At 36.0% G+C, this 143,501-nt stretch overlaps 10 protein-coding genes, 4 long non-coding RNA genes and 2 pseudogenes across 40 annotated transcripts; 11 read left to right on the top strand and 5 right to left on the bottom strand.

Annotated features, from left to right (window-relative positions):
* Nucleotides 1-3,990: 3,990 nt before the first annotated feature.
* LOC147501828 (F-box/kelch-repeat protein At3g23880-like) lies at nt 3,991-8,059 on the top strand. 14 transcript variants are annotated; one of them, XR_015221479.1, is made up of 4 exons: nt 3,991-5,581; nt 7,456-7,562; nt 7,703-7,791; nt 7,894-8,059. XR_015221479.1 is itself a non-coding variant. In XM_086606822.1 (3 exons), exons 1-3 carry the CDS (start codon nt 4,316-4,318, stop codon nt 7,901-7,903), a joined length of 1,383 nt encoding a protein of 460 aa, XP_086462948.1. In that variant the 5' UTR covers nt 3,991-4,315; the 3' UTR covers nt 7,904-8,059. The 14 variants fall into 14 exon arrangements, 6 of the variants coding, with proteins under 6 accessions (XP_086462948.1, XP_086462947.1, XP_086462946.1 ...); XR_015221478.1 differs by having other exon boundaries at nt 7,691-7,791; XR_015221477.1 differs by having other exon boundaries at nt 3,992-5,581; nt 7,456-7,625.
* A 2,054-nt stretch (nt 8,060-10,113) lies between these two features.
* Nucleotides 10,114-10,903, bottom strand: LOC147501827 (uncharacterized). Its single transcript, XR_015219878.1, has 2 exons — nt 10,719-10,903; nt 10,114-10,642 (listed from the first exon to the last, which is right to left on the bottom strand). It is a non-coding gene; the product is annotated as an uncharacterized LOC147501827 (long non-coding RNA).
* Nucleotides 10,904-18,111: 7,208 nt separating this feature from the next.
* On the bottom strand, nt 18,112-18,626 carry LOC147501826 (uncharacterized). Its single transcript, XR_015219877.1, has 2 exons — nt 18,335-18,626; nt 18,112-18,201 (listed from the first exon to the last, which is right to left on the bottom strand). It is a non-coding gene; the product is annotated as an uncharacterized LOC147501826 (long non-coding RNA).
* A 1,748-nt stretch (nt 18,627-20,374) lies between these two features.
* LOC147501825 (lysine-specific histone demethylase 1 homolog 1-like) lies at nt 20,375-26,986 on the top strand. Of its 3 annotated transcripts, XM_086606817.1 has the most exons (3): nt 20,932-21,069; nt 21,146-22,992; nt 26,411-26,986. In XM_086606817.1, exon 2 carries the CDS (start codon nt 21,159-21,161, stop codon nt 22,935-22,937), a length of 1,779 nt encoding a protein of 592 aa, XP_086462943.1. In that variant the 5' UTR covers nt 20,932-21,069; nt 21,146-21,158; the 3' UTR covers nt 22,938-22,992; nt 26,411-26,986. The 3 variants fall into 3 exon arrangements, with proteins under 3 accessions (XP_086462942.1, XP_086462941.1, XP_086462943.1); XM_086606816.1 differs by having other exon boundaries at nt 20,375-22,992; nt 26,415-26,986; XM_086606815.1 differs by having other exon boundaries at nt 20,376-22,992.
* A 28,230-nt stretch (nt 26,987-55,216) lies between these two features.
* On the top strand, nt 55,217-55,823 carry LOC147501824 (ornithine decarboxylase pseudogene; annotated as a pseudogene).
* Nucleotides 55,824-59,046: 3,223 nt separating this feature from the next.
* LOC147501823 (uncharacterized) lies at nt 59,047-64,102 on the top strand. Its single transcript, XR_015219876.1, has 2 exons — nt 59,047-59,312; nt 63,645-64,102. It is a non-coding gene; the product is annotated as an uncharacterized LOC147501823 (long non-coding RNA).
* A 527-nt stretch (nt 64,103-64,629) lies between these two features.
* Nucleotides 64,630-69,917, top strand: LOC147501822 (putative pectin methyltransferase QUA2). Its single transcript, XM_086606814.1, has 9 exons — nt 64,630-64,995; nt 65,371-66,127; nt 66,288-66,420; nt 67,004-67,244; nt 67,786-68,011; nt 68,150-68,325; nt 68,439-68,742; nt 69,031-69,169; nt 69,385-69,917. The coding sequence occupies exons 2-9, from the start codon at nt 65,379-65,381 to the stop codon at nt 69,541-69,543; spliced, it is 2,127 nt and encodes a 708-aa protein (XP_086462940.1). The 5' UTR covers nt 64,630-64,995; nt 65,371-65,378; the 3' UTR covers nt 69,544-69,917.
* Nucleotides 69,918-73,571: 3,654 nt separating this feature from the next.
* Nucleotides 73,572-74,483, bottom strand: LOC147501821 (18.2 kDa class I heat shock protein-like). The gene has a single exon (XM_086603836.1). It carries the CDS (start codon nt 74,222-74,224, stop codon nt 73,757-73,759), a length of 468 nt encoding a protein of 155 aa, XP_086459962.1. The 5' UTR covers nt 74,225-74,483; the 3' UTR covers nt 73,572-73,756.
* A 7,906-nt stretch (nt 74,484-82,389) lies between these two features.
* On the top strand, nt 82,390-89,377 carry LOC147501820 (putative pectin methyltransferase QUA2). Of its 3 annotated transcripts, none has more exons than XM_086606811.1 (9): nt 82,390-82,644; nt 83,236-83,950; nt 84,033-84,165; nt 85,498-85,738; nt 85,873-86,095; nt 86,246-86,421; nt 86,527-86,830; nt 87,809-87,947; nt 88,814-89,377. In XM_086606811.1, exons 2-9 carry the CDS (start codon nt 83,244-83,246, stop codon nt 88,979-88,981), a joined length of 2,091 nt encoding a protein of 696 aa, XP_086462937.1. In that variant the 5' UTR covers nt 82,390-82,644; nt 83,236-83,243; the 3' UTR covers nt 88,982-89,377. The 3 variants fall into 3 exon arrangements, with proteins under 3 accessions (XP_086462937.1, XP_086462938.1, XP_086462939.1); XM_086606812.1 differs by having other exon boundaries at nt 82,432-82,644; nt 83,233-83,950; XM_086606813.1 differs by lacking the exon at nt 82,390-82,644 and adding an exon at nt 82,768-82,904.
* Nucleotides 89,378-91,603: 2,226 nt separating this feature from the next.
* On the top strand, nt 91,604-97,327 carry MBD8 (methyl-CPG-binding domain 8). Its single transcript, XM_086606810.1, is given in 6 exon segments — nt 91,604-92,596; nt 93,439-93,580; nt 93,655-94,646; nt 94,648-95,845; nt 95,952-95,993; nt 96,703-97,327. Coding segments are annotated over 6 exon segments (3,867 nt in total). The 5' UTR covers nt 91,604-91,664; the 3' UTR covers nt 97,264-97,327.
* Nucleotides 97,328-103,079: 5,752 nt separating this feature from the next.
* APRL4 (APR-like 4) lies at nt 103,080-107,545 on the top strand. Of its 2 annotated transcripts, none has more exons than XM_086606805.1 (4): nt 103,080-103,452; nt 105,301-105,488; nt 105,605-105,729; nt 106,678-107,545. In XM_086606805.1, exons 1-4 carry the CDS (start codon nt 103,288-103,290, stop codon nt 107,121-107,123), a joined length of 924 nt encoding a protein of 307 aa, XP_086462931.1. In that variant the 5' UTR covers nt 103,080-103,287; the 3' UTR covers nt 107,124-107,545. The 2 variants fall into 2 exon arrangements, with proteins under 2 accessions (XP_086462931.1, XP_086462932.1); XM_086606806.1 differs by lacking the exon at nt 103,080-103,452 and adding an exon at nt 104,365-105,013.
* A 223-nt stretch (nt 107,546-107,768) lies between these two features.
* On the top strand, nt 107,769-114,074 carry LOC147501817 (14-3-3 protein 7-like). Of its 6 annotated transcripts, XR_015221473.1 has the most exons (9): nt 107,777-108,290; nt 109,449-109,755; nt 110,624-110,711; nt 110,805-110,914; nt 111,210-111,358; nt 111,726-111,760; nt 112,462-112,521; nt 112,788-112,861; nt 113,789-114,003. XR_015221473.1 is itself a non-coding variant. In XM_086606807.1 (7 exons), exons 1-7 carry the CDS (start codon nt 108,224-108,226, stop codon nt 112,465-112,467), a joined length of 762 nt encoding a protein of 253 aa, XP_086462933.1. In that variant the 5' UTR covers nt 107,782-108,223; the 3' UTR covers nt 112,468-112,702. The 6 variants fall into 6 exon arrangements, 2 of the variants coding, with proteins under 2 accessions (XP_086462935.1, XP_086462933.1); XR_015221471.1 differs by lacking the exon at nt 113,789-114,003 and having other exon boundaries at nt 112,788-113,660; XR_015221472.1 differs by lacking the exon at nt 113,789-114,003 and having other exon boundaries at nt 112,740-113,660.
* On the bottom strand, nt 112,949-116,008 carry LOC147501816 (1,8-cineole synthase). Of its 2 annotated transcripts, XR_015221469.1 has the most exons (3): nt 114,947-116,008; nt 113,817-113,971; nt 112,949-113,578 (listed from the first exon to the last, which is right to left on the bottom strand). XR_015221469.1 is itself a non-coding variant. In XM_086606804.1 (2 exons), the coding sequence occupies exons 1-2, from the start codon at nt 115,815-115,817 to the stop codon at nt 113,220-113,222; spliced, it is 1,230 nt and encodes a 409-aa protein (XP_086462930.1). In that variant the 5' UTR covers nt 115,818-116,008; the 3' UTR covers nt 112,949-113,219. The 2 variants fall into 2 exon arrangements, 1 of the variants encoding a protein (XP_086462930.1); XM_086606804.1 differs by lacking the exon at nt 113,817-113,971.
* Nucleotides 116,009-116,626: 618 nt separating this feature from the next.
* On the bottom strand, nt 116,627-118,858 carry LOC147501815 (alpha/beta-Hydrolases superfamily protein). Its single transcript, XM_086606803.1, has 4 exons — nt 118,162-118,858; nt 117,231-117,323; nt 117,089-117,156; nt 116,627-116,983 (listed from the first exon to the last, which is right to left on the bottom strand). Exons 1-4 carry the CDS (start codon nt 118,783-118,785, stop codon nt 116,824-116,826), a joined length of 945 nt encoding a protein of 314 aa, XP_086462929.1. The 5' UTR covers nt 118,786-118,858; the 3' UTR covers nt 116,627-116,823.
* A 6,641-nt stretch (nt 118,859-125,499) lies between these two features.
* On the top strand, nt 125,500-131,672 carry LOC147501814 (uncharacterized). Of its 3 annotated transcripts, XR_015219875.1 has the most exons (4): nt 125,500-125,652; nt 125,817-125,972; nt 131,133-131,226; nt 131,459-131,672. It is a non-coding gene; the product is annotated as an uncharacterized LOC147501814 (long non-coding RNA). The 3 variants fall into 3 exon arrangements; XR_015219874.1 differs by having other exon boundaries at nt 125,520-125,972; XR_015219873.1 differs by lacking the exons at nt 125,500-125,652; nt 125,817-125,972 and having other exon boundaries at nt 130,901-131,226.
* Nucleotides 131,673-137,527: 5,855 nt separating this feature from the next.
* Nucleotides 137,528-141,500, top strand: LOC147501813 (uncharacterized; annotated as a pseudogene).
* The last annotated feature ends 2,001 nt before the right edge of the window (nt 141,501-143,501 follow it).

The raw sequence follows: 143,501 nt of genomic DNA, 5'->3' as shown, positions 1-143,501 counted from the left end.
TCAATACCTCTCTCCACGCACCAAAAAGTCATGGGGTTTGCATTTTTAACACCTTTCTCCATGCACCAAAAGTTGTAAAGTTTGCGTTTTCAACACCTCTCTCAAAGTACCAAAAAGTCATGGGGTTTGCATTTTCAACACATCTCTCCATGCACTAAAAAGTCATGGAGTTTGCGTTTTCAACACCTCTCTCCATGCACCAAAAAGTCGTACCCCTACAAACGACCATCATTGGATACTACTATAAGAGACGCCCACTAATGAGGCGTGCTTGCTTGCCCACTCCACGACTTCTTTAGTATCAATACCAACACTAGCATTAACAGATGCCATGTCAAATGGGCGATTGCTACTATTAGCTTTATCATGCACTTGCACCGCAGATATTTCAATCACACTGTTCCATTCTTTTGCAGTAATATTATGTTTATTCTTCGCCACAAGGAATGAATTGGGGGCGGTGTATGTACCAGTGAACTCATACCCCTATGAACGACCATCATTGGGTACTACTTTCATAAAAGAGCTGCCCACTAATGAAGCGCGGCTTTGCTTAAATACCCACTACTATGGTAGTCCCGCTTTGCCTACTAGTGAGGGACTTGCTTGCCCGCCATCGTGGCATCGCTTTGCTACTACTTTGGGTGATTGATTATATTTTTTTTTTAAGTTTTCCGGCTTACAAAATGCCTAATAATCTACTAAAGTGGCATTCGGGCATGCCCCTATTGAGCAATAACAAACCTTACTAATATGGCACCCAATTATATATAGTCGAAACATAATAGAGATATGTCAAGGGATTTTTCCATATGAAGCTTTTGGAAAGATTTCATACAAAGAAAGGGAAATATAAAAATATCTCAAATAAGGAAAGGGTATTTTAAGCAATAAGATTCCTATAAATACCCAACAATCATTTCAAACGAAGAACTTACGTGCATTTTTATACTTGATTCCCGAGTTGAACGATTTGGATCGTGAAAGCATGAAACCATTGGTGGTATAGTCTCTCTCACTTCATATCAACCTCTCCAACAAGATCATTAGTGTGTTTGCGTGAGTTCTCACCCAAACATAATCATCTGACAGCATAAGTGGTTAATCCAGTGTTGTCGTGACAACGACGACTTGATTTTCCACGGATAAGTATGCGATAGAATCAGGATGCCTTACATCATAACGCGGATACTGTATAATACTGATAGATGTGAAATTTCATGTAATTCATTGAGCTAAGTCCAAATAAACGTCCATTTTATCATCACGAGCCGCATATTATTATTCAAAGTGGCTAGCGACTAACTTAGAATAATTAATCGTAACTTAGTCGTCCCCAGCTGAAGAGTTGTGCGTATACCGCAAATGACAGTTTCGTACTCAGCTATATAATGTGAAGCGTCAAAAACCCAAACGTAGAGACCTCCCAATTATGGCTTCATTCAGCTTTAAGATGACAAAACTAAGACTGGAGCCAGACTTATTATGCAAACTATCGGTGTAAATCTAACAATTAGTTGATATATCTGATAAGTTTTTCAAGTCAGCGCCCCCGGGAGGTAATGACAATTAGGGATTGATGTGTTCCTCATCGAGTAATGCGTTCGACATAGGAATATCATCGATAAGAAAATCAGCTATTAGTGAAACCAAATTTTGTCTCTTTTTAACTGTATGAGTGTCGGAGACAATGTTGTAAGCGTTAAGGTAATTTTTGCATTCTGCGACTCAATCCGTAGACATTGGCGAAAAAACTTGCGTAGCGGATATTCAATAAATATAAATTTCGACTATTCCTTCTTTAAAATAAGCTTAAGACGTCTGACAGCATGAAACAAGGCCAATGCAATTTTCTCAAAGCAAGAATGCCTCCATTCAGTTGATATAAGAGTCGTACTAACAAATAATATGAGACGATCATCGTCACTATCAAACGACAATGGACAAATATGAATTAGATACGCTTTGCTGAGATTCGTGAAAAGTAACCATTGTGAAGTCCATATTTATTATCTTAAACTCGTGGATAACCATTGTGAATAACGAGAATCTAATCATCACCACTTAAACGATCTCACACGCAACTATGTTGTTGGCATTTGTTATGTTGTGGTGTGACGGATACAACACTATTTTTGAGAACTCGTAGATGACGTACGTTGCGAACAACGGGAATCTCATTCTGACCACGTAAATGATCCCACACACTATGATGTCGTTGGCGTGTGTTATGTTGTGGTGCAATAGATGTCACATCATCTTTGAGAGAAATGGCTCATTCAGACAACGCAGATGTCACATCATTTTTTAGAGGAATGGTTCATTTCAGACGACGCTTGTAGTAACTGTTCTATTTCTGATCCGTACACGCTTGAACTTTCGAAGAAGTGCTTCTCGATGTATTTGACTTATATTATAAGTATCAGACTACGGAGACCATATCTCTGTGGAAAAGTAGTAATGTCGCGCAGCGCTGAAGAGGAGTAAGACGGGTTTTTTTTTTGTCCGTTGTCGCCAGGTTAACCTTGAACATCATGGTTGGGTTGATCGACAATAATTGTATCGGGAACTTGAGCTTTTCTAATATTCATCATAATTTTTACAGAACATGATCGAGGGTGTTGAATAAGAACCGCAGATGGCGTCAATTATGTTTCGACCAAATATGATCAAAACATTAAGTGGTGATGAAAGAGATGAATAACGTAGAAAAGTAGTGAGAAAAGTGATGGTGATTGAATGAATGATGAGACTGTACCTTTCGGTTGTCTACGTACCCAAATTATCGATGGGATCAAGTCTCAAGAACGTAGTTCTTTATGAAAAAATAGTTTGGTATTTATATGTGTAGAGTAGAGATTTATTGTAGCTCAAGTAATTGTAATTGATCATGACTCTTAATTGATGATTATCTCTTTGATATGAAATAAATCTAGACATAAATTAATGTACGTAAGTGGCAAGCCATGTGGCTAGGGTTCAATCCTAGACACATGAGTTAATGGGCATGTACATTGATCCATAGTACTACAAATTGGGCTTTAGCCCTGTCGATTAAACGAATAAAGTGGAAACCCCTACTAATGGACGTTTGCTACGTAGGTGGGGGTCGAAACACTATATAAAAACAAACCCAAGACGACCTAGAAACAAATCAAACACTGAAGACAACAAACCAAAGTTCAAAACATATTAATAAACAATGAGAACCATAGAAGGAGATGATAATCAAGAAGATGGACCTTAGAAAAATCCATTATCAAGATTTGTGTTGTTGTCCTCCATTAAAAACCTTACCAAAATCACGAAGGAAAGGGTAATCAAGAAGATGAAGTAAAAAAACTGGAAGCTTTGGAGGTTTGTAAAAACTTTTATAGTTTGGTACAAAAATCGAGGTTAACGTTGTTTCATGTCCATACAACAAAAACAGCCAAAAATTGATGATAGTAGATCTATAAGTTGCTGGTTCCTGATTCCCACAATAGCTAAAGACCGTTTTCATTTTTGCTAGATTGAAATCCAACGGTCATTAATCGCTAATGCGTATCGCTAAAAGAATCTAACGGATAAATATTAATGTGCATGTCACATCAGAAATACAAGAGGAGAGAAATAGTGTCGCAGAGGAGAGAGAATGTGGCAGGAGGAAAGAGAGTGTTGTAAAGAATGACAAAATGGTCAAAAACCCATTGAATTGGTCAAAATTGAAAGACGTGGCCGGTTGGAGAACAATGTGTATTTATCATGGCCAATTCAAGCAATTACCCTAGAAAAAAATCATTCATATTTAGTGGCCCCACATATCCACATTAAGGCACAGTCTTACACTCAAACTCCACCATTGGAAGTTGGAATACAACTATACAAGCAACTCGGGCTACTGGGCTCAAGCAAAAACATAAGTTGGGCTTGGATTTCAATATAAAAACCCATCCGAATACTAAGTATGAGTTGTGAGTTCTGACACATAATTGCTGACTATATATAGTTAGTTATCGAGTGAGCGGAGCGAACGATTTTGGGAGAAGGGGTATGCGAGACAAAAACCAACTTAGTTGGGTCCTCTTCTTCTCTCTTATTTTTTTTTCGTCCAAATACCTTTCTCCTTCACCGATCTCTCTCTCTCCCCCCGCATCACCCAACTCTCTCTCTCCGCCGCAGCTCCGCTCACTCCCCAATGCCACGCAGTATACTAGTATAGCAGAGGCAGAGAATCTCAATTTGCAAAATCAGAGTGTCTTTCCCAGGTACAATTTGACTCTGGCTTAGCGTTTCATTATCGTTATTATTTTAAGAGTAATTAGAGAGAGAGTGGATGGCAATAATAACGACGAGCAACGTTGTTTTACCAGAAGATGTGGTGTTTTACATTCTGTTATGCCTACCCGTTGCGTCTCTTTTAAGATTCAAGTCGGTCTGCAAGTCGTGGCGCGCTCTCATTGAGAGCTCTAGTTTTGTTAATCAACATCATTTCAAGGATGACTATGATAACTACCGTCTCATTGTTATGAACCCCCCTAGCGCGTTTGGTAGACCTGCTCCTAATCCTGATCTTTATGTTTCCTTACTTTCTGGTAACTCATTAGAGGCGTCCGTAAAACTGGATTTACCAGATTGTTGTAATGTCAACTTGTATAATGATAGCATTAATGCGCCCCCTAGGTGTAACAGCACATACGGCAGTATCGGCCTAAGTATAGTGGCTTCTTGTAACGGCATTGTTTGCCTATATAATAGATTTTCAAGTGATATTTTTCTGTGGAATCCTGCAACGAAACAAGTGAGACTTCTATCAAAATCTCCATTCCCTTATCAACCAGAAGATGGTTACTTGTATCTAAACATATCCATTGGATTTGGTTTCGATGATAAAAGTAATGATTACAAGGTGGTGAGGTTTTTCAGTTTATGTAAACAACCCAATGTCACCACACAGAGCCCAGCTGAGGCATACAACTTGAGTACTGATTCGTGGAATATTATAGACGCGGTTTCACCTGTTATTGTTATCCTTTCTGATCCGAAAACACCATACAGGAATGGAACATATTGCTGGTTGGTAGTAAATGATGATTTTTCACAACATAAGAGGATACTTGAAAAATACATTCTTACATTTGATTTTAGAAACGAGGTGTTTGGGTCTCTACCATTACCGGATGTTGAGAATGTTGATCATCCATGTTTAGTTATCTTAAGGGAAAACCTTGCTTGCATTTATAATGTGGAAACTTTTTGTGATTTCACTAATGACTGGAGGCCTTGGGAGTGTGAAATATGGGTGTTGAATGAATACGGTGTCAAAGATTCCTGGACTAAATTGTACACCGTTGGGCCCTTTACAATATCTAGACATATTGCATATGCTGCTGGAAAGATAGGGCTTTCGATGAATGGAGAGTTTTTTCTGATATTCTGGAATAAACAGATATGCACATACAACCTTGTTACCGAAGAAATAAAAAAAGTTGATGTGCATGGTTATTTAAGTAATCCTAATTGTTTAGAGGTTGCTGCATACAAAGAGAGCCTAGTCTCAATCAAAGGAGGAAATAATGCAGCTAATAGAGCGACTTATGCGGTATGACACTATTCTCTTACTTTTTACCTCTATCAATCAAGTAGGCTTTGTTCAGATAATATATTCTGCTTATCTGGATGAACAAGTAAGAAATTAACTTTTTCACCAATTGATATCTTGACTTTCTTGTATATTTTGGCTTTTTATGGCTTGACTGGATGTTTGTGATTACGAGAAGATGATAAATTTGAATGAATAAGAAATCAGGTCCTCCTTTAGTTCCTAACTCTTTATTTTGTACTACCAGTAATCGAAAATTGTTTACCAGGTCTCTCATGTTCTCTTCACCTTTTGACATTCTTCATATTCTAAACTTACAAACACATCTCATGATTTATGGCATAGGATGAGGATTTGGTGTTTGTGAATTTTACTAATTTATTTGCCAATATATTGTTTTTTTAGGCTGAGTATGATTTACATTTTTATATCCAGTTTGTGAATCCATAACTACTGCCACTACTGCTGTAATCCTTTTTAATTGTTGTTTTATGTTTGCGAGTCTCAACCTTTTATTGCTTCTGTATTCCTAAACAAAATCTTTCATGTCTTTGTGGTCAAACTTGATGCTTCTTGGCTATTATCTCAAACTAATGCACACTTTGTACCACTCAATATTATGTTCTTAAAATTTCCCTGTGCTGTTATTTTGCTTTGATCTAATGCAATCTTGTTGACTCACACGGTTAAGTAGTTGGGCTAGGTTTTTGCATAATAAACCCTAAATCTCTCGATTAAATTTATGATTCATCGACAAGCAAATTCTCTAGAGAAACCAAACTTAATCTTTGTTAATTGATAAAAAGTAGTCTCTCCAAAATGATTAGGCATTGCTAGAACTAAATACAATATGGCTGCAACTGCAAGCCTTTATATATTAGATGGTGTTTGCTTGCTTAGCAACCAACCTAGTAGACTAGGAATCTACTATTTTTTGCTTCATAAGCTAGAGCAACAACTGTAAAAAAACTAAGATCAAAATGAACAAAGTAGACATTCGTTGGCTATTGGACACATGGGATTGTTGATGTCTCCTTGATGTTGATGACTTGTTCATCTCTCAAAGGAATCTATTTGGATCATCTAGGGTGAATACATGTATACAAAAGACTGTTCAGTGAGGTGGTGGCGTGGTGGGAAAGGACAGGGAAATGTAGGGAAGGCAAAGACAGGGAGAGAGATTAGGGGAGGACAAAACAGAGAGAATACTGGAGGTGAAGCGCCTGTCGCAACAAAGCTTTGACAGAAGGTGTTGTTTTGGAGATCTCCTTGGAGGTCAGGAGTCGGAGATAGGTTGGGTGGGGATTGGGGTGTATTGGGGTTTGATGTTTTTCAGTTAGCTTCTTGATGATGGTTTAAGGGGTTGATGAAATTAGTTTTAATATGAATGAAATTATCTTTCATCAATAAAGGGGAAAAAAAATACCAGTGGTTATGGACAAGGATATTTGGTAGTAGAAATGGATGGAAGTGTGTGTGTATATGATAGGCATGGTTTAGGTTTTGGAATTCTTTATATGACTGTTGGAGTTGTATTTTAGGTTTTGCAGGTCCTTATTTTTTAGAAGGATTGGTTTATGTTTTGGGTGAGGTAGCCAGATGTCAATAGCATGCCTTTTATTTTGTTTTTGTGGTTGTGTAGCTGTTGACCTGCTTTTGATAATGGTCATTGGTCAGTGTCGGAATAAGGTATCTTCCATGGTCCAAGTGCCTATTTCTTTGTGTTAGAGGTAGCAAAAGTGCCTTTCGCTTTTGTATTCCTCATTTAATCAGTTATTAATTTATTATTGATTCCCATGCACTTTTACCTGGATTGTCCCTCATGGATTTTAACATTTGAATTTCACTAACCAAACTTGTAATTGATTAGGTAGAACACTGGTCAGCGTGAGCTTTTGCACGATCCAAATCCAGAATCTAATTGTGTAGAGTCCTTGAGCAACAAAATCTTTCTGATGGAAGAGGAAAAGATGGTTCAAAGGTACTCGTGCTGTTTGCTTACTAGCATATGGTGGCAGCCTAGCAGGCCTTATATCGATGTCCGGTGTGTAGATTGTTTAATCTCATGTCTATCTGAATCATATATGCTATATTGTGAAGTTCCTTTAGTTTTTTCTGTAGCTGCTTACAGGAGCTAGGATGACTGTTGTGTTCAAGTTGCTGTGCGTCTATTTCTGTACTGAAAATTTCACAATATATTATTGTTTATGGCTGGTACTCTTGGTAGACAGACTTGTTTAATCAGGTTCAGCATCAATGTTAAGTGCTCAGATGCCAAAATGTGCGTAATAACCTCGTTTTTGAATGTATAGGGCATGCTGAAGCCATGGGAGGGTGGTTATTTGGTTGTACTTTGAATGGCATGATAACTTAAGTGTAGGTCTATGTCAAATGCAGTATTGCAATTGACAGATATTTTGTGTTACAGAGAAAACTACAATTTCTTTAGTTCTTCAAAAACAGTTGCGGGTTAAAACATTGTTGTCGGGAATTATTAGTATTTCTTTTGAATGTTTAATTAAAGCATATCAGGTGGCATGATTGGACGAACTAATGGCGGTCAGCGCCTTCTAGCAATCCACTGACAGCTGGGTTTCCAGAGAATACTGACATATCCCTGTTTCAGATTTGGCTGTCAGATATGAATATGGTTGGAATAATGTTTTAAAATTTTTTTCCCACCCAAAGTAAATTACGATGAAGGCAGACGAGATGCAATAGATGAAATGACTCAGAGACAAGTAAAGGGAGTGGATGAGTAGCTTGCAAAGCAGGCGGAATAGACGAAGGGTGCCATACTAAGATATGACCCAAGATACCTGCTTACCCTTTGATATTGTTTGTTTCGTTTTCCATCTTCGTGTGTTTTTGAAAGTAACGTTGCAATTGATGGCGTAGTAAATATTATTGGTCACTAGCTTGATGCATGTGCTGACGCACATGTTTTTATGCCCAAACTAAATGATTAAAGACAGTAAGAATGCTATTGTAAATATAGGAAAATAACATAGGCAAAACCGTCCTAAAAAGTATGATCAGAGTCACAAATCACAGAATAAACAAATATTATAGTACTGGGTTAGAATTTTTAAACAAATATCTAAAATACTTTAAAGAATGCGGTTGTTATCTACAGTCCCCCAACAGTACTTTAATATTTTTTTAGATAACTCTTGGTCTCTTCAACCATTTTATTTGGACGGAACTGCCCATATCCATTTGATTAAATTACAAAATATCCCATCAAAATATTAAAGTAAATTTGTAATATAATAATAAAGACAATTATGTCATTTAGACTCAACACACTTTTTCCACACCACATATCAACTACTAAACATCATGTGCAGAGCACATACATCATGCTAGTTATAGTAATGTTGCGGGACTGTAGCTCAGGGTTAGAATTTTTAAATTAGTAAAAAATCTGTCTACACAAGTTGCCGATGCACCATCCAAGATCCAAGTACCTCTGTTTATTTTTTTCATCTTTGATTACTATTGTAGTCACTTGGTAGGTACTTGGAGCCTGATCATGATGGCTGCTTACATTTTGGCGTGGGTGAATTTGAGTAAGTTTGTTGTACTCCAAATTTGTTGCCTAGTTTTACCTACGAGGGCTAAACTGTATGCCAAGGTTCCTTTTTTTTTTCATTGACAAGCCTGTTTTAAATGCTGGCGGGCATGCCAAGGTCCTTGAACTCTGGCTATCAGCTCAAGATGTTTATTGATAAGAAAAACCCCTTCAGATAAGGTGTTTGAGGTGCCGTGGAGACTGACTCTTGGAGGGAGGTACTAGTTCAGCGTGCACTATAAGATTCTTCAGAAAGCCAAGTAACATTCCAATTAGAAATTGAGTGAAAGAAACTTGCCAATTGTAAAACACCTCATAACAGTTCTTATTATAATTATCATCGCCACATCAAACATCAGCTTGCATGCATAAGTGTATAAACTATAAGTTGATACAGAGTTCACTAAATCATTATCCACACTTCAAAGTGGGAGATCAGCATATTATAGTAATGTTGCGGGACTGTAGCTCAGGGTTAGAATTTTTAAATTAGTAAAAAATCTGTCTACACAAGTTGCCGATGCACCATCCAAGATCCAAGTACCTCTGTTTATTTTTTTCATCTTTGATTACTATTGTAGTCACTTGGTAGGTACTTGGAGCCTGATCATGATGGCTGCTTACATTTTGGCGTGGGTGAATTTGAGTAAGTTTGTTGTACTCCAAATTTGTTGCCTAGTTTTACCTACGAGGGCTAAACTGTATGCCAAGGTTCCTTTTTTTTTTCATTGACAAGCCTGTTTTAAATGCTGGCGGGCATGCCAAGGTCCTTGAACTCTGGCTATCAGCTCAAGATGTTTATTGATAAGAAAAACCCCTTCAGATAAGGTGTTTGAGGTGCCGTGGAGACTGACTCTTGGAGGGAGGTACTAGTTCAGCGTGCACTATAAGATTCTTCAGAAAGCCAAGTAACATTCCAATTAGAAATTGAGTGAAAGAAACTTGCCAATTGTAAAACACCTCATAACAGTTCTTATTATAATTATCATCGCCACATCAAACATCAGCTTGCATGCATAAGTGTATAAACTATAAGTTGATACAGAGTTCACTAAATCATTATCCACACTTCAAAGTGGGAGATCAGCATCCGGCTTGGGACAATTCTTGAGTTCATCATTGTTTATCGTTAATTCATCCTTGGCATTCGTACTTATTTTCAGTTGGAACTCTTGTATCTGCTGCTTGCCGACTGAGTTGGTATTGCACAAAATGCGTGGTTTCACTTTATAAGTTAGATCGTAAGCATTCATCATAGACTGTAAGTTGTATGTTCCCCCATAGTTCCCCAACACATCTTTAAGTGCAAGTACACGTTGAATAAAATCAATCGCATCAAACAAATCCAAAGCTTTTTCAAAAAATTCATGTTGCTTTAGCCTAGAACAAGTCCCATGTTTCTTCCACTGCTCGCCCCAAAATTTGGCATTGTTAAGATTTTGTACGTCAGGCCAGGCGGCATTCAACCTGTCCTGCAAATCTTTAACCTGTACAAGAAAATGATTAGCATTTGTACTAGTAAGATGTACTTCATCAAATTCATTGACAAAGAAATAGGCGTACCCGCGTAGGATCAAATATATCCCTTGGGGCACAGTTAGAAGGCTGTTTTCCTTTAAGCACGGAGGGCCATAGACCGTGGATCGAAAACATGGGTTGTCCACGGTCCTTTCCAAGGCAATGTGTTCCTGCTGCGTTGCATACACTGACCCCCCATTGAAGAGCAAAGATATAGTAGTCAAAAGAACTAGGTGAGGGTGCAAGGGGTTCATAATACTTGGTAGGATCAGAGAGATTTTTGTAAGCATCAGAAGACACATAAGTGGGAGCAGAGACATTACTATCAGCAGCAGGTGACACAAAGTTGAGAGCAGAGACATTATTGTGAGCATCAGCTGACACAAAGGTGAAGAAGGTGAACAACATAAGGTAAGAGAAACATAATGCAGGGTGGAAGAGATTGAAAGAAGCCATATGGTGCTGTAGAGTAGAGATGTGGGGATGGAGAGAATTCTGAAACACATCACTCTTATATAGGCTCATTTACTGCTGTTGAAGTATGATATTACCACATTACTGAATGTAAATATGAAAAGAAAATAAAGGCATCTTTTATAATCAAAATAAACAAAAACCAGGCAGACACCAATGAAAGCTATATGCAACAACGCGTAAACAATCTCTCTAGCTAAAGTAAGGTGAAGTTAATTTCTCCTCCTACTCTTAGAAAAGAAAAAAACCACCTCTCCTACCATTTTTTGTATTGATATCATAGCTAGAAGTACGTATTAAGTAATTGTGATAAGAAAAAAAGTCATCTTGTATAATCAAAATACCCCATAAGCAGGCAGAGACCGATTAAAGCTACGTGCAACCACTAAAGACTCTCTAGCAAAAGTCAATGAAGTTCAATTGTCCTTCTATTTATACGAAAAAAAAACTAATAGTCTTACCATTTTTTGCAATGATAAGGTAGAATTATGATTTTTTATGTGAGTTAATGTCATGCCATAATATAGCCAGGAAGTTACATGTCTCGTTCACTTGGCCCAGCCACTAATTCTTTGTCCAAAAGTACCAAAAACAACAGCAAAATGTAATTTCCAAAGTACATCATTCATCTTAAACTTGAATGGAAACATATTTTCAGGGAAAATGTGTGCCATAATGCTACCATGTAACATGTTATCAGATCAAAGTAGTCAAATTTTTAAGAATTAGAATGGCTACGCTTTCCTTAAGTTCCTATCGGCCACATGTTTTCAGGGAAAATGAGTACCACAATGCCATGAAAACCTTTTGTTAAATTCAGTGATCAACACATACGAAATTTGTCATAATTTTACGAGTTGCAATGGCTAGGTTGTTTTTGATATTATCAGTCCTTGATCTAATCGCTACAATATCGTTTGATACTGTTGGGGATTATACCAATACCAATCGATTCCCCCACTACATAGATAATTTGTATTTTAACAATATCCAACTCCAGACAAATTATAAATATCAACTACAACCTATACTAACATGCCCAACTCGCTAAACAACTATTAACAACAGATAATAATGTAAAGCAGTAAAAACAAACCACAACACAAAAATTTACCGTGGTTCGGCCAATGGTGCCTACTTCCACAAGAGCTAGTTCTTTATAAAGTGAGAATGAAGATTACAATCTCTCCTTTCAGTCTCTCACCTTACTAGACCACTCTTATCTCTTTACAGGGTTGTCTCTCTGTAAATGTTATCTCTCTTTGTTCTTTGGTTCTTCTCTCTGGGTTAGGTTTTCCAAAACCTTGATTTTGTTTTTATATCAAAAAACAAATTTCGCAGTTACTATAGCGAAGCCCATGAAAAATAGACACGGCCGGGTGAAATAAGCTTCGAACAAGTTCAAGTAGGGCGCAGGGTGCGCTCACTCTACTGGAAGTCCCTCAAGGGCACGAGCGCAAGTCGCGCTCTGAGCAAGACCAAGTACTCACTCTACTGGAAGTCCCTCAAAGGCACGAAAGCAGTCGTCGCTCTCGAAAGCAAGAAGAATCTGGCCTTGATCGCATCTCTACATCTGTTGAGTGAACTCTCCTCATGTGAGGGATAAAGCCAATAGATACTTCATCTAATTGATACATTTTTCTTGTCTAGGTGACTAGGTCCAACAAGTGGAGGGTGATAACGTATGGCCAGTGAGTTCATAAAATGTTGGCCAGTGAGCTCATAAAATGTTCATATGGCTTGACTTGGTTCTATATTGAAGGTTTAAGTAAAGTAAGAAACATAGGGGGGTAAGAAAAAATATTGACATGGGTACTAAACTATAGTGAATTTTACATTATGGGTACTGTATTATTATTTTTGTAAAATAGGGTACCATATATTTCAAATATTGTTAATATGGGTATTCGTTATGTACGTTGTTAAGTATTTATACGTATTTGATGATTTGGCAAACGGAGTCAACTAATTTCAAATTTTGATCATTGTCAATTTTGACCATGATACAATTACGTATAAATTTTGACCGTTGCAAAATTAGTTGACCGAAAAAAAGTCTTCCTCAAAAAAAAATTAGAGAGATCTGATCCAATGGAACCACGTTCACCGTTCCACCGTCACCACTGCCACCATAGCAACGAAAATAGGTATGCTACTCTTCCACCACCACCTAGATTATTTCCAGATGACCGAAATTTTCCCAATCACCAATGTCTCCCACCTCCACCTCCACCTCCACCTCCACAATACCACCCTGACCGCCCAACTTACGATTTACCACATCGACCCCCTTTTCATTATATCAAAGACCATCATCCTCGTTTTCCAACAACTGATTTTATAGAACAACCAATTAAATGGGAGCCACCTAGGGTTTCACCACCACCAGCACGTCCGTTATATGATTATTAGTTTAAAGATCATTCCCCTATGTCAGCAAAGTCGTGTTTCTGTTGATACTAGTGTTGGTATTGAGGAACCTACTGGAAATTTCGGTTTAGCATCAAATATGTATAAATACTTAACATCGTACATAAATATTTAACATCGTATATAACGAGTACTCATATTAGCAATATTTGAAATATACGGTACCCTATTTTGCAAAAAAAAAAAAAAAAAGTTCCCATAATGTAAAATCCACTATAGTTTAGTATTTATGTCAATAATTTTTTCTAAGAAATATAGAAAATAAATTTAAACCAAATACTGCTACCAAACAAAATAGTGAGGATGAGTAAGAGCAATGTGTGGACTCTGAAAACAGAGGACTTCCAATGGCTTCACTCCTATCTTTCCCTCTCCCCAACTCCAAGCTTAATTCAATTAAGGCTTCTTCATCTACAACAACAACACCAACACAGTTCACTACACAGACACTCGATGAGAAGTTCACTCGTAAAGGCATCAAATTTACTGACTCCGGCCAAGTAGAAATGACAGTTAGAAATGGAAGTTCCCTTTCTCTTCAGATATCCAATGGCCATGTTACCTCCTACAAACCCAAAGTTTACTGGCAAGACGACGAGTTTGAAGAAGTTCTATATACTGTCCCTAGTGAATTAGATTCTATGAAAGGCAAGATTGGTTTAGTCCTTAATGAAGTTTCCAAAACCAATTCAAAAGGAAATAGATTATTATTCCATGGCGGGGATTGTTTATTTAATATTGAATAAACTTGTTTATTATTTGTTTTTTTTATTGGGAAGCATGTTTTATTAATAACTCTTATATTATATAACAAACATCAAAAATGGATAACAATAAAACTATTGATAAAGATATATAGACATTTGAAATGGAAAATTATACTCCACGGAACATTCAAACAGTATCGAGTAACTAACAAAGTTTACCAAAAACAAATAAACTAAAAGTTAGGAAAATGCATTGTGGAAATCTTACTATTTGGTTCTAAAGATGGCTAATAAAAAACATATCTCTATATATACTACAACTACCATTTTGGAATGAAAAGTTGTTGGTAACAACATTAGGCTGCTCAGGGAGTTTGTTGCTTCCTCCTCTTCTCTGATATAAATGTTCAAGTGACATTTGCTTTTGCTTGCAACATAGCCAACAAAAGTTCAATCGATTGGAAGATGAAATTTAAGGAGACAAAGCTTCAAGAAAATAGAACTACTACAAATTTCATGAACTATATGCAACTCAAGTTTGCAAACCTACCAAGTGCGAAACCTTTTCTTCGACAAAGTTTGGATAAATTCCAATGTATAAAATTGTTATTCCTTTCCTTATGGCATTTGCTTTCTATACTATATCATTTATCTGCAATTGGAGGAGTGGAAGCAATTGTACCTTAAGAAATCTTCAGATCAAAGAACTATAGTGAGAAAATATTTAAGTAAAAAACACATAGTACTATTTGAAATTTCAATTAAAATAACATGACTAACCATTCTAAATGCAAATTATTTAAAGTGGTTCCATTTCACAAATTGTAGTATGTTGTCAGACTACGTATGTGTTGGAAAAGCAAAAATATGATGGTAAAAAGTAAGAACAAAACACTAATATCATATACGTAGCATAAATTAAATTTGCCAAAATGTTTTGAAATTAGGACTAAAAAAATTGCAATGGAATAAAATTCAACAGGAGGATGAAAGGCATAAATTGACAACAATGATTTGTGAAAAAAAATAAATCAATTCATACACTAAAGCAATAATTATCATACATAATATCCAATCTAAAGTCAGTTAAATTTAATTTGTGATGTTTAATTTGAGTTATTTTAATTTTATTCTATGGTTGGGTATGTTTATTGTTTATTTATTTATTTATTTTTGCAAGTCTTTAGAATTGTTTTGGGACTTTGTTTAGTAGACCAATATATAACAAAACAGGCATTAGTCTATTTGTTGTTTTCAAGTTAATTTTTTCTTGGCTGGACATATAACTACAACAATCCTTATGTAAGAAATTCTAAATATTAACTTATATATGTACAATTCAATATAGATCGCCACTTCTTATTTCAAATTTTCAAACGATCCAACATAAAAGCAAGCACAAATCCAATTCCCTCATAAACCTATAGTAAATACTATTTCTATTTACTTTACTAATAATGGAGCATGCTTATGTCTATTTAGCTCCAGGATTGAGAAGTCCTCGTACACGTATCATTCGCCCTTCACAAATCAATCCTTGCCACCACTTATAGTCAAGCTCCAGTAGTACAATTCATCTAAACTATTTGCATTATCAAGATTTCAGTCATATGCCAATCAATATCATTACTTGCAACAACTATCATGACACAACACTCCTGTCATAAGCTTTCATATATAATTGTCGTCTGAGAATGGAATTGTATTGTCCAATGCTCAGACCTAGCTCCTATCCACGTTCACATTTCGAAAGTCATTGGTAATTAGATTTACATGCTTCCTAAGACACTTGGAATAAAAAAGAACATTTTTCGTTATTAGATTAATGCTCAAAACATTTGAGATCCTAAACTGATACCGAGTGAGTAGCTTATGTTCAATGATAAGGTACTAATCTTCATGTGTGCTAAACAACATAGCTCTAATTAAAATATTACACAAAAATTCTTTCCATTATGCTAAGCAAGTTTACACAAAAATCTTTTCCATTACCTGAAATAGTTTAAACAATATGCTAAGTAGTAAAATTCTCAAGCACTCGATGTGTTGCCACATGGAGAAGTGTCAGTCATACAGATGGTACTTTACCACTTTATCTCTGAAATACGAAATAAACCAATACAATGTCCTTAATACTCAATATATATATAATTCAGGAAAGAAGAAAGCAAGATAAAAATAAAAATTCACTTACATGATTTCAAGAAAGATATTTAAGATGAAAGCCAACAAAAAAGTCTCCACTCAATCTTTGGCCTGCTGAAGAAGAAAATAATGATAGCTTTAAGTAGTCTTTTTGCACTTAAGATTCAAGACTCATGGGTAGAAAAATAAACTAAAAGGATGACATGCATGATTTAGTTTTTCCCATTATCAAAGCATGACAACTATACTTCATTCATGCTTGTACAAATGGTAGTCTGAAATTCATATGACAACTTGAATAACCAACTTACCATTTCAGAGAAAATATCATTTGTAGCTGTTCCATTAGGTATAGTAACACTTTGAGGAAGGAATTTGTCTTTGCAATTCAAATCTGATGATGCCTCCTTTTGTGCTTGCATCATCACTAAAACAACAACAACAACTTCTAAACTGTAACTCCTAGCATAAAAACAGATCAACACATCAATCTAAGTCAATTCCCTATTTGGTCATAATTTGACAAAATTGTCCAACCAAAATCAGAGCAACACACTACAAAATTTTGGCAAACTTTGTATCAATCACAAAAAATTCCAAAGGATTTTCACCTTCATGTGTATAATGATTTTATTGTAAAATACTGAAATCTATCAAAGCAAAACCTAAACCATCTAAAACAACTATATCCAATGTTCTAACCTAATTATCCTAGACAAAACCACTTTTAACAAATAAATCAAATCTAATGAAGCTAACCTTAGCTAATAAGAGGTCCTTTAATTGGAGAGGTTTCAGTTGAGATAAGTCCAGCGTTGCCTCCAAAGCTTCACTGGTAAACCATACTTTAAAAATAATACGACAATAGAATTAAAAAAAATCTTTAATAGTGTCCCATATAAGACATGCCCACTATCTAATGTAATGACTATATATATATAAAAAATTACTCTGCGTTCATATCTGAGGTCTAAGCTCATAAGCACATACGAAGGTATCCTTCCATACCACATGTTAACGGTAACCATGATAAGGAGTTCCTGTAGGATTGAACATGTTGCCATTTTGTCTAAAGTTCATCACCAAGAATTTACTTTGCAAATGAATAAGAATTTTAATAATGGTTACGACACACACATATCTCAATTAGTAGAAAATGAAAAATAATGAAATCTATCAAGTGTCCTAGAAAGTATTTAGACGGACTTTTGTAATGAATCCAATACCATAAAGAGCTTCATACTGCTCATGATAACTTTTTAGTTAGACTTCTTACCTGAGATCATTACAAAAATGTAACTCATCGCCCATTAGGTCACCTGAGATCGCGATCAAGCCCCTGAAACATCAAAAAATAGTTAAGGAAAACAATTTATATTGCTCATCGAATTCCCCTATAAGTTTACAATCTATAATAGTAATTTAGTAAAGATACATATAATTATGCAAGCAAAAGTTGCTTTTAAGTTAACTTTGTCAAAACAATTGGGCTTCATAAAAATAAGAAACCGAAAAAAAAAAAAGCTGAAAAAAAAAAATATATATATATATATACACACACGACTTCATGACACCACAACTCTTACAAAAGTCAAGTGGTTGTTTATTGAGTAATTGATAATCTTCTTTCATAGACTTAAAATGAAGGCCACAGTAGACACTAATACTTTAACCACAATTACCTTTTCCAAGAACCATCTCTATTGGTCTCTATTCCTGCCATGTATCTTCAAACTTGTGATGCGTGTTTTCCGTCCAGGCTCTATAGTGCACTATCACAACAATATAGTCTCTCCCTAAAATAAGGACAATATTCAGATGTGATCTTGGTATAGCCCATGTTATGCAATTCCGTATATATAACAGTTTGATCTGTAGAATTCGAAATAAAGATAATATACTTACAAAGGCATGTGGAATACTTGGATGGGTTCTCGCCACGACCTTCCTTGATAATTTTCTTAGTCACTTTCTCATGAAGGATTATAGCTTCGGAATCAACCTGTGGAGGACCTTTATTATCATCTTGAGATGGTTCCCCATGAACAAATGCAGCATCTTCAATTTGGCTTTTGGGTGTTTTTTTTTTTTTTTTGGGTTAATAGTAGTTGAAGGTATTTTGGGTTTTTAGGATTCCTAATTGAAGTTGAAGTTTTTTTTTTTAGATTCAAATCTTGTGTTTGAATGATTCGTAGTGATCGCGAATTGGTTTAAAGATTGGGCGTGTAATTGTTTTGTTCTTATTATATGTATCTCGAAAACATCTATCCAATCTCCAGCAAATCCAACGTCTAATCTATTTTGTAGTAAGGACCGACTCGCAAATAATCAAAATATTGGCATGACTTTTAATTAACTTTGTGTACCCACTTTAAAATTGTGTTGATGTGGCCTCCTAAAAACCCATATGAGCATTTTCGCCCACTGTGCAATAATAGATATAGATAGATAGATAGATTTTAGCGAAATCAGGACAAATTTGGGTTGTTTTAGACTGGTATAATGCAATTGCACTTAATGCATTTTTTGTGGTGGTACATCTTTGATGCCCTTAACAAGGAAGTAACAAGAATAATATGATTTTGTGTATGTCACTCTGTGCCCCTTATTTATCCTCTCCCAAGCTACAAACCTAATGTGAGCAAGTGCTTATATCGCGCGCCAATGGGTATGGATTGGCAAGTATGATCTCAATGTTATAGAGTTCATCACATCAAAAAGTCGCAACTTACCAAATCTAACTTGCAACTACCAAACCACTATCCCCGTCGATGAAATTGACAACCTCATTTGGCGCGAGGTTATATATTTCAAAACGTGTTTTTTTAGTACAATGTGTTGATGTTCTCCGTAGCACGAAGATGGTGTGAGAGCATCCGTTTGCATACGACAAGTCGATACCAGCACTAAGTTAAATGTTTACGTGTTAAATGTTTTATTTTCCGATAAGAAATGTGTTTTTTTTTAAATAAATTAAGAAAACTAAAATTGTTCTCAACTTCTCAATGACTTTCCCAACTTTAATAGAGCTAGTCCATAAGGCGGGGGAGGGGGGCTATATGAGCTGCTAAAAGGCATATAACACCCCAAACACAAAAACACGTTTTTTAGTGGGGATGATATGTGGGGGTCTAAATTTTTCTGGTATGATAAATTCTGCTAAATTTGAGGCCTTATCTAGCAACTGTTTTAATTGAGTTGTGGAAAACAATACAGATGGTGTGCTGGTCTGTTGATCTAGCAATCTTAATGTGTGCGTAATCCTTGTTTTAGGACCAAAAACCCAAACCAATCGAATGCATCACATGTAATCTCATTCTAAATCCTTAATTTTGGACAAAAAATAATCTCAATTATAGGACAGAAAAACCAAAACTCACATAATCTAATTTAATTTGGGCGAATAGATGAGAGCGAGGATGGATGGAAAGAGGGACAATCAGACAAACAATGTGTCAATTGACATTCTCGACGATACCCCTTAAGTCCAATGGGGGTGCTATATAGGGTTGTTATAATGCTGTCACATAGGATTTATAAATTTTTTTTAGCAGCCCAATCAAATTTGGCATGCCAAAACATGAAAAACAAAGCCAATGGACTTTTCTTTAGTATTTTGTGGAATTGGTGCATGGTGTCGTCCTGTCACTATTTACTTAAAAATGAACAGTTTTGTAAACAGTAAAAGTGAACAATATCGTGAATAGTGACAGACGGGAGAAAGTTTGTCGTCCGTTGAACAATAAACTTTGTCCTCCGTCTCTTAGACAAGGCCACAAATTTAAGACCCCTTCTAGTAACCATTGGAATAGTTATTTGGTTTTTGGGGGTGCTATATAAAAACCCTATAGTAGCACCCCATTGGACTTGCTAAATATGGTTAAGGCTTGCCATGCTATATTTGACTTTCTCTAGCTAGATTCTCCAAACAAAAAAGCAAATCTGAGAATAAAAAGTGATTCAGTTGAGCACACCTCTCAAAGTACGACCTACATAGCTCAGTCAAAAAATATCCCAGCAGACCCAGCACCAATAAAAAAGCGACACCTCGAAAACGTAAACGTAATTAATTAGACCGGAAGCCCCTGAAAACCCTAGTTCCCTCCTCTGAAAACTGAAATTGATGGACTCGCCCGACATTAATAAAATTCCTCCCACTTCTTCAGAACCCGCCGAACAAGAAGTTACCAACACCGTCCCGTTAATTAAAAAACGTCGAAGACGAAAGAAACAATTCCCAGAAATGATCCCCTCCTCCACTGCTTTAAACGGCTTACGTATCCTCCGACCCCACAACGACGCCAACAACTCCAACTCCAACTCCAAATCATCTTCAAAACTAATGGACCAAATAATCTCCCTCCAAATAAACTCAACCAAGAATCGAAAACGTCGAAAAATGGCCGATAATCTTGCTAAAGAAGTTGACATAGAAGCGTTAATAGCTCTCTCGGTCGGCTTCCCAGTAGATTCTTTAACAGAAGAAGAGATTGAGTACAATGTAGTTTCCTATCTTGGTGGAGTTGAACAAAGTAATTATATTGTTGTAAGGAATCATATTCTTGCCAGGTGGCGGTCCAATGTGGATACTTGGATGACTAGAGATCATGCATTGGAGTCTATACGTTCCGAACATAAAGGTTTGGTTAATTTAGCTTATTCTTTTTTGTTTGAGTATGGTTATATTAATTTTGGACTTGCCCCGAATATTGTTAGAGATAGTTCTTTGATGAGGAAGAATGAGGACAAGGGTAGTGTTGTTGTTATTGGTGCTGGTTTAGCTGGTCTGGCTGCTGCTAGACATTTACTTTTGTTGGGGTTTAAGGTTTTGGTTTTGGAAGGTAGGAAACGGGCCGGTGGGCGTGTTCGGACCAGGAAAATGAGTGGAGATGGTGGTGATAATGGTGTTGTTGCGGCTGCTGATTTGGGTGGTAGTGTTTTGACTGGAATTAATGGGAATCCACTTGGTGTTCTTGCTAGACAGCTTGGGTTTCCTTTACACAAGGTTCGGGATATATGCCCTTTGTATCTACCGGATGGGAAGGCGGTGGATTCTGAGATTGATTCCAAAGTTGAGGTTTCGTTTAATAGGTTGTTAGATAAGGTTTGTAAGTTGAGGGAAGCAATGTTGGAGGAGGTTGATTGTGTAGATGTCTCGTTAGGATCTGCACTTGAAGCTTTTAGACGGACTTATGATGTGGCGGAGGAGCCACAAGAACGGATGCTGTTGGATTGGCATCTTGCGAATTTGGAATACGCGAATGCTTCATTATTGTCTGATCTTTCTATGGCGTTTTGGGACCAGGATGATCCGTACGAGATGGGTGGAGACCATTGTTTTATCCCTGGTGGGAACGGGAGGTTCATTCGTGCACTTGCTGAGAATCTTCCTATTATATATGATCGGACTGTAGAGAGGATTCAATATGGGTCGGACGGGGTTATGGTTTTTGCTGGCGGGCAGGTGTTTCGAGGGGACGTCGTTTTGTGTACAGTGCCATTAGGTGTGCTCAAGAGAGAGGCAATTGCGTTTGTCCCTGAGCTGCCTCAGGCAAAGAAAGAAGCAATTCAGAGGATAGGTTTCGGTTTGCTAAATAAGGTTGCCATGTTATTCCCTTATGATTTTTGGGGTGGAGGAATCGATACCTTTGGCCATTTGACAGAGGACTCGAGTATGCGGGGAGAATTCTTTTTGTTTTATAGCTACTCTTCGGTGTCGGGCGGCCCTCTTTTGGTAGCTCTGGTTGCAGGGGAATCTGCTGTAAAGTTCGAGTTAATGTCTCCTGTTGATGCAGTGGGCCGGGTTTTGAACATATTAAAGAGCATTTTTGCTCGGAAAGGTATCCAGGTTCCCAACCCAGTTCAAGTTGTATGTACTCGCTGGGGAAAGGACAGGTTTGCTTATGGATCTTATTCATATGTAGCTATTGGGGCTTCTGGAGATGACTATGATGTTCTTGCAGAAAGTGTGGGAGACGGTAGGGTTTTCTTTGCTGGGGAGGCGACTAACCGACGGTATCCTGCAACAATGCATGGGGCCTTTCTCAGTGGGTTGAGAGAAGCCGCTAACATATTAAGAGCCACTAATAAGAGGTCCTCGTTTCCCATGGAGAAAATAAATAACGCCAGAGAAATAATAAACGTTAAAGAATTGAATGGCGATCCAGAAGAAACTGACTATTTGGATAAGTTGTTTAAGACGCCTGATATGTCTTTCGGGAGCTTTGCTGTACTTTTTGATCCGAGGTCAATTGATCTTGATTCTGCAGCACTCCTACGAGTGGGATTTGGTGGGAAGAAGCTGGGGTCTGGTTCTTTATATCTATATGGCTTGATTCCTAGGAAGCAAGTTGTGGAGCTGAGTGAGGTGGAGGGAGATGGAAACAGGGTGAGGGTGTTACATAGCAGGTATGGGGTGAGATTAGTTGGGAGGAAAAGTTTGGGTAGTGTGGGAGAATCTCTTATTTCCTTCATAAAGACAGCCAGAGAATCCCAAAGGGAAAATTAAAGACGGAGCACTACTAAACACATAGGAACTTCCCCCTGCCAGTTCGATTGAACAGGTACTATTGGCTAACTCTAACTATTATAACTTTGAAGAGCTTTTCCCATCTTTGTTATATTTCGGAGACAGAAGGAGCTCTCAGTTGAACTGTATTCTAATTTTATGGCTTTGAATATCCGTCTTCTTTTTATCCATTGTGGGTCCATGCTGTACTGTCTTTGGTCATTCTAGCAAATAACAATCACCAATTCATAAATGGTGTATTGATATTTTACCCATTGCATACGTAGGCAACTAATATGAAATTTTTAATTTTTCCTCTTTGCTGCTTTTGTGCAACTACCGCACATAACATAAGGAGACTAGAAATGCTTGAGCCTCCGGCACTATTGACAGTCACAGTCTTCTCTTACTGAAAGTCAGTATATTTTATGATATTCCTAAAAGTTGTCCTCGGAAATCGGCATATTTAATTGTTTCCTATATTGTTGTAAATTGTAATCACCACTTAGTAGCACTATTATGTGTGCCTTTGAAATGCCCATGTATTCAACATTCATTGGGATGTTTGTAACATTTCATCATTTTAATTTTAAGGAACTCGAAATATTTTGTTTCCATAGAAAATAGTTATTTGGGTAAAATTATGAGATTTAAAAGTTGCTTCAGTTTTCTTATTACAATTTTTTATACATTGTATTCATCTCTAATATATAGAGCATTGGTGTGAATCCCAAGCCGAAACTGATCCAACTCCTAGGACTGGTTTTCTCCTTAACACAATATTTTACCCCGTTGATTTATCTTAGAGACAAAATGTATTGGTTTTGAAAATTAGGGAAATATTGAGAGAAAAAAGAAGAAAGCAAGAGGCAAGGAATGGTTGCCACATGTGGGGGAGAGAATGTTGTTGTACTTTTTCATTTTAGAAATTCAATATGTCATAATGTATAGTCCAAAGTACTTTTTCTGTGTCTCATAAGTGAGCCTAACTGTATTGGAAGCATCTTGGTGAGTGTGTTGAGACATTGTTTCGACGGCATAGCCTTAGTGGAGAGTAAGAGGTGAACCAAATTATCGATGCTTGTTGATGTGTCCAAGGTGTTGCAGGCACTACACGCCTACATGGGCTGGAGGTCCGTGCACTCAATAGTTATACATGTATACTAATGTTTCTATAGTTGTTAGACTGTTAGTATAATAATCATCTTTTAATTGATTAGTATTGATGATTTGATTATGGATGTGTTTCCTTATATACAGCGTTAAAATCCTCACCACTTATTTGTAGATTTGACTTATTTTCCTAAATTGTTGAATATTCCGAAAATGGTCCTAGAAATTTGGTAGATTTAATGATATTCCTTAAAAATCATAGAGTGAATGATATTCCTAAACAGTTAGTGGGTTATTTGTTTGGATATTTTAAATCCCTTTTACTGATATCGAGGCATGAGAATGAATCTCAACCACTACTTGCACAACAGCAGGCTAAAATCTTAGGTGTTAGTTGCGAGTCCGTCCTTTTAAGAGAGATTAATTAGGAATAGTGTGTGTAATCTTGTCTTCATTATAGGCTATACAAATTTAAAGTGCCAATGCCATGTGTATCATGAACCTGTCAAGATTTTTCATTACAAGATTTCAAGCCAACTTGGTAATGGACAGTAAAAGCACAGCAAATATGGAAAATGTACATATTGAAACGTGGGCGAAATAAATTATGTACCTTAGTTTGATTTGGAGGAGCTATTATATATTTTTGTTCATTTTTCATTTTCCTTCAAGTTTTCATACAGGAACACTATCCTAAGCGCTGACGTAGGTCTCACTTAGACTATCCAAAACTCTTGTCCCTTATAGTTTTTTCTTTTTTCTTCTCTTCCCGACTTCATTCCAAAGTGTCTTATGCATAATGTTCATCCATTGACGAAAAGATGAAGATTCTTAGAGCAAGATAATTTACCACTGTCAAATTTCTTCCATTGAAATAATATTGCAAGTCTTTGTGCTTATTGCTACTTCCCCCGCAAAAGATCTTTGTAGCATCATTTAAAGTTTCTATTGTTTTCATTTACACAATCTAAACATGGATTAATTGCTTAAGAGTTTTTTGTCGCAAACACATAATATGTTTTAAGGCTTTTAGTGAATGATTTGAAGTTCCTCGTTTGATTCATGTTGCAATATGTTATCATTCTCCTAACTTATTGAATCGTTTGCAACTATAACAAATAAATAAAAGCGTGTGAAGACAATGAGAACATTGATGAAGAAACATAATGGAAAGGATATAATTGATGAACATGTTTCATCAATCTTCTCATTTTCTCTGGCTCTCTGTGTGTTTTTATTTATTTTGTTATAGTTAGAAAATATTCAACAAGCTAGGAAATGTTGAACATGTATTGCAACTCCTATCAGTAGAGGGAATTCAAGTTATTTACTAAAAAACTGAAAACATATTCTATATTCTTTAGATACATGTTTCGTCGAATGGGACAGAAAGCTTCAAACAATTAAACATGTTTAAATAGAGTGAATATAAATGCAGCAAAAACTTTCAGAGGAGAGTAATATCTTACTTGGATTTCATGCTCTACAAAGATCAATTGATCCAAAGTAATAATAAGTACTAAGATTTGTGATATTATTTCATTTGGAAGAGATTGGATTGTTGTAACCTTTCTTTTTTCTAGTAATTGGTCTTGATCTGAGATCAAATGATCTTTATTCTGCAGCACTGGAAGAGTGGGATTTGGTGGGAAGAAACAGGCATGTGGTTTCTTTTATTAGTTTATATCTACACCTCTGTTGCATGGGTACGCCCTAATTTCCTCTGTATCGCGTACCCGTGTCCTGCGGACACGGGTATGGACACGGACACCCGGACACAAGCAAAACAGTACCCTAATTCTCAGATCTCGCCGTGTCCAAATCGTCGTACCCGTGTCCAAACCAGACACTCCGTCCCGTACCCATGCAACACAGTCTACACGGCTTGATTGCAATGAAGCAAGCCATAGAGCTGAGTGAGGTGGAGGAAGACTAAACAGGGTGAGGGTGTAGATAGCAGTAGGCAACGAGATTAGTTGGGAGGAAAATTTTGGTAGTTTAGATTTTTTTTTAATGTTTTCTTCAATAAGGCGGACCTTTGATCTGTTCTTTGTCTTTTTGTATCTCCCTAATGTTTGAAGTACATAAATTTCATTTTATCTAGCAGTGCCGCCTGGTTCACATCAGACGACATTTCTTGGACAATTCCTTTGTTGTAGAAAAAACTTATAGGGCTCAAACCATTGTCTAGCTCCTTGTGTCATAGGTGTCCAAAGTGCATCCTGAGATACAAGTTTGCTGTACATATTTTATGCTCACAGTTGTGGTCGAGTACAATTAGTGGAAATGATGTTTCCTGCTGTTTCAATAATACAGATGCGGATCAGAGCTGAAACTGACATTTGAAATTTGTTTTTCAGACAGATATACGGAGTAGTGTATCTCCATCGCTCAGTATGTAGAAGCCAAGTTGACTTCTTGGATTCAACTTCTACACACAGAAGTTGCAACTTTCTGTGAAATCAGTGCAGGATCCCTAAGGTAATGATGAGTAGCTAACAGTGTTAGTTGACATGATTTGCAATGAGGATGGGTGAAAGAAACAGTGTGAGAAGCATTAGGAGCAAGGTTGTAAGAGTGATGGCATGATGTGCATTGAGGTTGTGATCAGATGGATTCACTCCTGTAACATAGACATGGCTTGTGATACAGTGCGAATTTGGAACCAATGGCAAGGATTGTCTCAGCTGGTGCCTTTATTTGGGTTAATGCTTTTATTATGATGATGATGACGAAGATGACTATACCTCATAAATTTGGAGAGATTTTTTCCATCGGAAGATTTCAGCCAATTTGTACAGCTATGATCTCATTTATCAGGATGCTAACTGATTGTTAACCATTATTGATTAATTTTTTGCAGTTGCAAGAGCTAGATTACTTTGTTGTAAATTGATTTTTTTTATAAGGCTGAATGGTTTTTCAGTTTAGATATTTAGATAGGACCCTCCGGTTCACTGAAGAGTCAACAATTTGATTAGATTGACAGTTTCCGGGATGCCACTTTTGATTATTGCAGCACGTATGTTGATTGTGCTGTTACGGGGTCTGCGATTGCAAACACACCCGCTCCATCTCCAGCAGTGTCCCCTTAAATGCTGTCGTTCACTGTTTATACTGTATTTGGGCCTTGTTGCTCACTATTGGGTGCTATTCTAGGCCGAAGTGATCATTTTCGTTGTCAGAACTCAGAACTGAGGATTGGCCGTTGGGCCTGTTAAGCAGTGAAATCTTGGTAGCCAGCATATAGTATGTGCACGTACTGGTCTTACTATGCTACGGTTATATTTCCGCTCAAAAATTTTCTGTTTGTTTCTTGTTAAACATGCAATCATGTTGAAGATTTTGGAGCCACTCTCCTGTAGCAATTGTTCATGCATCTACTGTCTAACTCAGCACACTGGGCCTTCCCTACGAGGAGGAAGTCAGCTATAATAGACACAAACAACAAGCTCAGCAGGACCACTAACCGTCTAACCCACTACGAGATCGAACCATTTTTAAGTAGGGTTTGTAGTTATGATCAAGGTGTCCGTATTGAAGGTGAAGATGGACTTAAACTTTACCCAAAAAAAAATGGACTTAAACAATGCGTACTACTATTCTACTAACAAGGATCAGTCCATTGAAAGTTCTCCATGTAATTTATTAATTTTTGTGGCTGAAATGAAATTTGTGTCGACCATTTGAAATTTTGAACTGTGGTCCAGCTGCACACCTCCATATTGGTTACATTTTTCACTGGGTGAGGTATCCACGTATAGGGGTGCCAATGGTACCCGATTACCCAAAACCGAAACCGTTCCGGTTCTAGGTCTTAAAAAGTTAGACCCATTTAAAACACGTCATTAATAATCGAACTAGGGGTGATAATTTGGCCCTCAGGCCCTCAACCCTCCCCGACCCGCCCCTCAAAATTGCATAATCAAACTCTCAAAAGTTGGCCCTCACAGATTTGAGGGGCGAACTAGGGCCTAGGTTCTGAAGCATGAACTCGGCCCTCATTAAGCCCTCACTTGGCCCTCATACGTTTTCTTGTTATTTTACATTATATTTATGTATTATACTGTAATTATCTAAGTTGTATATAAAAAAAACACTAAATTAGTTTTTAATAAGAGATAGATTATAACATAACATAACATATACAGTTTTTGTAATTGATTTAATGATAGCTATATAAGTCATACATAAAAGCAAATCCAACCTAACAACATAGTTAAGTATGAAAAATGTAGATGTTTTAAGAATATCACCTCTTTTACCATCTCTATCTATTTTTTGTTTTTGTTTTTTTTTAAAGGCATAAGAATTAGTTTTGTATATTAAAATTGATATACATAATCAAAATATGATAAAAATAAATAAAAAATTACAAAAAAAAAATTAAACTAGTAAAGTATAATTAGATCGGGCCCGACCCGCCCCTCATTTGGCCCTCAAAAATGAGGGTCGATGGGCGGGTTAAGGGATTGAGTTTTCATGCTTGACCCTAGTCGACCCGGCCCTCAATCACGAGGGTTTTTATGGTTTGACGGGTAGGCTAGCCCAACCCAGCCCTTTTATCACCTCTAAATCGAACCGATAAAGAACCGAAACCGTAGAACTGAATAATAAAAAATTCGTGGGTACCCAAACCGAAACCGGAACCAATTATTATGATTTCGATATATAAAATTTAGCATTATATTACATTTAAGATAATCAAACTCATACATTATAATATAAAATATATTTTTTACGTGTAAAAATCTATTAAATATATATAACATAATAGTGAATGTGTGTTGTTAAATGTATATTTTGTAACAATACGTTAAACAAGTGTATCATAGATGTTAATAATAATGTCAGCGTATATATTATGAATTAACTAATACATTTTATATGTATTAACTTATGCCCGTGTATATTTAAATAGGATACACATTTGATATATTGTGGTACATACACTTATTATAAACCAATATGTAGTGTTCATGTTAAAAATTAGTAATGAGATGTAATTGTAAAATGCATGTCTTCGATTTAAAATGCGATTAATTCGATTTAAATATATATATATTATATATATATATATATATATATATATATATATATATATATATATATATATATATGTGTGTGTGTGTGTGTGTGTGTGTGTGTGTGTGTGCGTAAAATATATCAAGATAACAAATATATGTGATTGCACATGTACACGATCGAGTTAATACAGGGAAACAAATATTTGTGTATGCACGTAAAAAAAAAATCAAATTTTTGGGGTTAGATATTTGATTATTTTAATTTCTATTTCAAAGCTTGAAATCATCACATGAATTGTAAATATTTTAACGTGTATGATTTATATATATTCATAGATTGATGTAAATATGATTGTTGATACATCACTAATTATATATAAAATATTATCATGTAGGAAAATAAACAAATTAAAAAAAAAAAAGTTTTAGTGTTTAAATGATTGAAATTATTTAATAATCATAATAAATAATAAAGACCTGAAGTAGAACCAACACCGATAAAAAAATCATGGGTTTTGATAGTTTTGGGTTGGGTTTTATAATTCTAATACTAAAACCGTTGAGAACCGAAACCGATAGAACCGTAAATAGTAAAACCCAAACCAAAACTGCTAAAACCCGACCCAAAACCGACCCGTTGGCACCCCTATCCACGTACATGGTATAAAATATCGGAATATGGATATTTATCGATACTCAATTTCTTGATATGTATCGTGGATATCTGTTTTTTTGAAAATATTTTACATTGTTTCATATGCAAATATCGTAGATATATCTAAAATATTAACAAATATAGTGGATATTTCTTGATATATCGCTAAAATATTGACAAATATAGTAGATATTTATTGATGATATATCGTGATATAATTTATATTTATTTGAAATATAATAATAAATATTAAATAAAATTGTTAGCTATACTACATATCTCCAAATATCACCATATATCTCAAAATATTATAGAAATATAACCGATATTTACAATCTTATATATCTCTAAATATATTGCAATATTTATCGTAATATTTTGTACTATATCCACATACACCTCCCTTTCGTTCTTCTTTATGGTCGTGGACAGTGTACTCGTGGGAAAAGAAAAACAAATGAAATGATTTTGGTACTTCGGTTTATTGCCCATAGGCCAAGATGCAGCTCACTAAAACGCTTCCAAAGTTAACAACTCTGTGGGTCCATTGGGTGTCCCATAGGCAATCAGATCATTTCGAAGCTGGCTAAAAGGAATTTGTGAAATTGTGATCATTGTACGTGTACGATGTTAATACAGGAATAACAGGATATTGAATGCTAGCTGTTCTATACTATTACAGTTCTACGCGGTTCTGAGTTAAGTGGGTCTGTGTTGGGACTTTTTCTACAATTGTGAGATTTCCTAGATTTGGGCGCGATTATCCCACAGTACCCAGCACACATCTTACTTGCTAGTTACTAGTTACTACGTAGAAAAATATGGGGTTTGATGAATAGTATTTTCACACGCCACAGAAAAAATTGAACAACGGATGCACAGTTGAATACGTGCTGCTTTTGCTAGTTTTTTTTTAACGAAATTACACCTCACCTGATTGGCTATGAGTCATAACGTGGCACCATAAAGAAACTAAAATCTCACGAGTTAATGAGCCCAAAAAACCAGGAAAAAAAGACTCCAAATTAAAATTAGCTCTCCTTTCTCTTTTCACCATTTTCTCTTCCTCTTCAATAATTTGATCTTGAGTTTGATAAACCCTATATAGTATATAATTCATTTTCATTACTGATTTTTTTTCCCTAGATTTACTCTTGAAAAAAAAAATTATTAAATCAAAATCAACAACTTTGAGGTGCTTGAGAGGTGACACCAAAATCTAAATTATCATAAGAGACGAGAGATGTTGCTGGGTTTGTGAGAAGGGATGGGTTGTAGTATTTTGTATTCATATTCTTAATTTTTACAATTTAGGTGCTTTAAAGTTTAAAACACCAAATAAACACATTGAATATTCTCATCTCTTCCACCTGAATTTGTATTTGGAATTTGTGTTACTGTATGAGTAAGAGAAGAGAGAGAACCGAATAGAGTTCTAAGTTGAAATCTGTTTTTTCTCTTGGTTTTGGGCTCACTAACTCAGAGTTCAAATTTGTTGCACATGGCTTATCCGTGTGTTTGTTGACACTCAGTAGGAGTGGTCCATGTGTCATTTATACTCTCAATGTTTGACCCATATTTAATAACACACATAAAAATAAATGAAAAGATAATAAAAATATGAAATCAGAAGAAGAAGAATACATAGAAGAGTAAACCGGTCTTCTCATGTTTCCCCTCACTTGGAATCAAATAATTCTCACTCTCCACAAAAACAAATATTGATGTTACTCAAAACCCATTCTAGAAGATGGTTCATGACTTTAAATAATCCAAATCATTAGATTCATACTTCCACAGTCCTCTACATTTTTTTTTATATAATGATTTACTTCATCAAACTAGTAAATTTAATTCCCAAAAGAGCAATTCTAAAAGTTGTTGATTTTAGGAAAAAAAAAATATTTTAATAGGAATGGATGTGTAAATGTTATGTATAGTCAAACAAACAATGAACGAACCTAACATTGGGTTCATGGTGTATTTGCGTACTGTCATAAAATGCGGCAACGGTAGAAGTAGGAGAACCAATCTTCTCCTCAGGGTCGGCTCAACTCTATAGCAGAATAGGCAGTTGCTTAAGGCCCAACAGTCCAAATGTCCCCCAACTCAGCCCACCCTAGATTTAGTAGTTTGGATTTCATTTCATTTTTATATTATTATGTCTTCAGTGCGCAGGTCGTATGGGCCTTTGGATCAGTACTTTTACCTTGCAATACACACGCACCCCTGTGATGAGTGGCCGAGATGTGAGAGCATACCCTACATCTCGCGCACAGTAGATTTAGCCATATAATAACATTTGAAAAAAAAAACATAATTGAATTGAACACAAAAAAATGTAATACAGTTTCAAGCAAATTTCTTTTTTCCCTCACTTCAACAAAAAATATTTAATTTATTCTGCAAAAAGTGAGTGTAATCAATAGTAGAAGACTGCTTTTCGAACTTTGCTCAGGGCCCAAAATGGCTTGAGCTGCCCCTCCTTCTCCTTCATCAGTTTCATTTTCTTTTCAATTTTTCTTTTCAATTTTTCTTTTCATTTTGTTTTTTCATTCTCTCAATTTGTTTAGATCAGACTCCAAATTGTGTTGGCCCCCCACCAACAATAGCCCGAACCAAAGGAAACCGGAGAACCACTTAGTACCAGTTACCTTCGTCTCCTTCAGCCACCCTTCTTCTCCAACTGACTGATTTCTCTCCCTCCCCCTCTCAAAAATGTTTACCTCTCCATATATTGTGTCAAACTAAGAAAAAACTAATTTTTTTACATATGAGCTTAAAAGGAGTGTTTGGATCCTGTTTATTTATTGTCAAAAAGTGTTTATTAGTGAAAAAATATTTTTTGAAAAAATAAATGTGTTTGGTTTCTATTTAAAAAAAAATAGTTTTTCTTCCAAAAAACACTTTTTGATCCCAAAAAGTTGTTTTATGATAATTAGGTAAAATTTGTTTTTCAAGTTAAAAAACTATTTTTCTTTTAAAGAAACATTTTGGGTGCTAAAGGCAAATGAACTCTCCGGATGTTTTTAGACTTTTTAGATTTATATCTTGATATCTTACAAAATATATCGAAAACATAGTCGCGTCTTGAAATCTGTTTTTATAAAATAGCTTTTAAGAAAAATCACAACCAAACATGTTTATTGAAAAACTGTTTTTAGAATAAATACTTTTTCATAAAAATATTTTTTAAGAAAAAATAATTTTTTGAAAAAATAAGAACCAAACACCCACTACTACTAGCCGCTAGTTTCTATTTCTGGTAGTTAATCAATCTTCGCTAATGCTTCCGAAATGCCATGTTACAACAATCAGTGACACTACGCTTTACTTTCACCTCATCCGCGCTCCAGTTATGGATCTTGCCAATCATTGACGGAGCAACAGAAAGGAAAACTTGAATTTCATAGAAGATCGGTAATAAATCTATATTACTGAAGCACTCGAGTTGTGGGAAATTTGAGTTATATGCTTCATATGAGTCTTTCAAACTTGGGCAAAGTTGACATCAGAAACTTCAATCCATTATTCATCAGTTCAAAACTTCAGCTCTTGGGACGGAGAAGTCGAGAACTAGATAATATTGTCCACATCACCAAATTGTGGTTTCTTTCAGCTTTGGACATTGGAGATGCGACCAACAACTTAATACAGAAACAAAATCAAAGGTAATGAATCGTGTTGTATAAAGAGCCATGATGCATTTGATACAAGATACACAAAATTTAAGGTCTGTTTTACATAAAAATCTATTTCATTGATTGGACCATCAGGCGGCAACTGGTTTCGGGGTACCTCCCACAAAACATATTTTTTTAGTACAATGACAAATTTATAATATATATATATATATATATATATATATATATATATATATATATATATATATATATATATATATATATATATATTTTTTTGGGAATGCTCTAACACAAAATAAGAGTTGCCCGTAGCCGGGATACCATTTTTTTTAAGTAGGTCAAAGTGAGAGAGACCATTAGACACGTGGACCACTCCTAGAAAGTGTCAACAAACACACAAATAATCCGTGTGTAACAAATTCGGACTCGTTAACTCGTGAGATTTTAGTTTCCCCATAGTGCCACAGTAATGACTCACAGTAATAAGGGTGTGATTTCCTTAAAAAAAAATGTGTGCTGGGTAAAAGGGGATAGGCGCGCCAGATTTCCTAACCCACCTTCATTTGTATGGATGAAGAAATTCTAAGAAGTCCTTGTACGAAATTCTATCAGAATAATGCATCAAGGCTTTTATCCAGAAGACAAGAACAAGAAAATATAATGAATGAATTGCACACACAAAATCCCATCACTGAATATCGCTGACAGAGGTAACTTTTATATCGTAAGTGAAAGTAGAAAGGTTCTTGTGACCTGACCATCATTGTTGGTGTTCACAAATCACAAGACCGAATTGTAATTCAATGCGTCAAAACTTAGTGAAGTACTACTAACTATAAAAGGAGTACTTGCAGTCAGTTCTGTCCTCACTATTGTCGTTCTCTTGGTGCTCTTTGCATAGGAAATTTGGACCATTACATATGGTGATTCCATTGGGCACTCATCAAATTGGATTGGGCAACCCCTCAAAAAAAAAGAAATTTTACAAATTTGCCATATTACAAATTTGCCATAAAGCTCAAGCCCAGCAACCAATTCAACCGGTATTGCCAAAACTAACCCTCCCGTTTGGTTTACGTTTTTCAAACGAAACGACCATATACGTCACGAGTGTACACTCAACGACTTCAAAACGACATGACCATGTCGTTTAAGTGAAAAACGAAACGACTTCGCCAAGTCGTTTGAGTGTACACTTTCGCACGACATGACCAAGTCGTTTGAGTGTTACTCACACTAACATCGAAACTACGCCGCCATGTTTGAGTGTACATTAATGAAACTACGCTGCCATGTCGTTTGAGTGTACACTCAAACTACGCGCCCATGTAGTTTGAGTGTACACCTGAAACTACGGCGGCAATGTCGTTTGAGTGTGCACTCAAACTACATGACCAAGTCGTTTGAGTGTACACTCAAACTACATGACCGCCAGTAGTTTCATGTTACTCACACTAACACTCAAACTACACGCGGCCATGTCGTTTGAGTGTACACTCAAACTACACGGTCATGTCGTTTGAGTGTACACTCAAACTACATGACCGCGTAAGTTGAGTGTACATGGCACAGAAGTTTGAGTGTACATGGCCGCGTAGTTTCAGTGTTAGTGTGAGTAACACTCAAACGACTTGTCCATATCGTTTGAGTAGACTTGGCCATCTAGTTTGAGTGTAACTCAAACTCAAAATAACACTCAAACGACATGGTCATGTCGTCTGAGTGTACACTCAAACGACTTGGACATGTAATTTGAGTTTACACTCAAACGACTTGGTCACGTGTTTGAGTGTACACTCAAACGACATGGACACGCACTCAAACGATTCCAAATGCACTCAAACGATTTCAATTGAATTAGAAAAATTGAAATCCGATTTAAAAAAATGGGTTAGAAACAACACAATTACATCAATAAAACTACATGCACTCTACACTCTTTATCCTGTATGACATAGTATCTTTATAACCAAGTTAAAACATGTAATCAAACATGCTATAAAATCTAAAATAATAATTTGTTTTATATCTAAACTTGTTATTATTATTATTTTTCAATTGTGAATCATAAACTAGTTTGGGGTTTAGAGTTCGAGTTCAAGGTTTAGAAATTTCGTACCAACATATTTCACTTAATTATTTGAAATAATAATTTGTTTTATATCTAAACTTGTTATTTTTTTATTTTATTTTTAAAATTGTGAATCATAAAACTAGGTTGAGATTTAGGGTTTAGGGTTTAGAGTTATTTACAAATTTCGTGCTAACAAATTTTACTTAATTATTCAAAATAATAATTTGTTTTATTTATAAACTTATTATTTTTTATTTTCTTTTTCAAATTTTGAATCATAATCTAGTTTGGGGGTTTGGGGTTTGGGTTTAGGGTTTAGGGTTTACAAATTTCGTACCGACATAAAAAAAAAAAAAAAATTTAATTTCAAACATATTTCACTAAATTATCCAAATCTAAAATAATAATCTGTTTTATATCTAAACTTGTTATTTTCCATTTTTTTTATTCAATTGTAAATAATAAACTAGTTTGGGGTGTTTACAAATATATTTCACTCAATTATTCGAAATATATCAAAATTTCAAATATATATAGAATACTCATTCACTCAGTTTAGAGTTTAGGGTTTACATAGAATACTCAAGTTTCTCTACATACTCAAGTTTCTCTACACACTCAAGTTTCTCTAAATGGAACATGAAGATGAAGAAGAAGTATTTGAGGTAATGTTTGATGTACAACAACAAATTAGAGAAGAACAACAAATTAGAGAAGGAGAAAATAGAAGATATGTTGAAAGTGAAGAAGTGGAACAAAATGTTGAAGGTCAAGGTGAAGAATTTGAAGATGCGACAAGTCGAGCAAATGAAATTCCGAGAAATCGTCGACGACAAAATGCAAACCTAAATAATGAGGTAACACTTGATTAAAATGAATACAAAACACTTGATTGATTGAATGAATGAATGAATGGATGCAAAATGAATGAATGCAAAACCCGAGCCCAAACGACATGGGCGGGTCGCTTTGGTAACACTATCAAACGACATGGGCCTGTAGTTTTAGAACACTACTTTAACGACATGGCGGTGTAGTTTGAGAACACTACGAACGACATGGCGGTGTAGTTTGAGAACACTACGAACGGCGTGGCTGGGTCGTTTCATTACACTACTGTAACTACATGGCCGTGTCGTTTCATTACACTATAGAACTATATGGCCGGTCGTTTGGACTCTTGATGAAACTACATGGTTGGGTCGTTTGAAACTAAATGCATTGTTTGAGACTCTTGTTTTATTCTTCTATATGTAGAATTCTTTGCCGCTATCCGAACCGATCTTCTCGCAAACTTCGAATGATGTGGATTGTCAACCGATTTTAAGTGATACAACATAAATTTTACTACGTAAGAGGTATGATTGAGTAGGCATTGATTTCATTTTTTTTTTTTTAAATTTTCTAAATATAATTTTATTAGTGTATTAATAATAGTTGTTGTTTTTATGTGTTTAGGTCTTTCATACACGTGAGCGAGGCAATCGATTGGGCAACCGCTAGAGGAAGACAAGTTAATGTTGTTGTGGTCATTGAAAATCCGAGTGTGCCAAAGGAAACCGAAAGTAGCAAGATTGAATTTGGCTTGCGAGTGCTTTCGGGTGTGTATCGGTCACACAAGAAGGAAGGCAAAGAGAAGGCTAATAAGAGAAGGTCGGAAGCAAGAAATCGGGATGTCCATTTAAGTTAAAAGGTATTTTCCAACGCCACTTGTCGATAGTTGGAAAATTGTCGCTCTTAATGGTGTTCACAACCATCCATTGGCGAAGACCTTGAAGGACATGCATTTGCTACTCGACTAACCGTTCCAGAGTTCGAGTATTTGTCAGAGATGAGTAAGTGTGGAATAAAACCTAAACAAATATTGGATTCCATCAAGAATAGGTATCATGATAACATCTCTAGTATATCCCAAGTCTACACTGCAAAGCAGAAGGTGAGGAAATTGGATATGAACGGTCTCACACAATTACAGAGATTGCGTGAGTTGTTAGCAAAAGAACATTATTTTGAGGAGTTGAGACAGGATGAGAATACCGAGGAGATAACGGGATTGTTATGGGCCCATCCAGAAGGTGTTAAGTTGGCTCGGACTTTTCCAACAGTTTTCATGTTAGACGCTACCTACAAAACTAACAGGTATCGGTGGCCTTTAAATGCATACTTGTTGGGGTGACTTCAACATGGAAATCTTTCACCGTGTGTCGTCTTTGCCGCTTCACCAAACAACAGTCGACTATGAGTGGGCCCTGCATCATTTTAGTGGCTTGCTTGGTGACATAAGTCCATCTGTGATCGTGTCTGACAGGGACTTAGCCCTGATGAGTGCCGCTGACAGAGTTTTTCCTAACGCACACAAGCATCTATGTAGATGGCATATCGCTACGTGCGTCCTTTCAAAATGTTACGATATTTTTCCAACTACAGAACTTGTAGAAAGGCCCGTTCGTGGAACACTGTAGTCAAATCGAAGACAGAGGTTATTTTCCAGCGTAGATGGGATGCTTTGGAAAAATATTACAGGGTTGAGTACTCCAATTTTGTTTGTTATTTGCGAGAGACTTGGTTTCCTCACAGGGATCGATTCGTATGTTGTTGGACTGACCAACACATTCACTTTGGGAGTACAACGACCAATAGAGTTGAAGGGTCTCATGCTCAGGTGAAGCGTGTACTAGGAAATGCAAACTGTCATGATTTTTTGAGTATGTTTAGCTTAATCCACCCGATTCTAGAGATCCAGATGTCCGAGATTAGAGCTACCTTCGAGAGAAGTATGATTGTAACTCAGCACCACCACCGGATTCCTTTGTTTCGTGAACTCAGAGGCCTTGTCTCACGCAAGTGTTTAGACTTGTTATTTGAAGAAATAGATACCCGCGTAAAGCGTGTTAAAGATGGAGAGATAAGGTGTTGGTGCTATTTGCGCACGAGTCATGGACTGCCATGTGCTCATGAATTAATTGAGTTTGAAGAGCAAGAGCGGTCCATCCCTTTGTCTGCTATCGACCCCTTTTGGAAAACATTGTCTGCTTCTCCCAATGTGTCAGTGGGTGTTGGTCCCGATGTTGCACCTTCGATGGACTTGTTCATGAATAGGTTTGCAATGGTTTCTGAAGAAGAAGCGAGGGGTTATGATTAGGAAGCTTATGGAGATTGCCGTACGAAAAGTACATGGCTAGTACCGCCTTGTGAGGAAGCAAAACCAAAGGTCGGCCGAAGGTAGTCAGCAGCAGAAAAGCTTCAAACCGGAGATGATAACTCTTCAAAGCGAGATCCATCTCATTTTGAACATTCTCAACGTGACCATGAAGAGTGGGTCTCCGTCCACAACCAAACACTACGCCCCAAAACAACCACACTACACCAAGAAAGAAGTCTTCTCCAAAACTACCAACCCAAAACATCCACACCACACCAACAAATAAGCCTTCTCCAAAAACACCAAAACAACCACACCAAGAAATAAACCTTCTCCCAAAACACCAAAAAACAACCACACCACGAAATAAGCCTTCTCCAAAACGGTCACACCCTAAAAATGTGAGATGGCTTAGACTTTGGAAAGACGAGGGTCCTAAGGATTACGGGTTGGATATTCCGAAGAAATGCATAAATACATTGTTAGAGTCCATTACCCTGTTGGCGATGGCAACCCTGCGGTTATAGAGCTTTCTGCATTGCATTAGGAAGAAGTCAAGAAGAATGGCCATTTGGTGAGAAGGGGAGTTGTACGAAGAGCTTACTGACAACCTCCCCTTTATTGTACTTTGTACAATCAAAGTGAGGTTTTTTATTCGATGAAGGAAATCCTACATGAAGAAGGTTATGGCACCCTTAAATAAGTGGATGAGCATGCCTTTTGCTGGATACTTATTTGCTTCAAGATTTAATGTTGTCCTTATGCATTTAGGAGCTCGTCAGTGCTTCCTTCTCATGCCACTGAGAACCCAAGCAAATCCTGAGAGAGTGACCCAAGTGTTGGGTAGCGCACATGTTGGTGGAAATCATTTTGTCAATGTTGAACTTGTTGAAGATTGTCCGGTTCCTCCAAAAATGCCAATGGCTTAGAGCTCGATATGATATTGCTGAAAGTTGGAATTTGGCCTTGACAGTAAGGCAATTGCAATTTATGGCATTGAACATTCCCAATTTAATATGGGAAAATGAGCTCGTTGAAGACCCAACAGTACATGTTATCGACTAAGTTGTTTGTATGTTGTCGATATGATATTTTGATGTAATTTGTATTTTGATGTAATTTGGAACAAGTGTAATTTGATTTGATTTTTATGTTATCAATGTTAGGGCTTTTATTTGATTTGATTTGGAAATCGAGTAATCGACTAAGTTGATTCGGACGGCAAATTTTGAAATCGAGCGATCGACTAAGTGATATATTGATGTAATTTGATATTTTGTTGTAATTTGGAACAAATGTAATTTTATTTTATTTTTTTGTTATTTGGAAATAATGTTAGGGCTTTTATTTGATTTGATTTGGAAATCGAGTGATCGATTAAGTTGATTCGGACGGCAATCGAGTGATTTGGAAATAGAGCGATCGACTAAGTTGATTCGGACGTCAATCGAGTGATTTTGAAATCGAATGATCGACTAAGTTGATTCGGAAGGCAATCGAGTGATCGACTAGTTGATTCGGACCGCAATCGAGTGATTTGAAATAACGTTCGTATGTTGTCAATAATGACCGAAACTACACGGTGAGGTCGTTTGGCTTTAATACAAAACGACCCAGCCAGATCGTTTGGTCTAAAGGGAAAACGATGTGGCCATGTCGTTTGGCCTTTAGACCAAACGATCTGGCCATGTCGTTTGGCCTTTAGACCAAACGATCTGGCTGGGTCGTTTGGGATTAAAAGCAAACGATCTGCCGTGGTCGTTTCGTATAAAGGAAAAACGATCTGCTGAGGTCGTTTGGCCTTTATGCCAAACGATGCGGCTGGGTCGTTTGGAAGAAATTTTTTTCAAAATTCGTTTTGTTTTTACAACACTTTCATATTCATCAAATTCCACTTTTCCATTCAAACATCAAATATCAAACACTCTCATTCATCAAATTCCACTTTTTCATTCAAACATTAGATATCAAACACTCTCATTCATCAAATTCATCCATACATAAAATTCCATTCAAACATTAAACCCTAAACTTAAACAAATTACATTCAAACATTAAACCCTAAACCCTAAACATTAAATTCCATTCAAACATTCATGCAAACATCATATCCATCAATTCATTCGAAGTTAACAAAATTACAAACCCTAAACTGAAACAAATTACATCCATCAAACTAAATTACAAAGTTACAAATCCTAAACTGAAACAAATCAACTATAGTGCCCACCAATGTACTTGCACCTAGTCAAGTTGTACGCCTGTTCGAATGAGGACCTTGCTTCCTCTGGCATATCATTCCCAGCCAATTGCAGACCTCTCTCTAGCAAACGACTGGTTTCATCGATGACGCGCTACATTTAAAAAAAATCAAGGTAAGTTACCAATCGAATGCAAAAAAATCACGCTTAGAGAAAACTCAATTAAAAATCACAATACTTACAATCGGTGAACAGTTAGGCGTTATTCTCGGGGAGGATGAATCGAAGAAGCTCGGGGTTCACCAAAACTACATGAGAATTCCTCGCATACCAAGTCATGTAGTTTTGATAACACTCCCATGGATAAGATGAAATAGGTCCTCGGTTGCAGAGTTGGATCACGTGGATTCTGCCCACGACTCCCAATAAAGCGCCCAATATTGGTCCAAATTTCACCTCATACCCGTCGTCCCCGCCACGTTCTTGTTCTCCAATTTGGCATTGGAGGATCTTTAGGTACAAGTTGCACGCGGACCCAACCGACGCACCACCCTTGCGACGGTAAAAGCTCGACAATGTTGAAAAACATAGCAATCCCTCAAAAATGCAATGTCATCGATCGGGTTTGTATCTCGATATTTTTGTAGGGATGCCAAACAACTGAAACAAAATCAAATGTGTCATTAACAACTCTAATGATCAATTACTAAAAAATAAATATAAACAAACTTAAATACCAAATTGTCATTGAATTTAATACTTACATTGAACTCATTCAAATCATCAATTATCGCTCGATAAAACTGCAATGCATACGTTGTGTCGTAATAGTGTGGAGCGACTGGGATGTGTCTATGAGCACGCGGCTGAGACGAGATATAGTTGAAATTTGGGACTGTCATGAATACCGGAAAATACTCATAGATCCATGCCTAGATATACACAAATAGTTAACATATTGATAGAGTAATAAAATTAACATTAAAAAAAATAAACTCTAAAATACTCAAATTTTACCTGTAGAAGAGTCATATAGCCTGTAACCCCTTTCACCTTCGCACATGTGGCAGCCCCGAGACCTCTATATAAAAACGCCAAAATTGCTGCACCCCATGCATACTCTTCTATCTCACTGAATTTCAACAACGGCCTCAGATAACATATAGGCACTCCAGTCCCAGACTTGTCAATAAAAACGACACATCCAAAGAAAAACAGAATAAAAGCTCTAACAGTCCGTTGAACATCCTGGAAACTCGAGGCCTTCTCTACCACATTCCCAGCAGCGTCACATATAGGGCTATCATGAATCTTGTTCGCAAAATGCTTCCGGATGAATTCTAGCCTTACTTTTGAAGTGAACCTGCTAGCTTCCATCTCCGCCCTAATCAAATCAATAGGAGCCCCAGACCAAGATGTAAGAGATTTATCGATTGTTGTAAGTTCAAATCAGTCCCCTTGCACCGCTCTTCCTCTAATCGTGGACTCCACAGATTTGGACAACATCGTCCAAAGTCACAGATCATCTCCTAACCGGCATATGGAAGGTGTTGGTCTCCGGATGCCATCTCTCCACAAACGCCGAGATCAATGGTGGATCCATATGCTCGTGATAACCTTCCACGAGATCAAACAACCCATCCTTCTCAATCGCACGGCAAATCTCTAGACCTTTCACATTCATTTTGAAATTCCATTGGGATAACCTCGCTAAGTGTGAAAACACACTTCAACGCCCACGATCCTCCTCAAAACAACCGAAAGCACGCATTAGATATATATGAACGAAACAAAATATTTTGTAAAAGAAAATCAAAGTACACAAGAAAAACAAAATATTACCGCTTCTCCCCCAAACATCGCGGCGACATGCACCGATAGTCATACAACAACTCGACTCATACCGGGCCTCCCCATACGCACCTCTTTGAAACTCCAAATCATCATTGGATTTTCTTCACGAAATCCAATACCGAGGTGCTTCTTCCACGGTGGTGCGCCTTCTACCACATATTCTTCAACATCATCATCCCCGCTTCTCATCCTCCTCCTCACACTCTCCTCCTCACTCTCACTCTCCTCTTCTACTATACTCTTCCCTTTGTCTAAACCTACATCTAAACCTACATTAGTATCACTATCTACACTATCTACACTATCTTCACTAAACGAATCAACCTCGGGAACCTCAAGAACCTCTTTTTCCAAATGGTCCCCTCTACTTGATCTTGGTTTAAAGCCCCCGCCACTCTATGTCTTTTTCTTCCAACTGCATCACCGCTAGAGGAACCGCCACCAAACAATTTCTTAACACCCTTTAATGTAGTTTTCGCTACATTCATTCTTCACATTCTTTGATCGAGGACCCATCGCTACAAAGAAAAATAAAACAAGTATTAGTAAACCATATTTAAATAAACAATGTACAAAGAAAACCACTAGAAAAAGAGATCATCCCAAATTAAAAACTAATAGACTTATAAGCTTGCTATGATAACTCCAAGTATATATGAAGAAATAGAATGAGTATGTTACGCTATCCAAATTCTATCGAATTTTTAGCGAGTTTCCTTTGTTTGGTCAACATTTCATACTTAAACTCGTCATAACACGAAATCAATAATGACATCCTTCCAACAACCATATGTACATACCACCCTATAAAATATTCAACCCACAATACAATTTCTGTCCCTCGTCAAGCATAGGAAACCACCCAAAAACCACCTTGATTGTACATTCAAGAATTTGATAACCAAAGAAAAAGCTTCTCACCTATAATGCTTTACCGCTTTGTTTTGTTCCCCAGTATCCGGACCTTAAGCAAGTACTTTCGTAAAAGCTGCATGTAATCAAGGTCATTACTCATTAGTCAAGACTCAAGAACATAAGCAATATAAAAGGTGAGTAAATGAATGTACTGAAAGGTCATTATATAGTGTATTTGATTATTAGCTTATATAGTGTCGTTCGTTAAACAAATTAATAAGACTGTAAACTAAAAGGTTTTGAGACTACACTGTGTAAGCTTATGAAGATATTATATAAGTTTTCGACGAACACGTCCATTTAAGAGAAAGCTTGATACCTACACTATAATATAAACACATATTACAATATAAAGATTCTCAAATACTAGAACTACTATTTTTTTTTTTTATGTCAGCTGATAAGAGCCCAAAACTGTAGTTTTAACCCCTTAATAATCATACTGTTAGACCAATTATGTGAATAATAAGTAAGAGTTAATACTGATTACGTGTTTTTTATGCATTTCGGGCTTCAAAGTCCATTATCTTGTGAAATGTGCCACTTTAGCGAGATAAAGGAGCAAAAGTCGTGAGAACTTCCGAATGCCATATCTTTGGACTCGGACCTCGGATTGAGGCCTACCTTATGTCAAAACGACCGCTCGGAAAGAGCTTCGCAATGGTCCAAGCCTTGACCCAATCAGAGGAGCAGAGGTGGACGAAAAGTCTGTGGAAGCCAACTGCAGTGAAGAGGCCTTTTGGGATCGAAAGAATTGGGTTTTGGGCCCGATTCTGCGCCCAACCCATGGCTCCAAGCCCATGCACGAATTTTGGATCGGATGTATAAAACAAAAGCTTAGCTCTTTGTTAATGGTAGATAGTTAGGTTAGAAAATAAATTAGATTAGTTAGCCTCCATTAAACCTTAATTCTAGATCTAGTTTTCATTAGATTAATTAAGTTTAATTTCATTTCAATTCTTGTTTTAGATTAAACTCTCAAATTATTGTTCTTGATTGATTAGATAATAAAAATAGTTATTTTGACAATTTCGATTTATGGATCTAAATTCCATTATTGTTTGTTATCATTTCATAGTTATTAATTAGATTTCGATTATTGTTTAGTGAAATCGCATAAAGTTAGAATCTTTTCATTATGTTTAGTTTAGATTTAATGGGAATTGTTAGTTTGATGAATCAAGGCTAAATCCTCCATTAGAGGGGTTGATGAAGCCTTGATGAAAACTTAGTGGTTAGTATAGAATTGGTTGTAGAATCTATTCCACTCTAGAAAGTCGTGTTTAAATTTTATGAGAATGGGTGGACGACTTCACATGCTAGTTAGTACTTTCGGTAGAAATGCCATGAACACTAGGGATTAGAACTTCGAATTTCTTGCCGTAAGAACGTGAGAATCGAGATACAAGAATCTATACTAGGTTATTAAGTTGGATTCGAGGTGGATTCAATTCCCTCAATCCTTTTATCTAGATTCAAAACAAGCATATTTCCATAGTATTCGTGAGTTAAATTCAACGTAGACTCATTTTAGTTTCATCGTAGTATAACACCCTTCGTAAAGCTCTCATTGACTTAAGAGCGACTAGTTAGACTTAGAAAACAATCCGTCTTAGAGAACTAGGAGTGGAAACTAACTTCGCACTCCATTTAGTGCAATTCGCGTTGAGAGTAGAAGCTTTGATAATAGATACGTAAAATGATAAGTTTAGTTTACTTACGTTTGGATTCATCGCTCATTTTAGTAGGTAAACTACTCATTTTACATTTGTCAAATGGCCGCCGGATCGAACCCGTCATTTTACAAATATCAAATGGCTGCCCGCCATCTTAGTTGCACTTTAGCATTGTTTTCTTTGTAGAAGTAGTCATTTTAAGTCCCATTAAACCCACCCACCCTTGTTTGATTCATACCGTGGTTATTCGTTTCAAAGATCGAAAAATTCGAAAAAAATACGGAGATGGCCCAGCGCTACGAGGATAAGCCGACCCGCTATATTCTACCGAATTTCATCAATACACCGAAGGCCACCAGCTTCAAAGAGAGAGCGACCAGCGCTTAAGTTACTGTAACTTTCTTCCACAGAAGGCCACAAGCAAGGAGAGCGCGACCAGCTAAGTTCTTCGAACTCGAATTTACACCGAAGCCAGCGCTTTAGCTGAAAATTCGGATTTCCACGAGTTTGATTCAACTTCGAGTTGTCAAGTTTTTCGTTCTAATCTCTTATATACACGAACACGCCAGAACAAGACGCTTATTCAAACGCCGTAGCAAGGAGGCATTCAGTACTCCTTCTTCCACTCCTCGCATCTTACGTCCGAGGAGTTTTAATTCTAGTATAATCGGGCTTGTTTTTCGTAGAAATAAATACAACACGCCTATCTAGAATTTCACACACTACACCGACATTATGGTGAAAGAAAGAGACTCCTCTCTCGACTTTTATAAAGCTTTGGCGATAGCCCTAAATCTTGCATCGCTTCTAGCGGACCTAACGGGGATTTTCGAATTCCCCAAACATATTTAATTGTTACCCGTTTTCCATGGTCTAGACCATGAAAACCTTACCAACACATGCATGTTAGGATTGAACAAGTCCTTACAACATTCCATCATCCTACCGTTGAGTGCGGAACAGATTAAACCGAAGGGTATTTCCTTTCACCTTAGGCCGATAAGGCGCCTTGGTTAACTGCCCTGGCGCTAATTAATTGTGGACTCGTGGGCCAAACTTGTTCACTATTTATGGAACATTTTTACCCACCCCTAAAGACGGATGAAATGCTTTCCAAGATTCATTTTTCCGACAAAATCCTCATGAATCATTTTCTCGAGGCTTGGAATCGTTCACCGATCCGCTTATAGAGTGTCCACACCATAACTTAGCTAAAGACACGTTAGTTCGCGCCTTTTCAAAGGACTTCTACACCACCATAAAGAAGTCCTTGACATAATGAATGGGGTAGTTTCCTAAGTAAAGGAGCCAATGAGGCTTACAAATTTTTAGAGGATCAAACTAAAGCGAAATAACAACCGGGGGTAGTGACGATTACTCCGCTCCGCTAGTTCTTCCTCCACACGCTAGGCTACCAAGTATGTTTGAGGTTAAACCCGATCTAGAACTTAAAAATTTAATCGAATCTCTAACTAAAAAGGTTGAGGCCATTTCAGTACAACAAAAGCCTATCCCCGTCATGAATGTAAATTCAAATCCATGTAGTTTCGGTTGAGAGTCCCGAGCATCCCGACTCACACGTCCTATAGCCTATGAACATTCTTGTTCAATTAATAGTGAACCTAACGCCTTGAGACAAAATCCCAACTTCGGTTGGAGAAATAACCAACAAGTCACACCTCCGTGGTACAATAATCAATATGTTAGGCCACCACACGCTACAACCAAGCTACACCGGGACAAGGATTGTGGTCGGGTAATTATAATAATTATAACAACCAAGCACAACTCGACAAGGTCAAGCACAAGGTCAATATAGTTATAATAATTATAATGCTAATAAAGGTATCGTTCCTAAAATAATAACTATCACAATCCGCTATAAATAATCAATGCGAGATAGTTCCAGTCCACCACCCGCGACTACTACACCCACACAACCGGATCGTCTTGACACCTTCATACAAGTGAGCCAACAACTCTTCCAAACCATGGCTCAATCTAACCAACACATTCTACAATCTGTTAATAATTTAAACCAACAGTTAGCCCAAGAGAAAGCCCGAACCAAAAGGCGTGTTTCCGGGCCAAGCGATACCCAACCCTAGAACAAAGAAACCACGACCTTTGAGGTAAACGGTAATATTAGTACGAAACTACAAACGTGGGTGAGCTAAATGCCATCACCACTCTCCGGATTACGGAAGAGTGGTTGATAACAAAGTAACTATGCCTATAGTTACCCCATCATATTCTACAAACGGATATCGAACTAGATACCGAAATAGAAACTGAAGAGCCTACAACTGTAGAGGTACCAGTTAAACCACAACCTAAGAAACAAAAAGCCAAGGTTAAACATCCTGTTGATTCATATGCTAATTATAGAGAGAAAACACCGTTTCCCCAAAAATTAGCCATGTTAACTAGGGATACAAATTATGAGGAGATTAGGAACGCGTTTTCAAAAATCTAACTATAAACCTTCCCTTTCTCGGCTATTAAAAAGCTACCACACCATGCTAAGTTTCTTAAGGAGTTGTGTACTACTAGGCGTAAGACCAATATACCAAAAGACGCCTTTTTTAACGTAACAATTCCCAACGCTTATCCGAAAATAATGGAATTGTTAAGTACAAGGACCCCGGTCGATCCCATCAGACAATGCACCTTAGGAGATTCTCACCACGACGACGCTTATTAGACACGGGGGCTAGTGTTAACTTACTCCCATTTTATTTGTATAAACAAATAGGTCTAGAGGAGATGCAACCTACTAAAATGACGTTGCAATTAGTCGACCGGTCTATTAAGTATCCTAAGGGTGTGGTTGAGAACGTCTTTGGTTAAAGTCCAAAATTTTACTACCCAAAAGACTTCGTTATCCCCGACCACGAGAAGTCACTAACGACTCTGTACCTATCATTTTAGGGCGCCCTTTCTTGGCTACTGCCAACGCCATAAACTGCCACGATGGTTCGATGTCCTTGTCGCTTTGGCCATCTTTCCGTTGAGGTAAATGTTTTCAAAACGAGGACCACGATCCCGATTCACCTACAAATGGAGAGGTTAGCATGATCGAGAGCTTAGCTCAAGATTACTTCAAAAACATGTTTCGGAGAAACAGTTAACAAATTCCTTTCCTTCGAAATTCCGACTTTAACAATGACTCCACGGTAGTAGGCGAAATAGAAGAAGAATTCTGCAACTCTTTTGCACCGCTTCTTTACCACCAGCAGCGAAGTCCCCTTTGCCAACAACCATACATCCTTTGATGCTATGACGGAAGATGAATTTTTCAATCTCTATCCCAAGATCCTTTTGACCCAACTATTGAGGAATGTCTTGCACATATCAAGATTTCGATGATATGGACTTGAGAGCTCTAGCTGAGAATCATTCACCTTCCTCACCAATATTCCCCACCCTCCACCTTTTCAAAGGAACCTCGAGTTTGCACTTTCGATCCTTTAGTTTCTCCTCAGTGGCTCATGATTTTTAAATCCACCTATTAAACAAATACTTCCCAAGGATAAACCACTAGACACCTTCATTTTTAGACTTGAGACAGTCCCTAACTACACCATGAATGAGTTTTGTGCTAAACCCACATCCTCATTTTTTCCATGCTTTCCCTTTAAAACTTATCCCAATCCACCATATCTTCCACAACCATTCACTTTTCCACACTTATTCACTAGGACACCCTCTCATTCAAAGATGAAACATAAGGTGCATGCTCGGTTATGTTATAGGTCTATCCGACTTCGCTCTCATTCCACTAGGCTGCGTCGTAAGAAATCTTGGTGCTTGATTGTGTTTGGATATGTTTTCTGTGATATTTATTTATGGAACGATCCACAACTATTTCGGTTGTTGATATATGATCAACTGCATATTCATATAAAGTCTCGAGTATATGACTATAAACGACTCAATTTTGTGTTTGGTGCATTTCCTTTTATTTCCATATATTGGTGAATGCACCATTCAGGTAACCGGGCCCTCCCTATGGAGTGTGTGGCTGTAAGTACCGGATCCTAAGTCCACGATTCACATAATTCACGTTTTCCACTCTTGCATGTTTTCTCGGTTTTGAGTCATGTTTCTATGGTGTGAATTATGTCTTTACTGCTTATTGTTTTCCTTTATATTAAACCTAATTCATAAAAAGTAAAAAAGTTTAAAGATATAAAAATAGTAATCTAGCAAGTCTAGGGAATCTGACTTTAAAAGACCCACGTTTTAAAACAAATTTTTACAAACCTGTTTTCAAAAATTTGTTTGGGGGTGGGTGTTGGTTTTTCTATTCTTGATCACTTAAATTCCTATTCTTACCCCCACCTCGCTCCCTTGAAGAGTAGCTAGATTTCTACTTGTTTGTTGTTTTGATGTTGTCTTTTATTATTTTTAGTAGATAGGATGTTACGTTGTTAAATTCCGTGTAGTTAATTTTGACTTTTGTAGTGAAATGTTGTTTGAATGACAATATGAATATAATGTCGTTATTTTCATTGTTGTCGTGATTAGTTAATGTTGATCCCACCTTCCCAAACTGTTTGGGGTGGTGTTATCTATTCCAAAGATTTTTATATAAACTTCATTCATTCTACACTCACAACCCACACTACACCTAATTTCCATCACTCACCTTTCACTCCCCGCTTTAGGCCTCATTTTTCAATTTTCAAGAACTCCGGCTTCGCTCCTCTGAGGAGCGCACTTCGCTCTGTATATTTTGTTCTCAAATTACGCTTTCAGAAGCGCCGCCAAGCCGAAGCCAGCGACCCACCCTCATCTATGGACCCTAGCGCCCCTACGCCCGAAAGTTAAGCGCGACCACGCTAAAACACCGGAATTCTAAAATTTCAGAGCGCGACTTCGCCCCTATCTGGCCAGCCAGCCAGCCTGACTTCCGTGGACCGAAAAATTCCAGTTTTTCTCTGGGTAGTTTCGGATCATTCATAGCTATTCCAGGCGTAATTTTGAGATGACATCTCCTATAATAATACCGAAACGTCTTTCAAAGATTTGTTCCAAAGCACTACTTATGGTGCTTGGTTTCATGAGGTGATCACACACGTAGGCTAGGAACGCTTATGGGTCTTGCTAGCAATTGTTCTTGGACTTGCCATGCCCGGCTGAAATACAAGACCCATGATGCTATTGGGTAGATAATATGCATGTCCGGAGTGGAGGTAAGTTTTAGTTTCTGTTAGTGTCTGCTTATGTCCCAAGCAATTTCATTCTGTTAACCTCATAATGGGTGGAACTCTTATAGAGTTGCGTCAGTTTTTATTTCATATATTAGTACGTTGTATGTTTTAACCTTGTTTTGCAGATGTTCCTGAATTTCACGCGTTTCAATGGTATTTTTCCTACCCTCTTTATTTAAATGCTTTGAGGACAAAGCATGCTTTTTGTTTGGGGGGGGCATAGAATCACGTGTAATTAAGACATCTGTTAGGATATAGATATATATAATATGCATTTGTTTTCTAGTTAAAATTTCAAAAATTTAAAAATATAAATAAATAAGTTTATGCTATACACTTAGGAATATTGGTATTGTTTTCTTTCTCCATGCTCTTAACAATCTAGAAGTCTCACATAGTTGTTGCATCGAAATAATTGTTAGAAACTTAGGTTAATAATGGGTAATAATCTTTGCATCTATCTATAAATATATTACATGAGTATCTATGATTGTTAGCGATAAGTTTAAAATCTAGGCTAGAGTACTTATTCTACAAAATCTGTGAGAATATAGCCTAAAGCCTTATATGAGCGAAACATTTGAGAAATGACACAAGGGAGAAGTAAAATCCGATAGAGAAATCACACGTCCACTTGCTTGATCACTAAACCATATCCTAAGTGAGAATTTAGGCGCTCTTTGGATCGATATAGCCAGAAATTCAAACCTATGAATTATTTTCCGCTAGTCGCCACTCGAGCCCTTTCTTTAGCCTTCCATAAACCACAATTCCTTTACCCTGTTACAAAACAAACAAAATAAAAAAAAAAAAAAAAAATCAACCTACCCAATTTAGAATAAGTCCGAGAATAGAATGAGTGAAGAAAAGAAGAAGAGAAAACCCGTGTAAACAAAAATTGTTAGTTGCTTCGAGAAAATAAAGAAAAGAAGTTTCCATCCAAAGAAAAGAAAAATAGAAATAAAATAAAAACTCCAAAAAATAGAATAAAAGGGAGTCAAAAGCCAAAGAAAAGAAAAAAAAATATGGCTAAGGATGGAAACGAATATAGAAGCAAAAGAAAATAACAAGGTTTTCTCTAAGTTACATAATATGAAGACTCTATTATCTCGGACTTGTCCTCTAGAATATCCATTTCCTTCCTTCTTAAACCATATCCTAATCCCCATGACACCTAATAAAGACCTCTAGCTCGATTAGGAATAGGTTAGTGGGATAGTAAGTGGCGATGTGTTTGATCGACCAGGGCTTCCTTGTTGTCATTGAGATTGTAAGGTAAAGTGTGCCCACTGCATTAATTTGGAGTAGCTTAAACTTGAGTGGAAAAATCGAGTGTTGTTTCTTGACTATTATTGTGAGAACCTACTTAAGGACGCTATTCCGAAGTTCTCGAAAACAAACCCTCTAAACATTTGATAGTACTACTCATTGTATATATGTTTATTGTAGATGATTGATTATTATGCATATATTAACTTAGGGTTTTGATTGGTTATTCTTGTGTAATTGCTAGAGATGTATAGATAGTTGAGCATGAATAAGGAAACAATAGTTTTATTTTCTTAGTCGTTGTAGTATAGATGAAGTTTGTGAGTACCTTCATCGAAAACTCTCACGAGGCTATAACTTCGTCCACTAGGGAATTCCTAGTGGTTTAAGGCCTTGTTGCATATGGTCAATGCAATCGCGACTCAAGTAAACGAGATTAGGTAGAACTCCATTTTGGTCACTTATTCTAATTTCTCATATTTGCTTGAGGACAAGCAAAATCTTTGTTTTGGGGGTGGTTTGATAAGAGCCCAAAACTCGTAGTTTTAACCCCTAATAATCATCTTGTTAGACCAATTATGTGAATAATAAGTAAGAGTTAATCGCGATTACGTGTTTTATGCATTTCAGGGCTTCAAAGTCCATTATCTTGCTGAAATGTGCCACTTTAGCGAGATAAAGGAGCAAAAGTCGTGAGAACTTCGAATGCCATATCTTTGGACTCAGACCTCGGATTGAGGCCTACCTTATGTCAAAACGACCGGCTCGGAAAGAGCTTCGCAATGGTCCAAGCCTTGACCCAATCAGAGGAGCAGAGGTGGACGAAAAGTCTGTGGAAGCCAACTGCAGCTGAAGAGGCCTTTTTGGACTGAAAGAATTGGGTTTTGGGCCTGATTCTCTGGCCCAACCCATGGCTCCAAGCCCATGCACGAATTTTGGATCTGGATGTATAAAAACAAAAGCTTAGCTCTTTGTTAATGGTAGATAGTTAGGTTAGAAAATAAATTAGATTAGTTAGCCTCCATTAAACCTTAATTCTAGATCTAGTTTTCATTAGATTAATTAAGTTTAATTTCATTTCAATTCTTGTTTTAGATTAAACTCTCAAATTATTGTTCTTGATTGATTAGATAATAAAAATAGTTATTTTGACAATTTCGATTTATAGATCTAAATTCCATTATTGTTTGTTATCATTTCATAGTTATTAATTAGATTTTGATTATTGTTTAGTGAAATCGCATAAAGTTAGAATCTTTTCATTATGTTTAGTTTAGATTTAATGGGAATTGTTAGTTTGATGAATCAAGGCTAAATCCTCCATTAGAGGGTTGATGAAGCCTTGATGAAAACTTAGTGGTTAGTATAGAATTGGTTGTAGAATCTATTCCACTCTAGAAAGTCGTGTTTAAGCCATGAGAATGGGTGGACGACTTCACATGCTAGTTAGTACTTTCGGTAGAAATGCCATGAACACTAGGGATTAGAACTTCGAATTTTTGCGTGAGAACGCGTGAGAATCGAGATACAAGAATCTATACTAGGTTATTAAGTTGGATTCGAGGTGGATTCAATCCCCTCAATCCTTTTATCTAGATTCAAAACAAGCATATTTCCATAGTATTAAGTAGTTAAATTCAACGTAGACTCATTTTAGTTTCATCGTGAGTATAACACCCTTCGTGAAAGCTCATTGACTTAAGAAGCTTTACTAGTTAGACTTAGAAAACAATCCGTGCTAGAGAACTAGGAGTGGAGCGAACTTCGTGCCTCCATTTAGTGCAATTAAGCATCGAGTTGAAGCTTTGATAATAGATCACGTGAAATGATAAGTTTAGTTTACTTACGTTTGGATTCATCGTTCATTTAAGTGGGTAAACTACTCATTTTACATTTGTCATCACCGACTAAGGAATGAAGCGACATTTTTGTTGCCCATCCCACATGACATGATATGAATGGGCTTATAACTAATAAACACCAAAATTCAACGGTATCCAATTATAATATGGATTCATAGGCGGACGATGGATTGAACTCACAAGTTAGATAAAGTACCATATCATAAAGGAAAAAAGCGGGCTTTTAAAACCGGTCTCTTCTATATGATCAAATATACATGTTTCTTGTATTTGTTTTACAATATTGTTTTGGTTTAGTATTAATTTTCCACATTGTTAACTAGCTTATTGTGTATATGTTCTACTTAGGTGCTGGCGGTGATGGCTTTATTGCTCAAGACATATCTTTTGTCAATACCGGTCCATCCATCTAAGGGTCAAGCGCTCTTATAGTCATCGGATAAATCGTGTTTTATCGATGTTCCATTATTGGTTACCAAGACACTTTGTACACCCTCTCGAATCGACAATTTTACACAGAGAAGTGATATCTATGGAACTAAAACCTAGTACACTTCAGTTCACTTTAGTTCACACAATCGACACTTAGTACACTTTGTACCCTTAAAAAAATCTTTTGTTGTTCACTTTCAATGCATTGATTCTCTTTTCAGTTTCTATCGAAGAAAATATATAGGAAATTCGAGCTCATTTTCTCATACTATATAAAGATGAACAAGACAAACATCACATTCCCATAACTCATCACATTCCCATAATATATAGGAAATGCGATTTGGGCTTGGGCGGAGGTCATGTAATGTAATTGGTGGCCCCAATACAACACTCAATAAAAACTTGGTGTGTGGCGGTTTAAAAGGTAAGTGTCTTGACTGTTAATCGGGCAGTAGGAACGGGCAACCCCTAGTAAGTATATAACAACCCTACTCCAATTGTCGACTCTTTTGTTCGATGTTATATAGACCAACGCTAAAATGGCAGTGGTCATATCAAAATATTCCCACAATAGAGATATTGAAAAAGAGATTCAGGATCTCTGACATCTTCCGTGTGTACTAAATAAACTCCATATTTAATAAAGAGTAAAACTGTAAAACAAAACAATCCCTATTTCCTGGAACCCGTGCTATTAACGAGCCCTTCCTTTTAGACTTCTCAAAGTATTGGATTTGCATTCTGAGACCTACCCTAGTGCAAACCTTTGTGCTGATTCTCCAAGATCGCAAAAAGGCATTTCAATTATAGACCTCTTTTTATCCTTTTTCCACCAAATGGTGGTGAAGGCGACCATTAGCGTTTTCTATAAATACTTTCGTTGAGGTAAGGAAAATAACTTCCAAAATCCAAAGCTTACCTAGGGCTATCCACCTTTCTTCATCCCTCTTTTTAGGTATTCTTTACCTGGTCCTATACTCTTATCTAGTTTTGAGCTATGGGTTCAGTACCACAAGCCTCCGTGACGGTCTTGGAATGCGACAGCGATGAAGGGTAGGGCGAGGTGAAAGACAGATTTTATTCTATCAAAGGATGGATCGACAGATTTTTATTCGTCCCAACATCTCCGACAAGCAAGAGGTGAAAGACCCTTTCTATGTATTGGACTTGGGAATTCTAGTGAGCCTAATGGAGAAATGGGCCGCATACCATGCCCATTGTCCGTCCCTTTTATCTTTGTCAAATGCAATCCCCGAGCTGCCTTCCTAGGTGCACTTGCGGCTCTAGGAGTGGGCTTTGATTGTGCTAGCCGCACTGAAATTGAAGCCGTCTTAGCACTTGGAGTTTCACCGGATCGAATTGTTTATGCAAACCCCCTGTAAAGTGAGGCTCATATCGGGTATGCAGCTAAGCGTGGGTCAACCTCACCACCTTCGACTCAATGAAGAAGTTGAGAAGATACGAAAGTGGCACCCCAAATGTTCCCTCCTAATTCGACTCAAGGCCCCAGATGATGGTGGTGCAAGATGCCCTCTTGGTCCTAAGTACGGGGCATTGCCTGAAGAGGTTACTCCACTTCTTCAAGCAGCTCATGCCGCACGTCTGGTGGTATCCGGAGTCTTTTTCCATGTGGGCAGTGGAGCCACACACTCACGTGCTTACCGCGGTGCAATAGCTGCTGCCAAGACAGTGTTTGACACAGCGACAAGACTTGGCATGCCTCATATGCACATTCTCAACATTGGTGGTGGTTTTTGGATTGGAATGGTTTTTGGATTGGGCGATTCTAATTGGATTGGGTGATTCTAATTCGTTTTTGGTTAGGGTTCGAAGGGTTTTTTGGCCGAGTGCGCGAGAGAGATGACCGACTAGAGAAGGTTTTTCCGGTTTAGCGATGGAAGTGGGGTGTAATCTTGGGCTTTTGTTGGGCTTAGCCCATTTGGGCTTGGGCTGGAGGCTGCCCAATCCATTTTGGTGGCGTAATCTGGGACCCAACAAGTTAATATTCTGAAGACTAGCTAAACACATTCTATGTTTAGCTACTTTCTACTTTTGGTCTTTGCAGGTTTCCGACTCAGACCCCTACAGACGTAATAATTCAAGTAGAAGACGTCAACTTTTATGTTCACAAGGTATGACAAACAAAGATCTTCTCTTAAGCTACAGTGTTCAGAAAGAAACAAAGAGCATATACACCCAAAAGAGTGAAAAATGCCACTTGGAAAATATAGAAATTCTCATAACTTTGTCCATCCCAATGATCCCATATAGCTTATCCCACTCCTCTCGCCCTCACTACTTCCACCCCTTGTCACAACCAACACTATTAGTAAAACATAGAGGCAGGGAAATTGGTTCCGAAGTGATGAAGTCAGTCTTTGGCGGATTTGTAGCGATAGTGATGTGATATTGATAGGAAATTGGTGCCTTTACATTATGAAGTTCAGAAAGATTTCAAGCAGAGATGCATAAAATATACAATACTTTAAGAAATTATAAGAAAAACATGAAAAGAAACAGTCTTATTGGGCAAAATGAAATTATACCCACAAAATAAAATATGCTAGGAAGCTAACCCTCTAGAAAAAAAATAGGTTAAACGCTTTACTAATTCAAATTTGTCTGTTTTGGCATCCTATAAAATGAACCTACAAAATCAATGCCCACTTCAGAAAAATCACAAGGTTAACTAAGAGCGTGCTTATTTTTCTTTTTAACACATGATAATACACTAGATTTAGATATTCAAGTTTGAACTCATTTGGCGGACTTAAACTTGACCACACACAAGATATTCAATGAATGAAACTTTCAAAGGCGATACATAATTCAGTTCCTCCCTCTCTCGTGATGATGACGCGGCTTCCTTTGATTTCAAGAAGCGAGTACACGAGTCAACTCAATCGTAGGTCTCATAGTTCAGGATAATGGCTCACGACTTCAAACTAGACAACTTCCCCGAGGAGTAGAAACATTTGAGACCGTTCTAAAGTTTTGCTATGGCCTCCAGTGGACCTCACACCGACCAACATAGCTACACTAAGATGTGCAGCAGAAGTTCCTACAAATGACCGAAGAGTACTGAAGAAAGCAATCTTATAGCCAAGGCGAAGCTTTCCTCACATTCATAGTACTCTCCTCCATTAAGAATTAAATATTCACAACTTACAACACTAAAAGTAGAAAGAGAGCAATGGCGTCCCTAAACATAATACCCAACTAACCCTCACAACAAAAACACGAGATAACTCGAAGAATCCCTAATATCTCTAGCTCTCCACCATTAATCATCAAGTAATCAATATAACAAGGTTTTATTCCAAGGTAAACAATAATGAAACAACAATGACTCAAGCCATTAATCCACATTCTGAATGCAGATGGAACTAGCATGACATGCACCTACACCAATGGCCAAATCGTTCAACTAAAAGAACGTAACTTATTCAGGTCCACATTGTTGCCAACTTGCCGTGTCAAACAATATTTGGAAATTCGAGGAAACCCAAATACATATCAACAAAGATGGAAGCCTAGAATACACACAATCAAGAAAAGACACAACAGATCCTATAAGTGAACATGTCATGCTATAATACCAGTTTAACTAACTATTGAATTTTTCCCTGTTATCTCTTCTTACATTTTCTTCCTTATAGTTTTACTCCATAAACAAACTTTATCTTCATTTTGCAGACAATTAGTTAGTTGTACCCGACTAAACACGATGGTTTCATATAATTGAACTCGTATAATAAAGAAAATTACGACACTCAAGTCCATAGTTGGGCACCACGTTGCTTTTTGGAGAAATTCAACAAGTACCTCGTAGATGGGCACAAAAGGCGATTCCTCCTTGAGATGTTTGGTAGTTAGGTCTCTATCAATTCTTCAAGATAATCAACACTCAAGTAGGTAAACTGAAAATAAAATGAGTGTATTACTATATTAGTATAAACTCTAGCTACTTTCGTGCAATAAGAGTTAACATTATTGTGACATGAGTTGGGCACATCAAGACTACGACTAAATCAAACCGCGATGTTCTTAGAACAAGATTTAATCCAACATTATGGTGGTAGCTTAGTATCTTAGACAAATAAATTTACATTCGATATCTGATTATAATTGAGATATATATTCACACTAACATAACCTAATAGTAGGGTTCATATTATTGATATATATTCACACTAACATAACCTAATAGGGTTCATATTATTGCAAGATGTACCGTTCTCGGTGCCGAACTCATGGTTGGATTGCACCATCTTGATCCGCTCCTCGCATAATAAGGGTAATCAAGATCATTGTGTGTCGGGTTAAGCTGCATTGGAATACTATCCCAATTATACATAACCAAGGAAATCTCTATCAAGAAAGTACCTTTAGTATGGTTATACACTTCCGGATTTCTCCAATTGGTACTCCTTTTTATTAACTTGATAAGAACGAAAACCGTCCGACCTCTTCACGAATTTCTTAAAGAATTTGTATTGAAGTCTTATCGCCAAACAATCCTCACAAACAAACCCAGTCGAAGACTTTGCAAACTCGAGTTGTTGGAGATTTGTTGTTGTTTTGGCCAAAACAACAACCGTTCTTAATTCGAATTGTTGGAGATTTGTTGGAGAAACTCGAATCGGGATTGTTGGAGATTTGTTGGAGATTTGAAATTCGAATTTGGGGTTAGGGTTTCGAAGGGTTTGGGCGAAAGAGACGACCGGTAATGGTAGGTTGTTGCCGGTTTCGATTTGGTGGTGGGGTGTATTGGGCTTTATTGTTTGGGCTTTGTTGTTTGGGCTTGGGCGGAGGCTGCCCGATCTAATATGAGTGGCGCCCAATACAGCACTCTTACATATTTACATTTAGATTCAGTGTGATCTTCTTGGCCATAGTATTAATTATTAACCTAGTGACAGGGTTGATGATGTATGTCAAATTGTCAATTGCCTAGAAGACGTTGTATTGACATCACATAGTCGTCCATTCTCTCTATTTAACAATCTTATTTAGTAATCAAGCTTAATTAATCGAGGACGTGGGCTAAAATTCTGTTGATCAGAACTGAAATGGATTTGGAAAATGATGCCAAAAATTATATTTTTTGCTGAAGTGATTTTATCAAATTTCCAAATTAGTCGACTACAGCGGGTGGATCTCATTAAGGACTTCCAAGTTCAGTTGAACTTGATCGCGAACTCTTTTGGTAGGAAAAGCTGTGCAGATGAAAGGGGTTACTAACCAGTTTTGTTGAGGACTTAGAGAAATATGATTGGGAGTAAAATTCAGGTACCACAGTGATTAGAATTCTTTATTACAGTTTACATTTGGCCATTTTAATGTACTTATGTCTTACTTAGATAGTTCCGTCAGAAAAATATTTTCTCCAAATGCATTCTGGAGATCTCATGCATTCTGCTAAATAAAGTAAGAACTAAAACAATGGATTCAAAAAGGCTGAATTTGAGGTGGATATGGTTGTTTATTTATCAAGTTCTGGCCATTTCACGTTCTTGTTTCCTGAGTATTACCAGGAGTAATGAATTGAATTGTACAGATAAAGAATGGGCAATCACTCAAGCCACATGCCTCTATCAGTTGGATTGTTTTGTGCTAAAAACAATAGCATTGTGTGCATTTTTCTGAGTTTTGACATTTCAGTTCTTATGAAGGTGCCAAACACCTTAACTCATACCCATTAAATTGCAACATGACTAATAATTAGTAAAGTTGGTGCTTAGGATCCAAGAACAAAATTAGTTAGATTGGACCACATTATACCTTAATACCCTGTTAAGTTTTTTGTTTTTTTGTTGTTGCTGAAAGTGGAAATTTTACTAGCACAGTCAATGGCTTTTTTTTTTTTTTTTACCTAGAACTCGAATTATCTAAAGAGTTGATCAATTCATTACATGTTGACAAATATTACACCTCCTAACACTTTATATAGTTTTTTAATCCATTCAGACTGCTACACGGACATACATTTTAGACCTACTATTATGACTCACTAATTGGATAACGTTAGGTTGCATTGAAATACACACGGACACATGTCTCGATGTAAATCAATGGTTATTACTAATAGGTCGGTTAATTAGGTCAAATTAGTAGGTCTATATATTATTACGGCTTCTATTGAAAGAAATAAAAATTCTAAAACTTCTAATTAAAACATGAATTATTCTCCTATTAAAACGGGAATCACACTTCTAAATTAAATCAATTTTTATAACGGAATTTCTCCTCCAATTAAAAATGGATTTTTAAAGTACAATTAAAATAATTTGTTATGAAATTAAAACGGATTTTCAACTAAGACATATGTTTTTTTTTAATTCCATGTCATCGCCTATTCAAACGGGATTTCATTTTCCTATTGAAAAAAGAAAAATTCTAACAACTCTAAACTAAAACGTGAATCCTTCTTCTACTAAAATGAGAATCACAATTTTAAATTAGGTCAACTATTAAAATGGAATATTTTTTCTAATTAAAAATAAGTTTTTAAAGAATAATTAAAATAATTTTGTCACAAAATCTGTATATGTTATTGAGTAAGTTTTCAAAAAAAACCCACGCACAGAAACGCACGGGCTACCTACTTTCCACTCTTTATATGATTCAAGAAACAACCCAAGTCATCAAGATAATCATAGACACCAAAGTGCACTACAAGCCTAAAACCATACAGATATCCAGGTAGGTCAAAAGCGCGTTCAAAGCATTTGGATGATTCTTATGATTGTATTGAATTTGATAAAATTTTGATTCGCTCTCATTCGCTCTCATTCGCCACTTTCTTCTCTTTCTTTGTCCTATTGCAATTTCCAGCCAGTACAAATTTCCAAATGAGTTGGTATGAACTTGACCGATCGCTAACTAATGATTTTGATGATTAAACGTGCTTAACATCACCCGAGATCATAGCTGGGTTAGAAATTCTGTAATGCTGTATTATTGGAGATAGAAACACGGATTGACACATCCCAATTCTACTTCGAAACTGGTCACTATTATAACTCAAACTTAGATAGAGATTTTTAAAACAATTAAGCACAGTACAGATGGCAAAAGTGCAAAACCATGTACATATCCCAAAGACCCAAACTAAAATGAACTTTTTTGCTAAAACTTTCGCGAAAAACTGTAAAATGTATCCTGTCAACAATGGAAATGCTACTGGCATTTTGTTCGATGCAGTTGTCTTATTAAATTACAGTTACCTGATCTCGAATTGTTCCTAAACGTGTAAGTCATATTTGAGTTTGTATCAATTTTAGTCTTGATATATTGGGGGATGGTTATATGAATTCCACTTAAAATGACTCTAAAAAAAATCTACTAAAAGAGGTATAATTTCGTCAGAAATAGTTTATAATGTTATAAAATTATCCAATAGTTCATATTCTTTTAATTTCGGTACAATTTTTACAGACAATGGGTTTACTCTCCCTGGTACTTAAATGGTTGCACAAAAATCCCCAAGTAAGCGAACAAATGCATAAAACCTCCATATTATTTAAAACATAACATCAAAGCCAAAACAGACCAAAATACTCTTGTAAAAATCGGGCTGACGTCACTTTTTATTTATAATTTCGGTTTAAAGACAAACCGGGCTGATGCCATCTTTTGTAAATTTGTATTTACATATGACAATATAAAATTACATAGTCTTCTTAACCTATTTAAATTTAAATTTTCATATGAAAATTTTTTTTCATAAGAAAATTTAAATTTATATTTTGTCTAGTGTCGTCGAAAAATTTTCAATCCCAAAAGTTACTATGTAAATTTAAGTTTTCATAGCTCCAATAACTATATAAATATAGTTTTACATATATATGACTATATAAAAATACATTTACATATATTTTGTCAGGTGTCGAAAAATTTTCAATCCCAAAAGTTACTATGTAAATTTAAGTTTTTATAGCTCCAATGACTATGCAAATATAGTTATATATATATATATACATTTACATATAGTCGGAAAATTTTCAATCCCAAAAAGGTAAAAAAGGAAACAAGATAAAATGAGAAATAAAAACATACTAGATTTTATCTCTTTTTGAAAAGGTTATTTAACGAGACTTAAATAATAGGGAGGTTATGTGATATGGGTCAATGAGAGGGAGTTTATACTCAACCAAATTAGAACGAATGGGCTGAGCCTCATTTCTTGACAATTTTTGACCATGTTAAATGTATTCAATTGAGCTGATTTTTTGTAGAAATGTCTCCATTATGTGATGTATATCTCCACAAAAAATTAACCTCTCAATTCATCTGATAAATCAACTGAGTCACTATAAGATAGAGTTCATATAACCATCATCCCCGATATATTGATAGAACAAATGTCTCCATTTTTTATCCACCCTAAATCTGAATGGTAAACAAAATAGTAGGCAATCCACTCCACAGGATCCCATCAATGTCTATTGCAAAACAAACTCATACTTTTGTCATTACTAACTACGTCTACTGAAAAACAAGCTCACATTCTTGTCATTATTATTACTTATGTTCCCCTCACGACGCATGTGATTTATGTATTATTCGAGCATATCGTACTTGTTTCGCTAATATGTAAGGTGGGAATATTTTTGGAAAATAAATAGGTAAATAATTGATTAAGAATAAATGAGCAACGGTCCCTTAATTGTTGCATGTTAAAGCGCATGTTCTAGATCTAATGAGATGGGGCACATTAAATATATAAATGAGAGGTAGAGAATCAAGCTTACGTAGGTTACTACTTCATACCCATTTTTTAAAAGTGATAATTTTCATTAAAATTGTATCTTATAATTGAAGTAATTTAATTATGGTGTCTTGTTGACGCTTAATGGTTATTGTAGTGGAGTATAATTCAATCATATATAATTATTAAAGGATTAGAGAAGGCATTGTTTTTCTTTTCATTTTCTTTTTTTAAATATTGTCCATATATATAATTTAAATATTGATTTAGGTATTTTGGAATGAGCTTTGCCACTAAAATGTTGGCGAATCATATAAAATGTCATATGATTGGAGTTGGAACATATATTTGGATCAAATCATATTTATAACATTTCAGTTTTAAATTCATATAGAGACATATAAAAGTAGAACATATTTAGATCATTTTAATTTTAAACAATGTTTAAAGTATTTAAGAGATCATATTTACAAAAAAACATAGACTAATCTAAAACGTATAAATTTTCTAGCAATTTTGAGTTTGCTTACGTGTTTTTTTAACATATGTCTTTACTCTTTAGAACCCCTCCCGTTCCCATAAAATAATACATCATAGGAGAACACATTTGTTTTCTCAAAGTATTGACCTTATAGTGATGTTTGAGTTGTCCTAAGACCATCCAAAAGTTATTATGATCCTTGTTCTACATTAAGAAAAAACAATACAAATTTTAAAATGTTATGAAGCGTCAAATAATAATTGTACAGGAGAAAAAACATAATAAACAATAATTCATGCTTTTGTTTTCATTCTTGTCTAACACTCTAACATAATAATTGTAACTCGACATTATAATGTCAATGGCTCATACTAATATCACTGAGGGTACGTTTGACTATTAATATATATATTTTTTCGCTTATACACAGAATACAGAATGGTCCCAAACTCTTAATTTAGTCAAGTGAGAATCAGATGCTGTGTTTTGTTAGCTTTGAAAAATGAAGCCTTTCATGAAGCTAAACTTAAAGATCAAAGGGTTCCTCACAAAGCAGAGATTCAACATTGCCGCGCCGCCAGTCTCACCGAGTCACCGACACGTTGTTAACAATTAAAGTTGGCTAGCCGACACAACGCTGTACATTGTGCCATTGTGGTCCCATTATCTCATGAGCTCATCTCTACAATTTATGAGAACTAGGACATATGGATTCATTCCCTAAGGTGATCCAACAGTTAATTAATGTGGAGAGCTCTTCACGCTACCGAAAAAGAATATGTTACTCATGAGATTTCTAATTATTTAATAGTGATTAACAAGTTAAAGTACATTTTTTTTTGGAACATTTCACTTCCATGATTAATTGGATAGTACGTATTTACCATTGAGGTGTGGTTGTGAATGCGAAAAACATTTTGTGCCGATTTCTCATAAAACCAAAGATTTTTAAGTAGCTGAATTGAATAGTTTTGACAAAATTCTGATCTATGCCCACACCATATAATAATCTACATCTATAGTTGAATTCCTACTAAGAACTCTTGAGAAAAACAATTGTTTTGAAGTGTGAACTCTCAATAGTCAATGTCTCACACTAACAAGCTATCCACACATTGACACATAGTCAACTCCACATTGCAAGCGCTTCTAGATTAGAACACAAAAACAGCACCCAATAATCAATCTTAATTGTGCAACTTTTTAGTAGGGTACTATATTAGATCGTAACAAGTGCTAAATAATTCTCTGTCCACGTTACATGTTTTGGATTTTAATTAAAGGACTAAACAAAAAGTTAAAAACAAAGAATTGGAAAATTCAATAATTCTATGTGAATGTGAGTTCACTTGGCTAGCTGTCAAGCTGTCTGTGCTATCAAGTGGATATGGACATATAGTACAGTATGTTGTATCATATCAAAAACCAGCTCGTGACTATGAGTTCGTTAATGACACTTGTATAACAGACTAGCTAGTGTATTACTACTTTCAAACTCCAGTTCCATATAATTCTACTACAAATGTAAGTATGTAAGTGAGTTAGATAAGTTTGAATTTAAATGAGAAGATAGAGTAGTAGCAAAGAAATCGGAAGAAGCGCGTAATCTGTTTTAAAGCCGTTGAATTAAAGAAGAAGATGACGAAGACCAAGTAGTAAGAGAGAGAATATATACAAAATACAAAACAAGGAGTGGACTCTTCATGAATATCCGCTGATTATATATCCCCTCAACTTCTGCTTTCTTTTTGTTATTCTCTTGTTCAAACTCTTAAGTCCAAGTGAGTATTCTATTCTTTTTTTTTTTTTAATTGATTTGTTTTATGGAGTACGTGCTCATTTTAAGTAACTCATTATGTTCTGTTACTATAGCTTTACTTAAGTGGATTGAGTTTGGTTCTGTTTTTGGAAGTTTTAAGGTGGGTGGTTGAGTTTATGAGTTAGATCATGTATTTTGAGTTTGTTCATTTATTTCTACTTATGTGATTAAAACTAGCTATGATTGACAATATTGGTTTTTGTTTGATCTGTTTCTTGGATACCCTTTTCTTCTTTTCACTGTTTTGTGATCTTGAAAGTGCAGATTCTGTTCGGGTTTGCTTTTTGGTTATTTGGTTAATTAACTTTTTCTTTATGTGTTGGTAATCATTTTGCAGGCTGTAGAATGTCGAGACCGCTCCTTCGTGGCGTTTCGGGCGGTGTATCTGGGGGTGGGGGTGGGGGTGGGGGTGGATTCACTGAGACTAGTCAGTACTCCTATGATGATTGTCAGAAGAAGGATAGAAAAGAGAAGGACGGCGCGAATTTAATGCGTTCACCGAATGGTCACACATCTATATCTATGAGTAAACTCATTAGCATATTATACAATTCTCCTTCAAAATTGTCTAAATCTGGTGTAGTTGAGAATGGTTTTGGATCAGAATCTTTCAAACTAGGTGGTTCTAGAAGTAGGCGAAATTTGGCATTGCTCATTCTTAAGTTTAGTTTAGTTCTTATTGTAATTCTTGCACTTTCTGGATCTCTTTGGTGGACAATCTCTATCACAACATCTTCAAGAGGTTACATTCTCAGGGGGCACAGACGAATACAAGAGCGTTTAGTATCTGATCTTTTGGAGATTGGAGAATTGTCTCAAGGTGCTACAAGGTTAAAAGAGGTGGAGTTTTGTTCACCGGAGTATGAAAATTATGTTCCTTGTTTCAATGTTTCCGATAATATTGCTTCAGCTGATTCTGATGGCAATCCATATGATCGTCAATGTGGGCATGGATCAAGGCAAAATTGCTCAGTTCTGCCTCCTATGAACTACAGAGTTCCTCTCAGGTGGCCTACTGGAAAAGATGTTATCTGGGTTGCAAACGTGAAAATCACTGCCCAACAGGTTTTAACCTCTGGAAGTTTGACAAAGAGGTAAGCACAATTTTCATGAAATTTTATCAAATATTGTTATGTTTTTGACTGCTATAATTCATATACAATGACTACTAATCAGAGAATGAAGAGAAGGTCTGCTGACCTTGTACTTAGTATAAGGTGTAATTCATGACCTCGTGCAATGTAATGGTTTCAGGATGATGATGTTGGAGGAAGATCAAATATCTTTCCGTTCGGACTCACTCACGTTTGATGGAATTGAAGACTATTCACACCAAATTGCTGAAATGATTGGTTTGAGAAGCGATTCTAGTTTCATTCAAGCTGGGGTGAGTCAATCTAATTTCAAGAGAATCTAATTGTTTAATCCCATTTATCGGCGTTCCTTAGATATTTTAGTTACTTATGCTATTATTTTTTTTTTCGATAAACCAATACTTTTCATTCATGAACTAAAACGATTACAGCAAGCACACAAGCCAAACAAGTTACAAGGAACAAATAACATAAAATACATTAATTGTACAACCATGTAAACTTCTCCTAACCGCATCACATCTAATCCGCCACCAACAAACATGGGATGTTTTAGCTGTATCACTTATGCTATTATTGGTGACAGTATAATGGTTCCATCTGCCGTGCCTTCAATTCAGTGATGTGATAATTGAACTATTGATACCTTGTTTAATTGATTTGAAGAAAAATTTCAGTGGAATTAGGCTCAATGCATCATCCTTACTGGGGACACTTCAACAGATTGTCCTTGCAAAATGGCAATAATCACTTTTAGGAATTGTAGATTCTTCGTAGTTGCACGTAGCGTTTCTCGTGTAAAAAAGATGTAATTATTCAGATTCTCCTTATAGAATGTGGAACAGCTTATTTTAACTTGTATTTAAAAAAATTCAGGTTAGAACTGTCCTGGATATAGGGTGCGGATATGGTAGCTTTGGAGCACATCTACTCTCCAAACAGCTCTTGACCATGTGTGTAGCAAACTACGAAGATTCTGGGAGTCAAGTTCAACTCACACTCGAAAGAGGTCTTCCTGCTATGGTTGGTTCTTTTAGTGCAAAGCAGTTGCCATATCCAGCTGTTTCTTTTGATATGGTGCATTGTGCACGATGTGGTGTTGACTGGGATCAGAGAGGTACTCTATGCTTTTGTACTCACCTCCGGAAGTACTGTTTTTCACTACGTCTCCTATCTATCAATAAGCCTCTCAAACATGCTAATTGCATATTTTAACAGTGAAAAGACTATGAATACATGACTGGAAGGGCCATTATTACAATGCTATTACTTATACAGAATCATATAATAAAAAGGGAAAAGAAAAGGAACTATAGCACGGTTATCAAGTGTCAGACAAATGTATGTTTTAGATCTTTGTGCATGATCTTAGTTCATGTAATATTCTGTTCTTCGATACAAGGAAAACACTTGCACCCGTTTTCTTTTTGGTTGACCTCAGTGGTTTTTCTCTAGTTCTTTCTCCCAATTTCAAATGAACTTCCATTCTTCTGATTAGCTTTGTTAAAGTGATCCTGTGTGTCTTTGGTTTGCAGCTCTTCAAATTATGTCTACTGTCCTTGTATAGTGTTTACTTCAAATTACGTACAGCTGTCCTTTTCTTTGAGGCAATTTTTTGGGGATTATATGACCTTTACTTGTTTTGTTATGTGATGCAGATGGTACTTTCTTGGTCGAAGTTGATAGGCTTTTGAGGCCTGGTGGTTTTTTTGTATGGACCTCACCACTTACGAAGCAGCAAGGTTCAGCTCGTAAAAAAGAGAATCATGAGAAATGGACGCTTGTTAGCAGTTTTGCGGAGAACCTCTGCTGGGATATGCTGTCCCAGCAAGATGAAACCGTTGTATGGAAAAAGACCAGTGAAAAGGATTGTTATAATTCTCGGTAAGTGAACTTAGTTAAGTACACTTTTCAGTTCTAGCACAAGTTCTTATGTGATATGGAACATACAGTAACACTATCATGCTAAAATAGTAACATGTGATGCGAGTTGAGCTAATGTCCTACTCAATGCCTTCTCAGAAAATCTGGTTCAGGACCTCCAATCTGCAGTAAGGGGCGTGACGTTGAATCTCCATATTATCTACCACTCGAATCGTGCATTGGGGGAACTCGGAGCCGCCGATGGATACCTATTGAACAGAGGACTACCTGGCCTTCTAGACTCAAGCCAAACTCAACTGAACTTGAAATTCACGGTAATTTTTATCCTGCTATTATAATGCTTACCTCATTGAAGTAGTTTCTTAAAAGAGTTATATTTCTATTCCCTTTCGTGCTACAATAAATGCTAATATTTCATCGTTAGCAGGTGTACTACCAGAGGACTTTGCCGAGGATGCACTAAACTGGAATTCAGCAATCCGTAATTATTGGTCTCTACTCTCGCCCCTTCTATTCTCAGATCATCCAAAGAGACCTGGCGATGAGGATCCTTCCCCACCTTACAACATGCTCAGAAATGTGCTGGATATGAATGCTCGTTTTGGTGGTCTGAACTCTGCTTTATTGGAAGCGGGGAAATCTGTGTGGGTCATGAATGTGGTTCCTACAAGTTCTCAAAACTACCTTCCACTAATCCTTGACAGGGGATTTTTAGGTGTATTGCATGATTGGTACGGATTTTTTTTTTCCTTTTAAGTAGTATCTTGAGTTCCCAATATTCCTTATGTATCTCATATTCTCATTTGCTCTCTTACATCCAATCTCGTCTATTTCACTGTAAAACATTTATATGCTGATTTTTTTTATGTTTTCTTTTCTTTTTCGGTTCACATTGGCACATGTTATTTATTTGGTAGTTTATTTTCCAACTATTTTACATGGTTTGTGTGGATGTGTACTTCGATATATGCCTTCCTCTTAGTTTTATACTTAAATACTTGCTGTGACAAATGATTCAGGTGTGAAGCATTCCCAACATACCCTAGAACCTACGATATGGTGCACGCAGATGGACTCCTGTCGCTTGAAACCAACCAACCAAAGAGGTGTACAACACTTGATTTATTCACAGAGATAGATAGGCTTCTACGGCCTGAGGTATCTTTCTTTTTTTCACTTTTCATTTTTGTTGTGGCTTATTTGCATTAAGCATTTTGTTCACTGCAGCCTGTCTATTGCTCTTGATTTTGGTGATCTAGCTAGTTGAACAAAGCAAGATTTGAATTCCACCATAACGTTTCAAAATCTCAAACAGTGACGTTTCAAACAATAGCAATCTAAAATATTAGACTGAAACAATGCGATCTGTGCAGGGTTGGGTGATACTGCATGATACAGCTCCCCTTATTGAAACAGCTAGAGCTCTCGCAACCAGGTTGAAATGGGATGCACGAGTGGTGAAGATTGAGAGTAACAATGAAGAGAGACTCCTCATATGTCAAAAACCACTCTTCAAGACACAAGCAAAATAGACTTGGGTTCCTGAGGAAGGCTGAACAGCTAAGGTACTATGCCATTGATTTTTGCCTTACTAATATGTTCTCCAAAAGTTCCGCCGTGGAAGGGAGAAGGGAATTTTGAACAAAATAGCCCCTGCAGATACATTGAAGAAATAGCAAGAGGATTACAATGGTGGATGCAATCACATACTCCTATGGAACCGCAAGGTTTCCACAGGGCCATATGTAGAAATCAAGGTGTATAAAATAAATTTTGTTTTCGACGTGATGCTCATTGTAACAATACAATCAAATTTGTTTTATAATTGTCAATAAATGACCAAATGTACAAGTGATAGTTTCTGTAACATATATTCAAAAGTAGGGCAAAGCATTTAAGTTAGCAATTCTTTTCATTCTCTTGTATAGATGTTTTCTTATGCCATTTGGTACTACAGTTAAATTTATTATCTATGTAGACATGCCGACACTATGTAATCTATACACTACTTAGTACCGTGTACTTCTCTTCCTTCAGTTATTCTTGCTTAATTCTGAAATGACACGGATAATGTGATAATCTTTTACACACGAAATATGTTCATCCACGAAAATCCAATGTCCCAGCAGATAATCTGCACACTTCTCTTACTGTCTTACATGGCACGCTATCGCAGACACAATGGAACAGTCTACATAATTAGAAGATTCAAGACATGTACTCAAATATATGTGATGAATTTTAACAATCAACCGACCTTAGCTCAGTTGGTAGAGCGGAGGACTGTTATAACACCCCGTGTTTATTTCGTTTATTTTCATAATAATAATAATAATGGGAAAAAAAATATATAAATAAAGATAGGATAAGTGCGTTTAAAACTCTCCCCTTTTCGGGGTTTTTGTTTTAAAACTGGTTTCTCTCACATTAAAAACCCCCTTTTCCGAGATCTAAATCCTAAAAGGTGAGTAGATATTTTTGTTTAACTCATGGATTTTCTTCGCAAAAAACCTCCCTTTTATGCATGTTTTTTTTTTAAATAATAAGCAATTTGTTTGCACAAAAAAGCGTGTTTATAATTATTCAAGTATTAACTCCCCATGATTACATTAAAATTGTTAGATTATAGTGATTGAGTTTTCCACATTTTTTTTATCTTGAGAACCAACCCTTTTGTTGAACCTGGGTAGAGGTTGGTGGTTTGTTTGGAATCCTTCTATTTTCTTTGGGCTTCCTTCTCTTTTTTGAATCTTTAAATGTTTTTAGATCTAAAATTTCTTCTCCTACAAATCTAAATTCACATAGTTAAGATGGCAAAACAAAAGAAAAAATGGTTGAATCACCAACAAAAACTATGAAAGCAACAAAAGAGAAAAAATGAAGAATTCTACAATCTCGAAAAAAAAGTTTGAAAAAAAAAAAAAAAAAAAATCAAACTTTCAAGTTCTAGAAGAGATGGAGATGAAATTGAGAAGATGACTGCTCCAAAAACTTCGCTTTTTTAAACCAAATCCGTGAGAATCTTCAACCTTTAATCATATTTCTATAAATTTGTATGAAAAAAATAAATTTTCATATGCTTGTAAATTTTTCTTTCTTTTACATTTGTTTAGTGATTTTACTATGTATTTTCTAGTTTTCATAGTTTTGCAATTTCATTATGCATTTTTATGTTTGTGTAGTAGTTATATTATGCATTTTTATATTTTAAGTAATAGTTTTACTAACAAACCATTCTTAATTTTCATTTTCTATGTTTGTTTTCATGTTTGTGTAATGTGTGATTTTACTATGATAGTTTTACTAGTTTTGCATTTTTAAATTTTGTGTAGTTATATTAGTTTTACTATGCATTCTTAAATTTTTGTAGTAGCTTTATTTTTAAATTTATGAGTAGTTTTACTATGATTTTCATGTTTGTGTTGTAGTTTTACTCAGTATTTTTAAATTTATGTGAGTAGTTTTACTATGCATTCTTAAATTTGCATAGTAACTTTACTTTGCATTTTCATATTAGTGGACACTAGTAGGCTAGCAATGACTTAGGTCTTAGACTAGTAAGGCTACAAACGAAACTCCGATCCACTATGTTCCAGTCCAAATCCTCTCTCTCTCTCAATCGATCGATCGAACGAGAACCCTACAATTTCAAGCTTCGTCTACTCCAATTTCTAGTGAGATATCCACCAAAACGAGTTCTCTTTTGGGAGGGGTACTATGAAGTCCACAATTTCAAGTTTAGTTTTCGGTGTTTGTAGAAGTCTTGGAATGAAATACTATGAAGTCCTTTACTCTCTCTCTATTTTCCGACACCACCATAAACCCTCGCCTCTCTTTACTCTTTCTCTATTTCCCGACACCACCATAAACTCTATTTACTCTCTTTTTATTTCCCAACAAAAGATTACTCAAATCTTTTGAAATGAAAAAACTTGTAATTTACTTATTTTTCTTACTATTTATGGTAGATTATTGATTGGTACGTGTTCTTCCACCTCCCCAAGGAAGTGGTGAAGCTAATTGGATGTTCTCCACCAAAGTGTCTATATTTCCTATCATTTGCATGGGTAAGCATCTTCCATGTAATTTAATTCATGAAGTTGAATGGGTAGTCCGTGGTTAGTCTGCAGATTCTTATATTTGCAAACTAAATTCACAAAATCTCTCAAGATGTAGTTTGTGGTTACTCTGCATTCTTATATTTGCATCGTAGTAGTTTTAGTCTTGAAGTTGGATGTGTAGTCTGTGGTTACTCTGCATTCTTATATTTGCATAGTAGTTTTAGTCTTGAAGTTGAATGTGTAGTCTGTGGTTAGTCTGCATTCTTATATTTGGAGACTAAATTTACAAAATCTCTGAAGATGTAGTATGTGGTTACTCTGCATTCTTATACATTTATATAGTTTTGGTATTTTTTTGTTCAATTGAATGCAGCAAGAGAGGGTGGTGGAATCTATTAGATGTAGGCGTCAGGAGCTAAGGTTGCTAGATGTGGATTTGATGAAAAATATCAAAGTTGGAGCATGCCCACAACAAGGAGCATCGTAAGAACTTCACTTCCCGAACTTAAATGTCTTTTTAATCTCTTATCTCTTATTTGAAACTTCTTTTTTGGCATTTTCAGTTCAGATTGTGGATTATTCATCATTATGTTCGTGAATGCTATAATATGTGGAAAAACTATGCAAGATATAACGGTAGAAGACGTGAGACAATTGAGGGTTGACTTGACATATGAGATTGTATCAAGCCAACAAGAAAAATGGGATCCAAAAGAAGAATGCAAGAAATGAAGAGCTGATTTTCCGTATTTCTAGTTGATTACGTTGTGTCTATTTGTGGTAAAATATTGAAACCATTCTAACTTGGGAGTGTTCGATTATGATGTACTATTACTGTTAATGTGTTGGAGTTGTTTAGTATTCATGTTATGCATATTCAGTCTTTGCTGGATTATACTTTTTTGTATAATTACTTTGCCAAAACATTTTATTATGATGGATGAAATGTTTATAGCTTTTCTGGAAATATTATGTGTACAGAGTCCCTTTCTCTATCAGGTTAAGCACCAATATAATTATCTATATTTGTGAATCCAAGATTACTTGAAAAATCACTTTTGTCATAATAACATACTTCATTATGATAGTTATTAAAGAATTATTTATTGTCGCCGCAACACATAATCTCCAAACAACCAATCACCATTTCATCCTCTATCGCTAAATTGGATAGCAAAGCTAGCTTAAATATCTACTAGTTGATGCTATGTAAATTTAACTAGTGTTTGATTTATATATATTGACTATGTAAAAATACATTTACATAGTTTCGCAATGGGAGTAATCCAGAAAATTTAAAAAATTACTATGTAAATTTAAGTTTTCATAGGTCAAGTTACTATGTAAATATAGATTTACATATATAATGACTATGTAAACATACATTTACATATATTCTGTCAGGTGTCACGACGTTAATTTAATTTCCAAAAGTTACTATGTAAATTTAAGTTTTCATAGCTTTAGTGACTATGCAAATATAGGGACATATATTTGTGTATGTAAAACTACAGTTCAATTAAAACCTTAGGCATCACACATTCGCACCCCACCAAAACTCACACTAGACTCCATTCATAGTCCATACCCGCCCATCAAAAGACATAACACACGACACATTGATACAAACACAACTACAAGTCATAACCAGTACTGCGAGAAATATCTTCACACATTAACATTCTCAGCCAGAAATTTCAACTGATTTCACTTCAGACTTCTTGACTTCTTCCTTGGGAATAGTAACAGTTAAAACTCTATTTTCCATACTAGCTTTCACTTCATCAACCTTAGCATTTTCAGACAACCTAAACCTCCTAAAGAAACTTCCACTTTTCCTTTCGACGCGATGCCAAGTGTCATTTTTTTCTTCTTTCTCTTTATTTCTCTCTCCACTTATCTGTAACACCCTTCCTTCTTCTACTTCCACTTTCACTTCTTCTTTCTTGAATCCAGGAAGATCTGCTTTGAATATATGTGCTTCTGGAGTTTCTTTCCAGTCAATACGAGTGTTCGCAAACTGGGTTGTCTTGTTTGAGCGAGGAATTGATAGTGATGATGAGTTGAATGGGAAGTTTTGGAAGGGGTCCCAAACATCAAGTGAGAATGGATCGTTTCTTCGACCACCAAAGAAGCTTGGAATTAGAGACATTGTGGTTTTTTGGGCTTGCAAGGAACTTTGTTTTGGATATAAAGAGTGTTTGAATTGAGATTACTTGACGATGAATTAATGGGATTTGAGGTGGGGTTTTTATAGAGAGTTGTGAAGTTGTGAGGAGCAGTTCAATTAGAAATCGGTGTGTTCTTTGTGTCATTGTTGATTAAAAATGGCGAGAATAAAAACCCCAAAACAGAATTGTGTGCTGGAAAAGAAAAAGAGTAAAAAAGGAAATAGATTTTGTTTGGAATTTAAAAGTAGACCGAAATTTTATTACTTTAGCAAAAACTGGGAGTTTATTTCATAAAAACTTAAAAATAGGGGGGTTTAATGGGTTGGGCCGACACGGGAGAGATTTTGAGTAAGGGCATCTCCAATAGGGAGTGTAAACCGTATAGAGTGGAAATTTTACACTCCAAATATAAAAAAACTCTCTCCAATGGGGGTGCTATACCGTAGGTAATAGTATATTAGCTAATAGAGAGGGTGAGGAATTTCCCCTCTCGGTATTAGTTAATAAAAAATCCGGGCGACACTCGAACTGACGTCTGAGTGAAATAATTTTCGGACGTCATTTGGAGTAACGTCCCATTTCTAATTCTAAAGTAATTTTTTAACTCGGACGTCACTCCAAGTGACGTCCCAGTTAAATTAAAGAGGGACATCACTTGGAGTGACGTCCGAGTTTAAAATCTATTTTTTTTTTACACTCTTCCATTGGAGAGTATAGAGTGTAGATATTTATAAGTTATACAATACTATACAATTAGAGGTGTAAAATCCTAATGGCACCTACGTGGAGCCTAGGTGGAGGTGTAATTTTACACCCCCCATTGGAGATGCCCTAATGGGTTAGGAAGGCAGGGGTGTGAGCCACATTTCTTGGTGAGTTTCCTGTCAGCCATCCTTAGGTCGCTGGTTCGAATCCGGCAGGTCGGATTTTTTCATTTGTTTCAACTTTAATTGAGGATTCATGATTGCTATTTGTTTCAAATTCTTCTTTTGGGTACTAAAATGAAATATACGCAACTTATTTAAAATAAAATTGAAATGATAGACCTGATATTTAGAGCACTATCCTCCTCTAGTCTTGAATTAGTCTTTTACTCTTATATAAGTCATCATTTTATCTTGAAACCACTCAGTGTCCTTGGTCAGATATTTTCTCAACCTTAATGGAGTTTTAGCTGGATTGAGAGACTTCAAGATCGAGTTCAAGTTGACATAGCACATTTACATTGGTCGATAAGCTTATAAAAATTAAAAAAACATTGGTTGATCGATAATTGAACAAAAGACCCACTTAACACTCTCACTCACACTTCCACTTCTTTTATTATCACGATCAACTGCTCCATTGCATAAGAGAGCTGTCTTAGTCTCTAAAAGTCAGACACATCAACTCTTGTTAGCTGTAACATCATGTACTGAGAGAGTTACAAGTCCAAAATTTCATTATCAAGCATTCAAGCTAGCTACAGGCCGGCTATATCAAGTTATCAACCAGGGCTAATTTAGTTCAAAATCAAAGTAATTAATTGTCTCATTTAATGAATCTATACAGGTATATATATAGTGATGAATCCTTAGATTAGATCCTACAATCAATCAAGCAATTCTTATAATTACAAGTCTAATGAATCAGCCCACTATCTCTAGAATATATTGGAAAGAATAACACAAGATTATTAATTACAAGGATATGTGAGTATCAGCCCACTATCTCCAATGTTTCAACAAATTTTGAGATTACCATTGCCCATAGCTAATCCCGTAAAAAAAATTTTAAGGGATGATTATCTGAGAAAATGATATCAGATGAATTATATTATATATTAACGCTTATGAAATTTGTTTAAGATGATTTATAACTTTCTATCTTGGACTCCTTTTGTAAGATTACATTATCAAGTATATCCCTCGTTTCGAATTCAACTAATGAGGTTGATCTTACAATGAAAACGTTTTCACCAAAAAAATGTGTCGGATTTTTTTACAGATGCCAATTTAGTTATTGGTTAAGAATAGCAAAAAGGAAAAGGAAAAAAATAATAATACAATAGACAATAAAGTAATAAAGAGAATTACAGATGCAAATTTTTTTTTTGGCAATTACGCAAGGCAGCAGAACTGTGAGAACATTTTTGAGTTCATAATTCTTCCAATTCTTTTTGTGGGGTCTTCTTCCAAGTTGCAAAATAAGATAACACCTGAAAAACACACTTTTACCCATTTTTGCTTTGTACTGAACTAGTAAGCCTTTTATGCAAAGGCTAAAATGTTTGTCAAGAGTCAAGACTCAGGACTCAGAGTTCAAGACACATTGCAGTATTGGATGTTCAATGAGTCAGTTGTGTGTCCTCTTGATTCTTGAAGAATGCTGCTCATGCAGATGTTAGGACCTACTTAATCATGGACATTTTCTGAACTGTATAATTGCAGAATCAACACTGCACGTTGGTCAGTCGGTGCATCTTTATGTTTCATAGGACCCAAAATCATTTCCCATGTACTTCACTTTGTCTGTTTTCAGTTTTCATTTCTTTACTATGCTTATACTAATTGCGCTTAATTAGGTTAATAGTGCGCGTACACTATCCCTCCAAACAAAAGCTAAGAACAAATTGGACCTCCTTATTGGATCTAAATATCTACTAGGACAATCCTCTTTCATTTTCTACTAGGATATATCTATTCGAAAATTAGTCTTTTCTTAAATTAACATAACCAATACGACAATCTACAATCCAATAATACTTGAACACAATCCATTAAATTGAATCGGTTGTTTACAATGTTCAAGAAGCCTCACACAAATCTTAGGTTCGACTGAGTAATCCTCTTTGGAAAGCTTATTAAGTTTATTACGTTATTCTAGAAGTCGACCTCATCACAAATCCTAGCTTGCTCGCATAGTGTTAATAATATTGGTTGCAGCATAATTACTTTGGATTATTTCCACTTCCAAACACGAATTCATCTAACAGATCTTTTTTTTTCGATAATTGACTTCCATTCCTTTAAAATCTCATAACAGGAGTTACATACTAAAAATCCAATTTGGAGGAGGTCCAGTTCCTACATATTTTGCTGCTCACTTGGCTAGTTTATGGAACTCTCCATTGATGTTACGTCTTATTCAAAAGAACTCAGTATTGGACCAATTATTTATATTACAAACTTTAATTATTTATATTACTGAAAGTCCCTTGTTCCGTTCAATTTAAGTTTCATGCGGTTATTGGTGCATTTACAAGAATTTGTTGCTTTCATACTTTGAAGATCACGGACTCATAGCTACATCACTCCTTTTTTTTTTTTTTTTGGTACTCCTTTTCATTTTTGTTTTTCGTAATATGCAGGTATGCATCTAAATGACCTTAATTTGCGACTTGCATTTAACTATATAAATTCTAAAGTACCATCATGATGTGAAATTTATTGGTCTATTATTTGGAATCATAGTTCGGGATTTCGGAATTTTTGGAATTCCGATAAATCTAAAAATTGAAATCTATTAAATTTCGACTTTATTACATTTGGAATTTCAAATTTTTTTGAAATTTCAGATATTTCAACTATATATTTGAAATTTTGTTTTTTTGAAAATCGAAATTCCGACGAAATTCCGGAGTTTCGTTCGGAATCACGAACTATGATTTGGATAAACCTAACTATGTCGTAAAAAGGAGCCATAATTTGTAAGCCTATATGACTATATAACTCAAAAAGGGAACATGTATGATGGTGAATTGTGATTCGAGTGTGTTAGCCAAAAAAACAGATTTGTGATTCGAGTTGCAAAAATAGAGAGAGTGAAGTGTTTGGTTGAAGTCAAGTAACTAATATAAATGGTGGCAATGTGCAACTAAACATGCCACATGCCTTTGCTTCCTATTTGAGCTGTGGGCCTTATAAAAGACCTTGGTGGCAATTCTCTAAGTTATGTTCGAACTTTAGAAGACAAAGTGACCCTCTCAAACATTTGCCTTAGACCTTAGTTAAAAGCAGAAACAAGAACATGATGTGCTTTGATTATCTTTGGAGCTTTAGTATGGTGCTAAAACATGTTTACTCACACTGAATCAAATTTTGAAAAAGAAATCAAAGGCATCTTTTCTAATATATTGGTCAATACTTAATACCTGAAAATCTTCTAAGGCTGAGTCCAATGGCTTCCTATCCCCTTAAAGTTAAAATTCAACATATTTTTTCTTCTCTATCATTAATTCTTACTGCATATATCTGAAAGATTTTACTCTCATCTTCTGATAGGATCTGATAGAGAAAAAATCTTTTTAGATATACGCAGAGGGAATTAATGAAGTAAAAAAATATGTCGACTTTTAAATTTTTTTTATGATAGGAGTCATCGACTCAAATTTAGAGGACTATGGGTGTTTGAAATTTGAATTGTACATGCGATTATGCATGCACTTAGGGGTGTGTTTCGGCCGGATCGAACTAAACGGATTATGATCCTCCCGATCCGATTTTTTTACTAAATGTTATTATGCCATGCCAATCCGATTCAATTTTTTTCAGAATACTATTACTTTTGCCGAAATCAGAAATTTTGGCTAAATTTGAAAAATTCAATAATCGGATTTTTTTTGGGTGGAATTTGAATTTTTCGGATGAAATTAAAAAATTTATGAAAATAGGAAATGATTTGAGATGTTATCTATTTTTGACGTGATCTACATATTGATTTGAGATTGAAAGAAGGGATGGCTTGAGTGTTCAAGGGTTTGAGAGTGCGGTTGCTTTGAGTGCTCAAGGCTTGTAGGGGTTGTATGAGAGAGTGCGGTTGCTTTGAGTACTCAAGGCTTGTAGGGGTTGTATTCTAATAATTGTATAAAGATTAAAAACAAGAGTTGGGTTTTCATGAAATCCACTATATAGGCCAACAAGTGTGAACTTAGATTACATGAAATCTACCATTTCAGAAGTTTGAGTTTTTTTTTTTTTTTTTTTTTTTTTGCAAGCCTGTTTTAAATGAGATCAGTAATTCTTTTGATGTTGGCGGGGTTCGAGCCCAGACCTATGGTATCATCACCCAAATGTTTTACCGACTTTGCTAGTCGGCACTTACTCAATTATGTATAGCAGGGTTTGAACTCTAGACCTCTGGTATCATCACCCAAATTTTTACCAACTAAGCTAGAAGGCACTTAGGTTGTGTTTTTTTTAATTCAGTATTCAGAGCCTCTTAAACTTAAGTTTTAAGCATTCAGAGGCTCTAAACTTGTTTTTTTTTTTTAAGTAATTTAAGCATTCAGCACCAAAAATTTCCCCTGAATGTTGAATTATAATACTTGAAACGAGGAAGTCCCTTCTTGCCCTTTCTCAAGAACTCAATCTCAGGAACTCATCTACTTTTTTATCTTGATTTTTATGGGTTCAAAATAAGTTATTCAAAATTTAATGTTGGCGTCAAGGGTTTTTTCATTTTTTGGGTGAATGATATCCACTTTGTTAAAAATAGAATTACATGTATATTTTATGAAAGTAAACAAAATATGAAAATAAACCATTAAAATATATTTGTGAAGGCATATTTTAAATAAATTTATTTATCATTTCTTTTCTTCGATAATCCATCTCCCTTCCTCAAGTATAATATATATTTTGTTTTAAAATATAATATATATTTTAAATAAATCAAGTTAATGTTTATATTAAATAATATATATTTTAAATAAATCAAGTTAATGTTTAAAATAGATAGCATGGGTAAAATTGTCAGAATGATTTATATTCACCTTTGAGTCAGGTTATTCTAACATAAAACAAACATGTTTTTTAGAATTTAGTATTCAGATAATAGGCCATTTAGTATTTAGCATTCAGCATTTAGAGACTCAGAAAAACAAACGACCAAGTGTGAAAATTTGTTGATATAATTCGGTAGTATTGGATATATAAATCAAAATTATCAGATTTATTTATCGGCTTATTCGGATGAAAAAATCAAAAATTCAAATAGCATCCAATGCTGATCCGAAATTAAATCGGATATTTCGGGCAATCGGAATAGGGACATATTGGTGCCAAATCCGAGAATTTTTAGCAGATTTCAAAATTTTCAGAATTTCGGAAAAAAAATGGCACCCCTACACGTACTGTTGTATTTTCAGCAAGAAGCCAAGGACTTCTTCCAAAGCAGGCTTGTCAAGATTTCAATTTTGCACACAAATCAAATGCTCTTTAATGTGTTATTTATTTATTTGCTTTATACAAGTTGTAGAAAATAAAAAAGGCTTAATTTAGTGTTTATGAGAGCTCAGACTCAGGAAAACAGCAACCGAATTGACCTTTTAACCTGGGAGTTCTTAACTTGTAACTTACGTGTTAAAGTTTTTGTTTAATGCCAGAATTAAGTCTAATCCCCTTCCTTCTTTAACTGAATGGCTCAGGTCAAATTTGGATTAGAAGACTGTGCCAGTTGCAAGTTGGTAACAAAATTTGTTTAACCTTGTCAACGCCTTGAATAATTCTATTTATTAAGTTTTTATTTATTAGAGATTCTTATTAGAGATTCTAAAGAAATAATTAAAAATACAAAGAGATCCCGTGAGACTTGTGCAGATCTCTGCTTCATTCACGGACGCCTAGTTACTTTACTCAGCTACACCCGATCTTAAGATTTTTATTTCTTATACAGTCGAGGGCAACGGAACGTGGCAATTATCTAACAGCAAAACAGGCACAGACGCACAGTCTTTGTTGATCGCGCTTTGGGTAGTCAAAGATTGTAGATTATATTCTATTTACTGGTGTATGGGATAATAGTTTTACACAATTACCAACACGTACCTTTATACCTAGATAACATGCAGGCATACATCGACAAAATGCTGCACACATTCACCGACACGTTCATCTTCCATTCCACGGTCACAGACATGGAAGCACAAGGGTCCAAAATAAAAATTTCCTCAAGTTACCAAACATGAGCCCCACTGCCCCACTGCCCCAGTACTTTGATTCTTTGATTCACATGTGATGGTAATTCCACATGTGATTCCTATGATTCCACGGTCACAGATATGATATGGTCTCAACTATCAATACCTTATAATCTAAGAGGTGCAGCTGAACTAGTAGTGTTTATTTGAGTGTTTAGTGTTGGATGAGATAGTAGACTAAGAACTTAGTAAAGTGCCGTTTTATTTTTTTTGTAAAGAGTTGTTTAGTTGAATTGCCAAATGACGATGAGATTATGCTGTAGTAGACTTTGGAGTATCCACCCAGACTTAACCTTTGTTCTTCTTGCCTAAAAACTTATTGCACACTCACAAAAATAAAGAAAAACTTCAAATAAAACCCCAATACAATGTAATCTTAAAACATATTGTTAATCAAACTCCCAAATTAATATACCAAAACAACCACATATATATTTCTTTTTCTTTGAAAAAATTTACAAAGAAATATTACATAAAACTTTTTAGAAGAACAATTTGGAAATCGCCGTGTTTAGTTTTTGTTTTTGCCGTGTTTAAATCATGACATAATTTCATTTTTTTTTTTATTTGTCGGTCCTTTTCTTATTTAGTATGATTTTTTTTTTTTTTTGGTAAAACTAGTGTGGTAGATTTTGAAGATGAAAGTGGTGGGTTTTAACTTTGAATAAATTTTTGTTTAAGTAAAAGGTGCTTTGATTTTCTTATTTAGAATTTAAGGTCTACAGGCTTGGGCTCAAAAAATAGGAACCAAACATAAAAAATCGGGATAGTGCACCCTAACCCATGAATGGGTTGGGCAATACAGGCTACCAAACAGGGCCGACATAATTTAACATTTCAACCAAACACCTTTCCAATAGCAACAATAAACAAACATGTAACTTTTCTTTTTTCGATTTTCTTAAGAGTAAAATATTATATAACATTGGAACGAAAGAATTATGAAAACAAATTTCGAAAATTATGTATGCGTCAATATGAGATGCATATTAACTCCATGGTGCCAAAATACGTTAATCTTTAAGGTTTTAATGCACAAAAGACCATAATATTATTGTCCCAGTATTTGAAACTGAGTTTTAATATTTCTTGGTAGTATATTGCCATCAATCACATATCACACGAGCTGTATCCCATTGTTTAATATCATTTACTCATAAAAGGTATTTCTTAACACAAATTAACATCATAAAAATAGTTCAACACCTGCACTTACCAACTTAACAAGTTAGCTAAAAGTAGTGTAGTTAATTAACTGCATAACTAACTCATCTCTTCAACTTTATAAACAAAGTTGAAAAATGAGTAAATGACTAGTTTTCACTTCACATTCTCACTACTAATAACTCAGTATCATCTTCAAACTTCAAATCACAACAAGAGATTCTCAGTGTGAAATGACTGGAACAGTGGAGAGTTTCTTTTACTTGTGCCATTAATAAGGTACTACTTTATGAATTATAGCTCTAAAGATCTTACCTTTTTGTTTCTGAAATGATCTATTACTCATTTTGTACTTGTGGGGTTTCTTTACTTTATACTTACTTTGGTGATATAAGTTGTTACATGTGAACTGGATTGAATTCAACATACCTCTTTTTTCTTCTTAGTTTGGAGTGATGTGTTTTAGTACTGTTCTTGTTTTGTTTTTTCATTTCTATGTGCTTGAGGACTTACCCACACTGATAAGTTAGCTTAGCAAGGTAAAAATATTGCATTTTATCTGATTATGGATCAAGTTGTGTATTGAAACTAGACTATTAGATCTTAGTTTGAAATACCCTTTTCTCAAAGTAGTCTGTTTTTTTGGCTTCTGTTAGTTTTCTGTATTTGTCTGCAATACCTATTTCTTAAGTAGTCTGTTGTTTGATTCTCAACTCTCAAGGAAAAAAGAAGTTGTTGTTTTTTGTCCCCTTTGAATTGTTTTATGGATTTGTGCAATACCCCTTTGAATTGTTTAACAAGAATGAATAGATCTTATTGGATTTACAAAGTTCACTGACTTCTTTGAATTACTTGTATGTGTTTTAGCAGGTGGGAGAATGTCGCGGCCACTTCATCGGGGTGGACCTGGAGGACGGGTCGCGGATAGCGTCCAGTACTCATTGGATTCACAGATGAAAGACAGAATAGAAAAGGAAGATGCGGATAAAACTCGTTCTCCTCGTGATGATGCATCCCTCTCATTGCGTTTCCTTCTTAGTTTAATCTTCCCGGACAAGTCCAAATCTAGTATTGGTGAGAAGAGTTTTGGATCTGATCCTTTCAACGTGGCAGGCTCTAGAAGTAGGCAGAACTTGGTTCTATTTTTTATCAAGTTTAGTTTAGTTATTCTTATCATTACTGCTCTTTCTGGATCTCTCTGGTGGACAATCTCCATTTCGACATCGTCAAGGGGTTATATACTTAGGGGGTATAGAAGGCTACAGGAGCAAATTATATCTGACCTCTCCGACATTGGGGAGCTGTCTCAAGGTGCATCAAGGTTGAAAGAACTAGAATTTTGTTCACAGGAATTTGAGAATCATGTTCCATGCTTCAACCTATCTGAAAATTCCGCTCTGGGTTATTCTGATGGTGATTTGTATGACCGTCGGTGTGGGCAAGGAATAAAGGAGAGTTGCTTAGTTCTTCCGCCTAAGAATTATAGAATTCCTTTCAGGTGGCCTACAGGGAGAGATGTCATTTGGGTTGGAAATGTGAAAATAACCGCTCAACAGGTCCTTTCATCTGGCAGTCTGACCAAGAGGTTGGTTGAAAGATTTCTTCAAATCCTCTGAGAGTTTTGTTATCATTTCGTGACTTGTGTTCAATTTTTCATATGCTTGCAGGATGATGATGTTAGAGGAAGATCAGATATCTTTCCGCTCTGACTCTCTCATGTTTGATGGAATTGAAGACTACTCGCACCAAATAGCTGAAATGATTGGGCTGAGAAATGAATCTTATTTCATTCGAGCTGGGGTGAGTGAGTTACTCTCTTATGATATGGTTATTTCATTTGGTAATTTAATAGTGAATAGTTGATCTTTGTGCACGTAACAATTGGAGATGACATTAAAATCACCAAGTTATTTAACCTGTTTTTCATACTTTGTCATAATCGTCTTTTCAATTGAAAATCATTTTCATCTTCTTATAACACTTTATCAAATGTATAGTAATGGGCATCTGGAAAACTATTTCACCTTTGTTTTCATATGATATGTGACTGGTTTGCTATGAACATGCTTGGCGAAAGTGAATGCAAAAAGAAAGTGACAGTACAGTGGATGCCTATAAGTAACAATTGTGGAACTCTTGAACAACCATATTACTACAATAATACTTTGCATCAGACTTTTCTACCTCCAAATTAGATTAATCACGATAATTGATCATTGTGTATGCAGTTTATGTACTAAGTACTGAGTGTTTAAGGTTTTGGTGCCAATGACTTTCCCATCTAAGTCGTACAGTATTTGTGTTAATTGTTATTAATTTTCCATTATCAGGTGTACTATATAAAAAAAACAACACAGCTTTGTTGTCCATCTTGTAAATCCACGAATATTTCGATACTTCCAACTGTCAAAGTACAATTCATTTTTGACTTCTGTTTTACTCTTCAACCGTAATTAGTAATTTCTAATATAGGATTACAGATGACAAAACATATGCTAGTCTGGTCTTGATTTTGTTGAGGTAGTCTTCCATTTTGCAACATGACTGACTTGAACCCATATTAATTTTGCATCAACACTTTGTACATATCTGGGTTTCTCATCAATGTTTATGTGGGAATGACTCATCTCATGACCTAATTTAAATCATTAAGATGTTTTTTCATAGTGATGTCATTGTTTTGATGCTGGTTTGGAACTATTATCCTCAAATATTGGTTTTGGTCTGTTTTTCTTTCAATTCATAAAGTGACGAAACAGAATTAAAGACACTTCTATGGATTTGGGGTTGGCATTGGCTTATTGATTCTTATATTCTATTTCTGGACTTTGGCAATAATTGTGCATGCCAGTTCCGTTTCTGATCGGTTCAGTTCCAGTTTCAGACTTCCCATCACCACAATGATTATTGATGGTTAGGTTCTGGTTCCATTTCTTGGTTTGATCGGATCCCAAAATCATAGACACGTTCTGTTTCCCATTAAACAAGTGGTCCTTGACACCCCTCAGCCTTACCGGTTTTGTAAGGATTATTAGTTTTACTTCTCATGTGTCTGATTGAGGTCCTTATTTAACTTAATTATGCATGAGGAACTAGGAACAATTAATGTTTACTTGTAAAGTTATTTCACAGGTTAGAACCGTCTTGGATATTGGCTGCGGATATGGTAGCTTCGGAGCACATCTCTTGTCAAAACAACTCCTAACCATGTGCACTGCCAACTACGAGGATTCTGGCAGTCAAGTTCAGCTGACGCTTGAAAGAGGTCTTCCTGCAATGCTTGGCTCTTTTAATTCAAAGACGTTGCCATATCCATCTCTGTCCTTTGATATGTTGCATTGTGCACGATGTGGTGTTGACTGGGATCAGAAAGGTATCTATTTAAACTCTCAAGTCTATACACTATCCTACAACTATTGAAAAGTAGATTCTTATAGTTAATTATTTGAATTAATGGGTTTGATATATATGAACTTACTCTAGGATTTTAACTATCATGTGATCCAGATGGTATTCTCTTGGTTGAAGCTGACAGAGTTTTGAGGCCTGGAGGATACTTTGTATGGACTTCACCGCTTACCAACCCTCAATCTCACCGTAACAAAGAGAATCAGAAGAAGTGGCTATTTGTTCTCAACTTTGTGGAAAATCTCTGCTGGGATATGTTATCACAGCAAGATGAGACTGTTGTGTGGAAAAAGACCAGTAAAAAAGATTGTTATACTGCTAGGTAGTTTTTCCATCAAATCAACAATGCAAAGTTGTTTGGATTTCATTACATCATAAGTTTTAAAATAAGACAAAGCAGCTTGTTACATTGTGATATGTGATGACCACAAACTTTACTGATTCAAAAGTTACTTATTGCATGTACCCATAGGAAGCCTGGTTCTGGACCATCTATCTGCAGTAAGGGTCATGACTTTGAATCTCCATATTATCAGCCACTTGAATCCTGCATTGGGGGTACTCATAGCAACCGATGGATTCCAATCCAAAAACGGACAACTTGGCCTTCTAGGGCTTATTTGAACTCGGCTGAACTTGATATCCATGGTAATTTTATGTGCTATTACATGCGATATTGTGCCATCTTATTCTGATTGGGAACGGTATATCCCTTAGCCTTGTTACATCTGTTAATCATTTTGTTTTTATCAGGTGTAAACTCAGAAGACCTTTCTGAGGACTCTATAGCCTGGAGCTCTGCAGTTCGTAACTATTGGTCTCTGCTCTCTCCCATTATATTTTCAGATCATCCAAAGAGACCTGGTGATGAGGATCCTTCTCCACCTTTCAACATGCTCAGAAATGTGCTAGACATGAATGCTCACTTTGGTGGTTTCAATACTGCTCTGTTGGAAGCAGGGAAAACTGTGTGGGTCATGAATGTTGTTCCTACGAGTGGTCCTAACTACCTTCCTTTAATCCTTGACAGGGGATTTGTTGGTGTATTGCATGACTGGTATGTGCCTTTCAGCCACTCTTTTCTCTCTGTTCCTCGTGCTTAGAGTTTTTGATGACCTTGGTCATTGGTCTATTTCACTTGCGTGACTCCTGTCATTTGGATCCTTGTTGTCTTCTATATTACTGTTTACAGCTGAATCACATTCAGATTCAACTGGATCCGTACTAATAAGTAGAGACAAATCTTCCATAGGCTACTCTCTTCCTCTGTGGTCCCCCTGGGTGACTGTCGTTTTTTATGCTTGTCAACTCCATTTATGTATACTTGCTTCACCACACCATTAGTAGCTGTCATTCTATTGATCCAGTCAGTTCTTTAGGATTTAACAAACTATCTGTATTTAGAAAATCATTAAGATCATTTCAATGACAAGAGAAGGATAGTTGTCAGAAATTGTAGGAAATAGGAATTATATATTGCAATTGGTAGGTTCTAGCTTAATTGGTTGTGTACCCCTCTCCTCATGGGAGAGGTTGCAAGTTCGAATCTCACCAAGTGTTGGTTGGGATTTATTTTTTGTGTAATTATGTGATGGGCCTTTGGGCCAAGCGAGCCGTCAGGCTAGAGACAAGGTGCTGCTACGATGGGTGGACCGAGGAGCAAAAGCTTGTCTTCATGGACAAGGTGGAGGCGGTTGGGTCTACTCAAAATGGCGCATCGGCGAGACCCTTCGGGGTTGATGAGCCTTCGGGCAATGTAAGCCTTCGGGCTAGGGTCCTTCAATGTAACCGGTGTGGGTCTGCCTTAACCCTCTAAAAGAGTTACTGATCTCATTTAAAACAGGCTTGCCAATCAAAAAAAAAAAAAAAATAAAATTGGTAGGTTCCTTCATCTTTATCCCTGTTACTGAGTTCAACTTCTGACTTCCTTGTTGGTTTTCTAATTTAAAATTTCAGTAATGATGATAATTAATGCATTGTAATTGTAGTAATAATAAGTAAATAAGTAATATTAGTTTGGGTTACATTTATCCAGGTGTGAAGCTTTTCCAACATATCCGAGAACTTATGATATGGTGCATGCAAAGGGGCTCCTGTCACTTCTTACTAGTCAGCAGCAAAGATGCACCACGCTTGGATTATTTACAGAAGTAGATCGGTTACTTCGTCCAGAGGTACAGTCATCTATGTTGTCTTATATTATGTGTAATATCTTTCTTGACAGCAACTATCAGTTGTCTCAATGCTTTATTGCAATGATATTGGAGCAAGTTTGTTAAACATATATAGATTACTTGGCACTTGACAGTAAGCATCATAGTGTTAGATGAAGATGCTTCACATTATATTGTTCTCTTTGTGATTCATGAATCATGAGTTACAGCTCTGATTAGTCGAACTTCCAATGTACGTTTTTAGCTGCTCTTTTACGTGGAGTTACGGACACAGTAGACAGTGATTTCCTTATACTCGTGAATATTAAAGTACATAAGAATGGAATATGATATCAGAAACACAGTTGTATTCCTTAACTTATAGAAGATCTGGAAAGTCAAACGAGACCAGACTGATTGGTTGATGACAATTTGTTATGTGTTTCAACTTAATATGAATTATCACTAAGAAAATATGTTTATTGTTAATTTTCTTTTATATAAAGGTGAAAATTTACCATATGCTCTGCTGCATACTGGCATGAATAGTAGTTGTTGGATTTGGTGATCCTCAAATAACCGGGTTTTGCGAGAAGACCGTGTAGAACGTTCACCTTGGCAGACACATACTACCTCTGTTCTCTTACAAGTTTAACCTGGATAGTGCGACCCTCTTATTGGTCCTACAACAATGAGCATTAAAGAGGGATGGTACGACTTTTGTATATTGGATTCACCATTTCGGGTCATATGTACAGATTCGAAATGAAATTATCAGACCCGATTAAAAGCATTTCTCTCTCTTCCCTTTGTATTAACATTTATATTTATATATAAATATATATTTTTTCCAGCTTGAAAAGCTAAACTTTGCCAAATCCATGCAGGGTTGGGTAGTACTCCATGACACGGCTTCTCTCATTGAAACAGCCAGAGCGCTTGCAACACGATTAAAATGGGATGCACGCGTGGTGGAGATTGCAAGCAACAATGAGGAGAGGCTACTTGTCTGCCAAAAACCTTTCTTCAAAAGAACCAAAGTAAATATTAGTTGATGGAACTGAAGAAGGTACATATTGGAGTTACTTTCTCTTTTCCTTGGACGTTACTTGTCCCTCAGTTTCATCATACACGGTAGAAATGAAATTTCAAACAGAAAAGGAACCAAATAGCAAAAAAAAAAAAAAAAAAAGGAGCACAATTGGATGGTTGATGGCATCGGGAAGCCTATGGAACCGTAAGGTGTCCATTGGAACAATGTAATTAAGAGAGAGAAAAAGGAAAAAGAAAAAAACATGGATGAGAATAGGGTGAATTTCTAATTACTTTTTTTAAATATATTTTTGTGCATTTTTTATGTTTCCCTGTAATGATATATACAAACATACATTTATTAGATTGTTGCAAAATTATGGAATAAACAAGCGATGCCTGCTGTAGTATATGAAGTATATCAGTGAGAAAATTTTCTGATCAATTGCAAACTTTCTTCCTTCCAAGCATTGTTCTTTAAATTTGACATTGCAAAATCACTTCGCACGCACTTGTTTCTTTTGGATGACCTTGGAGCTCAAAGCTCATATCCTTCAGTATGTGTTTAGTACTTTAGTAGTAGCATTGTTTTAACTGTGGTTCACCAACGGTATTGACATGGAAAGTTGGAAACCACTTTGGATAATGGTGATCAAACATCCAAAGTCTGCCGGTAATATATAAAGCAGAATGGTAGTCTCATAAACTTAGTCTGGGAGAATGTAAGGAGGGGTATGTTCAAATTACAGTGTGCAAGGAGGTCTCATGCCTTGTTTTGGGATTGATCATAGATCTAAAGTTGATGCCCATTCGTATCAGTTCAAGCACAGGTATATAAACCTAATTTTAAACATATTTTTCTTTCCTAAAAACATGTTTTTATAGAGTGGTACACGATATATTGAAGAAGAAAGATGTGCAAGTATAACTTTCACTTATGAAACGGAAAAAATAATAAAAGAAAATTAGAAGAAATGCCATGGAAACTAATGTAGATCTTACTGGCGGAAGCTTCAGTTTAATTGAATCTACACTTTAATTGAAACACAATTAAAAAACGACCTAAAAATCACTCTTTTATTGAATCTCTCAATTACAAATCACACACATAAACACAACTCCTGAAACCCTAACTACAAGCCCGTTATTTAAAGTAAACCTAGAAAGCATAAACCAATAAGAACACGACATGTGTACAACTAACTAATGGACTCAAACTATGGGCTTGGACTCAACTAAGGGGCTCACGCCCATGAAATGTAGAGGGAACATAGGCGCACGCCTATGACACTGACAGACTCGACTAATGTTCTACATCACTCTCCCCATGTTGAAGAAGTTTGTCCACAAGCTTGTTGACATGAAACCCACCAATATGCAAAAGCTCTTCATTCTTGTATACATCACCCTCTTGGGGTTCGGAGGAATTCGACCTCGAGTTTTGGCTTTGTATCTACTCACAAAGGGAATAATGCACCACGATGTCACAAATGTACACTGTATTTCTCTGCTTTGCCTTAGAGAAAATGTCTCAATGTTGGGCAGAAAAGGATCCACATAACCACTGTCGAAGAGTACTGACCCATGCAATATAGGAGGCCCAAATCTAGAATGTCGCATTGATGTTCCAGCAACTAATTGATGTTCACTAAAAGCCGTCCCAAAAGAATTTGTGTGTGTGCTTCCTTGGACCTGTTTGTCACAAGCCCATGGTGGTGAGCACTTCTTGCTAATGGCATTTGTAATCACGCGCAAGACACAACACAACGGCTTCAGAAGTTCCTTCCTTCTCTTTGTTGTCATCGATAACAACCGGTGTTTTACGTTGGGCTATAGAAGCTCCACCAACGATGGGGGGTTTGGGCTGCAAAAGCTCGCTTCTTCTAATCGATCAAACCTGTTTTGCATTAACGTTTCTTTCAACTCTTCTAATCGAGCAACCCGAACTCTAGGAGTTAATATGAATCAATGAGTTCTCCATGAATTCTTCATCTCTGACGTTGTAGACATATCTTGATCTACAAAAATAAAATTGGATTCGCGATGAACAGTAACTGAGTGAACAATAACTCGTAAATAGCACCCGATGAACAATGTTTTGTGAACAGTATTTTCGGTGAATAGTATCGCGAATAATAATCTCTGGAATTAATCTGCTCTCATACCAAATAATGTAGATTTTACTGGCGGAAACTTCAGTTGAATTGAATCTACACTTTAATTGAAATACAATTAAAAGACGACCTAAAAATCACTATTTTATTGAATCTCTCAATCACAAATTACACACATAAACACAACTCCTGAAACCCTAACTACATGTATTTAAAGTAAACCTAGAAAGCATAAACCAATAAGAATACGACATGTATCCCGTCTAAAGTAATTGCAATGATGACACTGACAGACTCGACTAATGTTGTACATCATAAACAAACAGAGTGGTACCCAATGTTGTTATAAAATTCATATAAAACACCCTCGGTTGATTTAAATAACAACACTCAATTCAAAGACAATTTGTATTTTTGAACAAACCAATCTACTCCTTTAGCATATATTCTTTCTTCTTTTAGATTATTATTATATCTACAAAACACGTGAATATCACGTGCATTTTCTTAATTAATTCTCCACCCTCCTCTAATTGAAAAAAAGGTTTGTTTCTCCAGCACCTCCTCTTCTCTTCTCTTCTCACACACCAAAATGACAATCGTAACCGTTGATTCATCCCAAAATCTAAATCCCAATGCAATCCCAGTCATCGATCTCCGTTGTTTATCCCAATCCGAACTAAACACCCTTTGTTTATATTCCTCCGCCGCCCAATCTTCTTCCAACACGTGTAACAACGACATCGTTATCCCTAAAATTGACCGGTCCGTTTTTAACGAAAGTGCTGGAAGCCGTAAACAGACCTACTCTCGTTTACGTCTTGCCGCTCCTCGTAAACCTGATATTTCCACAGTAGGCCGCGGTAGATATAATAATAACAATAATGCCACCCAACAAGTTCCTAAACCTCAAAATACTACTACTACTACTAGTGTCGATGACCCGGAGAGAAAGGAGAATAAAGAAATTGTTGCTGTTCTCAGAGGCCTTTTTGGGAAAGATAATACTGATATTAAGTTTAAAGAAAGCAAGGTTTTGAGCCAAGAACTAGCTACTGTGCCATTAGTGGTCGGGAGACTGGAGGAGCCCCGTGAGATAGTGTCCATAAATGGAGGGAAGAAGAGAAGGGGGAGGCCAAGAAAGGATGATAGGAAGTTAGGGAGGAGTAATAAGGTGAGGAGAGTAGCGGAAAGTGAAGATTTTTATGAGAATGTCACTATAAATGAGAATGTCGTTATGGAGATTGTCAATAGGAATGGGGTGGTTGTGGATTTGGCGGTTTTGGGGTCTAGTGTAGATCCATTTGGTGTGGAGTTGAGAAGGAGGACGGACGGTTTGACCACAGAGGAAGAGTTGTTAGCGTTTTTGAGAAACTTGGATGGGCAATGGGGTAGTAGGAGGAAGAAGAGGAAGGTTGTTGATGCTAGTGATTTTGGGGATGCGTTGCCGATTGGTTGGAAGCTTTTGCTTAGTCTTAAGAGGAAAGAAGGTTCCGTTTCGTTGTATTGCCGCCGATACATAAGGTACTTGTTTTGCTTTTGTTGTATGGTTATGGAAATTTTATATTTGTAATGTTTGGAAGTGGGATAGTAGTGATTTTGTGGAATGGTTTCATTTGTATGTCAATGTCTCTTTGTTAGTATGCATGTTTCAATAAATGAATTGCAGAGTTATAGGCTGGTTTAATGTTATATATGCGTATTGAACTTGTTTTTCAGATGATATAGATGAAAGATGCATTTTGAAGATATGCTGCTCAAATGATGCATGTTTTTCTGACATCAGTGGTTTTTAGTAGCCTAAAATCGTTTAGCAAAAACGATTGTTGTAATCTTTTTTGTGTGTAATTTTTCGAAATTCTTAGAATGAGTCATGGTCACTATTGACTTAAAGAAGTTAGACTGAACAAAAGGCCCCCCACCCCCCAAACACACCCAGACACATAAAGAAGAGCAAAACTAGTAATTAAATGAATAAGTATAAAACAACTCAATCAGTGAATGCAAAGGTCTCAAACACATACCTGCAAGCTGATTCTACTGCTTAGGCCAAAGAAGTAGTCCCTTGATGAGCAAATTTTGCTCTGAAGGCTCTGTTGTATGGTGCAATGGAATTTTTAGTGATTTTAATGTAGAATGAAAAAATAGTTTTTGTTTATTTTATTTTAAGTGCATATGAAAACATTTTGATACACTTTGTAAGTTGCTCATAATTTTTTTTTTCCCCTCTGTAATGTTGGATAAATCCCAGTATGTGATATCATATTCTGTTATTTTTTGTATAAGTTAATAGCTGCTGTCCTGCATCAATGGCACACATGATTTGTTTCTCACATCTCTTTTGTCTCTTCTTCGATATTCATTAGTCCAACTGGACAGCAGTTTGTCTCCTGCAAAGAAGTCTCTTCTTATTTGCTCCCCTATTTTGGATTTCAAGATGAAAATCATCCCAATTCTCTTCACAGTGATGAGAGTGAATACGATGCTTGCAGGTTGTCATCTGGAAGTGTAAGTTAAAATGCTTGTTCAAATTACTTAATCCAATTGAAAACCAATCGGTTAGATTTTTGAGTATGCAACAGTCTGCAGGTCTTACACATAAGGATGCCAGCACAAAGGAAGACTTGTCTTACTATGCAGCATCGTCTATTACATCGTATTCGGCTGATCATGAGAAGCAACTTATTTTATTGGGGACTGAAAATCTGGCTGAGGTTGAGATAAAAGACCTTTTAGAATGTCATATATGTAAAATGAACTTTGATGAGAAGGATGCTTATTTGCAGCACTTGCTGTCGTCACACCAAAAGAGTGCAAAGAGGTCTCGGCAGAGTAGTACATCAGTTTGTGATGGGGTGATAATTAGGGATGGAAAGTTTGAGTGCCAGTTCTGCCATAAAATTTTTGATGAAAGACGTCGTTATAATGGTCATGTTGGGGTCCATGTGAGAAATTATGTGAGGAGCCTTGAAGCAACACCTGGTGATAAAACCAAGCGAGTCAAGGTTAATCCATCATTCCTGAGTGGACTGCTTCCAGGATCCTCTAGAGTAGATCCATCAGTTGAGATGGACATGGGTTCTGATTTACCAATTTCTCTAGCCGGGAGTAAAGCAGATATTGATTCTCTGGGTAAGTTGGATGAGGGATCCAATTGGGACATGGGTTCTGATCCAACATTTTCTGCAGCCAGCAATAAAGCAAATATTGGTTCTCGTGGAAAGATGGATGAAGAATCAAATCAAGACATGGGTTCTGATCCAACATTTTCTGCAGCCAGCAATAAAGCAAATATTGGTTCTCGTGGAAAGATGGATGAAGAATCAAATCAAGACATGGGTTCTGATCCACCAACTTCTGTAACCAGCGAGAAAGCAAATATTGATGCTCGTAGCAAGTTGGATGCAGGATCCAATCTGGACATGGGTTCTGATCCACCAGCCAGCAATGAAGTAAATGTTGATTCTCATGGTAAAATGGATGCAGGCTTCAATCTGGAAATGAGTACCGATCCACCAACTTCTTTAGCTAGCAATGAAGCAAATATTGAGTCTCGTGATAAGTTTGAATGCAGGATTCAATCTGGAATCTTTGGTCGAGGCATCAGTTGAAATGGACAAGGGTTCTGGTCGAGTTACATTTATTTCCGGCATTGGAACAGATATTCATTCTCATCGTAAGCTGGACGAAGGGTTGAATCTGGATATTTATACTGAGAAGTCGAACTCGGAACAGAACTCTCTTCGTAGTAATCCAGATTCTGTGATTTATAATCTACATTCTTTACCTGCCAAGCCCAACGTTGAAAATGTGGAAACTTTTGATAATCTGATGTCCAAGTCCCTTCCGGAAACTCCAAGTCCCAAATCGAACTGTGAACCGAAGGTTGTGTCTCCTTATGGTAAAAAGGATATTCAGGATAGAAAAATAGTTGAAGATTTGAGTGGCGAATCTGGTGATAAACAAGATAATGACATTGAATTGACTGATGATAAATTGGGTAAGATTGATCAGACTAACAATAATCTAGACTGTGACCCCAAATCTTGCATGGAAACTACCACTGCCTTGTTCGACAATGTGGAACGTGTTACTTGTGAAAGTTATGAAGGAAAAGATGTTTTTACAAAAACAGCTGGTGGTGAATTGGGTAAGGTCGATCAGACTAGCAATAATCTAGATTTTAATCTCAGTTCTTGCTTGGATCCTACAGCTGCTTTGTGTAAGAATGTGGCATATGGTACTTCTGAAACTTACAAAGGAAAAAGTGCTTTTACAAGAACTAGTGATTGCGAATTGGATAAAGTTGATTTAATTAACAACAACCTAGATGGTGGTGACTTAAGATCTTGCTTGGAATCTGCCACTTCCATGTGCAATAATAATGTGGAAAATGGTTCCTTTGATACTTATGAAAGTAATGTGCTCACAAGCACCACTTTTGATATCAACTTGTCTGGCGCTAAGCAGGGAGAGGGTTCGTTTAGCTTTTCAGACCTCCTTTGTAAGGAGATAGCCAATGGTGCGGGGAATTATACAAATAAGGTTTTCTCTGCCAATGAGAAGGATCCGAAGCTTGATGAAGCCAAAGAATCTGGGTTTAACGAACTAGAGAATAGTTTTGGCATTAACAGATTGCAAGAATATCCTTTGATAGAGACTATTGGGAGTGCTGACAGAGAAAATATTATGCATAATTTGGTTGCCGACCCATCTTCACACTTGCTGCAGTCAGCAGGATGCTTTCCCACCCTGGACCTGATGTCAAACAAGGTATGGCATGACTAAGAATTATGCTCCACTTTTTGAATTAAAATAGTACTTTGGTCAGTTATCATTTATCCCTTTGGTTGCTGAGACATCTTTATCTTTGCTGCAGTCAGAAGGATGCTTTCCTACCCTCGACCTGATGTCAAACAAGGTATGGCATGATTAGGAATTATGCACCACTTCTGATTTAAAAACTTAAAATGGATAGAGGAAACATAGGTGTGTCTCTAGTGGGTTTGGCTACATATCACTTACTCCTTTGGGTTGGACCAACATGCTCTTTCAATTTGTACATTTGGTTCTGTAAAGTTACTTGTTCTCTGGTCATAATTTTAATTTAGTGCAAGTACTGATTAACAGACCAATGTCTGATTTAGAGTTAATTTCATCCTCTTCTTGAGGAAACTCAAACATACTGAGGAGTGATTGGATATGAAGAATAAATGTATGCTGTTTGGGACAAGAGAAAAACTAGAGAGAAGATTAGCCAATTCCTAACATAAAGGAGAAAAGTTCGGAGGTGGCTGGGGTTGGATACGGCTGAGAGTTGGTGTTTTCTTCTGTGGATAAGCACTAAGAAGACAGCCAAAATCTACTACTGCATTAGGTTTTAATCAGCCTATACATCAGCCTCTGTCTGTTGCGGTTTAAGTTCTTGATTGTTTTGTCACTTGTAAATTCCTGCCAATCTTTTATTTGTTATTACTTAAGCCTTGCACTAGGACATCTGCTATCCGACTAGTATTGTCTTTTCACTATTTTGTGTAGTAAGATGTTTTGGAAGCTTTAACTTGTTATAATGAAATTTGCCTGTGGTTTCTTTAGTAGGCTTAATAATTAACTTAGTATTCTTATTTCAGGGGCAAGTGGAAAGTGATAATTTTCCTCTTCAGAGGTTTGAGAACATGTCTAGTTTTGATGAACTGGGATTTGATGATTTGGCTCCTTCGAAGTTTGGTTTTGTGACTGGACAGGAATCGAGTTCTTTAACTCAGGTGCCGCCTTCAAAGTTTGGTTTTGTGACTGGACAGGTGTCGAGTTCTTTAACTCAGGCGCCTATGGATTTGGCATCTTCAAAGTTTGGGTTTGTGACTGGGCAGGAGTCGAGCTCTTTAACTGAGGCGCCTATGGATTTGGCGTCTTCGAAGTTTGGGTTTGTAACTGGACAGGAGTCGAGCTCTTTAACTCAGGCGCCTATGGATTTGGGTTATGATTCAGTTCTTCATGATGCACTTCATAGCACGGTTCAATTTGGATGGCAACCTGTCTTACCAAATAACAGTCAGCAACACACTAGTGTATGTGTATGGTGCAGAATACCTTTCAGCCATGAGCCTTTCAACCCCGAAATGCAATCAGATTCTGTAGGGTTTATGTGTCCTACCTGTAAGGCCAAAATTTCCGGGCAGTTATATTTTTAACAGACGAGTTGCCTGTTAATTTTGATCGACCCTGAAATATTAGTGTACTCTCTGTGCTTCTAGAGTTGGTAATTTTACCAGTGCCACTTATGTCAGCCTTCTTAGATGGCAAGTAGCCTTCATGGATGGTACTTGGTAGCATAAGATAACAATGCCATCCTGAATGTAATTATTGTAGGCATTTTAGACTAGTGGTAGAAAACACAGGGATACTAGAATAGTATCAGTGTACTACAGATTTTAACTGTTTTTCTTTTTTTTTTCTTTTCGTTAGAGCAAGTCCAATGAAGGGCTGCTAAAAGGTGCCACATAGGCTTTTTCAATCACATTTTTTTTTGCAGCTGTTAAGTTCGGGAGACAGACAGACGGCGGAGTTTTTGTGGTCTGTACGTTAAATTGCAAACTCTGTCGTCTGTACACTCAGATGCTATAACGTATGAATTTGTTCTTAATTCACTCTTTCAATTCCTCAATCTCTCACCATGTTAGGAAAATAAAATAAAACAAAATATTAACATTAGGAAAATAAAATAGAACGTTAAAACAGAGCATTAACATTAGGACATTAACTTAACATTAGGAACATTAACAGAACATTAATATTGTTTTATTATTCAAACTTTTAAAAGTAAACATAACATTAACATTAGGAAAATAAAATAGAATATTAAAACAGAGCATCAATCTTCATCCTCATCATTTTCATCTTCATTTGTTTTGTTATTACCTTTTTCTTAATAGTATGGGTCTCGAAGCTATTCATCATTTTCTTTTTCTTCTTCAGTTTCTTAGTCTGAATACTCACTGGTAGGGCAATTCGACTAGTGAGACCATTTGGGGATAGCCATGAAAGCAACTAAAGAAATGAAGAAATATGTGAGAGGAGACGTTGTTTTTTTTTGTTAATCTTATATAGTTTGAGGATGGTTTTTATATAAGCAAAAAAGTTGTACAAACGATTAAACTTAATGGTGATTAGCAAGAAAACGGGAAAATTTAATGGTGATTGATAAGAGTAAAAACTATAGTTTTAACTTCTTAATAATATTACATTTAAACCAATTATGTGTATAATAAATAAGAGTTAGTATTGTTTACGTGCTTTTGTATATTTCAGATATTTGAGTCAAATATGTGAAGAAATATGTCACTTTTGCAAGAGAAGGGAGCAAATGTTGATTGCTAAGAAGTTGTATGGTTAAAACCCAAGTTTCAAGGAGAATAAACCTTTTTAAAGCCTAGTTAAAGTTGAAAAGTCAAAGTCAAAGTCAACGCGGGTAGAAAAAAGTAGAAAAGTCAACATAACTTCCGCAGGCCGTATCTTTGGACTCAGACCTCGGAATTGGGCCTATTATATGTCAAAATGACCGGCTCGGAAAAAGCTTTCTAATAGTCCAAGTCTTGACCCAACCAGAGTAATAAAAGTGATGAAAAGGGTGTTGAAGTAATTTCGCGCAGAGAAACTCTTTTTGGACATATGTAATTAGGTTTTGGGCTTTATTTCATGGCCCAAAATGGCTCCAAAGCCCATGCACGAAATTGTAAACATCTCCTATATAAAGAGGGTTGAGGCTAAACAAAACTTGGCTACTCCCCTCTTTAGTTTAGTTTTAAATTAGGGTTCACTCTCCCTTCCATTAGTTAGAATAAATTAGGGTTTTTCTTCTCTCTCTCTTTTTTAGTTTTAGTTTATGAGTTTAGTTTATTGCCTCCATTAGAACCTTTCAATAAAAGTTTTAGTTTATTCAATTCAATTACTTCTTCTTTACATTATATCTTCCTTTCATTGTTTTGGTTTAATTAATCCAATAATATTAGGCTAATCCCCCCATTAGAGAGAGTGATTATATAGCTTAATGAGGAAAATATTGCTTAGTAGAATTATTTAATTGTGTATGTGTTTCAAAGAGTTTAGTTTATTATATGACTTCCAAAATAAACATATAGTAAATTAAACTAGGGATTATTATAATTAAGTCGAGAGACTTGGTTGTAATAATCCTACATGCTAGTAATAATGACTATAAATATGTAAGTTGTTGCTGCTAGGGATGATAAAGTTTGAGGCTTTAGGTTGGATCATTACGTGAAAACCTAAAGATGATCTCTTTTCAATGAATAATTCGATTCTTGCATGAAACTGATCATTAGGTGGATTGATTACTCTTCTCTATAACTTTCTTTTCCATCAAAACCCTATTTCTATTAGTTTAGTTAATTTAGATTTATTTAAATCCATAGTATAATCGTAGAGTATAAATCTCTCAACACAATATTACTCACCATTGTTCCTTTTGTTTGATTAGTTGAATTCCATTTATGTTTTGGTAGTTTAGGAGTGGAACGAATCCGTACTATTTATATTATTGTATAATGAATTGAGAGTAGGAATAATATTGATAAGGTAGTTGATCTGTCACAGCCCGAATTTCTAAACAATTACAAAGTGAATATTTGAAATATAAATATCTCAAACATCACTATGTTCAATTGTCTAAAAACCTAGGCTATGACGGGGTGGATACAACTTATGCCAAAATCGAAAACCCGTATCATAAAAGAATCAACTTAACAACAAAATATCTCCAAAATTTCTCAACCATCACTTTATTAAAAGACTATTTTCCGTCCAAAAATCATCAATATAAAACTCTAAGAATAATAGGTCTTCAACATCGTATTCTCATGTCATATGAATATGAAACTACGTTATTACATACTTCCAAAAAGATAAAACCTAATAAAATAAAGTCCCGGACTACTCCAGAAACAAATCCAAATCAAACGCTGTGGTTCCACTGCCTTCCACCTATGTTCCCAAGAACACACCCACGTTGCCAAAACAAAGCAAACATGGGTCAGCAAAATGGAATTTGCTGGTATGAGTAGACTAACCACATAAACACAATTCCATACTTTAATTATCTAAACCACACTTTATATGTACCCATAACTTAATCATTCTCATCTTGAAGACAGGTAGTTCCGTCATTTCAACCGGCATAGTTTCTTCCCAAGCAAAACTTCCATTCTATTAACTCATTATAATAACTCATCTTAATAATTTAGTAATTGAATTAAATCTTACCGATATCCACTTTTGTATAAGGATAGAACTGTCCCTGCACAAAATATTATTAAGTCCTACCTCCTGTAAACGGAAGTTAGAAATTCTAAACAACATATGTAGATATCCTATAAGTATTCAAATGCAAGTCCAAGCACACCTACACCATCAAATCAATTTCTCTCATTAATTAATTAATTGCTTTCCTTATACACCCACCTTTTAGTACTTATGTACCTTACGTCATTAATGGCACAATCAATGAATACCCGGGTCATTCATGGCACAGTCAATGAATACCAAGTTATAACGCTAACGGGCTATTTATGGCACATTCAATAAATACCCACCTATCACATGACATTTTCAGTCCTAAAATCTTATTTCCAAAACTTGAGGCGTGGAGAGATTCAAAAAGGGTGTGGTAAATCTGTTTACGCATTATTGAACTTTATTGCATATGTTATTTCAGAGAACGGAGGAGTAACTTGTTTCACGTATTATTGTTTATACGTTATTAATTAGATTGATGTCTAAGTGTCATACCGTTGTATATCATAAAAGGCTCAAATATCACATAGTAGTTAATACACCTATATATATAAAGGTCTTAGCCTAAAGCCAAACACACTAATAGCCCTAGACCTATTCTAATAGACCAAATCATAATCCGAATTAAAAGTCAAACTGGGTCAACTAGTTAAAGTCAACCCTGGTCAACAGCAGTCAACCAGTCCTAAACTCATCTAACCCAAAAGCCCAAAGACTAAGGCCCAAAGTCTAAAACTTAACTCCAAAATGAAATCTAAAAATTAAAACACTCAAGCCCACATACTAAGTTCAACCCAAGCCCAACAACAAAAACACTCACTGTTCATCTTCCTCTCTCCAACTGACCAACGCCTCCACCACCAATCAACCATCACCATCCGCCAACCTAACTCCACTATAAACCCCACGGTTTCACTCCTTACCAAAAACCCACTCTGCTTGATACCCTCAAAGCCCAATACCCTCACACTTCATAACTCGCGCTCGACCCGCCATTAATGCTTCTCCGGAGCTACAACAGCCCCCAACCCACTACGAAATCAAATCTCCAATCACCAACATAGTTCCATACTAGAACCACAGCATAACCCACCAAAACAAACAACAAAATTAAACAGTACAAATTCGAGCTCGCGCCTCCATTAACGCATTTACATAGCTTCAACAGCCCCACTCCTCTCCAACACTCAATCACCCAAACCAGACATCAATTCGCATACCCAACACTTCACCACAACAACCCAACATCATTCAATCATAACCACAACAGTAAGGATTCAAGTTCAAACTAATATACATGATGACTCTGGCTCGCGCCGCCATTAACAAGCATAAGGCTTCGACAATTCCATCACACAGAGTTTCAACAGTTTCAATAATTAACAAGTTTCAGAGTTTCAATAATTATTAAGCAAATTGACATACTAATATTTAACACCTTTGACAGAAAAATAACGAAAGAAGGTGAGCAGCAAAAGTGAGCGGAGACATTGGCCAGTAAACTTATTTATGTATACACGTGAAATAGAAAAACTAACTACTCACCAGTGATACGCTCCGACTATTAGCTAGCTATCTGTAGATTTTCAGAAAAAACTTCATTTTTCTCTCTCAGTAAAATTCTCCCCCTTTTTCTGTGTAAAACTCTTTCTGTTTTTAAAAACTCCGTGTGAACTCATTTTTGTTTTCAAACTCCCCTAAAAACAAGGAAGAAAAGTTTATTTTTTAACCTTACTGGGTTTCCTATCCTTACTAATATCTATCCTATTTTGTTTTAATTATTATTATTATTATTATTATTATTATTATTATTATTATTCTGGTAATAGAAAAAGTAAAATTAAAACACGGGGTGTTATATGATCATTAGTTGTTTATATTCATCTATAAGTAATTAAGAACCAATTTTTATGTTTATCAGTGATTAGCAAGAAAACGAAGAAACTTAATTGGATTAGCAAGTAAACGAGGAAACTTAATGGTGAGCAAGAAAACGACGAAACTCAATAGTTATTTGTAGATAAATTTTAGTGAAAAATAAATTTCTTGGTTTCTCGTATGTATGCAGTAATCACCGACGGAAAGAGTGTCGCCCGCCCGGCCATTTAATTAAAAACGAAAATGACGGTATATAAGATCCCGTTAAAATAAATAACCAAATGCAACTATATATCAGTATCCCTAACTTATTATGGCGTTTCTTAGGGAAGGTCTTAACTTTGGCTGAGTTTTTGACTCATTCTAAATTTAAGACCTTTTTAGCAACCCCATTGGAATGACATTTTTGTGGATGGAGTGCTATATTTGCCTTTATCCCATATAGCTCCCATAGGACTTTCTTAGGGAATTTCGAACGAAACCTCGAATTTTTAATATTTTTTTCAAAAATCGAATTCCAAATATAAAATCAATAGAAATTGAAATGACATTTTTTTGGAATTTCGGTTTTTTAGTGGATGGAAAATTCTATATTTGAACTATGGCTCTTAGTGATGATATCATTTTATGGAAATGAGAACTGTGTCATTGTGTATTCAAGCTCGGGGATTGTCCCTGAAGTCCTGAACCATTAAACATTTATTTTCAATAATTCAGTGGAAAAAAAAAAAAATTCAAGAATCACAAAAAAGATTCTTCAATATCCAAAACGTGGGCCCCAGCACACCCAAAAAGGTAATTGCCATTTGCCAACCATCCCTGACTAAACTCAAACTCAACTCTCATATTTTAACGTTTGTAGCATTTTTACCATTTAACCCCTCCAACCAAACAAAACAAAACAAGAACAAGAACAAGAAGTTGAAAAAAACAGGACAGCTCAAACCATGTTCATCATCAGCACCAATAAATAGTAATAATCCTCTTCATTTTCTCTCTCCACCTTATCCTACACCCTCTCAAATTTCATGGAATTTAGGGTGGTGAATATTGGGCTTGTTCTTTTTTTGGTATTTGGAAGATTAACATACGCTGATTCTGATATATGTCCTGTGATTTCACTAACTGATTCACTGTTGTTGGATTCGATTTCGATCTTTCCAGGTGGAGACTTGTTCTCTGGTGTTACTGAGGTGAGTTTTATTTTATTGCTTTTTAATAAAGATTTCATTTTTATTGTTTTTATTTGATTTTTATTGTAATTAGTTATTATTTAGCTTTGATTGTTGAATACAACAACAGTGAGAAATAATTAAGAAACACACAAGCTATTGAATTTTATCCGCAATGCCCAATATATTTTTATTTTTCGATTTGTTATTGGTGCATTTTGGATTGAAGGGAAACAATAATGTTAAGAGTCCAAACAGTTTTCTGTCACAGAGACATTCAGCTTTTGCTGTTATCTCACCATCTGTTGGCTAAAAATTATTTTTTGTAGATTGTTGTTTTGGGTGCATTTTCCAGCTTGATTATATTTCTTTTTCTAATGATAATAATAGTAACAATAGTAGGGGAAAAGGACTCAAACATCAAAAGAAGAAGTTGGTATCTGATATACTACACATACGATCCGTATGATAAGGTATCATGTGTTAAAAGATGTTGGTACTTTCTTTCCTTGGACTTCTTGCTCAAATTTTCACTCCTTTTCAAACTTTCAAGCAGTGTATCATAGGACTTCTTGTTTTTAATGTTCAAAACTTCCATAAGCTCCATTTGCTTCATTTTCTGATTGCATACTAGACTGCACAGATACTTATGTGTGCTCCTTTTTTGGGGTAAAAGAATATGCATACAATTTTTTGTGTTCTGTTTTTTGGGTAAAGGAATATGCACTGTAACATAGAGTTCACAAGTATGCTAGAATTTCTTATGGTATGAGGTTTATTGTTTTGCATATCTGTTTACATTTTGGTGCTCAAGCATATGATGATTGCACAACATCAGAATATCAATTATATACAATTCCACGACACCCTTTGACATCCTTTCCTTGGGTCCACATGCAGATGACGACATGACGTGATTACATAATTAGTCTCAGCAGCCTTTATTTCCTTTCTAATTCTGCATGTGAGCCCCATGATCAGATTTAAAGTGGGCGTAGAATAATCAGTCTCATACGTATATCAATCTCCAAATTATCTTGAGATAAATGAGGATTACGTACAACTTAAGTAACACCAGCAAGGGCTATTTACTACCAAAAGGTGTTATGACTTAACTGGACTAAAAGATCTAGAGGTTGAGGCTTGATTACTGAATCTCGTGAAATTTATGAGTAAGGTGTTTTGATTGAGAAAGAATGACAAAATAACAATATTTTATTCAAGTCGAAACTTTGTTCTTGCCGTGCACAGCCAACACACGTATTGGCTTGAGGCAGCGGGGGCATATGCCGAGGGGTAGCTGCTAAGCGGTCAATAGAGTGAACAGACTACATAGAGAATAAAGATAAGTTCATTGGTAGATATTAAGTGCAAACATGTAATTTCACCACCGAAAGGCATATACTTTGTTGTCCAACTAAAAATGAACCCATATTTATTACTTCTTCATTAACTCATTTCCCCTTTTTTCTTTTTCTTGCCTGTACAACTTTTATCCCAGGCTGTATGTGTTTGTCTATAGGGTTTGGCCTCAAAGACTGAAATTGAAGACATTAACAAGTGATATAAGTATGGAAGTATGGTATGTTACATGTAGCAAAAAATAATTCCGTGATATTACCTGACCATAGAATTGCTTTAGATAGGGATTATGGGAATTACTGGTGAATGGGCTTATGTTGGAAAGACAATATGTATGGAGATGACCTTCTTTCTGTATATGCATGTATGTGTGTGGCTGCCACCATCTCTATATGTGCACATGTTGTACTTCCTTAAGAATGATGTAAATTTATTTTATTTATTTATTCTTGTACTGCTGTTATGTCCAACAGAAATCTGATCGTAATCTATTTTGTGTTTGTGAAGGGGGACGATGTTTCATTGCAGGGAGTGTTGAATCTGGTTCACAAGAGCAGTCATGAGTATGTGTCTGTGCTTTTCTATGCATCCTGGTGTCCATTCTCTAGAGCATGCAGACCAACGTTTGCGATGATCTCTTCCCTGTATCCCTCCATACGCCATTTTGCAATTGAAGAGTCTAGTGTCAAACCAAGGTATAAGAATTTTAAGCAATTGTTTTGATATATATTTTATTTATTCATTTATTTTTATTTTAAAAAAAATTGTGAAAACAACCTTCGCTGAGGATAACATTCATTAAATTGTTCAGCATTCTCTCAAGGTATGGAGTTCATGGATTCCCAACTCTTTTCCTTCTGAATTCCACCATGCGGATGCGCTATCATGGCTCCCGCTCCCTCGGTTCTCTTGTCACTTTCTACAGTGATGTGACTGGTAAGGTCTATCTTGAGTCTGGAACTTAAGTTCCTTGATTTTGATTGTCAAAAAGAATGAAAAGGTTATTTTTATTTCAATTGAACAACAGCAAATATTAAAAAAAAAAGGTCGTCTCATTTGGTTAATAAAATTGAAGGACTTGGAAGTGTCATTTGACTATGCAAGAAAGGCACTCCTAGACTGTACTCTGTAGTTAGCTTGAATGCCGTAATTTTGTTTAACTGAGAAAATGTAGGTGTAAGCATATCTGTTTCGTTCTTTAGTGGCAGCCGCTGGGCCAATAAACTATTTCAGAGTGAGTACTTGTTACATTAGGCAGCAGTCAATGTTATAGTCTAACCTAGCCAGAAAACTATTTCAGGGTGAGTGCTTGTTACTCTAGACAGGACACTAATTAATTTGAGGGTGAGCACTTCCTTTGAGAAGAGGGGAGTCAAAGTTATCGTCTAATCATAAAGATACTAATTAATTTGAGGGTGAGCACTGTCTTTGAGAAGAGGGCAGTCAAATTTATTGCCTAACCTTCGATATACCATTTGTCGAGCCCTTACTAGTTTTAAAGGAGTTGGTATATAATTCTAGATGGGCAGGTGTATTATTACTAGTTAGTTTTAAAATTTGAGGGCGAGCACTTTCCCTCCCCCACTGATTATTGATGTCCCTATGTTACTTTTAATTTTCTTCTCTTACCTTTATGAAGAAGGAAAACAACAAATAATTATTGATGTATCATACCGTATCTCTACTTCAGCTGTTCTGCTACTGGAGATTTTCTTGAATTTTGACTTACTCTGATGTAGTCTTTAAAACAGTTTTATCCCAAGTTGTTATTTGTCAATCCTCCTCTAGAGACCTCAACAACCTCATTTTATATATGGTTTTAATGGACAATTTTGTGCTTTTCACAATCTCTCAATAAAGGTTTTTACTTTATGAAATTTGCAGGGCTCAAACCTCTGTCACTGGATCACTTGTCCTTGGAGACAATGGGGGATTCTTCAAATCTCACGAAACTTGGGGACGCAGAGGAGGAAAACTGTCCATTCTCATGGGCAAGATCTCCTGAGAAGATGCTTCAGCAGGAGACATATTTGGCACTGGCTTCCACGTTTGTGCTTCTTAGATTGATCTATTTCTCTCTTCCAATGCTACTTGCATGTGCCCGTTGTGCATGGAGAAGGCAAATTTGGAACTCAAGCTTGATGAGCTTGTGGGAGCATCCACTGGCACAGCTCCGTCGAGCAATGCAAGTGTTCAATGCACTTAAGGAGGGTTGCAAGAGGAGCAACTTGCAGGAAGGGGCAATGAATGCTAGGGCATGGGCTTCAAAGTCATTGGCTTCTGTTTCCATCGGTGATGCAAGCTCAAGTAGGGAGTGTGTGGGTAGTTAAAAGGGCGTTGAGCCTTTCCCCTACCGTCCTCCCTTTGGCAGCAACTTGTGAATGGTCAAGACGCGTAAAATCAGGTTTTGTAATGGCATCTGCAAAGTTGGTGCAGTTTCCTATTTCGGAGAGAAGGTCATGCATAAGCCAGAAGTTGGTTGTTTGCGCCGTGTCATCTTTCGTGACAAGCGGAGGTTTTTGTATTTGGATGCAGTAGTGATCTATATCCTGATATTGCTGTTTATATTAAATACAATTTTTATTCATGAATATCTTACTGAAAAGAATGTCTTTTCCCTGTAGAAGTTAAATAATACAATTAGTTGGTGATTTATTTTAGGTTTTGATGTTAATTTATCATGAAACTGAAGTTACTGTACTGTGTACTTTTTCTTTAATGTATAATCCAGAATTTAGAATTGTTTGGTGCAGTGTGATGTTCAAAGATGTGGCATGAATTGTACCTGACTTTAACATGTGTTTAGGGTCAAATTTCGTAACAACCCTGCTTGGAATTTGATAACAAGGACATCCCAGCGCAGTATATTCCAGTTGAGATGATTAATTTCTCTTTGTTAATGTTATTTAGTTTTGCATGGAATAACTGCTACCAACTCTTAATGATCAAAATCTTACATTGGAAACCAACAAGGAAAAAGACAATCGTACTTGCTGGATTGGTTGCACTATCTCTAAGTTTCTCCAAGTTGGTTGGAGATGTAGACGCCAACTTTGTTTTTACTTACTGGATTTCGATGGTTTGGACATGATCACAAATCATTCAAAGCCAATCCATTCAGTCATTCAGTCATGATTTCATAGACAAAATACTCACCAGTCATAACTCCAGGACCACTAGACCATCAGCCCCTCTTTTGGGCAGCTGTAGAACAGGAGTAGACAAATTAGTTGAAGGAGATATATCAATCAGTCCATGTGACCGATGCGCAACTTGACACTTTCTATCCTCTTTCACAAGACGGTTCACTAAGCATCAACCGTAATCCCAATGCCTAACTTGTTCTCGCAGTGTGTTTCATAAAGGCAGTTTTTAAGTTGCACTGCAAGTAGAGAGGGAGAGTGAGTGATAGAAAGAGAAGAAGAAAGGGATGGAGAAGGAGAGAGAGAGACATGTTTACTTGGCGAGGCTTGCTGAGCAAGCAGAGAGATATGATGGTAATTAACTATTTAACTTTTGTGTGTGTGTGTGTGTGTGTCTTTCGAGTTATTTCTATTATTTTCGGCAATTTTTATCTTTAGGACGAAACTGAGTAGAGAACAGGTTTAGCTTTAAAGGAGTTACCCATATTTACTGTGCTATTGTACTGTTTTAGTTGAATTTTCAGTTGGATATTGTTTGGTTAATGTCTTTATAGTGGTGTAGTGAGCTTTTGGTGGGAACTTCATATAACTCCATAAAATTTGTCAACTATATTCATTTGGAGAAAAAAGCTTTTAAGTCTTTGCTGCAAGGAAAAAGGGGATTCTTACATAGGATTTATAATTTTCTAAGGCTGAGATGTACTTTCGGAAATTTACATGATATGTGAAAAAGGAAAATTTTAATGACAATGAGAAGGCTGCTTAATTTAGTACTTAAATGAATGTGAAGAGTTACAAATGAGTGGATTGAAAGGAACTTAGAATTATTAGTAGCACTGAAAAAGGGGTTATGCTACAACAATTTGTCATGTGAAAATAAAAGCTTTAAACTAGGTTGGTGTTGGAAATGGCATGGAGATATGGATTTAGCCATTTTGCTAGCAAGTTAAGAGTGAGTGTCACATAGTTTAACCGAACTTGGCACTGAAAAAATTTAATTGGAAAATTAGGAGTTTTGTTGCTGACCCTTGTATTATTACAGATTAAGCAATTGATTATCAGTTCCTTTTGTGATGATAATGGCTTATTGCTTAATTTTCTATTTTATCATTGTAAGTTCTCGGAATCTATCTTTTATTATTGATAACTCATGCTTCCTCGCAATAAAAAAAAAAAAAGTCTATAATGATGTGTAGCTAATGCGTTATGCTCTTCATTTTTCTTGTCTTTATTTTATTTTATTTATTTATTTTTTTGTCTATTTATTTTTTTTTTTTGTCCTGACATATTGGAATTGGTATATGTTGGTTCCTTGTCGTTGTTAATTTTCCTGCAAACCAATGTAGGTCAGATGTAACTTTTCTTTGTTTTGTAACTATATATTTTGACCTCTCAAGGTGTATTTCGAAATGTGTACTGTCGAATTATCATTTTTATCATGGATTTTGTTGGTAAATTGGTAAAGAATATGGTTGTTTGTTTCTCATTTTTTCTTACCCCATCTCTTTGCAGAGATGGTTGAATCAATGAAACAGGTTGCTATGTTGGATGCTGAACTGACTGTGGATGAGAGGAATTTGGTTTCTGTTGGGTTCAAGAACGTGATTGGAGCAAGAAGGGCATCATGGAGGATATTGTCTTCTATGGAGCAAAAGGAGGAGGCAAAGGGAAATGAGCAAAGATTGAGGAGGATAAGAAATTACAGGCAAAGGGTTGAAGATGAGCTTACAAAGATTTGCAATGACAGTTTAGTTGTCATCGATGAACATCTTTTACCATCCTCTTCTACCGGAGAATCCATAGTTTTCTACTATAAAATGTAAGTATCCTTCTTTTCTTTTTCTTTTTTTTTTTCAGTTCATGTTAACAAACCTATTCCATGCATTGATAGTTGGTATGTTGAGTATTCTATTAATTTTAAGCCTATAAGTCCCATGAAATGCTTCACTAGGCGATGTATAATTGAACCAAAAGTTTTTCAATAGTTGCTTAAGAACTGTTTTCTTTTCGTGCGGCATAGATCCAGTAATCTTTGGATTTCTGGATGGGGTTTTGAAGTGCAAAGTATCATTGTTTAGAAGAAGACAAAGCAAATGTATCACTCTAAGTTACAATAATTGCTGTTCATACAAGGCTTGGTCGAGGACCAATATAAACTGAACTGAGATTGCTGCTCCGTTGAAAAGTATTTTGTGAACACACTGGGATTCATGATGTACATCAAGACAATATATCTGCAGATTATATAGTCATCTATGTATTTACTTTTATTTTTTTTGTGAGAGGTGGGTGGGGTAGGTTAGGGAGTGTTTGTGTGTGTGTGGAGGGATGTCAAAGAACAGTAGAACATGATAGTCAGGGATGGTCAAGATTTTCCAGTGCACATAATTTTTTACAATATAAAGGAATTGTTGATCATAACCACCCTACATGGGGCATCTGATGAAACTATCGAGTATATGTTCTTCCTGCTGCTCAGCTCTTGGTGTGAAAAGAAACAGTTTTATTTGCATCCTGTACGAATTGTATGATTCTTGAGTCCAACCTGTGATTTGTCGTTATATGCTTTGGGTGGTGGATATCTTCTTTTAGTATTTGTGCAGTTTTATGGTTAAGCAACTTAATCTCTTGCAGAATTCTAGAAATCAGTCTTTTTGATATTGATGAAATCATATTTTTCTGTCTAGGAAAGGGGATTATTTCCGATATTTGGCGGAGTTCAAAGCAGGAAATGAGCGTAAAGAAGTGGCAGATCAGTCACTTAAGGCTTACCAGGTCTGCTTTGATTTGGTTTATTCCTTTAATTCTTTAGTACTTTAACCTTTGAAGTATGTAGGAGTAGTAATCGCAACATACTTGGTGATGTAGGCAGCCACCAGTACTGCTTCAATGGATCTGCCACCAACTCATCCAATCAGACTTGGATTGGCTCTGAACTTCTCTGTTTTCTACTATGAGATACTACACTCCCCTGAGAGGTTCTTGAGCATCTCATTTTCCTCCTTTTTTCTCTTTTTCTTTTCTTCTGCTTATTAAAAGTTCAGAAGTTCCTTTCCTTATTTCTGACCATTTACTGATTTATCCTCTTTCAAACCTTTTTGATCTAGTTTAGCATATAGGCTACGTTTGGTTCGTGGAAAATGGATGCCTGGAAAGTGGCCATCTAGCATTTGAAATATACCTTTTTTTTACAATAGAAGTTCTTTAGTTTGGTTGCCTAATTTACTCTAATGGTTTGTCTTTTGTGTGGTTATGTCCTTTTTAATCACTCAGAGCATGCCACCTCGCTAAACAAACATTTGATGAGGCTATTTCAGAACTTGATGCTCTGAGTGAAGACTTCTACAAGGATAGTACTATCATAATGCAACTTCTTAGGGACAACCTCACATTGTGGACCTCAGATTTGCCAGATGAGTGTGGTAAGTCCTGATTATTCTTTTTGGGTTTTTAAACTAAGTTGCTACTTGTTTTATTTTCATTTCCACGCTGTTATCTTCTTGGTATTGAATATTTTCCTACAAGTCGTTTTTATTCCTGTCATTGCTTGTTCATTGAAGCAGCGAAATATCTTTTGAATTTGAAGTGCATGATTTGTATGAAATTCTTGTTAGCACAATTAAATTGTTCCACAGTTTCTTCGAATCTTATTCCTTCGTTTATTGACCTTCAGTGACTATGTTCATTTTACCATAATTAATTATAATTTTTGATATTCATAGTTCTTAGAACCATGACCTGGTCATTGATTCATGTCTTTGTGTCAAAATGTTTTCATGACTTGCACAGGTGAAACATCTAAAATCAACGACCCTGAAGCAGAGGTACGAATCACCATTGTCATCAATTTTCTATTTAGTCAGTGAATGCTTATTATCTTTGGTGTATTATGTCTGAATGTCTAATTGGCTGTGGTGAACCCGAATTTCCAAAATATATTTTGAATATTAGCTGGTATCATGGTAGTAGTCGTTGGGTCTGGAAGCCAAGCTTATAATTGGGTGATTTGGATGGAGGGGAACATGTTTATTTGGAGCAAGCACGACACAGGCTGTTTAAAATATAAACGGCATGCAATTGGCTAATGACAGTGTATTGCACATAGAGTCCGATAAATGCTTTCCTTTTATCAGTATCTAGAGGGTGCAGAGCTTTATGTCGTGTATTCCCTTTTATAGTAATAGGAAATATGCTAGCAACTTATATGTACATTGTCAGATTTGAATTTCTACGCATTGAATTATGAATCTTGCCTATTGTTCTTGATGTAAAGAATTGATATATGAATATGCTATTGCTTCAAGTCACGAGTGCCTGTCAACTGCTTTACACCACCTATTTGCCGTCCATGTGTGTTCATTGGTGTGGCCGGCCTGAATTGTGGCTTTATGGTTGTATAGTTTTTCAATTTCTACTGTAACTTACACAAGGAATATACTTTGCATATGCTTTCTTCATTTTGTCAATACGAAGAAATATGTGGTGTCAATTTGACAACCCTTATATAATCTTCTTTATTTTGCAGAAGTAGTGAACGAATAATTCCGTTGGATCTTGGGGTTGGAGGTGTGCATGTGATGTCCAGGTACAGAGATTGTTGACTTGTATGCTGTATCTTTTTTTTTGGTAACTTTGTATGCTGTATCTATTAGTGCTGCGTAGTCTTGACTCTTGAGATTCTTGGTATCTTATATGCACTGTAAACGAACAATGTGAATATATACATTGTGATTAGTAGGATACTGTAATTAATTCCATTCCACCCCTATCTTGTGTTGTACATAATTTTGTTCTTTCCTGGAGGTGGTGATGCATTTGTTCCTTATATTATTTGGGTTGGTGAAGTAACAGTTCCTGAAGCGTGAATCCCCAAACCATACTCACACACGCAGAGGACTGTCTCTCTCTCATTTCAAGAGGCTATGGTATGTCTTTATGGTGCCGATGGGATATTGATTAATTGGCAATAGCATAGGCATGTCAAACTTTACAGCGTTAGTGAAGGCGCGCAATCAGTGTAATGCTTTAATATTTTCCTTTGCTTCATGGTAATACAACTACCGAATTGTTTCTTCCCTCTGAATTGTTCTTAGATGTTGCTTCATCTGTCAGTCTTAAAGCCTTGAGGAATGGAAATATTAAGAAGTCTACACAATAAATACGCATATGCTATTCGCTAAAAACAAACTATGCAATTTACAATCTGTCCTAGGTAGTAGGTAGTAGGCACTAGAGTCTAGAAAAGTGTTTAGTTGGAAACCTAAAAATAATTCGAGCTCTAGTTTATTTCGAAGCTAGGACCTTGCGAGATGTGTCACACCATCGAGCGTAGCAGGTTTGGAGGTTAGGCCAGTCTGATGAAGGGCAGGAAGTAAAATGGTGAAGCCACAGCGCTAAGACCTTTTCTTGTTCATCCTCCTGTCTTAACATCTCTATAGTCTCTTCTAATACCCTCTCTAGCTCCTTTCTCTCACCATTGCTTAAGATCGGTGCATCAGTGCCATTACTTGCTCTACACAGAAAAGGCAACCACGACGTCAACATCATCATCCTTCTTTGTCTGTGTTCCTCTCTCTTTGTTTCGTCGCCTTCTGTTCCTTTGCCTTCCAGGGCCGTTTCCTTGGCTTGCTTGAATAAGAATGCTACACAACAAATTACAGTGACTTAGATGTGGTTGAAAAATTAAAAGCTTATGAAATGAGAGAAACACAGTACACTGATCACATTCATATCTATCTATATTATGTTCTTCTATTCTTCGAATTTAATTGTTCTGATGGGTGTATTCGATGTCTTTATTTACAAAGTAGTTGCTCAGAAAAATATATCATTAGATATTTCTTTCTATACAGATTTCTATGGTGAAGACTTAGATCTCACCACATTTTCGTTTCTCTGACTGTCTGACATACTGGACCACAAAAACTTGGAGCAGAGCTACAATGTGAATCAGGAGCTCCCAACAATTACAATGATCTATCTACTGTGTTGTCTCTTCACGCCTTCCATCGGCCAAAGAGGGCCAAGTAGTACTTCTGGTCGCACACAAAATAACGTGTTAAAGATTAAAGTTTGACTTTTGTAACCTGTGGTCTTGCAACCACACATTTCACAAGAGCCAAGAGCATTTTTTGTCTCCACCGTGTCCAACTTCCCCACCCTAATTTGACTATAATTATTAGGCAAATTCAACACGCGACAAACTTTTTTTGGGTATTAGCTTTACTGAAATGTACTAAGAGAGTAAGGGTGTGTTTGTTAAATTTTAACTCATACAAAAGAAAATTTTTTTTTTGAAATAAAATCAAGATTAAAAAATGTGTCAGTACTCAGTGGAATGTGTCCATGGAATGGAAATTAAGTTGCCTAATTTTAAATGGTATGCAGAAATGATTACCTGAAGCCTTAACAAGGGTAATAAATCATAGGATCTGCAAACAGCCAGATTCCTAACCCGAGCCCCACCTCATTTTGTTTCCATCCCCAATTAGTTTGTTTCTGAAACCAACTATGAAAAGGAATAATTGTATTGTTGGGTACAAGTAGTTAGTCCTATCTATTTATTTCATTTTCTTTCCTTTCCACAAAAAATTTCATCGCGCCATTAAAACAAAAACCGCATTCCAAACCCAGTTCAACCTATAATTTTGTTTTTTTTATTTCCTTCTCTTTCTTGCTCCACAAACACCTTGATAAACGTTTTAGAAAATGTGAAAGAACCAATTATTTTCGAGTTCCTTTCCATATCCTCGATTTCCATCAATGATCAAAACATCTAACTATTTCGTACTTGAGAAAAAGGAATCTCAGGAAAAGAAGCATTTGAGAAATTAAGGCAACTCATTTGATACAAATATAACACATACTTTACCTTGAGATTAAATTTTTTGATATACTAAATCTCTAGATTAAAAATGTGTCAGTACTCAGTGGCATGTGTCCAACTCAAACTAATAATTAAGTTGCCTGCTATCATTCCTCAATAATATGGTCAGAGCAGAAATGATTACCTGAAACCTTAACAAGGGTACACTGAATCCTAGGATCTGCCGAAACAGCCAGCAAAGCCAAATTAGAAGCCGAGCCCCACCTGCAAACAGCATCTTCACCATTTCCACAAGCCGCCAATTTCTGAGCCAACCAAAGTATCTCAGCTGCAAACTTCTCAGCGGACCAACCAACCGGTTTACTTGTAACCTCCTCCATCAACCCATACCCACCACCCAATCTGTTCATCGCGCCATTACCAACAACCCGAACCGCATTCCAAACCCAGTTCAACCTATAATCCAAAACACCCAACGACCCAGGTCCATTAATCACATTAGCCCGTTCTCTTTCTTGCTCCACCAAAGCCATTTCAAGTTGACTCAACGTTTTAGCAAATGCATTCGAAAGAACCGTACGATTAACCTCGAGTAAAACATCACAGCCATCCTCGATATTCTCATCAATGATCTTCTCAGCTAAACATCTAACTATTTCGTACTTGCGAGACGTGACAGGAATCTCGTTCATAATAGAGACCATTTGAGAAAGTGCTCTTGCTATACTAGAGTCTCCTTCATGAAATATTACGTGATCGTTGTTTTCTCTCTTTACAAGGACGTTGTTTAGAGAAGAGGAATCAAATAGTGGTGTTGATGGGATTATAGAAGGGAGAAGAGAAAGAAAGAGACGGAGAAAAAAGAGAGATAGGGAAAGAAGGTAGTGAATGATTTGAAGGAGTTTGTATTTGTGAAAAAGAGATTTGTCATCTGAAGAAGAGTCGAACATAGAGGAGATGATGGTTTGAGGTAGAAGAAGAAAAGGTGCCATGGTTTGTGGAGCTTTGGTTACACTTTCCATCATCATCATAATTTGGTTTTGCTTCTTTTTCATATGCGTTGTACTTTGACGCGGATTGGGTGTTCGTTATTAATATAAGAAAAGTAGTTTTGAAATATTAGGAATGCCTCCCTTGGTTTGAAAGCTGTTTCCTATTTTAGTACTTAAATCCTAATGACTACTTAATTACAGAATGTTTCCTTGTACAGTTATATATACTATTGTTTGGAAACCTTTGAAAGCAAGAAAACACCAATGTAACGGTACGTCCTACAGCAAGACCCAAAATCTGATATTTGTTGATCAAATTTCTAATTTACAGTATCGCCTTATTAGAAATTTCCAATCTTTTTCAAAATCAATCTTTACCGATAACCAGTGAGTAGGGCTGGCGGCCCCAGCAAAATTGGGCCTTACGAATTATTTGACTTGGAGACAGTGATCTCATGTTTGACAAAGACTTTGAAACAAGTCCAATTCAATTTACTCCAATATATTATTCAACAACAATTTGAAAGAAATTTAAAATCCTGATAGAAATATTTGTTGAGGAAGAATATGTTTTACTAGAGGAAGACGATTGATAGATGATCAAGAATAATGAGTGAGTACATCAATGAATGATGGCATAAGCATGCAAATTCCAGAGCCGTGTCACTTTCATGCTAGGTATTAGTTTAGTGTGAATGCAATATTGATTTTGAACCATGAAAATCCAAATATGAAAATACGAGGAATATGAGAATAGGAGGTTGAGATTTTCAATTTAGATGATCATTTATAAAAAGGTTCCTGGAGAACATGAGAATATTAGGTTGGGATTTTCAGTTTAGATGATCATCTACAAAATGGTTAATCAGATGCACCTTCCACACACGCACGTTTATTTACAAATTAGGGGCTACAACTGAACCACCATCAGAGGTTACGGCCCGAGTTCATAAAGGTTTATAAATCATATTCACAACTTGATGCAACGTTTTTGTTGTACACACATTATGTGCACCAATGGCTTGCAAGTCGGGAAGACAAATAGTGAGTCTGTTACATAATACATTGGTTAGTCTATCTTCGTGTCATGATTCTTAGATGGAGAAGTGTGAGGAAGAGAATCTAGTAGGAAGGTTTTCAAGTACTTGTAGAACTCCTTTGGCTTCTCCATGTTGACGCCGTGCCCTGCATTCTTGATGACTACTAATTCAGCATTCTCTCCCACATGGCTGTACAAAATAACATACATCATTTTGGCGTCACAGAAATTGATCAAACAGAACGTATTATATATTTATATGTTTAGATAACTAAACTAGTAATGTCGAGATAACCTTTTTAATCTGTGCCCCAATTCCACTGGGAATACTTGATCTTGCTCTCCCCAAATTATTAAAGTAGGCTGCATTATAAAAAAAAAATGCACTGTTTAAAATATGTTCAACAAATTATTATCGAGATTTGGCGCAAAATAACCTGAGTAATCCTTGGAATTTCAGAAAGTTTTCGATCCTTGAGTATTGCTTGGATCAGTTCCCTCTTCTCTTGAACATAATCTGTACACATTACCTACCAGCAGACACGAAAAAGTTGCGGAAGTTCATCCACAAAACAAATAAGGGTTAACCAATATTACTCCCCTACTAGATGAGCCAATTAGAATTTCTCCTACTAGATGGGAAATTAGGGTCTCCCCCCTAAATACATACAAAAAAAAAATCAAATTGAGTTGACCAATTTTTTTTTTGTGCATTTAAGGGGAGACCCTAATTTTCCATCTAGTGGGGGGAAATCCTAATTGGCTCATCTAGTAGGGATAACACTAGTTCACCCAACAAATAAATTCAAAATAAGTAGACCATGAACCCACTCATTTGCTAACTTAGTATTTCTAGTGTTTAGGTTCTTAAGTAGTTTTAAACTCAGGAATAATGAGACGCATGAATTACTAAATCATGAACTACATATAGCCTTTGACGCAGTCACGCAGAGATGGGACCAGGGGTGAGATTTGGAAAAGTTATGTACTATAATTTGCTAGAAAAATAGCAAGAATATAAGGATTCTCACCCCCCCCAAGATATTTACATAACTTCTATGACCGCACCTTCTAGTTTAATTACTCAATTGCATATACTCTGCACCCAGAGATTTGAATCCTGATTCCGTCCCTGCTTTGGACATAAAATAGCCAAGTTGGAAAACAAATCACTATAGGTAGTTCAATCCTATCCTGTATTCCTATGGAACCTAACTCTTCAATTTGTTTTAGAGTACACAGAGAGCCGAGGTGTGTGGTTTCTCGAGTCTTGACTCTTGAAGTTGTTGGTATAACCAAACAGGAATGGGTGCCTGCCTCCAGACCATGCATAAACACAAGCACAATCAAAATTTAGTACATACTCACATCGATGAAATCCCGTAGAAAGCAAGAAGGCACATTCTTAGCCGGCTTAGCAAACGACATTTGCATCAAAACCTTCAATTTCTCCGGTGTTTGAGGCACTAAAATATTGGTCGCTTCTTCCAAAGTAGCCACTACAAACAACCCTTCACTCAAATCTTTCTCTTCTAAACACACCCCAGCGCAACATATCACCACATGTTCAACCACATCCTTAAACTGTGCCGCTAAACTATAACCAACAAACCCACCATAACTCAACCCAATCAAACTAAATTTTCTCACCCCACGAGTTTCCATAAATCGCATAACACACTGAGCCTGGAATAAATCGGACCGATCCAACCGTGTTGTGCATGAATCCCCAAAGAAAATAAGGTCGGGTACGTAGATATTGAACCGGGTTATGAATGGACGTAGAAGTTCGCTCCATTGCCACATTGCATTGGCTCCAAACCCGTGGATTAAAAGTAGAGCTTGTTTTTCGGGTTTGTGGGTTTTGGGTACCCAACAATGGATTGTAGTTCCGTCACCTATATCTGTTGTGATTGATTTTAGGCCTGCGCTTGCGAATGTGTATCGGTAACACCAATCTCGAGACGCTGTGAAACTAAAGCATTTCGCCATTTTAGATAAAAAGTCAGAGATAGATGATAGGAACAATAATGGAATAAAAATCTAGTTTTTCTTCGTTCTTGTCAAACTGGCTAATGTCCAAACAGAATGTGAGTCAAAAAACTGTCCACCACAACTTTTGCATTTTCTTAACCAGTCATGAAATACCGATATTTCATGATATCTTCATGTATTGTGAAATACCAGACTAATTTTTAGAACTTCTTTTCTTTTTCTTTCTTTTTAGAATACAGACACAGACACAAACACATGAAAAAACAAATTGCATCTCATATTATCTCCTAATATGCAATGGTCAATATGCTCAAGTAATGCATAGGTCTAGAGCACATAAGGCGTGCTTTAGATTCATTAAAAAGCATAAAAACAAAAAAAACCCATAACTACAATTTACCAAGGTCCAAAATATCAAATTCGGTTAATATTTCAATGTATTTAAAAATTGATATATATCGATATATCAGAAATATCAGAGATGTCTATTTTTTTGTTGATCAGTCAAAATTTTATTTTTATGTCGATATATCAAAAATATCGTTGATTATATTTGAAATATCATTGATTATATCGGTCAAAGTCAACAACATTTAGTCAAAATCAATAATATCGATCAAAATCAACAATTTATATCGGATATATTATATATATCGGTTGATATATATCATTATATCGGAAATTAAAATATATATTGGGAAAAAAAAATTCAATATTCAGTTAAGATATATTAAATATATCCATATCGGTGTACCAAAAAAATAATATATATGGCTAATATTTACTGGTCGTAAATTGTAGAATCTGGCCTGTACATCATAGAGTCTTTGGGCGCAAGTTAGGCTTTGGACGATCTGGGTTCCACCAGACCAAGTAGATACATATCACAATTGAAGGACAAACCGTAACGGACGCATAAATCACTTCCTTCTTATTTGCGGAGTTTCTAACCTACACAGATGCAAAAGACTTCACCATGTCCCCGTGATCATTAACGTGACATTAGCTTTAACCATAATAAGCCTTTGTATAAAAGACCACTTAATCCGCACCACGGTCTCCAGATGCGCCTGGAAAATCGCTGTCCCGCGACAGTTAGAAACCTTTCCCAAGGTACTCCAACAGTAGTAACTCTCCCTTCTAGATGAATTATCTTCTTGAACTGTCCCTGCTCAAACTCAGGAATTGAGACAAATCCCACCGGTTTTGGCCAAAATATATGGTAACATTGAGGACGTCGTAGTAAGTTGTTAGGTGGTGGTTGTCAAGTTTAAGGTTGAAGAATATAGTTGTATTCGACATGTCATTAGAGCATTTATCGAGGGCAGGAACATAAAATTCTTCAATGGAGAGAATGGGCACAGCAGACACTGCTAAACCAAGGCAGAGGAAAAGAGACGAGGCGTAAACTGGAAGTGTATCCCAAGAATTGTAGGTTACGAGAAGAACTGCTTGAATTCACCATAATAACCGACGGATTTATAACTTATTCAAACACAAACTATTAACCTTCTTACTGAAATTGGTGTTGAGATCATAGTTAAGCTAGTAATTTGTCGAATTATTCGCGAATTATAAGGTTTGGCGAATAAGACGAATAAATTGGTGAATTTTCGAATGATGCGGTTTAATTTGCGAATTGGTTGGGCCGGGCTTATAATTACCGAATTATAATGTCCGGATCTTTGAAATTCAAAAAAACAAGTCGGGCTTTAGTTGGAACAAAAAATAAATGTGTTAGTAATAGTAAGTAGAACAAAAAATTTGACATTTGTATTATTTTTTTATGAATAAAATTGTAAAAATAAAAATAAAAACTTTATGTACTTATATATCAAAGTTTTAAATGTAAAATATATAGCCAAATTTTAAAAGAATGCATTCGTATTATACCCGTTTAAAATACATATATCGTATTTTTATCGTTAGCGTTTTATTAGACCAAATATTTAAAAGTATTATAGTTGAAAATTTCGAATCTTAAGCGAATAATTGCCGTATTGAACTTTTGCCATCCACGAATTTACTAGTTATGGTTGAGATCAAATTAGGATTTTTGTTCTTTTGCTTTTGGCTTTTGGTAAGTAGAAAATTAAATTAGGTCACCTAGTCGTTATCAAATTAGAATTACTTCCAGTTTTCTGAAACAAAAACCCCAGACAGTTAGTTTTTTTATTTTGATAAGCAAAAGAGAGTTAGCCCCTAAAAAGGAACATACAAGGTTGGGAATTCCAACAACTATCTCCACTGAAACAATCCCGTCTTACGAACGGGTACCGATATATTAAATTATTCTGAGAAATATTATTAGTAACAATGGCAGAGCTCTGAAATATGAATATTATATTGATCACTTGTCTAATTTATATTTCTTGCAATGTGAAAAACCCCACTCTCTATAAAAAGAGAGAACTCACTCTTGATAAAATCTTACTCCCTTCGACATCTTTTTGTTGTTTAATAACAAAAATTTGATTGAAGTTTTGTGAGAATACCCAAGGAGGTGAAAATCATATTAAAGTTACCTTCAATAACAATGCATTCCTAATCATACGAAAAGATAAATGCAAAATTATACTTGTCAAGACATTTCTACTACATATAATACAAATATGTTACGATGTTAGTTTAATGCATTTACATATAGTTTTCGATTTCCCTTTAATTATATTTGAGATTAATTCAATACAGTTGCATCTAGTTTTCGATTTTCTGTTATTTATTATTTGAGGTTAGGCATTTGCATCAAGTTTCCAATTTCCAATTTACTCATTCTTTGAGGTTAGTTCAATGCATTTGAATTAAGTTTTCGATTTCCCATTAACTATTATTTGAGATTATTTATATGTAGTTGCATCCAGTTTATGATTTATGGTTTTTTATTTTTTGAGATTAGTTCCATACAGTTACATCCAATATGTCAATTCCGTATGTCATTTATGTATGTCACCATATGTATACATCTATAGCCAAATTATGATTACGATAGCGGTGAGGCAAGCTTTTGAATGGCGCTTTCTCTATAAGTTTAAAAAGAAACAAGAGTTTCGCTCAAAAATAAAAGGCAAGAATCTAACTTAATTACATAGTAATTCCTTTTAAACGTTTTAGTAATCTAACTTGTAGAGTGATCGAGTCCTACCTTTTCCCTTTCCACTTTCTCCATGTCCTCTGGTTTGGATATTGTATGTTTCAAATATCAACATGGTCATTGTTAGATTGGAGTACAATGTAGAAAACTTTTCTACATTAACAGTTAAGGTATAAAGATGGGAGAGGTTGCACAAACCAATATCGTCTCCAACTGGTTAGCAGTTCCTAGTAACTGTTCAAGTTCTCTAACTTGGCAGAGCGCAACTCCTTAATCCTTTATTCTTTTAAGCGATATTCAACAGAGTGTTGTGCCTTCAAAGCTTCCTGACTTTTTTGCAGTTTGATGATCTCATTCTTGAACTCTTCATTAGTCTATTTGTAAATTCTCCCTCCCTCGCCGCACCCCTTTTTATAAAATTAATATTGCTGAGCGCTGAAAATAATTAGCAAAAAACAAGACATTCCTAGAAGTATACAAAAATTAAATAAATAAGATGTATCTTTCTTTTCCATAAGACTGGCTCTCCTGCTGCATTCCGGCCTTGAGAATACATTTTTCCTTGTTTTTTTCATTCTCAGCTCTGAGTTCCATCAGCTGTCGTTGACCTACCAAAATGAAAATCCAATCAAATAAGAGACCGAAGCATATTGTACATACTGATGAAATGTACAGATTAATTTGATATTCTTTCTTTTCTGGTATTAATGACTTCCTAGTTCCTATTGAGGTTGTCTTTTTACTCTTTGTAAAACTTTCCACCCCTGCCTTGAGTTCCACTGATATTTCACTAAAACATTTTGCAGACTCCCAATGCATTAGAGCTACTAGATAGTTTGTCCTCGTATACTTTATAAAAAAAAAAAGTTTTGTCCTCGTATACATTTATCTTGCTCAGCTGCCCACAGGGACGGAGCCAGGATTCTAAGCTAGGGGGTGCGAGATTATGTGCACACCCCACCCCACCCCCCTAAAAAATAAAGTATGCAATTTTATTTATTATTATTTTTTGTTAGAAAGTCTAAAAATAAAAATCAACAAAATTATGCATTTATTTCAATTAACAAAACTAGAATGCGTTGACTACTAAGAATTTAATATGGACTGACGAAGTTAACTACTTAAGCACTTAAGCCATTAATTGATACTATTATATCTATATATCTACATAATCTAGTCCACAAATCTTCAACAATTCAACAAATTGTTAACTTTCTATAATGTTATAAGTCTATATAACCCTACTATCATGTGGAGAAAACTATAAAAGATTAACATTGAAAGTAAAAAATTACTATTTTTTTGAAGTGAAAATTTTATTGATAATGATAATGAGTTTTACAAATAATTATGACAAATGTGTAACAAGCTGCGTCGCAAGTCCTTTATGATTTTGTTTTTTTGTTTTGGGTATTGAGATATTGTTTAAAAATTGAGAGTGAAATAAAGGAAGGAGAGCTTATGGATTTGTAATGGGTGATTAGAATTATACAAACTGGTTGGGCTTTGGGCTTTTTGCGATTTGTTTTAGTCTCATTTATTTTTTTATATTGGCAAGCTTGTTCTAAATGAGATCAGTAACTTTTTGATGCTAGCGGGGTTCGAGCCCCAGACCTTTGGTATCATCACCCAAAGGTTTTACCGACTTTGCTTGTCGCATGTTGGTTCGGAGCTTTGACTATCTTGTTTTAGTCTCATTAACCCATCAAACATTCAAAGACACATTTGTCCATTTTTAATGGTTTTGGACTCAAATTAAATGATAAATAATAATTTTGTAAAGGCAAAAAAAAAAAAAAAAATGTTGGTTTATTGAAATATTTTTTATTGGTTTTTTTTTTCATACTATTTTTTTTTGTTAATTATATTCTCATTATAGTTGTGAAAATTTTGGGATCCATTCAAGTTTGCAAAAAAAAAAAAAATGTGTGAAATCCTTAGTGTTTGAAGATTTTTCTAGGCAATTGGTTACATAGTAGTGAAGCTTTTCTAATCTCAAGGGGTGCGACCCCCCCCTATATCCATCTATGGCCTACCCATTCAAGTTTCAATTGATCAAGAGCCCAAATAGTGTTTAACTTTATTTAGAAAAAAGTAATAAGCCCTATGAAGGAAGCTTACCATCTCGAACTAGACCAGCTAAGTAGAGCTGATCACGTAAGTCCGTGGTTGAAGAAAACTTTGATTCCAGTCCTTTCAAGAGCTTAAGATTCTCACCAATAGTATTCTGTGTAACTGCATAATTTAGAATTTATGAAACTAATTGTAAGTACCCTCCGTTCTCAAAATAGTCACTACAGCACACGTGTCCACACACCAGGTCGTATCTTCGCAGCTCGTATATTCCTAGGTCGTACTACGCCACCTGGACGTAACCAAGACCCAAACTCAGGTCGTCCCAAATATTAAATACAGCCATACATAGAAACAAATGATTTACCGCGATCCTGAAGCTCAGTCAATGCACCAATGAAGGAGGTATTTACTTTGTAACAGCAAAAGTAATGACGAATCATCAAGAGGGCACAAAATATAGATCTACACTTGTCAATGACCTGAAACAAATAAGGAAAGTCAGACCAAACACCTATAAGTAGAGAGAGATGAACTACGTAAGGCTTGATTCAAGTTTATCCAAGAAACTTGATACATAGACAACTCTTATCTCAAGAAAAAGTGCAGCCATTCTCCATCAACCTCAACATCAGGTTCGTAGATAGAAACCTACATCTCTACATTAACTATGAAATTTTTATTAAAAGAAGGAAACTCTAATCATTGGTTGGATGTCTCAAAAAGGACACCATCTAGCTGATATCATGGAGGTACCACTAGTAAACCAACCTATCACTTACCTAGGTCTACCTTTAACATCTACAACTCTTCTAGACCAGGAATAAGATATTGTCAGCCTCTCAAAGAATCACCAAGAGGATAGAAAAGTGGAATCGCTTTTTTTATCTCATGGCTGGTAGACTAGAATTGATTTACTCAGTGCTTTATTTCCTCCTTCCATGTTTACTAGGCAAGTACTTTTGTCCTTCCTAGGTTATTAAAATGTGCAACAAGTATATATGGAATGGTCCAGAAATGGGATTTGAATGCACCATGCAAGCAAGAATTAAGGGCATTCAGGAGAGATGAAGATGGCTGGGTTTGATTGACCCTAGGAAGTGGAACAACCAAGCAGCCAACTGTGGCCTAGTCTATACTCTATAGATCTTGCCTCAATTATTATATTCATTAAATAAGAACTTAATTAAAAGTTTGAGATCCAACAGTTAAATTTCTTTATATGAAAAAAAAAATCATCTCATAGCCGTTGGATCTTGCAATTAGGGGATATCACTAATATTTTTGAAAAGAGGAAAGAGAAGAAATAACACTAATTGCAACTAGTAATAGGAGAATAAGTTACATTGATACGGACACTTATATCTGTATCCGACACGGATATGAAATGTCTGACACGGCGAAATATCAAAAGTTGAGGTATATCACATATTATATGTGTCCGTCCCACATGGACTATTTTTGAAATATGGTGTGTCCATGTAGCATAGCTTAGAAGTTGATTAACAATATTATCCCATATCTTCTTTTATTATTTATTTATTCGTAACAATGCAAGCCAACGACATTCCTATATTTATCTTAGCTGCGTGTTAAAAAGCTTCTTGTTAAAGAGTGGATTATAGAACCCTTGAACTTGTGAATGCAACATTCTAACATGGAATTAGTTCAGTAATTAGCTTAACGTGTAAAATTATCCAGTATGTATTGTTTTCGCCAACTCTTCTAAAGTGTATTTAAGCCCTGCTTCCATTTTCGTGTACTAATGTCCTGTTACATGAGTGTTTAATATTCCCTTCGTTGCTTGTCAAATGTATCCTTGAAATGGATTACACGTTTACTGAATTCTCCCCTCAATATGCAGATGGATGTCAAGCTGCTAGCTATCAAGCAAAAGCCCATTTGGGTATGTATGTAGGTTGGGCAGCAAATTCATGACATTTGCTGCTCTCTCTTTCTCCAGCTTCTGCTTTGGCTTAAGGTCTAAATTGTTACTCTGTTATGCAGGACTGGTCTAAATGTTGGGCGTCCCTCTTTATGAGGACCCAACTGGTATTAGGTCACTCATAAAGGGCACTTCAAGATTTCTCGCATTTAGAATAGAACAAAAGAGAGAAAACTCGAATTGTTCTGACTGCTCAGATTCATCTTCCTCTTCTCGCGATAGCTCTCAATTTCTCCAGAGAATTCTTCAATGGCGGTTAGGTGAACTATAAAAGGAGAGAAGACCAACAACTATGGAGTAAGTCAAGAAGTCTCTCATTCAAGTGTTTTTCACTCACTAGCTCAGTATTTGTGACGATTTATCCGCAAATACAAAGGTCAATTCTCTTGTTTCCATTTTTCATTGTAATCTACTCTACTTGTTTGGGTAATAAATATTGTGTTGTAGTGTATCCCCATTTAATTGAAACATTGAAATCCCAAATATCTTTTGATATTGGAAGTTCTCTCATTAGAGAAATTGTGTCTCTCGTGGTTTCGCATTGAAGTTTTTTGTGTTGTTGTTGTGTCCTCGTGTTTGTGCAAAGTAGTTGTTTAGGGTATTGTTTGTCCAACAGTGGTATCAGAGCGGGGTTTAAATTAGTAATCTTGTACAAATCATGGAATCAACTACAACTCGAATGGTGAGCCCGAATGGGGCAAACTACACAATTTGGAAAGCAAAATGGAGGACTTATTGTATCGCGAAGGATCTTGCAGCACCCATTGAAAATGAGGGGCAAAACACGAAGCGACAAAGTGTCGCCGATTGGAAGAAATTAGACCGACATAAAAGCAATTGGCTTTATTCGCCAATGAATAGATGATAGTGTATTTCATCATGTCTCAATGGAGACGCCGGGCATTCACTTTGGAAGAAATTAGAAGGGTTGTATGAGAAAAAGATCGGCTGAAACAAAGCTTTCTTGATTAGGAAGCTTGTGAATTTGAAGTATAAAGATGGCACGACAATGACCGAAAGCATCTAAACGAGATGCAAAGTATTGTGAACCAGCTCGCCTCCATGAAGATGGTGTCAGAAGACGAATTGCAAGCATTGTTGTTACTTAGCGCTCTGCAGAGTTGGGAAACCTTATTTGTGTCTCTAAGTAACTCTAGTCCAGATGGAGTTATTACGATGAGTCAAGCAACAAGCGCTTTATTAAATGAAGAAACAAGGAGAAATAGTACTAGTTCATCTCACCTCGTGAGGCACTCATTACGTAAAGCCGGGGAGAATCCAAAATAGAAAACCTCACTACCGCGGAAAGGTCAAGAGGCGATCTAAATCAAGACCATGGAATGAAGTCAGTTGCTACCATTGTGGCAAGCCGGGTCATTACAAGAGCGAGTGTCGAAAGTTGAAGAAGGAACAAATAAAAGAAAAAGGAGGTCATAAGCATGAGAAGGATGTTACGGCGATTACATCGGATGGGGAGGACATCATATTGTTCTCTAACTGTGAAGATGCATGTCTTAGTGTCACATGTCATGATAAAGATTGGGTGATTGATACTGGTGCATCTTACCATGCTACACCTCGTAAGGAGTTCTTCACATCTTATAAGTCCGGTGATTTTGGTGTAGTGCGAATGGGGAACAACGACGTTTCTAAAATTGTCGGAATTGGGGATGTGTGTATTGAAATTAGTGTTGGTTGCACATTAGTTCTCAAAGATGTACGTCATGTACCAGATCTTCGCTTAAATCTAATTTCAGCAGGAAAGCTCGACGAGGAAGGCTACATTAACCAATTTGGTAGCGGTGAATGGAAGCTCACTAAGGGGTCTTGTGTGGTGTCACGAGGAAAAAGATGCTGCACTTTGTACAAGACACAAACAAAGCTATGCAAGGGCTCGTTGAATGCAGTTGAGGAGTCCTCAACTGAGCTATGGCATAAAAGGCTTGGTCATATGAGTGAGAAGGGGCTACAGATCCTCGCCAAAAGACAAGCCTTGCCTAACATGAAAGGTGCGCATTTAAGTAGTTGCACACACTGTTTAGTTGGTAAGCAACATAGAGTCTCCTTTCATAAGAAGTCTATTACAAAGAAACCTAATGTGTTGGAGCTAGTTTACTCCCGATGTTTGCGGCCCTATGAAAGTCAAAACGCTTTGGTGGTGTTTTATTTCGTCACTTTCATAGATGATGCTTCTAGGAAAGTGTGGGCATATGCCTTGAAGACTAAAAAATCAGGTGCTTGATATATTTAAAACTTTCCATAGCATGGTGGAAAGAGAAACGGAAATCCATTAAAGAGTATCCGCGACCGGCATAATGGCGGAGAGTATATTGGGCCATTTGATGACTATTGCAAAAGTCATGGTATTCGCATGAGCAAATGTTCCCCAAAACTCCACAACATAATGGTGTTGCGGAAAGGATGAACCGGACCATTGTCGAAAGAATTAGGTGTATGCTCTCACACGCAAAGCTGCCAAGAAGTTATTGGGGGGAGGCAATGCGTACGGCATGTTATTTGATTAACTTGTCCCCTTCGGCACCTTTGAATGGAGAAGTACCAGAAAAAGTATGGAGCAACAAAGATGTTCACTATAAACATCTAAAGGTGTTTGGTTGCAGGGCATTCGTGCATATTCCTAAAGACGAAAGGTCAAAGCTCGATAAAAAAGCAACACAGTGCATTTTCTTGGGATATGGTGATGAGAAGTTCGGATACAGGCTATGGGATCCAACTAATAAGAAGGTGATAAGGAGCCGAGATGTGGTATTTCTTGAAGACCAAACTATTGAGAACTTTGAGAAGCTCGAAAAGCTTGAACCCTTTGTCAATGATCTCATTGACTTAGAACCACTTGTTCCTCCCCGCGGGCGTAAGGAAATGATGGCGCTGGAGCTGTCCAAGGACATGAATTAGAAAATCATGATACAAGTGATAATGAGCAAGAAGTAGAGCAGCAAGTTGAATTGGAAGTTCAGCCCAATGTCGAACAAGAAGTACAACCACCTCAAGAACCGCCAATTGAGGTGAGACAATCAATTAGAGGGCTTACAACCATCAAAAAGATATCCTCCAATGAGTATGTCATGCTCACGGAAGGAGGTGAGCCCGAATCTTATGAAGAAGCTATTAGCGATGTGTGCACAAGACAGAGTGGTTGAAAGCTATGCAAGAAGAAATGGATTCCTTGCATGGGAACAACACTTATGATTTGGTTGAGATGCCTAAAGGAAAGAAAGTAATCGAAAACAGATGGATTTACAAGATAAAATCGAAGAGAAAAGCTCGCTAATCGAGGTACAAGGCTAGACTAGTCGTGAAAGGTTTTGACCAAAAGAAGGGTGTAGATTTTGATGAGATATTCTCGCCGGTGGTGAAGATGACTTCAATCCGAGTTGTATTGGGATTGGCAGCAAGCTTGAACCTAGAAATTGAACAACTAGATGTTAAAACGGCGTTCCTACATGGTGATCTTGAAGAAGATGTGTACATGGAGCAACCAAGAGGATTTGAAGTCAAGGGTAAGGAGAATTTGGTTTGTAAGCTAAGGAAAAGCTTATATGGGCTGAAGCAAGCACCACGACAATGGTATAAAAAGTTTGAATCATTCATGGTAGAGCACGGGTACAAAAGAACAACCTCAGATCATTGTGTCTTTGTCCAAAAATTTTCTGATGGTGATTTTATCATCCTATTATTATATGTCGATGACATGTTAATTGTTGGACAAGATACTAACAAAATTACAAGGCTGAAGAAAGAATTAAGTAAGTCATTCGCCATGAAGGATTTGGGTCCAAATTTCAACAAATACTTGGTATGCATATCTCCCGTGATGAAAAACTGGGAAGTTGTGGCTATCACAAGAGCGTACATTGAGAAAGTACTAAAAGGTTTAATATGGACGACGCTAAACCAGCTTAGTTGTCCACTTGCTAGTCACTTCAAGTTGAGTCATGATCAATGCCCTTCAAGCAGAAAGAGAAGGAAGAAATGGAGAAAGTTCCATATGCATCACCGTAGGGTAGCTTGATGTATGCGCCATGGTATGCACACACCACCCGATATCGCCACGCAGCTTGGTGTAGTGAGCCGATTTCTTTCCAATCCCGAAAGAACATTGGGCAGCAGTGAAGTGGATCCTAAGGTACCTCAAAGGATCCTCTAGTGCTTGCTTATGTTTTGGAAGTGAAAACCTATGTTAGAAGGCTACACCGATCGCGGATATGGTATCGGGTGATGTGGACTCTATGAAGTCTACTTCGTGGTATTTGTTTACATATGCATGGGGAGCGTGGTCATGGCAATCTAAACTACAAAAGTGTGTGGCTCTATCGACTACGTAAGCGGAGTATATTGTCGCTACAGAGAGTTGCAAGGAAATGTTGTGGATGAAGAAGTTCTTTAAAGAACTTGACGTGAAACAGAGAAGTATGTCGTGATATTGGATACCAAAGTGCCATCCACCTTAGCAAGAATCCAAGCTTCCACTCCAAGTCTAAACACATCAAGGTGAGATATCATTGGATCCGAGATGTACTTGAAGAAAAGAAGTTACTACTTGAAAAGGTACACACGGATAAGAATGGATCCGACATGATGACAAAGGCATTACCCAAAGGCAAGCATGAAGTCTGTTGTTCCATTGCAGGTTTGGTTACCTCCTCATAAATCGGGAGGGGGAGTTTGTTGGGCGTCCCTCTTTATGAGGACCCAACTGGTATTAGGTCACTCATAAAGGGCACTTCAAGATTTCTCGATTTAGAATAGAACAAAAGAGAGAAAACTCTGGAATTGTTCGGACTGTTCGTATTCATCTTCCTCTTCTCGCGATAGCTCTCAATTTCTCCAGAGAATTCTTCAATGGCGGTTAGGTGAACTATTAAAGGAGAGAAGACCAACAACTATGGAGTAAGTCAAGAAGTCTCTCATTCAAGTGTTTTTCACTCACTAGCTCAGTATTTGTGACGATTTATCCGCAAATACAAAGGTCAATTCTCTTGTTTCCATTTTTCATTGTAATCTACTCTACTTGTTTGGGTAATAAATATTGTGTTGTAGTGTATCCCCATTTAATTGAAACATTGAAATCCCAAATATCTTTTGATATTGGAAGTTCTCTCATTAGAGAAATTGTGTCTCTGTGCTGCTTCTGCATTGAGTTTTTTGTGTTGTTGTTGTGTCCTGTGTTTGTGCAAAGTAGTTGTTTAGGGTATTGTTTGTCCAACACTAAAGATTGTTGAAGGATGATAAGGTCGTCCTTCTCACTCAAAGACGAAGGAAAGCCCTTTCCAAAATTGGATGTGTGGTATATGTTCACGGCTACTGGGTAAGTGCATCACCTTTAGTATCAGCTTTTCAAGCAGACTTTTGCCACTCTTTATCACTGTTTATGTAGTTTCCGCATATTAACTTCAATGAAGTGTATCATAACTGAATATCAATGCGCTACTACCTAGCTAGTTCAAAGTTTCCACTCTTTCTAGAATTGTTTTGCTCTTTTCTTCTTTTCCATCAATATTGGAGATCATCCACTGAATGTTATTTTTAATTTGATTCAGTAGATCTGAGCAATAAGTTTCAAAGACATATATAGCATGAAGGCAGGAACAAGGGCATCAGAAGTTGCAAGGTCTGCCATCCTATACTGTATTGGAATTTGCAATCACGGAACTTGCAATGGGCATGTTTTCATTTATGTTCGTTCTTGTCTTACTTGTATGAATTGTTGACTTGTGGTTATGAACTTAATGATTTCATGGTTGTCTATCATTGCATCTTTGTTGTGTGATGCACTCATGCTGCATATGAAATTGCGGAGAAGCTGCATATAAATTGAGTGCCCTTATTCTCAAGGAAACTCTTTATCAAATCCACAGCAGAACACAAATCTACTTGAAACAAGAAAAATGTACAACCATCCAATGGCCCTTTAAAAACATTCTGCTCTGACAAGTTTCCCTCTGATTTCAACTGCAACCTTACGTAACACTAATCTCTGAAAACTATGTTAAATGCAAGAGAGATTTCTTTGTCAACCAAAAAATTGATACAACAGTCATAAGCACCTCATGTCGTGCTTAACTTGGCACTCTGGAAGCAGTTGCTTGATCATTCGCCATGCATTGGCTTAGAATGTTTTACTATTCAGTCCAGTTGTTGATCATTTGATCAAGCAATCGTAGACCATCAGAAACCAAATCATCACTTCTTTAAACTTATGTTTTTTAAAAGTAAAAAAGTAATAAGTAACTTGGTAAAGTAAATAATATAGGAATGTGGTTGAGCCTGTTTAGTAGTGGCATAGGTTGGGTCACGTAGGGTTCGGTGGTTAAGCGGTCTATTAGGATGGATATAGAAAGTGAATTTAGTGGTGGGTTTGTGAGGAGTACTGTGTCTATTAGGCGTATTGCTTCGCGGAGGTGGTTTGATTCACATAGACGTGGGAGTAGGAGATTTATTTTATCTACTTCTTGTGCCTTGTGGAGTTAGATTTTCATTGGTTGTTGTTTGAGATTCTGTGGATAGTGATAAAAAAGAGAAACAAAGAGTTGTTCCTGTTTAAGTGAGAAGATTTTTTCTTCATCTTCTCATTTTGGTGAAAGTGAAACTGGCGAAGTTGAATCAAGTATTGACTATTGAGAGAGTAGCTTATTGATATATGTATTCGAAATACTTCGACTTCACATTTCATGCCGTTTAGCTATAACGAAACTTTTGATACTTTGCTTTCATAATTCAAACCATAATCCATGATGTGAGGTGAGTTTACACGAAATGCTCTAGGATGCTTACGGCTTACCTATTGAAAGATCAGTTCCAACGTTTTGAAGAGCATGCCCAAATTCAAGAGGTAGAAGTACCAAATGCACGCACCTTTACTTGGGCTTTGCCGTTTGGGTTGGACGAATTTCTTATTGCACAACTCGAGGCCAATGTGGACATGAGCTGCATATTTGGGCTGGATCAGTATTGGGCTTTATGAAGTATATTGCATGAAGGCTTGTCTGAGAATCAGACATTCCCCCTGGCATATATCTACTATCTATATACTAAAGCAGAGACCTTTAAAAGAGGATTTTCTCTCTCCTATGTGGCACTCTAATATGAGAGTTAGTTTTTCTCTATCCTATGTGGCAATCTAATGTGAAAGATAATATCTTCTAATAGCCTACAATCCCACCTACATCGAACCGATTGAGTATAATTCTAATTATTATATTTGTAGAGTTTGAGTGTATTTCCAATTCTTATATATTTGATCAAATAAAAAAAAATTGCTAAAAAAAATAGGTGATGTGTAGAAAGTAATTTCCTATTACGAATCAAACACTTTTAGTGTTCCAATTATTATATATTTGATCAAATAAAAAAAATTGCAAAAAAATAGGTGATTTATAAAAACTAATTCCCTATTACAAATCATACAATTTTAGTGTCTATGATAAAACACCGACTTATTTCAAATATATCTTTAACCTGGCTTCAAAACATAGTTAAAAACAATTATACAAAAAATAACATCACAAAATATATAATAGAAAATGAAAAAAAAAAATAACGGCAAAACAATAATGACAAATATTTTAAAATATATATAATATTGATTGAAACTAATGTAAAAAAAAACAATTAATGGGGAACTGAAAACTGAATGCAAATGCATCGAACTAACCTCAACATAACTAATATTTAACGGGAAATCGGAAACTGGATGCAAATACAAACATTAAACTAATCTTAAAAAGTAAATAATAGAAAATCGGAATATGGATAGAACCGCATTAAACTAACTTCAAAGAATAATTAACGGAAAATTAAAACTTGGATGCAAATATATCAAACTAACATCAAAAAATAATTGTCGGAAAATCGGAAATTGGATGCAAATGCATTGAGCTAACCCTCAAAGATTAAATTAACATAGAATCAGAAACTAGATGCAGCTGCATTGAACTAACTTCAAAAAAAAATTATAAATTGGAAACATAATGCAAATGCATGGAACTAATCTTAAAAAATAATTAACGGGAAATCGAAAACCGGATGCAACTCTGATCAACTAATCTTAAAAATAAACCGGATGCAAAACCTCCAGAAATAATTAACGGAAAATCAGAAACTGAATGTAAACTCATTGAACTAACCTCAAACAATAATTAACAGGAAATCGGAAACTAGATGAAAATGCAACTTTATTAAATAATAAATGAGAAATCAAAAAATGGATGCAAATGCATTAAACTAATCTTATAAAATAATTAATGGAAAATCAGAAACTAGATGCAAATGCATTGAACTGACCTCAAATAATATAACAATTAACAACAAAAAATTGGAAATTGGATGCAAATGTATTGAACTAACCGAAAAGAATAATTAACGATAAATCAGAAACTAGATGCAACTGCATTGAATTGATCTCAAAAAATAAATAACGGGAATTGGAAATTGGATGCAACTGCATTGAACTAACCTCAAAATATAAATAACAGAAAATCAGAAACTGAATGCAAATGCATTGAACTAACCTCAAAACATAGTTGGGTTATATGTTGTGGAAATGTCTCGATAAGTATAGTTTTGCATTTAAAATGGTATTTATCTTATCTCTTTTCGTATGATTGTGAACTCCTTGCTATTCAAGTAGCTTCAATATATATGAACTTCGCCTTATTAGGCAATCTCACAAAACTTCAATCAAACTTCTATTATTAAACAACAAAACGAAGTTGAAGGATTTTATCAAAGGTGAGTTTTTTTTTAATAGAGAGTGAGATTTTCACGTTATAAGAAATTTGGTTGAGTAATTAATATAATATTAATATATAATAGTTATGCATATTTGCAAATATTTTTCAGAATAATTAATATAACAACACCCGCTAAGTAGATAATCTTTGAAGATTCCACGTAGTGAGTCATGCATAATTTAAGTAATAATTAACGAGAAATCGGGAACTGCATAATCTTCGATGATCCCATGCACATAGTAAATTAAGCATAATTTACTTTTTATGTCATGTTTGCAAGGACACTACATATGAATCAGTAGAAGTTGGTATTATACACCACATTAGATAATTATAAGGAAATCGGAAACTGGATTCAAATACATAACTGAGCTCAAAGAGTAATTAATGAGAAATTAGAAACTTTATACAAATTGCATTAAACTAACGACAGAGAGTAACTAACGTGAAATTAGAAATTGGATGCAAATCCTTAAAAAATATCTAATAGAAAATCGGAAACGATATGCAAATACATCAAAGAAACCTCAAATAATAATTAATGGGAAACCGGAAACTGGATGCAAATGCATTGAACTTAACTCAAAAAATAATTAACAGAAAATAAAAAATCGAATGCAACTGCATTGAACTAACCTCATAGAATAATTTGTGGGAAATCGGAAACTAAATGCAAATGCATTGAAATAACCTCAAAGAATAGTTAACGGGAAATCAGAAACCGGATATAATTGTATCGAACTAACCTAAAAGTATAAATAATAAAAAACTAGATGCAGATGTATTGAACTAACCTTAAAGAGTTATTAATGGAAAATCGGAAACTGGATCCAAATGCAATAAACTAATCTCATAAACTAATTAACGAAACATTAAAAAATGGATAAAACTGTACTGAACTAACCTAAATGAATAATTTACGGAAAATTATAAATTTGATGTAACTGCATTGAACTAACCTCAAAAAATAATTAACGGGAAATCGAAAACTTGATGCAAATGCATTGAACTAACCTCAAAGAACAATTAACATAAAATCGAAAATTGGATGCAACTGCATTGAACTAACCTCAAATAATAATTAACGGAAAACTAAAAATTGGATGCAACTGTATTAAACTAAAATCAGAGATTAACTAACGGGAAATCCAAAATTGGATGCAAATGCATTGAAATAACCTCAAAAAATAGTTAACTAGAAATCGAAAGTCGGATGTAATTGCATCGCACTGACCTCAAAGCATAAATGTTCAATTTTTTAGCCTCCTCACATGAGTAATTATGAGTAATTAGGAACCCAAAACAAGAGTGAGTTTATAAAAACAGACTCTTACATATATGCAAACTGTATAGAAATTATAAACTATCGAACTAACTTAGAAAAACAATTAACGGAAAATCAGAAACTGGATGCAGATGTATTGAACTAACCTCAAAGAGTAATTAACGAGAGATTGGAACCTGGATGCAAATACAATGAACTAATCTCAAACACTAATTAACGAAACATCGAAAACTAGATGCAACTATATTTAATTAACCTTTTAATGAATAACTAATGGAAAATCATAAAGTGGATGCAATTGCACTGAACTAACCTCAAATGATAATTAACAGAAAATCGGAAACTTGATGAAACTGTATTGAACTAACCTCAAAGAATAATTAATGAGAAATTGAAAACTGGATGCAACGTAACATATTAAACTAACCTCAAAGAATAATTAATGAAAAATCAGAAACTTGATGCAAATGCATTGAACTAATAACCCGAAAACATATTTGTATTATATATAGGGGGAATAAATATTTCGACAAATATAGTTTTGCATTTCAAGTAGTGTTTATTATAATTCTTTTATTGTGATTGGGAATGCCTTGCTATTCAAGTAGCTTCAATATTATCTTCGCCACATTGGGCATTTTCACAAAACTTCAATCAAACTTCTATTATTAAACCTAACAATAAAAAAAGAAGTCGGCGAGAGTTTTATCAAGGTTTGATGCTTCATTTTATAGAGAGTGGTGCAAGAAATTTAAATGAGTAATTAATATAATTTTCATATCTCATAGCTATGCATAGTTGCTAATATTTTTTAGAATAATTTAATATAACAACACCCATTCGTATGACACATTCATGTGATAAATCTTTTCAAGTGGGATTAGTGTATTCTTTGAGAATATGAAAACAATCAATATGTTTTAGTGATTTGTACACATTAGTATGTAAGCCAAACGGTGATGATTTACCGCTAAATCACCATAAATCTAATAAAACTATTATACAAGCTAGATTGAGTTTAAGATAATTTCATTTGAAAATTATGGATTAATATTCTAAACCACAAAGTGAAGAGACTATCTCAATTTGATCCCTTAGTTTCCAAGTACTTATGCACCATAATCGCTGCTCATTAACTTATTTTGGTTTATTTTCAATAAAAATATATTATGATTCGAAAATTTGCTGCTAAATCACCATAAATCTAATAAAACTATTGTACAAGCTAGATCGAGTTGAAGATAATTTTATTTGAAAATTACGGCGGCAAATTTTTGAATCATAATATATTTTTATTGAAAATAAACCGAAATACGTTAATGACCAGCGATTATGGTGTATAAGTACTTGGGAACTAAGTGATCCAATTGAGATACCCTATTCACTTTTGTGTGAGACATTTTGTAAAACCTTTTCAGCACACAAAATATTTAATAGATCCCGGGCGTATGCGCGGGTTCAAAATCTAGTATTCTGCCTAATTAGAAGAGCTCGATAGTTGTGCTGATTTGTTTGCACACAATGGGTAAATATGAGAACATCCTTTGGTCTTTGAGCAAACTTACTGGTCTGATCATTCTAAGGATGTCAAAATGGCCCTCAAGCTCTTAGCCCGTCCGTCCCAATCTGGTTTATTGGCAAAAAAAAACCCTCAAAATGAGGCCCTCACACATTCGTGGGCTGCCTACCCGGCCCTCAAGCCTTTGAGGGGAAGGTAAGGGCCTAGACTTTGAAACTTAAGCCCTCCCTTAAGCCCGACCCTCAACATTTATCACATATATTTTAATAAATCACTTAAAAGCACTGCTCTAAAAATCGGCCTAGGCGGCGGCTAGGCGCTAGGCGACTCGCCTAAGGCTATAACCCGACTAGGCGGTCCAGGCGGGGGCTAATCGGTCTAGTCGGGCCCATATTTGTTTTTTTGAAAAAAACCCAAGAAGGCAAGGCCCAATAGGGCTTATAACAAATTAGTGAAATTACAAATCAAAGGCCGTATTCTTTACCAAAAAAAAAAAATTCAACTTCGTTCAGTAGCAGCTCGTCCAACTTCATTCCAACTTCGTTTAGCAGCAGCTCGTGTTGTCTCCCAACTTCCAAGATAAGGTACTAACTTCCTTATCTTCAAGATCATCATGTTTTTCCGACATTGTATACTTTTATTAGAGACAGAACAAAATAAACTCTAGCTAGGAAAACTAAAGTTAGGATTATCCATTGTTTTTTCCTTGTATATTTTGTTGATCTGCTTTATCATCTCTAGCATTGGGTACATAGGAATTGCTAGTTCTAAGTACTTGATGTACGATGAGAATGTTAAATATTAGTTGATCCTAAACTTATAAATTAGAAAAATCAGCACCAAGATAGCTACCTATATGTTCAGACTCCAGTTTGCATTCTACAAGTGTAAGGGTGTGAGAATATTAGCACCTTTTAATAATAAAGATGCAAGGAATTACTAAGTATAAACAAGCCAACAGGTTCACGAACTGCCTCTTTGTTCTCATCAGATTTGAGGTCAATTGATTTCAGGTTAACAAATTTAACCATTGCTAAGGCGCTTGAGAAATTTGTATCTAACATAACATGAACTGATTTGTACACTGTATGTGTGTATGGAACTAACATGAGACCAAATCTCACAAATCGTATAAATGCAAACAATGAGCTTGAGTGTACACAAGCCAAGCAGTTCCATAATATGCTCTTGGTGTGAATAAATAGGTTGCCTAATGTTTTTGAGTATTGAAAACATTTAACTTCCAACTTCCAGCAGCAGCTCAATGTTAAAAGTTAAAACTAATGCCATGTTTTATTGTGTACTTTTCTAGAATATTTATGCCATCCTAATTAATATCAGTATAGTATTTAGTAGGTTCATATATTTTCTATGCCTAGAAACTATAAGCTAGTGTGTTTTTGGAGAAAATTAAGTGAATGAATGACAACCCATTTAGCTATTTCATATATTTTGTTCGACTAGTAGCTTACATGGCTGAATTGTCTTTTTGGGTTATTAATTGTTGTATGATGTTGTGATATTTTCAGTTCAATGGTTGGTAATGCTGCTTCTTCTGCGGCATCTAATGTCGTGCCTGAATATGAATCTGATCCTTTGAAACGTGATTCCGACGATGTTGGTTGGGAGTATGGGATGTTGAGAGATGCAAACAACAAGGATAAGTTAAAATGTAAGTTGTGCAATAAAGAAATTAGTGGGGGCATTTATCGAATGAAGCTACACATTCCTAAATTGCGAACATTAAAAATACAAATAACAAAGATGTCCAAAGTCTAACGGGTGCGAAGATAAAGCCAAATATAAAGCTGCACTAGAGGGAGCAAAAGTTAAGAAGGGTAAGAAAGACCAAAAAAAAAATGGGCACATTCTGCGTAAGTAAGAGCAGAAGTTCAAATTATTGATGAAGAAGATGATGAGGTGGTGTCGAGGAAGAGGCCACATACTCTAGGGCCTATGGATAAGTTTGCATCCGCTATCACTCCCCGATTCCTCAATTGATGCAAGAAAAAGAAGATCAATGGAGAAGCAACAAAATATTAATGATGCACTTTGGAAGGAAAGAACTCATAGCGTACATCAATATTTGTCTCGATGGTGTATGAAACCGGTATTGCTTTTCATGCTATTGACAATGATAGCTTTAAAAGATTTGTTGAAGCGGTTGGTCAATTTAGCCCAGGTTACCTACCTCCAAGCCAATACCAGTTAAAGGAGCCATTGTTGAAGGAAGAATATAAGCAAACCAAAAGTTCACTCGAGAAGCAAAACAAAGAATGGGCTACTAGTGGGTGTTCTATTATGACAGATGCGTGGTCCGATCGAAAAAGAAGGAGCATCATGAATTTATGTGTCAATTGCAAGCTAGGCACAACTTTCATTTCTTCTAAGAAAGTTTCAAAGGAGTCACACACTGGAGAATTTATTTTTTCTTATGTTGATAAGTGTATTGAAGAAATTGGGGCATAAAATGTAGTTCAAGTTGTGACCGACAATGCTTCTAACAATATGGCCGCGACGGTTTTAGTGAGGAACAAGAGACCACACTTGTTTTCGAGTTCATGTGCCATTCACACATTGAACCTTATGCTTGAAGAGATTGGAAAGCTACCAAGGTTCAAAGAAGTGATTGATAAGGCAAAGGCGTTCACTATCTTCATTTATTCACATCATAAAACATTGTCGATGATGAGGAAAGCTATAAAAAAAAAGAGACATAGTGAGGCCGGGAGTTACTAGATTTGCAACTTCTTTCCTGACTTTGCAAAGTTTGATGGATAAAAAAGAGAAGTTGAAAACTATGTTTACTAGTGATGAATGGGGAGAGTGCAAATGGTCCAAGACTGCAAAGGGGAAAATGGCATATTCCACCGTGTTAAGTATGGCTTTTTGGAATGGGGTAACACTATGCTTGAAAGTATTTACTCCTTTAGTGAAAGTGTTTCGCATTGCTGATAGAGATAAGCCATCTATGGGCTTTTTACATGGTGAACTAAAGCAAGCAGAGAAAGATATCAAAGAAACATTAAAAAATGTGGCGGCTAACTACAATCCAGTCATAGATATTATCGAAGAAAAAGGTGTTGGTCGGCTTGACAGTCCATTGCAATTGGCTGCCTACCTTTTGAATCCTTATTACTACTTCAAAGATCAGGATATAGGAAAGGATCCAATTGTCATGAACGGGATTTTTCTTTGTATAGAGGAGCACTTCTTCCATGGTGACTTTGATATGCAAAATAAAGTCACAAATGATGAGTTATTGGTGTATAAGAAAAAAGAAGGTGCATTTGGTAGACCTTTGGCCGCGGCGGGATGCGCCAATAATGATGATAAGTATGATCTAGGTAAGATATTCATTACTTAGTTACTCATTTCCATTCCGTCTGATATTATTTAATACTAAGTAACACACTAACACTATTTATATTTGTATTTATTGCCTTATCTATTGACTAGTTGGATGGTGGTCTAACTATGGCAATCATACTCCAAACTTGCAAAGAATCGCTTCAAGGATCCTCTCACTGACTACAAGTTCATTGGGATGCGAGAGAAATTGGAGCGCTTTTGAGGGGGTAAGTACTAACCAGAAAATTTGTAGTAAGTGGTTAAATAAATAAAACTAAGAGAGTCAGAGTATTAATAGTATTTTAACTTCCATTTTCTTTTGTGTAGATACATACAAAAAAAAGAATAGACTTGATGCAGCAAGGTTGGAACATCTAGTCTATGTCCAATTTAATGCCAAACTCATCGACAAGAATAGAAAAGAAAAAGAAGAAGAGGTAGATGTATTACTTGCTAGTGAAGCTAGTAAGGCACAAGGATGGATTGTTCATGGTGGGGATGATGAAGAAGTTGATCCCGGTTCGGGATTTACAGGTGGTATGGTTGGAGAATCATCAAGAGCAAATAATGTTAGAGAGCTTCATGAAGAAGATTTTGTGTCAGATGAGGAGAGCGATGATGAGAGAGATGAAGAGTATGAATTTGAATTTGATGGAGAGAGAGTGATGGAAAGATATGGAGAGGAAGAATTGTAGACCTAGTGGAGTAGTTCAGAAGTCATAATGTTATCTTTTTGTATGTTTATTTGGATTATTTTGATCTTATGTCATTTTGTTTGAGTTATGACCGTTAGGAGACATGCTATGATTTTACTTAACTTTCGTGGTTGGATTCCTATTATATATATATATATATATATATATATATATATATATATATATATATATATAATATATAATATATAATAATAATTAAAAAAAATCGCCTAGCGCCTAGCCCGTCTAGGCACCGCCTAGAAGGCCTAGGCGCTCTTCCACCGCCCGACTACCGCCTAGCGTTTTTTAGAACACTGCTTAAAAGAATGTTTATCTCTTAAGTTTGTCAATCTTAAAATTTCATTATAATATTTTATGAAATGAATTTAGTTGATCTTAATTGACTAATACAACTTTAACAAATTTTTTTAGTAATTTGAAGATTTAATTGTGAAGTGCATTCGATTTTATCATTTTTAACTAATTTTTCTAAATTTATTTTGTAAATCAAATGTATAACATAGTATCCGGCCCTTCAAGCCCTCTCGAGAGAGTTGAGGGGCGGGTAAAGGCTTTGAGATTTAAGCATTGGCCCGACCCGACCCAGCCCTTGAGGCAAATTAGGGTAGGGTTGGCGCGAGGGTTTCATTGTTTGAGGGCTAGCCCATCCCATTTTACACCACTAGATCATTATGAATCTCTGATCTCAGTGTTTTATTAAATGCACCAAATTCGTCATTATCCTTTTGGGCTTCTGTGTATAGTGCACCAAATTACCAACAATCCAACACAAACAAAATCAAGCCATATATGTGACAACCGTTAGATGGTGATCAAACTTCAAAGGGACCTCCAAATCCTACCTATATTAATATATGTTCTCCCACGATGCTCACAGTGAGCCATGTCAACTCAATTTTTAAAAAAGTCCCTATTTAAAACATAATTAATACGTAGATTACCTATTTAACCTTATTATTGGGGTATTTTGAAATTTTAAAAAAATCGTTTTGGTCTTTTTACATGCTTTTGAAATAAGAAAACCAAATACACGCCTTTATTTGAACTATACACCGAGGGTAATTGAGTAATTAACTACATAAAACAGAAATAAAACCCAAACTCCATTCGTGAAACACTCCAAACTCTCACAAAAATAACTCTTCCTCAAACTCGCCCTAAGTCTTTTCAAGGTTGAAGCTTCTCTCTTTAGTACCTAGCAGTTATCTTCTCTTTTAATCACAAATTATCTAATTACCAAAAAATTCAATTCATGCCAAAGGTTTTCCAGCAAATATGTTTTAAGTAGAACTCCTCATACCAATTCCAGATTCTTAAAAACCCAACACAGTACCGTCTCGAACAATCAGTTGTGAATAGAATCGCAACAGGTGAAGTGATTCAAAGACCAATTTCGACCATCAAATAACTCATAGTAATCTTAAGGAGGGTGATATATATAGATGCAAATGCTTCACCATACACCCAATTGGATTAAAAGGGTTTCATCAATTATTCCATCAGAAGTTCAGAATCAAAAGACTTAGTTTGGTAAGTTTCATAACCCTATATGGCATATACTTATATTTGTTATTTGGGTGATAGTTTGATTTTCGATCTACTTTTGCAACCATTGTTAGCATGCGAAACTTGAGACCTGTGGTTGAAGTTGATTAGAACAATTCAAAAAAATTTGTAGTTGATTTTTAGAGTATATGTAAATGTCATTCTGTGATCATCTTTTTTGGTGAGGTTTCCTTCTTTGTTGTTCGTTCGCTATCCCTGATAATATCATTTTCTGTTGAATTAATAAAAGTAAAGGTTGCATTAGGACCAGGAACATTATCTTTATGAAGTTCAGTCTATGAATGGTCTAGTATGATTATTTCAGTTATAGTGTCATGTACTACGTACCCACATGCATATGGTTGTTGCTAATACTATATGTTCCAGGTCAAAAGAAACATTGAAGAGCAGGGATATCAACATATAGATGCCCGA

The sequence above is a fragment of the Coptis chinensis genome, chromosome 4, assembly GCF_015680905.1.
Source record: "Coptis chinensis isolate HL-2020 chromosome 4, ASM1568090v1, whole genome shotgun sequence".
NCBI classification, from domain to species: Eukaryota; Viridiplantae; Streptophyta; class Magnoliopsida; order Ranunculales; family Ranunculaceae; genus Coptis; species Coptis chinensis.
The sequence above is the reverse complement of the archived record's forward strand: the minus strand, read 5'-3'. Positions and strand labels throughout refer to the sequence as shown.

Coding starts and splice junctions, on each gene's coding strand:
- LOC147501820 (XM_086606811.1), top strand. CDS start 83,244: ATGTCGCGGCCACTTCATCGGGGTGGACCTGGAGGACGGGTCGCGGAT. Junction 83,951..84,032: donor TCTGGCAGTCTGACCAAGAG/GTTGGTTGAAAG, acceptor ATATGCTTGCAG/GATGATGATGTTAGAGGAAG. Junction 84,166..85,497: donor CTTATTTCATTCGAGCTGGG/GTGAGTGAGTTA, acceptor GTTATTTCACAG/GTTAGAACCGTCTTGGATAT.
- LOC147501828 (XM_086606818.1), top strand. CDS start 4,316: ATGGCAATAATAACGACGAGCAACGTTGTTTTACCAGAAGATGTGGTG. Junction 5,582..7,455: donor CTAATAGAGCGACTTATGCG/GTATGACACTAT, acceptor TTGATTAGGTAG/AACACTGGTCAGCGTGAGCT.
- LOC147501822 (XM_086606814.1), top strand. CDS start 65,379: ATGTCGAGACCGCTCCTTCGTGGCGTTTCGGGCGGTGTATCTGGGGGT. Junction 66,421..67,003: donor CTAGTTTCATTCAAGCTGGG/GTGAGTCAATCT, acceptor AAAAAAATTCAG/GTTAGAACTGTCCTGGATAT. Junction 68,743..69,030: donor TTAGGTGTATTGCATGATTG/GTACGGATTTTT, acceptor CAAATGATTCAG/GTGTGAAGCATTCCCAACAT.
- APRL4 (XM_086606805.1), top strand. CDS start 103,288: ATGGAATTTAGGGTGGTGAATATTGGGCTTGTTCTTTTTTTGGTATTT. Junction 103,453..105,300: donor TGTTCTCTGGTGTTACTGAG/GTGAGTTTTATT, acceptor GTGTTTGTGAAG/GGGGACGATGTTTCATTGCA. Junction 105,489..105,604: donor GAGTCTAGTGTCAAACCAAG/GTATAAGAATTT, acceptor TAAATTGTTCAG/CATTCTCTCAAGGTATGGAG.
- LOC147501815 (XM_086606803.1), bottom strand. CDS start 118,785: ATGGCGAAATGCTTTAGTTTCACAGCGTCTCGAGATTGGTGTTACCGA. Junction 117,324..118,161: donor TTCTACGGGATTTCATCGAT/GTGAGTATGTAC, acceptor GTCTGCTGGTAG/GTAATGTGTACAGATTATGT. Junction 116,984..117,088: donor TTGGGGCACAGATTAAAAAG/GTTATCTCGACA, acceptor TATTTTGTACAG/CCATGTGGGAGAGAATGCTG.
- LOC147501825 (XM_086606816.1), top strand. CDS start 20,553: ATGGACTCGCCCGACATTAATAAAATTCCTCCCACTTCTTCAGAACCC.
- LOC147501817 (XM_086606807.1), top strand. CDS start 108,224: ATGGAGAAGGAGAGAGAGAGACATGTTTACTTGGCGAGGCTTGCTGAG. Junction 110,712..110,804: donor AGTCACTTAAGGCTTACCAG/GTCTGCTTTGAT, acceptor TTGGTGATGTAG/GCAGCCACCAGTACTGCTTC. Junction 111,359..111,725: donor AGATTTGCCAGATGAGTGTG/GTAAGTCCTGAT, acceptor TGACTTGCACAG/GTGAAACATCTAAAATCAAC.
- LOC147501821 (XM_086603836.1), bottom strand. CDS start 74,224: ATGTCTCTAATTCCAAGCTTCTTTGGTGGTCGAAGAAACGATCCATTC.
- LOC147501816 (XM_086606804.1), bottom strand. CDS start 115,817: ATGAAAAAGAAGCAAAACCAAATTATGATGATGATGGAAAGTGTAACC. Junction 113,579..114,946: donor TACCCTTGTTAAGGTTTCAG/GTAATCATTTCT, acceptor TTTGTTGTGTAG/CATTCTTATTCAAGCAAGCC.